The sequence below is a fragment of the Urocitellus parryii genome, chromosome 7, assembly GCF_045843805.1.
Source record: "Urocitellus parryii isolate mUroPar1 chromosome 7, mUroPar1.hap1, whole genome shotgun sequence".
Classification (NCBI taxonomy): domain Eukaryota; kingdom Metazoa; phylum Chordata; class Mammalia; order Rodentia; family Sciuridae; genus Urocitellus; species Urocitellus parryii.
Window position 1 is genome coordinate 97,187,205 of NC_135537.1, and position 144,179 is coordinate 97,331,383.

Consider the following 144,179-nt stretch of genomic DNA (forward strand, 5'->3'; position numbering starts at 1 on the left):
CAATGGCCACAGTTACCTACAAAGAGAGGATTCAGCTCTGCTGCCTCCTGTTCGCATTGGAAAATATGAAAGCATGTCCTCATGTTCACATAGACTGAGACCAAGCTTTCCTGGTCTCACTGCAAAGGAAGCTAAAGCACAAAGCTCTATTTCTAGTGCACAGAGGTCAGAGGCAGATAGTCAAGAAGTCTTTAGGCCAGCAAAGTTCCATGTTTGTGGAATGTTTACCCTGTCCCCTACTTTTGGGATCTCTTCTGCCACACCCGAGTTTGTGAGCTCCTCAGAATTTCCAATTCCAGATATGTATTCCCAGATTTTTTTCCTCTTCTCCTCTCACTGTGTCTTATTTGGGGTGATAGTAATGTCAAGGCATTGTGGTGGATGGCAGTGGAAGATTGTTATGTGGCACGTGTTCGCATATATATTAGACTCATTTTCCGTTTTGCCATTTGAAATATTGAATCTCTGACACTAACCCATAGCCTACTAGAGTCTGACTACTTATCGTAACATCGATAAAAATAATCTAAAGGAATAGAAGTAGAGGCATTTGATAGGAGGCATGGTGTATACTTGGAATTGCCTTTTGCTTCATCAGAGATACATATTATGAAACCTGTCACACATTTTTCTCCTTTTCTTTCTCCATGTATTTTCAAAATGAACAAATATGTAACTTCCTGACTCCCTGTCTCTGTCGCCTGGGTCACGATGTATACTCTTACATGCACATATATAATCCTACTGCCCTCACAGGTATATTCTTGAGAGTACTCTGATTTTGGAAAATACGAATTTCATGAAGAGATCACTGCCCCCCAGTACACTGAGGTCACTGAAAATTCCAGCTGTGGTGAGCTTATACTTCAACAAGTTGATCCATGGAACAATGTAGAGGAAAATGAATATTCTGGGTACATGTGTGATGGATATATATCCCCTTATGAGTTTCGATTGGCATACGTACTATTACATTTTAATAGATTAAATATATAGTATGGATTTGCAAACATGAAATATATGTGTCATATATTACCTTGATTCTTTCATGTCCATCTGGGTGGATTGATAATCAACTATTCACAAGATATTTCTCAGAAATATTCATTTTCTTGACATACACATTAGTTTCTGAATACTCAAAATGAACTTCAGTGAATGTTGAGAACTAACCCTCATATTTCTACAGTAAGTGACCCAGTTGAACATCCATGAAAGTATATTCATATGGGACATGATGTGTATTTTGAAGTAAATTTTCATTCAAAATTGTTAAATTCCTATTTCTTCAGAAATGATACATCCAGGATGTATCATTTCATCCAATAAGCACAAATTGATATGCATATGATTCACTTACATTCACTCCCTGTATCAGATCCCATGTATTTCTCCATGTTGCTTTACTTGCTCTTTCATGAGATTTCTTTATAACACATTACTTTTGAATTCCATCAACATTTTCGAAGCAACACTCACAGTTTGGTATAAACAGTAACCTTAATATTACCACTAGATGTATAACTACTTGGACTGGATGTTTGTATGTGAATACCAGATTGCATGTATTTTTTAAAATATCAATTCAATCCATTATTTAAAATAGGAACCTGTTATATTTTTTTATTCACCGTATGGTGTCTTCATGCATCATCTCTATATACGTAGACCCAGGGTACACCTATTTTTATCCCCAAACTCTAAACGATAGGGTTTCAAAACATGCTCCCAGAAATGGTGGGAGGAATACACATGTCACCTGCTCCGTGTCTTCCTTTCATCACATCATCTTCTGGACAAAAAATGCAAAACTCACACTTATCTTATGATTTTTCCGAAGCCTAATTTTAATGTGAGCATGGATTACTAAAATCATCTACTTCTGCGTTGCCTATTGTTTTCAAATTTCAATCCTATGGTCAGTATACACTTGTTTCTTCCTAGGATAGTGTATTCAACCATCCCCCCTGTTGAAAATATCCCTGATCTTATCGCTCATTTTGTACTTTGCCCCATCTCCTAACATCCCTATTGATATCTATTTCCCCAAGTGCCTTGTTGTGACTGACTCTTCTTGTGTGCTGACATTCCCATTTACACTCTAATAGAAATTCATTCGATTGCAAAAAGGGCCTTTTGCCCAAATCTTAAACTCACTCTTCTTCCTTCCCCTACACTGGAATCCTGCCTACTATCTCAATTTCACTGGAAGTTCTCTTTTCCATTCAGTAGTCCCAGGTACAAGATCTTATGCCATTGTAAATGGATTCAGAGGATTCACCTCTTGAGAACATAATTCAAAACTATGTATGGCCCAATGAAGGGCCCAACACCCTTGTGTGCTTCAGATCTTACCTAGTTTTCTATTATCATACTTACATTTCACCTTACATTCTTAAAATATCCCAGTTGCCCAATACCCGTATCCATCCAGCAGAATGACTCCTACACCCAATCGAACCTGATATGACCCTGAACCAGACTCTGTTCCCTCAATCTATCTTCACATAACAGCAGGTCCTGAGTTGGTCTTGCCATACAGGTATGTAGGGAATCCTCCATCTGCTGAGAAGCTCAAAGGTAGATGCAGAAATGATCCCTGGAGCAAATGTAGGCAGCTAGGTAGGACCTGCGAGGTCTAAAGTCATCTTCCATGGCCAACAACCCAGTCAGGATGAAGGGCTGTGGCTGAATCAGCCTCTCTCTTCTCAATGCAGGGAAGATGGACACAACCAGGCCTGGGTGGGTTCCTGATCCCGGGCTCCTAGGGTCTATAGGCCTTTATGACTTGTGAAAATGTCACAGGAAGGTGGGGCAGCCTCCATCTCATGGGACCCTTGGAAACAACTGTTAGGACAAAGTGGTTGCCAAGGCAGTGACGTCATTCACGTCCCTGAAGGAAGTGACCTCACCTCACTTCCTTGGTGATGGAACTCTCTGAACTTGGGATCCAGGAGTCGAGGCACCCAGAGGCAGTTCCAGTCCCAGTGGGCTCACTTGTTTTTCTGGACCAAGGCCAGAGTCATTCTTTCTTGGCACCTGGTGATGTGTTGATAGCCAAATGCCTTGAATGGTCTCAACAGGGGCGTTTCCTGAGAAAGAAGTGTTGGCTCATTGCTGGCTCCTGACAACTACACAGATATGGCCAAGGAGACCAGAGCTGAGACAGGACAGGCCACTGCTGTGGAACATATTTTGACCCACCAGTCAGAGGGCAGAGTGGATAGACGCAGACCAAATACAGGGGTGGTTTGTGTGTCTTAGTGGGTGTGTGTTTCAATTTGGCGTTTTGTCTCATGTTCTGAGAACATGAAGGAAAAACGTTTTTGTTGTTGTTGTTGTTGTTGTTGTTGTTGGTGGTGGTGGTGGTGGTGGTGGTTGGTTTGAAATGGACTGTTAACTAGTGAGTCTTTCTATGCCAGTGGATCCCACTGGGTTTGTGGTTAAAGAGAGTAGAGAGAAGAATGCAGCCGTGAATGTTTTCTGTCTAGTGGAAATCTTTGCAGGGCTCCTCATGGTCTATTGATGAATGGACTGCTGCTTGCCTTGCAGATGGGCAACACCTACCAAGATCCTAAGTTCCTGTATTCTTCCTGAATTTTGGCCACTGTCTGAAGGGGTTCGTGTTTTTGTGTCCAAGATGGGTTACCACCTTCAAGCTCTGTGACATGGCCATGGATTGGATTGCTGATGGGAACGCCAAGCATCTCAGAAAAGTCAAAAATTAGCATGACTGGTAAGGATCTCTCTGGAGAATCCCTGCTTGCTTAGATAGCCACCCAAGTTGCATGATTAGGAGCTGTCAGTGCCACAGTGTTCAATTCAAGGAAAGTTTTCTCCAGGCTTCTTTCCTCCCTATTGTTCTGTTCCCCTGAATGTCAGGGAGGTGTTTGCCTTAGGGCACTCCTTTGGGGATCCTCAAGAAAACAGTTTCAAATGGAAATGAAGAGGCCCCATCAGTGCCTTTTAGGTAAAGTGCTTTGTAAAAGCTGTGTCTGAATCAGACTCCTGGCCCTGTGTGTGGCTGTGAATTACATTCTCAGCACCCCAGGAAACTCAAGAAAAATCCCATGTGTCCATCCAAATCTCAAAGGATGAAAAAGAAGTGTAATATTGGATGAAGTCTCTTGCCTTCCTCTGGTGAGGCTCCTGACCCCGATGAAGTAAGAACAGGGATCCTCTGGGTCAAATGAGTTGTTGCAAGCCCTCCAGTAACTAGCACACAGGTGTTTGGGTGTTTTCATGAGTCCAGTACACATAACGAATCTACCCCTGGCAGGCAGGAGGCCTCGAATTTGAGAAGCAGAGCAGTATTAACTACAGGCCCATTTTATCTATCCTGTTTCTCAGGAAGGGTGTCCAGGCCACCATGACGTTTGGCACATGATGGGCATGAGAGCTTACTTTGCACACCATCTTAGACTGCTCCCCCTAAGGAAACCCCCAGCCAGAATGTTATGATGCGTGTCTGTATGGAAGAAGATGAGGGCCACGTGGGAGTGTTTTTGTTAGAATAGTGGTCTTTTGTGTGGTGGTTGGAAAAGATGAGTGGGTCCACCTCAGCTTGAACTCTGGTGTGATGCCATTAGAGACTCAGTTCTGGAACTGATCTCAGAGAACTCTTGCCATGAATCGTGTTGGGATTTTACAAGGCCAGGCATTAGAGGAGCCTTTGGAAAGTGAGGTCTAGGCCGAGGGTGGCTTTCTCCACAGCACTGGGAATCTCAGCCAGGATTTCACATGAGTTTGCTGTTAAAGCCTTTTCAGCTAGAGTTGAGAGCCAACACTCACATGGACCTCTTATTTTAGACCCCCAATGGGCCTGGATCCCTGTGACCTTTCGCCACTCCTTGAAAAGCCTTGCCTGCATGCAATCTCCAGAGCTTTTACCGAAAGGAGATTCCTCGACCCTCAATGGCTCCCGAATGAATCAAAACCCACAGTGCCACCTTCTTCATTCTTGAAATATGGCTAGGCCAATAACATGAAGGTTTTGAGAATCCCATGACCAGAAATCCCTGGAGAACCTTTAGATCTCCTGTTGCTCATCATGACTGAACCGGCCAGTGCCGTTTTTGACTGAGTGGAATTCATGATCATGGTGAAGAACAGAGATGCCAGTGAGTAGGAGCCAGCAGGGAACTGGGCCTGGAGCAATGGAGTGCAGGTGTGTGACCAACATCTGTGGTGAGCCCCTGTGGTTCTGTCATTGGCTTCCCAATGACATGTGACTGACAAGGTGCAGCCAGCAGACCCTAAAATATAAAGGCATGTTGTTGTGGGGAGAGGATCTGGTGCAATGCTCAGAATCAAGTCGCTACGCTCAAGTGGGAAAGATATATGGGGTAGCAGCCCGGTTTGTGTTTTTTCCTTCAGACCCTGACTCACCCCACGTGACGGAGCTCCCTCCAGCACTGTGTCCCGGTTGACCTTTATGTATTTCAAAAACAAACACCAAATTTCCAGGGAAGCTGCAAGAAATGCCATGAAAACTGGAGGGTGAGCCAAAGGCTTCACAATCCACCCAGGGAGACACTCATACCCCAATGGCCACAGTTACCTACAAAGAGAGGATTCAGCTCTGCTGCCTCCTGTTCGCATTGGAAAATATGAAAGCATGTCCTCCTGTTCACATAGACTGAGACCAAGCTTTCCTGGTCTCACTGCAAAGGAAGCTAAAGCACAAAGCTCTATTTCTAGTGCACAGAGGTCAGAGGCAGATAGTCAAGAAGTCATTAGGCCAGCAAAGTTCCATGTTTGTGGAATGTTTACCCTGTCCCCTACTTTTGGGATCTCTTCTGCCACACCCGAGTTTGTGAGCTCCTCAGAATTTCCAATTCCAGATATGTATTCCCAGATTTTTTTCCTCTTCTCCTCTCACTGTGTCTTATTTGGGGTGATAGTAATGTCAAGGCATTGTGGTGGATGGCAGTGGAAGATTGTTATGTGGCACGTGTTCGCATATATATTAGACTCATTTTCCGTTTTGCCATTTGAAATATTGAATCTCTGACACTAACCCATAGCCTACTAGAGTCTGACTACTTATCGTAACATCGATAAAAATAATCTAAAGGAATAGAAGTAGAGGCATTTGATAGGAGGCATGGTGTATACTTGGAATTGCCTTTTGCTTCATCAGAGATACATATTATGAAACCTGTCACACATTTTTCTCCTTTTATTTCTCCATGAATTTTCAAAATGAACAAATATGTAACTTCCTGACTCCCTGTCTCTGTCGCCTGGGTCACGATGTATACTCTTATATGCACATATATAATCCTACTGCCCTCACAGGTATATTCTTGAGAGTACTCTGATTTTGGAAAATACAAATTTCATGAAGAGATCACTGCCCCCCAGTACACTGAGGTCACTGAAAATTCCAGCTGTGGTGAGCTTATACTTCAACAAGTTGATCCATGGAACAATGTAGAGGAAAATGAATATTCTGGGTACATGTGTGATGGATATATATCCCCTTATGAGTTTCGATTGGCATACGTACTATTACATTTTAATAGATTAAATATATAGTATGGATTTGCAAACATGAAATATATGTGTCATATACTACCTTGATTCTTTCATGTCCATCTGGGTGGATTGATAATCAACTATTCACAAGATATTTCTCAGAAATATTCATTTTCTTGACATACACATTAGTTTCTGAATACTCAAAATGAACTTCAGTGAATGTTGAGTACTAACCCTCATATTTCTACAGTAAGTGACCCAGTTGAACATCCATGAAAGTATATTCATATGGGACATGATGTGTATTTTGAAGTAAATTTTCATTCAAAATTGTTAAATTCCTATTTCTTCAGAAATGATACATCCAGGATGTATCATTTCATCCAATAATCACAAATTGATATGCATATGATTCACTTACATTCACTCCCTGTATCAGATCCCATGTATTTCTCCATGTTGCTTTACTTGCTCTTTCATGAGATTTCTTTATAACACATTACTTTTGAATTCCATCAACATTTTCGAAGCAACACTCACAGTTTGGTATAAACAGTAACCTTAATATTACCACTAGATGTATAACTACTTGGACTGGATGTTTGTATGTGAATACCAGATTGCATGTATTTTTTAAAATATCAATTCAATCCATTATTTAAAATAGGAACCTGTTATATTTTTTTATTCACCGTATGGTGTCTTCATGCATCATCTCTATATACGTAGACCCAGGGTACACCTATTTTTATCCCCAAACTCTAAACGATAGGGTTTCAAAACATGCTCCCAGAAATGGTGGGAGGAATACACATGTCACCTGCTCCGTGTCTTCCTTTCATCACATCATCTTCTGGACAAAAAATGCAAAACTCACACTTATCTTATGATTTTTCCGAAGCCTAATTTTAATGTGAGCATGGATTACTAAAATCATCTACTTCTGCGTTGCCTATTGTTTTCAAATTTCAATCCTATGGTCAGTATACACTTGTTTCTTCCTAGGATAGTGTATTCAACCATCCCCCCTGTTGAAAATATCCCTGATCTTATCGCTCATTTTGTACTTTGCCCCATCTCCTAACATCCCTATTGATATCTATTTCCCCAAGTGCCTTGTTGTGACTGACTCTTCTTGTGTGCTGACATTCCCATTTACACTCTAATAGAAATTCATTCGATTGCAAAAAGGGCCTTTTGCCCAAATCTTAAACTCACTCTTCTTCCTTCCCCTACACTGGAATCCTGCCTACTATCTCAATTTCACTGGAAGTTCTCTTTTCCATTCAGTAGTCCCAGGTACAAGATCTTATGCCATTGTAAATGGATTCAGAGGATTCACCTCTTGAGAACATAATTCAAAACTATGTATGGCCCAATGAAGGGCCCAACACCCTTGTGTGCTTCAGATCTTACCTAGTTTTCTATTATCATACTTACATTTCACCTTACATTCTTAAAATATCCCAGTTGCCCAATACCCGTATCCATCCAGCAGAATGACTCCTACACCCAATCGAACCTGATATGACCCTGAACCAGACTCTGTTCCCTCAATCTATCTTCACATAACAGCAGGTCCTGAGTTGGTCTTGCCATACAGGTATGTAGGGAATCCTCCATCTGCTGAGAAGCTCAAAGGTAGATGCAGAAATGATCCCTGGAGCAAATGTAGGCAGCTAGGTAGGACCTGTGAGGTCTAAAGTCATCTTCCATGGCCAACAACCCAGTCAGGATGAAGGGCTGTGGCTGAATCAGCCTCTCTCTTCTCAATGCAGGGAAGATGGACACAACCAGGCCTGGGTGGGTTCCTGATCCCGGGCTCCTAGGGTCTATAGGCCTTTATGACTTGTGAAAATGTCACAGGAAGGTGGGGCAGCCTCCATCTCATGGGACCCTTGGAAACAACTGTTAGGACAAAGTGGTTGCCAAGGCAGTGACGTCATTCACGTCCCTGAAGGAAGTGACCTCACCTCACTTCCTCGGTGATGGAACTCTCTGAACTTGGGATCCAGGAGTCGAGGCACCCAGAGGCAGTTCCAGTCCCAGTGGGCTCACTTGTTTTTCTGGACCAAGGCCAGAGTCATTCTTTCTTGGCACCTGGTGATGTGTTGATAGCCAAATGCCTTGAATGGTCTCAACAGGGGCGTTTCCTGAGAAAGAAGTGTTGGCTCATTGCTGGCTCCTGACAACTACACAGATATGGCCAAGGAGACCAGAGCTGAGACAGGACAGGCCACTGCTGTGGAACATATTTTGACCCACCAGTCAGAGGGCAGAGTGGATAGACGCAGACCAAATACAGGGGTGGTTTGTGTGTCTTAGTGGGTGTGTGTTTCAATTTGGCGTTTTGTCTCATGTTCTGAGAACATGAAGGAAAAACGTTTTTGTTGTTGTTGTTGTTGTTGTTGTTGTTGTTGTTGTTGCTGGTGGTGGTGGTGGTGGTGGTTGGTTTGAAATGGACTGTTAACTAGTGAGTCTTTCTATGCCAGTGGATCCCACTGGGTTTGTGGTTAAAGAGAGTAGAGAGAAGAATGCAGCCGTGAATGTTTTCTGTCTAGTGGAAATCTTTGCAGGGCTCCTCATGGTCTATTGATGAATGGACTGCTGCTTGCCTTGCAGATGGGCAACACCTACCAAGATCCTAAGTTCCTGTATTCTTCCTGAATTTTGGCCACTGTCTGAAGGGGTTCGTGTTTTTGTGTCCAAGATGGGTTACCACCTTCAAGCTCTGTGACATGGCCATGGATTGGATTGCTGATGGGAACGCCAAGCATCTCAGAAAAGTCAAAAATTAGCATGACTGGTAAGGATCTCTCTGGAGAATCCCTGCTTGCTTAGATAGCCACCCAAGTTGCATGATTAGGAGCTGTCAGTGCCACAGTGTTCAATTCAAGGAAAGTTTTCTCCAGGCTTCTTTCCTCCCTATTGTTCTGTTCCCCTGAATGTCAGGGAGGTGTTTGCCTTAGGGCACTCCTTTGGGGATCCTCAAGAAAACAGTTTCAAATGGAAATGAAGAGGCCCCATCAGTGCCTTTTAGGTAAAGTGCTTTGTAAAAGCTGTGTCTGAATCAGACTCTTGGCCCTGTGTGTGGCTGTGAATTACATTCTCAGCACCCCAGGAAACTCAAGAAAAATCCCATGTGTCCATCCAAATCTCAAAGGATGAAAAAGAAGTGTAATATTGGATGAAGTCTCTTGCCTTCCTCTGGTGAGGCTCCTGACCCCGATGAAGTAAGAACAGGGATCCTCTGGGTCAAATGAGTTGTTGCAAGCCCTCCAGTAACTAGCACACAGGTGTTTGGGTGTTTTCATGAGTCCAGTACACATAAAGAATCTACCCCTGGCAGGCAGGAGGCCTCGAATTTGAGAAGCAGAGCAGTATTAACTACAGGCCCATTTTATCTATCCTGTTTCTCAGGAAGGGTGTCCAGGCCACCATGACGTTTGGCACATGATGGGCATGAGAGCTTACTTTGCACACCATCTTAGACTGCTCCCCCTAAGGAAACCCCCAGCCAGAATGTTATGATGCATGTCTGTATGGAAGAAGATGAGGGCCACGTGGGAGTGTTTTTGTTAGAATAGTGGTCTTTTGTGTGGTGGTTGGAAAAGATGAGTGGGTCCACCTCAGCTTGAACTCTGGTGTGATGCCATTAGAGACTCAGTTCTGGAACTGATCTCAGAGAACTCTTGCCATGAATCGTGTTGGGATTTTACAAGGCCAGGCATTAGAGGAGCCTTTGGAAACTGAGGTCTAGGCCGAGGGTGGCTTTCTCCACAGCACTGGGAATCTCAGCCAGGATTTCACATGAGTTTGCTGTTAAAGCCTTTTCAGCTATAGTTGAGAGCCAACACTCACATGGACCTCTTATTTTAGACCCCCAATGGGCCTGGATCCCTGTGACCTTTCGCCACTCCTTGAAAAGCCTTGCCTGCATGCGATCTCCAGAGCTTTTACCGAAAGGAGATTCCTCGACCCTCAATGGCTCCCGAATGAATCAAAACCCACAGTGCCACCTTCTTCATTCTTGAAATATGGCTAGGCCAATAACATGAAGGTTTTGAGAATCCCATGACCAGAAATCCCTGGAGAACCTTTAGATCTCCTGTTGCTCATCATGACTGAACCGGCCAGTGCCGTTTTTGACTGAGTGGAATTCATGATCATGGTGAAGAACAGAGATGCCAGTGAGTAGGAGCCAGCAGGGAACTGGGCCTGGGGCAATGGAGTGCAGGTGTGTGACCAACATCTGTGGTGAGCCCCTGTGGTTCTGTCATTGGCTTCCCAATGACATGTGACTGACAAGGTGCAGCCAGCAGACCCTAAAATATAAAGGCATGTTGTTGTGGGGAGAGGATCTGGTGCGATGCTCAGAATCAAGTCGCTACGCTCAAGTGGGAAAGATATATGGGGTAGCAGCCCGGTTTGTGTTTTTTCCTTCAGACCCTGACTCACCCCACGTGACGGAGCTCCCTCCAGCACTGTGTCCCGGTTGACCTTTATGTATTTCAAAAACAAACACCAAATTTCCAGGGAAGCTGCAAGAAATGCCATGAAAACTGGAGGGTGAGCCAAAGGCTTCACAATCCACCCAGGGAGACACTCATACCCCAATGGCCACAGTTACCTACAAAGAGAGGATTCAGCTCTGCTGCCTCCTGTTCGCATTGGAAAATATGAAAGCATGTCCTCCTGTTCACATAGACTGAGACCAAGCTTTCCTGGTCTCACTGCAAAGGAAGCTAAAGCACAAAGCTCTATTTCTAGTGCACAGAGGTCAGAGGCAGATAGTCAAGAAGTCATTAGGCCAGCAAAGTTCCATGTTTGTGGAATGTTTACCCTGTCCCCTACTTTTGGGATCTCTTCTGCCACACCCGAGTTTGTGAGCTCCTCAGAATTTCCAATTCCAGATATGTATTCCCAGATTTTTTTCCTCTTCTCCTCTCACTGTGTCTTATTTGGGGTGATAGTAATGTCAAGGCATTGTGGTGGATGGCAGTGGAAGATTGTTATGTGGCACGTGTTCGCATATATATTAGACTCATTTTCCGTTTTGCCATTTGAAATATTGAATCTCTGACACTAACCCCATAGCCTACTAGAGTCTGACTACTTATCGTAACATCGATAAAAATAATCTAAAGGAATAGAAGTAGAGGCATTTGATAGGAGGCATGGTGTATACTTGGAATTGCCTTTTGCTTCATCAGAGATACATATTATGAAACCTGTCACACATTTTTCTCCTTTTATTTCTCCATGAATTTTCAAAATGAACAAATATGTAACTTCCTGACTCCCTGTCTCTGTCGCCTGGGTCACGATGTATACTCTTATATGCACATATATAATCCTACTGCCCTCACAGGTATATTCTTGAGAGTACTCTGATTTTGGAAAATACAAATTTCATGAAGAGATCACTGCCCCCCAGTACACTGAGGTCACTGAAAATTCCAGCTGTGGTGAGCTTATACTTCAACAAGTTGATCCATGGAACAATGTAGAGGAAAATGAATATTCTGGGTACATGTGTGATGGATATATATCCCCTTATGAGTTTCGATTGGCATACGTACTATTACATTTTAATAGATTAAATATATAGTATGGATTTGCAAACATGAAATATATGTGTCATATACTACCTTGATTCTTTCATGTCCATCTGGGTGGATTGATAATCAACTATTCACAAGATATTTCTCAGAAATATTCATTTTCTTGACATACACATTAGTTTCTGAATACTCAAAATGAACTTCAGTGAATGTTGAGTACTAACCCTCATATTTCTACAGTAAGTGACCCAGTTGAACATCCATGAAAGTATATTCATATGGGACATGATGTGTATTTTGAAGTAAATTTTCATTCAAAATTGTTAAATTCCTATTTCTTCAGAAATGATACATCCAGGATGTATCATTTCATCCAATAATCACAAATTGATATGCATATGATTCACTTACATTCACTCCCTGTATCAGATCCCATGTATTTCTCCATGTTGCTTTACTTGCTCTTTCATGAGATTTCTTTATAACACATTACTTTTGAATTCCATCAACATTTTCGAAGCAACACTCACAGTTTGGTATAAACAGTAACCTTAATATTACCACTAGATGTATAACTACTTGGACTGGATGTTTGTATGTGAATACCAGATTGCATGTATTTTTTAAAATATCAATTCAATCCATTATTTAAAATAGGAACCTGTTATATTTTTTTATTCACCGTATGGTGTCTTCATGCATCATCTCTATATACGTAGACCCAGGGTACACCTATTTTTATCCCCAAACTCTAAACGATAGGGTTTCAAAACATGCTCCCAGAAATGGTGGGAGGAATACACATGTCACCTGCTCCGTGTCTTCCTTTCATCACATCATCTTCTGGACAAAAAATGCAAAACTCACACTTATCTTATGATTTTTCCGAAGCCTAATTTTAATGTGAGCATGGATTACTAAAATCATCTACTTCTGCCTTGCCTATTGTTTTCAAATTTCAATCCTATGGTCAGTATACACTTGTTTCTTCCTAGGATAGTGTATTCAACCATCCCCCCTGTTGAAAATATCCCTGATCTTATCGCTCATTTTGTACTTTGCCCCATCTCCTAACATCCCTATTGATATCTATTTCCCCAAGTGCCTTGTTGTGACTGACTCTTCTTGTGTGCTGACATTCCCATTTACACTCTAATAGAAATTCATTCGATTGCAAAAAGGGCCTTTTGCCCAAATCTTAAACTCACTCTTCTTCCTTCCCCTACACTGGAATCCTGCCTACTATCTCAATTTCACTGGAAGTTCTCTTTTCCATTCAGTAGTCCCAGGTACAAGATCTTATGCCATTGTAAATGGATTCAGAGGATTCACCTCTTGAGAACATAATTCAAAACTATGTATGGCCCAATGAAGGGCCCAACACCCTTGTGTGCTTCAGATCTTACCTAGTTTTCTATTATCATACTTACATTTCACCTTACATTCTTAAAATATCCCAGTTGCCCAATACCCGTATCCATCCAGCAGAATGACTCCTACACCCAATCGAACCTGATATGACCCTGAACCAGACTCTGTTCCCTCAATCTATCTTCACATAACAGCAGGTCCTGAGTTGGTCTTGCCATACAGGTATGTAGGGAATCCTCCATCTGCTGAGAAGCTCAAAGGTAGATGCAGAAATGATCCCTGGAGCAAATGTAGGCAGCTAGGTAGGACCTGTGAGGTCTAAAGTCATCTTCCATGGCCAACAACCCAGTCAGGATGAAGGGCTGTGGCTGAATCAGCCTCTCTCTTCTCAATGCAGGGAAGATGGACACAACCAGGCCTGGGTGGGTTCCTGATCCCGGGCTCCTAGGGTCTATAGGCCTTTATGACTTGTGAAAATGTCACAGGAAGGTGGGGCAGCCTCCATCTCATGGGACCCTTGGAAACAACTGTTAGGACAAAGTGGTTGCCAAGGCAGTGACGTCATTCACGTCCCTGAAGGAAGTGACCTCACCTCACTTCCTTGGTGATGGAACTCTCTGAACTTGGGATCCAGGAGTCGAGGCACCCAGAGGCAGTTCCAGTCCCAGTGGGCTCACTTGTTTTTCTGGACCAAGGCCAGAGTCATTCTTTCTTGGCACCTGGTGATGTGTTGATAGCCAAATGCCTTGAATGGTCTCAACAGGGGCGTTTCCTGAGAAAGAAGTGTTGGCTCATTGCTGGCTCCTGACAACTACACAGATATGGCCAAGGAGACCAGAGCTGAGACAGGACAGGCCACTGCTGTGGAACATATTTTGACCCACCAGTCAGAGGGCAGAGTGGATAGACGCAGACCAAATACAGGGCTGGTTTGTGTGTCTTAGTGGGTGTGTGTTTCAATTTGGCGTTTTGTCTCATGTTCTGAGAACATGAAGGAAAAACGTTTTTGTTGTTGTTGTTGTTGTTGTTGTTGGTGGTGGTGGTGGTGGTGGTGGTGGTGGTTGGTTTGAAATGGACTGTTAACTAGTGAGTCTTTCTATGCCAGTGGATCCCACTGGGTTTGTGGTTAAAGAGAGTAGAGAGAAGAATGCAGCCGTGAATGTTTTCTGTCTAGTGGAAATCTTTGCAGGGCTCCTCATGGCCTATTGATGAATGGACTGCTGCTTGCCTTGCAGATGGGCAACACCTACCAAGATCCTAAGTTCCTGTATTCTTCCTGAATTTTGGCCACTGTCTGAAGGGGTTCGTGTTTTTGTGTCCAAGATGGGTTACCACCTTCAAGCTCTGTGACATGGCCATGGATTGGATTGCTGATGGGAACGCCAAGCATCTCAGAAAAGTCAAAAATTAGCATGACTGGTAAGGATCTCTCTGGAGAATCCCTGCTTGCTTAGATAGCCACCCAAGTTGCATGATTAGGAGCTGTCAGTGCCACAGTGTTCAATTCAAGGAAAGTTTTCTCCAGGCTTCTTTCCTCCCTATTGTTCTGTTCCCCTGAATGTCAGGGAGGTGTTTGCCTTAGGGCACTCCTTTGGGGATCCTCAAGAAAACAGTTTCAAATGGAAATGAAGAGGCCCCATCAGTGCCTTTTAGGTAAAGTGCGTTGTAAAAGCTGTGTCCGAATCAGACTCTTGGCCCTGTGTGTGGCTGTGAATTACATTCTCAGCACCCCAGGAAACTCAAGAAAAATCCCATGTGTCCATCCAAATCTCAAAGGATGAAAAAGAAGTGTAATATTGGATGAAGTCTCTTGCCTTCCTCTGGTGAGGCTCCTGACCCCGATGAAGTAAGAACAGGGATCCTCTGGGTCAAATGAGTTGTTGCAAGCCCTCCAGTAACTAGCACACAGGTGTTTGGGTGTTTTCATGAGTCCAGTACACATAAAGAATCTACCCCTGGCAGGCAGGAGGCCTCGAATTTGAGAAGCAGAGCAGTATTAACTACAGGCCCATTTTATCTATCCTGTTTCTCAGGAAGGGTGTCCAGGCCACCATGACGTTTGGCACATGATGGGCATGAGAGCTTACTTTGCACACCATCTTAGACTGCTCCCCCTAAGGAAACCCCCAGCCAGAATGTTATGATGCGTGTCTGTATGGAAGAAGATGAGGGCCACGTGGGAGTGTTTTTGTTAGAATAGTGGTCTTTTGTGTGGTGGTTGGAAAAGATGAGTGGGTCCACCTCAGCTTGAACTCTGGTGTGATGCCATTAGAGACTCAGTTCTGGAACTGATCTCAGAGAACTCTTGCCATGAATCGTGTTGGGATTTTACAAGGCCAGGCATTAGAGGAGCCTTTGGAAAGTGAGGTCTAGGCCGAGGGTGGCTTTCTCCACAGCACTGGGAATCTCAGCCAGGATTTCACATGAGTTTGCTGTTAAAGCCTTTTCAGCTATAGTTGAGAGCCAACACTCACATGGACCTCTTATTTTAGACCCCCAATGGGCCTGGATCCCTGTGACCTTTCGCCACTCCTTGAAAAGCCTTGCCTGCATGCGATCTCCAGAGCTTTTACCGAAAGGAGATTCCTCGACCCTCAATGGCTCCCGAATGAATCAAAACCCACAGTGCCACCTTCTTCATTCTTGAAATATGGCTAGGCCAATAACATGAAGGTTTTGAGAATCCCATGACCAGAAATCCCTGGAGAACCTTTAGATCTCCTGTTGCTCATCATGACTGAACCGGCCAGTGCCGTTTTTGACTGAGTGGAATTCATGATCATGGTGAAGAACAGAGATGCCAGTGAGTAGGAGCCAGCAGGGAACTGGGCCTGGAGCAATGGAGTGCAGGTGTGTGACCAACATCTGTGGTGAGCCCCTGTGGTTCTGTCATTGGCTTCCCAATGACATGTGACTGACAAGGTGCAGCCAGCAGACCCTAAAATATAAAGGCATGTTGTTGTGGGGAGAGGATCTGGTGTGATGCTCAGAATCAAGTCGCTACGCTCAAGTGGGAAAGATATATGGGGTAGCAGCCCGGTTTGTGTTTTTTCCTTCAGACCCTGACTCACCCCACGTGACGGAGCTCCCTCCAGCACTGTGTCCCGGTTGACCTTTATGTATTTCAAAAACAAACACCAAATTTCCAGGGAAGCTGCAAGAAACGCCATGAAAACTGGAGGGTGAGCCAAAGGCTTCACAATCCACCCAGGGAGACACTCATACCCCAATGGCCACAGTTACCTACAAAGAGAGGATTCAGCTCTGCTGCCTCCTGTTCGCATTGGAAAATATGAAAGCATGTCCTCCTGTTCACATAGACTGAGACCAAGCTTTCCTGGTCTCACTGCAAAGGAAGCTAAAGCACAAAGCTCTATTTCTAGTGCACAGAGGTCAGAGGCAGATAGTCAAGAAGTCATTAGGCCAGCAAAGTTCCATGTTTGTGGAATGTTTACCCTGTCCCCTACTTTTGGGATCTCTTCTGCCACACCCGAGTTTGTGAGCTCCTCAGAATTTCCAATTCCAGATATGTATTCCCAGATTTTTTTCCTCTTCTCCTCTCACTGTGTCTTATTTGGGGTGATAGTAATGTCAAGGCATTGTGGTGGATGGCAGTGGAAGATTGTTATGTGGCACGTGTTCGCATATATATTAGACTCATTTTCCGTTTTGCCATTTGAAATATTGAATCTCTGACACTAACCCATAGCCTACTAGAGTCTGACTATTTATCGTAACATCGATAAAAATAATCTAAAGGAATAGAAGTAGAGGCATTTGATAGGAGGCATGGTGTATACTTGGAATTGCCTTTTGCCTCATCAGAGATACATATTATGAAACCTGTCACACATTTTTCTCCTTTTATTTCTCCATGAATTTTCAAAATGAACAAATATGTAACTTCCTGACTCCCTGTCTCTGTTGCCTGGGTCAAGATGTATACTCTTATATGCACATATATAATCCTACTGCCCTCACAGGTATATTCTTGAGAGTACTCTGATTTTGGAAAATACAAATTTCATGAAGAGATCACTGCCCCCCAGTACACTGAGGTCACTGAAAATTCCAGCTGTGGTGAGCTTATACTTCAACAAGTTGATCCATGGAACAATGTAGAGGAAAATGAATATTCTGGGTACATGTGTGATGGATATATATCCCCTTATGAGTTTCGATTGGCATACGTACTATTACATTTTAATAGATTAAATATATAGTATGGATTTGCAAACATGAAATATATGTGTCATATACTACCTTGATTCTTTCATGTCCATCTGGGTGGATTGATAATCAACTATTCACAAGATATTTCTCAGAAATATTCATTTTCTTGACATACACATTAGTTTCTGAATACTCAAAATGAACTTCAGTGAATGTTGAGTACTAACCCTCATATTTCTACAGTAAGTGACCCAGTTGAACATCCATGAAAGTATATTCATATGGGACATGATGTGTATTTTGAAGTAAATTTTCATTCAAAATTGTTAAATTCCTATTTCTTCAGAAATGATACATCCAGGATGTATCATTTCATCCAATAATCACAAATTGATATGCATATGATTCACTTACATTCACTCCCTGTATCAGATCCCATGTATTTCTCCATGTTGCTTTACTTGCTCTTTCATGATATTTCTTTATAACACATTACTTTTGAATTCCATCAACATTTTCGAAGCAACACTCACAGTTTGGTATAAACAGTAACCCTAATATTACCACTAGATGTATAACTACTTGGACTGGATGTTTATATGTGAATACCAGATTGCATGTATTTTTTAAAATATCAATTCAATCCATTATTTAAAATAGGAACCTGTTATATTTTTTATTCACTGTATGGTGTCTTCATGCATCATCTCTATATACGTAGACCCAGGGTACACCTATTTTTATCCCCAAACTCTAAACGATAGGGTTTCAAAACATGCTCCCAGAAATGGTGGGAGGAATACACATGTCACCTGCTCCGTGTCTTCCTTTCATCACATCATCTTCTGGACAAAAAATGCAAAACTCACACTTATCTTATGATTTTTCCGAAGCCTAATTTTAATGTGAGCATGGATTACTAAAATCATCTACTTCTGCGTTGCCTATTGTTTTCAAATTTCAATCCTATGGTCAGTATACACTTGTTTCTTCCTAGGATAGTGTATTCAACCATCCCCCCTGTTGAAAATATCCCTGATCTTATCGCTCATTTTGTACTTTGCCCCATCTCCTAACATCCCTATTGATATCTATTTCCCCAAGTGCCTTGTTGTGACTGACTCTTCTTGTGTGCTGACATTCCCATTTACACTCTAATAGAAATTCATTCGATTGCAAAAAGGGCCTTTTGCCCAAATCTTAAACTCACTCTTCTTCCTTCCCCTACATTGGAATCCTGCCTACTATCTCAATTTCACTGGAAGTTCTCTTTTCCATTCAGTAGTCCCAGGTACAAGATCTTATGCCATTGTAAATGGATTCAGAGGATTCACCTCTTGAGAACATAATTCAAAACTATGTATGGCCCAATGAAGGGCCCAACACCCTTGTGTGCTTCAGATCTTACCTAGTTTTCTATTATCATACTTACATTTCACCTTACATTCTTAAAATATCCCAGTTGCCCAATACCCGTATCCATCCAGCAGAATGGCTCCTACACCCAATCGAACCTGATATGACCCTGAACCAGACTCTTTCCCTCAATCTATCTTCACATAACAGCAGGTCCTGAGTTGGTCTTGCCATACAGGTATGTAGGGAATCCTCCATCTGCTGAGAAGCTCAAAGGTAGATGCAGAAATGATCCCTGGAGCAAATGTAGGCAGCTAGGTAGGACCTGCGAGGTCTAAAGTCATCTTCCATGGCCAACAACCCAGTCAGGATGAAGGGCTGTGGCTGAATCAGCCTCTCTCTTCTCAATGCAGGGAAGATGGACACAACCAGGCCTGGGTGGGTTCCTGATCCCGGGCTCCTAGGGTCTATAGGCCTTTATGACTTGTGAAAATGTCACAGGAAGGTGGGGCAGCCTCCATCTCATGGGACCCTTGGAAACAACTGTTAGGACAAAGTGGTTGCCAAGGCAGTGACGTCATTCACGTCCCTGAAGGAAGTGACCTCACCTCACTTCCTCGGTGATGGAACTCTCTGAACTTGGGATCCAGGAGTCGAGGCACCCAGAGGCAGTTCCAGTCCCAGTGGGCTCACTTGTTTTTCTGGACCAAGGCCAGAGTCATTCTTTCTTGGCACCTGGTGATGTGTTGATAGCCAAATGCCTTGAATGGTCTCAACAGGGGCGTTTCCTGAGAAAGAAGTGTTGGCTCATTGCTGGCTCCTGACAACTACACAGATATGGCCAAGGAGACCAGAGCTGAGACAGGACAGGCCACTGCTGTGGAACATATTTTGACCCACCAGTCAGAGGGCAGAGTGGATAGATGCAGACCAAATACAGGGGTGGTTTGTGTGTCTTAGTGGGTGTGTGTTTCAATTTGGCGTTTTGTCTCATGTTCTGAGAACATGAAGGAAAAAACGTTTTTGTTGTTGTTGTTGTTGTTATTGTTGTTGTTGTTGTTGGTGGTGGTGGTGGTGGTTGGTTTGAAATGGACTGTTAACTAGTGAGTCTTTCTATGCCAGTGGATCCCACTGGGTTTGTGGTTAAAGAGAGTAGAGAGAAGAATGCAGCCGTGAATGTTTTCTGTCTAGTGGAAATCTTTGCAGGGCTCCTCATGGCCTATTGATGAATGGACTGCTGCTTGCCTTGCAGATGGGCAACACCTACCAAGATCCTAAGTTCCTGTATTCTTCCTGAATTTTGGCCACTGTCTGAAGGGGTTCGTGTTTTTGTGTCCAAGATGGGTTACCACCTTCAAGCTCTGTGACATGGCCATGGATTGGATTGCTGATGGGAACGCCAAGCATCTCAGAAAAGTCAAAAATTAGCATGACTGGTAAGGATCTCTCTGGAGAATCCCTGCTTGCTTAGATAGCCACCCAAGTTGCATGATTAGGAGCTGTCAGTGCCACAGTGTTCAATTCAAGGAAAGTTTTTCTCCAGGCTTCTTTCCTCCCTATTGTTCTGTTCCCCTGAATGTCAGGGAGGTGTTTGCCTTAGGGCACTCCTTTGGGGATCCTCAAGAAAACAGTTTCAAATGGAAATGAAGAGGCCCCATCAGTGCCTTTTAGGTAAAGTGCTTTGTAAAAGCTGTGTCCGAATCAGACTCTTGGCCCTGTGTGTGGCTGTGAATTACATTCTCAGCACCCCAGGAAACTCAAGAAAAATCCCATGTGTCCATCCAAATCTCAAAGGATGAAAAAGAAGTGTAATATTGGATGAAGTCTCTTGCCTTCCTCTGGTGAGGCTCCTGACCCCGATGAAGTAAGAACAGGGATCCTCTGGGTCAAATGAGTTGTTGCAAGCCCTCCAGTAACTAGCACACAGGTGTTTGGGTGTTTTCATGAGTCCAGTACACATAAAGAATCTACCCCTGGCAGGCAGGAGGCCTCGAATTTGAGAAGCAGAGCAGTATTAACTACAGGCCCATTTTATCTGTCCTGTTTCTCAGGAAGGGTGTCCAGGCCACCATGACGTTTGGCACATGATGGGCATGAGAGCTTACTTTGCACACCATCTTAGACTGCTCCCCCTAAGGAAACCCCCAGCCAGAATGTTATGATGCGTGTCTGTATGGAAGAAGATGAGGGCCACGTGGGAGTGTTTTTGTTAGAATAGTGGTCTTTTGTGTGGTGGTTGGAAAAGATGAGCGGGTCCACCTCAGCTTGAACTCTGGTGTGATGCCATTAGAGACTCAGTTCTGGAACTGATCTCAGAGAACTCTTGCCATGAATCGTGTTGGGATTTTACAAGGCCAGGCATTAGAGGAGCCTTTGGAAACTGAGGTCTAGGCCGAGGGTGGCTTTCTCCACAGCACTGGGAATCTCAGCCAGGATTTCACATGAGTTTGCTGTTAAAGCCTTTTCAGCTATAGTTGAGAGCCAACACTCACATGGACCTCTTATTTTAGACCCCCAATGGGCCTGGATCCCTGTGACCTTTCGCCACTCCTTGAAAAGCCTTGCCTGCATGCGATCTCCAGAGCTTTTACCGAAAGGAGATTCCTCGACCCTCAATGGCTCCCGAATGAATCAAAACCCACAGTGCCACCTTCTTCATTCTTGAAATATGGCTAGGCCAATAACATGAAGGTTTTGAGAATCCCATGACCAGAAATCCCTGGAGAACCTTTAGATCTCCTGTTGCTCATCATGACTGAACCGGCCAGTGCCGTTTTTGACTGAGTGGAATTCATGATCATGGTGAAGAACAGAGATGCCAGTGAGTAGGAGCCAGCAGGGAACTGGGCCTGGGGCAATGGAGTGCAGGTGTGTGACCAACATCTGTGGTGAGCCCCTGTGGTTCTGTCATTGGCTTCCCAATGACATGTGACTGACAAGGTGCAGCCAGCAGACCCTAAAATATAAAGGCATGTTGTTGTGGGGAGAGGATCTGGTGCGATGCTCAGAATCAAGTCGCTACGCTCAAGTGGGAAAGATATATGGGGTAGCAGCCCGGTTTGTGTTTTTTCCTTCAGACCCTGACTCACCCCACGTGACGGAGCTCCCTCCAGCACTGTGTCCCGGTTGACCTTTATGTATTTCAAAAACAAACACCAAATTTCCAGGGAAGCTGCAAGAAATGCCATGAAAACTGGAGGGTGAGCCAAAGGCTTCACAATCCACCCAGGGAGACACTCATACCCCAATGGCCACAGTTACCTACAAAGAGAGGATTCAGCTCTGCTGCCTCCTGTTCGCATTGGAAAATATGAAAGCATGTCCTCCTGTTCACATAGACTGAGACCAAGCTTTCCTGGTCTCACTGCAAAGGAAGCTAAAGCACAAAGCTCTATTTCTAGTGCACAGAGGTCAGAGGCAGATAGTCAAGAAGTCATTAGGCCAGCAAAGTTCCATGTTTGTGGAATGTTTACCCTGTCCCCTACTTTTGGGATCTCTTCTGCCACACCCGAGTTTGTGAGCTCCTCAGAATTTCCAATTCCAGATATGTATTCCCAGATTTTTTTCCTCTTCTCCTCTCACTGTGTCTTATTTGGGGTGATAGTAATGTCAAGGCATTGTGGTGGATGGCAGTGGAAGATTGTTATGTGGCACGTGTTCGCATATATATTAGACTCATTTTCCGTTTTGCCATTTGAAATATTGAATCTCTGACACTAACCCCATAGCCTACTAGAGTCTGACTACTTATCGTAACATCGATAAAAATAATCTAAAGGAATAGAAGTAGAGGCATTTGATAGGAGGCATGGTGTATACTTGGAATTGCCTTTTGCTTCATCAGAGATACATATTATGAAACCTGTCACACATTTTTCTCCTTTTATTTCTCCATGAATTTTCAAAATGAACAAATATGTAACTTCCTGACTCCCTGTCTCTGTCGCCTGGGTCACGATGTATACTCTTATATGCACATATATAATCCTACTGCCCTCACAGGTATATTCTTGAGAGTACTCTGATTTTGGAAAATACAAATTTCATGAAGAGATCACTGCCCCCCAGTACACTGAGGTCACTGAAAATTCCAGCTGTGGTGAGCTTATACTTCAACAAGTTGATCCATGGAACAATGTAGAGGAAAATGAATATTCTGGGTACATGTGTGATGGATATATATCCCCTTATGAGTTTCGATTGGCATACGTACTATTACATTTTAATAGATTAAATATATAGTATGGATTTGCAAACATGAAATATATGTGTCATATACTACCTTGATTCTTTCATGTCCATCTGGGTGGATTGATAATCAACTATTCACAAGATATTTCTCAGAAATATTCATTTTCTTGACATACACATTAGTTTCTGAATACTCAAAATGAACTTCAGTGAATGTTGAGTACTAACCCTCATATTTCTACAGTAAGTGACCCAGTTGAACATCCATGAAAGTATATTCATATGGGACATGATGTGTATTTTGAAGTAAATTTTCATTCAAAATTGTTAAATTCCTATTTCTTCAGAAATGATACATCCAGGATGTATCATTTCATCCAATAATCACAAATTGATATGCATATGATTCACTTACATTCACTCCCTGTATCAGATCCCATGTATTTCTCCATGTTGCTTTACTTGCTCTTTCATGAGATTTCTTTATAACACATTACTTTTGAATTCCATCAACATTTTCGAAGCAACACTCACAGTTTGGTATAAACAGTAACCTTAATATTACCACTAGATGTATAACTACTTGGACTGGATGTTTGTATGTGAATACCAGATTGCATGTATTTTTTAAAATATCAATTCAATCCATTATTTAAAATAGGAACCTGTTATATTTTTTTATTCACCGTATGGTGTCTTCATGCATCATCTCTATATACGTAGACCCAGGGTACACCTATTTTTATCCCCAAACTCTAAACGATAGGGTTTCAAAACATGCTCCCAGAAATGGTGGGAGGAATACACATGTCACCTGCTCCGTGTCTTCCTTTCATCACATCATCTTCTGGACAAAAAATGCAAAACTCACACTTATCTTATGATTTTTCCGAAGCCTAATTTTAATGTGAGCATGGATTACTAAAATCATCTACTTCTGCGTTGCCTATTGTTTTCAAATTTCAATCCTATGGTCAGTATACACTTGTTTCTTCCTAGGATAGTGTATTCAACCATCCCCCCTGTTGAAAATATCCCTGATCTTATCGCTCATTTTGTACTTTGCCCCATCTCCTAACATCCCTATTGATATCTATTTCCCCAAGTGCCTTGTTGTGACTGACTCTTCTTGTGTGCTGACATTCCCATTTACACTCTAATAGAAATTCATTCGATTGCAAAAAGGGCCTTTTGCCCAAATCTTAAACTCACTCTTCTTCCTTCCCCTACACTGGAATCCTGCCTACTATCTCAATTTCACTGGAAGTTCTCTTTTCCATTCAGTAGTCCCAGGTACAAGATCTTATGCCATTGTAAATGGATTCAGAGGATTCACCTCTTGAGAACATAATTCAAAACTATGTATGGCCCAATGAAGGGCCCAACACCCTTGTGTGCTTCAGATCTTACCTAGTTTTCTATTATCATACTTACATTTCACCTTACATTCTTAAAATATCCCAGTTGCCCAATACCCGTATCCATCCAGCAGAATGACTCCTACACCCAATCGAACCTGATATGACCCTGAACCAGACTCTGTTCCCTCAATCTATCTTCACATAACAGCAGGTCCTGAGTTGGTCTTGCCATACAGGTATGTAGGGAATCCTCCATCTGCTGAGAAGCTCAAAGGTAGATGCAGAAATGATCCCTGGAGCAAATGTAGGCAGCTAGGTAGGACCTGTGAGGTCTAAAGTCATCTTCCATGGCCAACAACCCAGTCAGGATGAAGGGCTGTGGCTGAATCAGCCTCTCTCTTCTCAATGCAGGGAAGATGGACACAACCAGGCCTGGGTGGGTTCCTGATCCCGGGCTCCTAGGGTCTATAGGCCTTTATGACTTGTGAAAATGTCACAGGAAGGTGGGGCAGCCTCCATCTCATGGGACCCTTGGAAACAACTGTTAGGACAAAGTGGTTGCCAAGGCAGTGACGTGATTCACGTCCCTGAAGGAAGTGACCTCACCTCACTTCCTCGGTGATGGAACTCTCTGAACTTGGGATCCAGGAGTCGAGGCACCCAGAGGCAGTTCCAGTCCCATTGGGCTCACTTGTTTTTCTGGACCAAGGCCAGAGTCATTCTTTCTTGGCACCTGGTGATGTGTTGATAGCCAAATGCCTTGAATGGTCTCAACAGGGGCGTTTCCTGAGAAAGAAGTGTTGGCTCATTGCTGGCTCCTGACAACTACACAGATATGGCCAAGGAGACCAGAGCTGAGACAGGACAGGCCACTGCTGTGGAACATATTTTGACCCACCAGTCAGAGGGCAGAGTGGATAGATGCAGACCAAATACAGGGGTGGTTTGTGTGTCTTAGTGGGTGTGTGTTTCAATTTGGCGTTTTGTCTCATGTTCTGAGAACATGAAGGAAAAACGTTTTTGTTGTTGTTGTTGTTGTTGTTGTTGTTGTTGCTGGTGGTGGTGGTGGTGGTGGTTGGTTTGAAATGGACTGTTAACTAGTGAGTCTTTCTATGCCAGTGGATCCCACTGGGTTTGTGGTTAAAGAGAGTAGAGAGAAGAATGCAGCCGTGAATGTTTTCTGTCTAGTGGAAATCTTTGCAGGGCTCCTCATGGTCTATTGATGAATGGACTGCTGCTTGCCTTGCAGATGGGCAACACCTACCAAGATCCTAAGTTCCTGTATTCTTCCTGAATTTTGGCCACTGTCTGAAGGGGTTCGTGTTTTTGTGTCCAAGATGGGTTACCACCTTCAAGCTCTGTGACATGGCCATGGATTGGATTGCTGATGGGAACGCCAAGCATCTCAGAAAAGTCAAAAATTAGCATGACTGGTAAGGATCTCTCTGGAGAATCCCTGCTTGCTTAGATAGCCACCCAAGTTGCATGATTAGGAGCTGTCAGTGCCACAGTGTTCAATTCAAGGAAAGTTTTCTCCAGGCTTCTTTCCTCCCTATTGTTCTGTTCCCCTGAATGTCAGGGAGGTTTTTGCCTTAGGGCACTCCTTTGGGGATCCTCAAGAAAACAGTTTCAAATGGAAATGAAGAGGCCCCATCAGTGCCTTTTAGGTAAAGTGCTTTGTAAAAGCTGTGTCTGAATCAGACTCTTGGCCCTGTGTGTGGCTGTGAATTACATTCTCAGCACCCCAGGAAACTCAAGAAAAATCCCATGTGTCCATCCAAATCTCAAAGGATGAAAAAGAAGTGTAATATTGGATGAAGTCTCTTGCCTTCCTCTGGTGAGGCTCCTGACCCCGATGAAGTAAGAACAGGGATCCTCTGGGTCAAATGAGTTGTTGCAAGCCCTCCAGTAACTAGCACACAGGTGTTTGGGTGTTTTCATGAGTCCAGTACACATAAAGAATCTACCCCTGGCAGGCAGGAGGCCTCGAATTTGAGAAGCAGAGCAGTATTAACTACAGGCCCATTTTATCTATCCTGTTTCTCAGGAAGGGTGTCCAGGCCACCATGACGTTTGGCACATGATGGGCATGAGAGCTTACTTTGCACACCATCTTAGACTGCTCCCCCTAAGGAAACCCCCAGCCAGAATGTTATGATGCATGTCTGTATGGAAGAAGATGAGGGCCACGTGGGAGTGTTTTTGTTAGAATAGTGGTCTTTTGTGTGGTGGTTGGAAAAGATGAGTGGGTCCACCTCAGCTTGAACTCTGGTGTGATGCCATTAGAGACTCAGTTCTGGAACTGATCTCAGAGAACTCTTGCCATGAATCGTGTTGGGATTTTACAAGGCCAGGCATTAGAGGAGCCTTTGGAAACTGAGGTCTAGGCCGAGGGTGGCTTTCTCCACAGCACTGGGAATCTCAGCCAGGATTTCACATGAGTTTGCTGTTAAAGCCTTTTCAGCTATAGTTGAGAGCCAACACTCACATGGACCTCTTATTTTAGACCCCCAATGGGCCTGGATCCCTGTGACCTTTCGCCACTCCTTGAAAAGCCTTGCCTGCATGCGATCTCCAGAGCTTTTACCGAAAGGAGATTCCTCGACCCTCAATGGCTCCCGAATGAATCAAAACCCACAGTGCCACCTTCTTCATTCTTGAAATATGGCTAGGCCAATAACATGAAGGTTTTGAGAATCCCATGACCAGAAATCCCTGGAGAACCTTTAGATCTCCTGTTGCTCATCATGACTGAACTGGCCAGTGCCGTTTTTGACTGAGTGGAATTCATGATCATGGTGAAGAACAGAGATGCCAGTGAGTAGGAGCCAGCAGGGAACTGGGCCTGGGGCAATGGAGTGCAGGTGTGTGACCAACATCTGTGGTGAGCCCCTGTGGTTCTGTCATTGGCTTCCCAATGACATGTGACTGACAAGGTGCAGCCAGCAGACCCTAAAATATAAAGGCATGTTGTTGTGGGGAGAGGATCTGGTGCGATGCTCAGAATCAAGTCGCTACGCTCAAGTGGGAAAGATATATGGGGTAGCAGCCCGGTTTGTGTTTTTTCCTTCAGACCCTGACTCACCCCACGTGACGGAGCTCCCTCCAGCACTGTGTCCCGGTTGACCTTTATGTATTTCAAAAACAAACACCAAATTTCCAGGGAAGCTGCAAGAAATGCCATGAAAACTGGAGGGTGAGCCAAAGGCTTCACAATCCACCCAGGGAGACACTCATACCCCAATGGCCACAGTTACCTACAAAGAGAGGATTCAGCTCTGCTGCCTCCTGTTCGCATTGGAAAATATGAAAGCATGTCCTCCTGTTCACATAGACTGAGACCAAGCTTTCCTGGTCTCACTGCAAAGGAAGCTAAAGCACAAAGCTCTATTTCTAGTGCACAGAGGTCAGAGGCAGATAGTCAAGAAGTCATTAGGCCAGCAAAGTTCCATGTTTGTGGAATGTTTACCCTGTCCCCTACTTTTGGGATCTCTTCTGCCACACCCGAGTTTGTGAGCTCCTCAGAATTTCCAATTCCAGATATGTATTCCCAGATTTTTTTCCTCTTCTCCTCTCACTGTGTCTTATTTGGGGTGATAGTAATGTCAAGGCATTGTGGTGGATGGCAGTGGAAGATTGTTATGTGGCACGTGTTCGCATATATATTAGACTCATTTTCCGTTTTGCCATTTGAAATATTGAATCTCTGACACTAACCCCATAGCCTACTAGAGTCTGACTACTTATCGTAACATCGATAAAAATAATCTAAAGGAATAGAAGTAGAGGCATTTGATAGGAGGCATGGTGTATACTTGGAATTGCCTTTTGCTTCATCAGAGATACATATTATGAAACCTGTCACACATTTTTCTCCTTTTATTTCTCCATGAATTTTCAAAATGAACAAATATGTAACTTCCTGACTCCCTGTCTCTGTCGCCTGGGTCACGATGTATACTCTTATATGCACATATATAATCCTACTGCCCTCACAGGTATATTCTTGAGAGTACTCTGATTTTGGAAAATACAAATTTCATGAAGAGATCACTGCCCCCCAGTACACTGAGGTCACTGAAAATTCCAGCTGTGGTGAGCTTATACTTCAACAAGTTGATCCATGGAACAATGTAGAGGAAAATGAATATTCTGGGTACATGTGTGATGGATATATATCCCCTTATGAGTTTCGATTGGCATACGTACTATTACATTTTAATAGATTAAATATATAGTATGGATTTGCAAACATGAAATATATGTGTCATATACTACCTTGATTCTTTCATGTCCATCTGGGTGGATTGATAATCAACTATTCACAAGATATTTCTCAGAAATATTCATTTTCTTGACATACACATTAGTTTCTGAATACTCAAAATGAACTTCAGTGAATGTTGAGTACTAACCCTCATATTTCTACAGTAAGTGACCCAGTTGAACATCCATGAAAGTATATTCATATGGGACATGATGTGTATTTTGAAGTAAATTTTCATTCAAAATTGTTAAATTCCTATTTCTTCAGAAATGATACATCCAGGATGTATCATTTCATCCAATAATCACAAATTGATATGCATATGATTCACTTACATTCACTCCCTGTATCAGATCCCATGTATTTCTCCATGTTGCTTTACTTGCTCTTTCATGAGATTTCTTTATAACACATTACTTTTGAATTCCATCAACATTTTCGAAGCAACACTCACAGTTTGGTATAAACAGTAACCTTAATATTACCACTAGATGTATAACTACTTGGACTGGATGTTTGTATGTGAATACCAGATTGCATGTATTTTTTAAAATATCAATTCAATCCATTATTTAAAATAGGAACCTGTTATATTTTTTTATTCACCGTATGGTGTCTTCATGCATCATCTCTATATACGTAGACCCAGGGTACACCTATTTTTATCCCCAAACTCTAAACGATAGGGTTTCAAAACATGCTCCCAGAAATGGTGGGAGGAATACACATGTCACCTGCTCCGTGTCTTCCTTTCATCACATCATCTTCTGGACAAAAAATGCAAAACTCACACTTATCTTATGATTTTTCCGAAGCCTAATTTTAATGTGAGCATGGATTACTAAAATCATCTACTTCTGCCTTGCCTATTGTTTTCAAATTTCAATCCTATGGTCAGTATACACTTGTTTCTTCCTAGGATAGTGTATTCAACCATCCCCCCTGTTGAAAATATCCCTGATCTTATCGCTCATTTTGTACTTTGCCCCATCTCCTAACATCCCTATTGATATCTATTTCCCCAAGTGCCTTGTTGTGACTGACTCTTCTTGTGTGCTGACATTCCCATTTACACTCTAATAGAAATTCATTCGATTGCAAAAAGGGCCTTTTGCCCAAATCTTAAACTCACTCTTCTTCCTTCCCCTACACTGGAATCCTGCCTACTATCTCAATTTCACTGGAAGTTCTCTTTTCCATTCAGTAGTCCCAGGTACAAGATCTTATGCCATTGTAAATGGATTCAGAGGATTCACCTCTTGAGAACATAATTCAAAACTATGTATGGCCCAATGAAGGGCCCAACACCCTTGTGTGCTTCAGATCTTACCTAGTTTTCTATTATCATACTTACATTTCACCTTACATTCTTAAAATATCCCAGTTGCCCAATACCCGTATCCATCCAGCAGAATGACTCCTACACCCAATCGAACCTGATATGACCCTGAACCAGACTCTGTTCCCTCAATCTATCTTCACATAACAGCAGGTCCTGAGTTGGTCTTGCCATACAGGTATGTAGGGAATCCTCCATCTGCTGAGAAGCTCAAAGGTAGATGCAGAAATGATCCCTGGAGCAAATGTAGGCAGCTAGGTAGGACCTGTGAGGTCTAAAGTCATCTTCCATGGCCAACAACCCAGTCAGGATGAAGGGCTGTGGCTGAATCAGCCTCTCTCTTCTCAATGCAGGGAAGATGGACACAACCAGGCCTGGGTGGGTTCCTGATCCCGGGCTCCTAGGGTCTATAGGCCTTTATGACTTGTGAAAATGTCACAGGAAGGTGGGGCAGCCTCCATCTCATGGGACCCTTGGAAACAACTGTTAGGACAAAGTGGTTGCCAAGGCAGTGACGTCATTCACGTCCCTGAAGGAAGTGACCTCACCTCACTTCCTCGGTGATGGAACTCTCTGAACTTGGGATCCAGGAGTCGAGGCACCCAGAGGCAGTTCCAGTCCCAGTGGGCTCACTTGTTTTTCTGGACCAAGGCCAGAGTCATTCTTTCTTGGCACCTGGTGATGTGTTGATAGCCAAATGCCTTGAATGGTCTCAACAGGGGCGTTTCCTGAGAAAGAAGTGTTGGCTCATTGCTGGCTCCTGACAACTACACAGATATGGCCAAGGAGACCAGAGCTGAGACAGGACAGGCCACTGCTGTGGAACATATTTTGACCCACCAGTCAGAGGGCAGAGTGGATAGACGCAGACCAAATACAGGGGTGGTTTGTGTGTCTTAGTGGGTGTGTGTTTCAATTTGGCGTTTTGTCTCATGTTCTGAGAACATGAAGGAAAAACGTTTTTGTTGTTGTTGTTGTTGTTGTTGTTGTTGTTGGTGGTGGTGGTGGTGGTGGTGGTGGTGGTGGTGGTTGGTTTGAAATGGACTGTTAACTAGTGAGTCTTTCTATGCCAGTGGATCCCACTGGGTTTGTGGTTAAAGAGAGTAGAGAGAAGAATGCAGCCGTGAATGTTTTCTGTCTAGTGGAAATCTTTGCAGGGCTCCTCATGGCCTATTGATGAATGGACTGCTGCTTGCCTTGCAGATGGGCAACACCTACCAAGATCCTAAGTTCCTGTATTCTTCCTGAATTTTGGCCACTGTCTGAAGGGGTTCGTGTTTTTGTGTCCAAGATGGGTTACCACCTTCAAGCTCTGTGACATGGCCATGGATTGGATTGCTGATGGGAACGCCAAGCATCTCAGAAAAGTCAAAAATTAGCATGACTGGTAAGGATCTCTCTGGAGAATCCCTGCTTGCTTAGATAGCCACCCAAGTTGCATGATTAGGAGCTGTCAGTGCCACAGTGTTCAATTCAAGGAAAGTTTTCTCCAGGCTTCTTTCCTCCCTATTGTTCTGTTCCCCTGAATGTCAGGGAGGTGTTTGCCTTAGGGCACTCCTTTGGGGATCCTCAAGAAAACAGTTTCAAATGGAAATGAAGAGGCCCCATCAGTGCCTTTTAGGTAAAGTGCGTTGTAAAAGCTGTGTCTGAATCAGACTCTTGGCCCTGTGTGTGGCTGTGAATTACATTCTCAGCACCCCAGGAAACTCAAGAAAAATCCCATGTGTCCATCCAAATCTCAAAGGATGAAAAAGAAGTGTAATATTGGATGAAGTCTCTTGCCTTCCTCTGGTGAGGCTCCTGACCCCGATGAAGTAAGAACAGGGATCCTCTGGGTCAAATGAGTTGTTGCAAGCCCTCCAGTAACTAGCACACAGGTGTTTGGGTGTTTTCATGAGTCCAGTACACATAAAGAATCTACCCCTGGCAGGCAGGAGGCCTCGAATTTGAGAAGCAGAGCAGTATTAACTACAGGCCCATTTTATCTATCCTGTTTCTCAGGAAGGGTGTCCAGGCCACCATGACGTTTGGCACATGATGGGCATGAGAGCTTACTTTGCACACCATCTTAGACTGCTCCCCCTAAGGAAACCCCCAGCCAGAATGTTATGATGCATGTCTGTATGGAAGAAGATGAGGGCCACGTGGGAGTGTTTTTGTTAGAATAGTGGTCTTTTGTGTGGTGGTTGGAAAAGATGAGCGGGTCCACCTCAGCTTGAACTCTGGTGTGATGCCATTAGAGACTCAGTTCTGGAACTGATCTCAGAGAACTCTTGCCATGAATCGTGTTGGGATTTTACAAGGCCAGGCATTAGAGGAGCCTTTGGAAACTGAGGTCTAGGCCGAGGGTGGCTTTCTCCACAGCACTGGGAATCTCAGCCAGGATTTCACATGAGTTTGCTGTTAAAGCCTTTTCAGCTATAGTTGAGAGCCAACACTCACATGGACCTCTTATTTTAGACCCCCAATGGGCCTGGATCCCTGTGACCTTTCGCCACTCCTTGAAAAGCCTTGCCTGCATGCGATCTCCAGAGCTTTTACCGAAAGGAGATTCCTCGACCCTCAATGGCTCCCGAATGAATCAAAACCCACAGTGCCACCTTCTTCATTCTTGAAATATGGCTAGGCCAATAACATGAAGGTTTTGAGAATCCCATGACCAGAAATCCCTGGAGAACCTTTAGATCTCCTGTTGCTCATCATGACTGAACCGGCCAGTGCCGTTTTTGACTGAGTGGAATTCATGATCATGGTGAAGAACAGAGATGCCAGTGAGTAGGAGCCAGCAGGGAACTGGGCCTGGGGCAATGGAGTGCAGGTGTGTGACCAACATCTGTGGTGAGCCCCTGTGGTTCTGTCATTGGCTTCCCAATGACATGTGACTGACAAGGTGCAGCCAGCAGACCCTAAAATATAAAGGCATGTTGTTGTGGGGAGAGGATCTGGTGCGATGCTCAGAATCAAGTCGCTACGCTCAAGTGGGAAAGATATATGGGGTAGCAGCCCGGTTTGTGTTTTTTCCTTCAGACCCTGACTCACCCCACGTGACGGAGCTCCCTCCAGCACTGTGTCCCGGTTGACCTTTATGTATTTCAAAAACAAACACCAAATTTCCAGGGAAGCTGCAAGAAATGCCATGAAAACTGGAGGGTGAGCCAAAGGCTTCACAATCCACCCAGGGAGACACTCATACCCCAATGGCCACAGTTACCTACAAAGAGAGGATTCAGCTCTGCTGCCTCCTGTTCGCATTGGAAAATATGAAAGCATGTCCTCCTGTTCACATAGACTGAGACCAAGCTTTCCTGGTCTCACTGCAAAGGAAGCTAAAGCACAAAGCTCTATTTCTAGTGCACAGAGGTCAGAGGCAGATAGTCAAGAAGTCATTAGGCCAGCAAAGTTCCATGTTTGTGGAATGTTTACCCTGTCCCCTACTTTTGGGATCTCTTCTGCCACACCCGAGTTTGTGAGCTCCTCAGAATTTCCAATTCCAGATATGTATTCCCAGATTTTTTTCCTCTTCTCCTCTCACTGTGTCTTATTTGGGGTGATAGTAATGTCAAGGCATTGTGGTGGATGGCAGTGGAAGATTGTTATGTGGCACGTGTTCGCATATATATTAGACTCATTTTCCGTTTTGCCATTTGAAATATTGAATCTCTGACACTAACCCCATAGCCTACTAGAGTCTGACTACTTATCGTAACATCGATAAAAATAATCTAAAGGAATAGAAGTAGAGGCATTTGATAGGAGGCATGGTGTATACTTGGAATTGCCTTTTGCTTCATCAGAGATACATATTATGAAACCTGTCACACATTTTTCTCCTTTTATTTCTCCATGAATTTTCAAAATGAACAAATATGTAACTTCCTGACTCCCTGTCTCTGTCGCCTGGGTCACGATGTATACTCTTATATGCACATATATAATCCTACTGCCCTCACAGGTATATTCTTGAGAGTACTCTGATTTTGGAAAATACAAATTTCATGAAGAGATCACTGCCCCCCAGTACACTGAGGTCACTGAAAATTCCAGCTGTGGTGAGCTTATACTTCAACAAGTTGATCCATGGAACAATGTAGAGGAAAATGAATATTCTGGGTACATGTGTGATGGATATATATCCCCTTATGAGTTTCGATTGGCATACGTACTATTACATTTTAATAGATTAAATATATAGTATGGATTTGCAAACATGAAATATATGTGTCATATACTACCTTGATTCTTTCATGTCCATCTGGGTGGATTGATAATCAACTATTCACAAGATATTTCTCAGAAATATTCATTTTCTTGACATACACATTAGTTTCTGAATACTCAAAATGAACTTCAGTGAATGTTGAGTACTAACCCTCATATTTCTACAGTAAGTGACCCAGTTGAACATCCATGAAAGTATATTCATATGGGACATGATGTGTATTTTGAAGTAAATTTTCATTCAAAATTGTTAAATTCCTATTTCTTCAGAAATGATACATCCAGGATGTATCATTTCATCCAATAATCACAAATTGATATGCATATGATTCACTTACATTCACTCCCTGTATCAGATCCCATGTATTTCTCCATGTTGCTTTACTTGCTCTTTCATGAGATTTCTTTATAACACATTACTTTTGAATTCCATCAACATTTTCGAAGCAACACTCACAGTTTGGTATAAACAGTAACCTTAATATTACCACTAGATGTATAACTACTTGGACTGGATGTTTGTATGTGAATACCAGATTGCATGTATTTTTTAAAATATCAATTCAATCCATTATTTAAAATAGGAACCTGTTATATTTTTTTATTCACCGTATGGTGTCTTCATGCATCATCTCTATATACGTAGACCCAGGGTACACCTATTTTTATCCCCAAACTCTAAACGATAGGGTTTCAAAACATGCTCCCAGAAATGGTGGGAGGAATACACATGTCACCTGCTCCGTGTCTTCCTTTCATCACATCATCTTCTGGACAAAAAATGCAAAACTCACACTTATCTTATGATTTTTCCGAAGCCTAATTTTAATGTGAGCATGGATTACTAAAATCATCTACTTCTGCCTTGCCTATTGTTTTCAAATTTCAATCCTATGGTCAGTATACACTTGTTTCTTCCTAGGATAGTGTATTCAACCATCCCCCCTGTTGAAAATATCCCTGATCTTATCGCTCATTTTGTACTTTGCCCCATCTCCTAACATCCCTATTGATATCTATTTCCCCAAGTGCCTTGTTGTGACTGACTCTTCTTGTGTGCTGACATTCCCATTTACACTCTAATAGAAATTCATTCGATTGCAAAAAGGGCCTTTTGCCCAAATCTTAAACTCACTCTTCTTCCTTCCCCTACACTGGAATCCTGCCTACTATCTCAATTTCACTGGAAGTTCTCTTTTCCATTCAGTAGTCCCAGGTACAAGATCTTATGCCATTGTAAATGGATTCAGAGGATTCACCTCTTGAGAACATAATTCAAAACTATGTATGGCCCAATGAAGGGCCCAACACCCTTGTGTGCTTCAGATCTTACCTAGTTTTCTATTATCATACTTACATTTCACCTTACATTCTTAAAATATCCCAGTTGCCCAATACCCGTATCCATCCAGCAGAATGACTCCTACACCCAATCGAACCTGATATGACCCTGAACCAGACTCTGTTCCCTCAATCTATCTTCACATAACAGCAGGTCCTGAGTTGGTCTTGCCATACAGGTATGTAGGGAATCCTCCATCTGCTGAGAAGCTCAAAGGTAGATGCAGAAATGATCCCTGGAGCAAATGTAGGCAGCTAGGTAGGACCTGTGAGGTCTAAAGTCATCTTCCATGGCCAACAACCCAGTCAGGATGAAGGGCTGTGGCTGAATCAGCCTCTCTCTTCTCAATGCAGGGAAGATGGACACAACCAGGCCTGGGTGGGTTCCTGATCCCGGGCTCCTAGGGTCTATAGGCCTTTATGACTTGTGAAAATGTCACAGGAAGGTGGGGCAGCCTCCATCTCATGGGACCCTTGGAAACAACTGTTAGGACAAAGTGGTTGCCAAGGCAGTGACGTCATTCACGTCCCTGAAGGAAGTGACCTCACCTCACTTCCTCGGTGATGGAACTCTCTGAACTTGGGATCCAGGAGTCGAGGCACCCAGAGGCAGTTCCAGTCCCAGTGGGCTCACTTGTTTTTCTGGACCAAGGCCAGAGTCATTCTTTCTTGGCACCTGGTGATGTGTTGATAGCCAAATGCCTTGAATGGTCTCAACAGGGGCGTTTCCTGAGAAAGAAGTGTTGGCTCATTGCTGGCTCCTGACAACTACACAGATATGGCCAAGGAGACCAGAGCTGAGACAGGACAGGCCACTGCTGTGGAACATATTTTGACCCACCAGTCAGAGGGCAGAGTGGATAGACGCAGACCAAATACAGGGGTGGTTTGTGTGTCTTAGTGGGTGTGTGTTTCAATTTGGCGTTTTGTCTCATGTTCTGAGAACATGAAGGAAAAACGTTTTTGTTGTTGTTGTTGTTGGTGGTGGTGGTGGTGGTGGTGGTGGTGGTTGGTTTGAAATGGACTGTTAACTAGTGAGTCTTTCTATGCCAGTGGATCCCACTGGGTTTGTGGTTAAAGAGAGTAGAGAGAAGAATGCAGCCGTGAATGTTTTCTGTCTAGTGGAAATCTTTGCAGGGCTCCTCATGGCCTATTGATGAATGGACTGCTGCTTGCCTTGCAGATGGGCAACACCTACCAAGATCCTAAGTTCCTGTATTCTTCCTGAATTTTGGCCACTGTCTGAAGGGGTTCGTGTTTTTGTGTCCAAGATGGGTTACCACCTTCAAGCTCTGTGACATGGCCATGGATTGGATTGCTGATGGGAACGCCAAGCATCTCAGAAAAGTCAAAAATTAGCATGACTGGTAAGGATCTCTCTGGAGAATCCCTGCTTGCTTAGATAGCCACCCAAGTTGCATGATTAGGAGCTGTCAGTGCCACAGTGTTCAATTCAAGGAAAGTTTTCTCCAGGCTTCTTTCCTCCCTATTGTTCTGTTCCCCTGAATGTCAGGGAGGTGTTTGCCTTAGGGCACTCCTTTGGGGATCCTCAAGAAAACAGTTTCAAATGGAAATGAAGAGGCCCCATCAGTGCCTTTTAGGTAAAGTGCGTTGTAAAAGCTGTGTCCGAATCAGACTCTTGGCCCTGTGTGTGGCTGTGAATTACATTCTCAGCACCCCAGGAAACTCAAGAAAAATCCCATGTGTCCATCCAAATCTCAAAGGATGAAAAAGAAGTGTAATATTGGATGAAGTCTCTTGCCTTCCTCTGGTGAGGCTCCTGACCCCGATGAAGTAAGAACAGGGATCCTCTGGGTCAAATGAGTTGTTGCAAGCCCTCCAGTAACTAGCACACAGGTGTTTGGGTGTTTTCATGAGTCCAGTACACATAAAGAATCTACCCCTGGCAGGCAGGAGGCCTCGAATTTGAGAAGCAGAGCAGTATTAACTACAGGCCCATTTTATCTATCCTGTTTCTCAGGAAGGGTGTCCAGGCCACCATGACGTTTGGCACATGATGGGCATGAGAGCTTACTTTGCACACCATCTTAGACTGCTCCCCCTAAGGAAACCCCCAGCCAGAATGTTATGATGCATGTCTGTATGGAAGAAGATGAGGGCCACGTGGGAGTGTTTTTGTTAGAATAGTGGTCTTTTGTGTGGTGGTTGGAAAAGATGAGTGGGTCCACCTCAGCTTGAACTCTGGTGTGATGCCATTAGAGACTCAGTTCTGGAACTGATCTCAGAGAACTCTTGCCATGAATCGTGTTGGGATTTTACAAGGCCAGGCATTAGAGGAGCCTTTGGAAACTGAGGTCTAGGCCGAGGGTGGCTTTCTCCACAGCACTGGGAATCTCAGCCAGGATTTCACATGAGTTTGCTGTTAAAGCCTTTTCAGCTATAGTTGAGAGCCAACACTCACATGGACCTCTTATTTTAGACCCCCAATGGGCCTGGATCCCTGTGACCTTTCGCCACTCCTTGAAAAGCCTTGCCTGCATGCGATCTCCAGAGCTTTTACCGAAAGGAGATTCCTCGACCCTCAATGGCTCCCGAATGAATCAAAACCCACAGTGCCACCTTCTTCATTCTTGAAATATGGCTAGGCCAATAACATGAAGGTTTTGAGAATCCCATGACCAGAAATCCCTGGAGAACCTTTAGATCTCCTGTTGCTCATCATGACTGAACCGGCCAGTGCCGTTTTTGACTGAGTGGAATTCATGATCATGGTGAAGAACAGAGATGCCAGTGAGTAGGAGCCAGCAGGGAACTGGGCCTGGGGCAATGGAGTGCAGGTGTGTGACCAACATCTGTGGTGAGCCCCTGTGGTTCTGTCATTGGCTTCCCAATGACATGTGACTGACAAGGTGCAGCCAGCAGACCCTAAAATATAAAGGCATGTTGTTGTGGGGAGAGGATCTGGTGCGATGCTCAGAATCAAGTCGCTACGCTCAAGTGGGAAAGATATATGGGGTAGCAGCCCGGTTTGTGTTTTTTCCTTCAGACCCTGACTCACCCCACGTGACGGAGCTCCCTCCAGCACTGTGTCCCGGTTGACCTTTATGTATTTCAAAAACAAACACCAAATTTCCAGGGAAGCTGCAAGAAATGCCATGAAAACTGGAGGGTGAGCCAAAGGCTTCACAATCCACCCAGGGAGACACTCATACCCCAATGGCCACAGTTACCTACAAAGAGAGGATTCAGCTCTGCTGCCTCCTGTTCGCATTGGAAAATATGAAAGCATGTCCTCCTGTTCACATAGACTGAGACCAAGCTTTCCTGGTCTCACTGCAAAGGAAGCTAAAGCACAAAGCTCTATTTCTAGTGCACAGAGGTCAGAGGCAGATAGTCAAGAAGTCATTAGGCCAGCAAAGTTCCATGTTTGTGGAATGTTTACCCTGTCCCCTACTTTTGGGATCTCTTCTGCCACACCCGAGTTTGTGAGCTCCTCAGAATTTCCAATTCCAGATATGTATTCCCAGATTTTTTTCCTCTTCTCCTCTCACTGTGTCTTATTTGGGGTGATAGTAATGTCAAGGCATTGTGGTGGATGGCAGTGGAAGATTGTTATGTGGCACGTGTTCGCATATATATTAGACTCATTTTCCGTTTTGCCATTTGAAATATTGAATCTCTGACACTAACCCCATAGCCTACTAGAGTCTGACTACTTATCGTAACATCGATAAAAATAATCTAAAGGAATAGAAGTAGAGGCATTTGATAGGAGGCATGGTGTATACTTGGAATTGCCTTTTGCTTCATCAGAGATACATATTATGAAACCTGTCACACATTTTTCTCCTTTTATTTCTCCATGAATTTTCAAAATGAACAAATATGTAACTTCCTGACTCCCTGTCTCTGTCGCCTGGGTCACGATGTATACTCTTATATGCACATATATAATCCTACTGCCCTCACAGGTATATTCTTGAGAGTACTCTGATTTTGGAAAATACAAATTTCATGAAGAGATCACTGCCCCCCAGTACACTGAGGTCACTGAAAATTCCAGCTGTGGTGAGCTTATACTTCAACAAGTTGATCCATGGAACAATGTAGAGGAAAATGAATATTCTGGGTACATGTGTGATGGATATATATCCCCTTATGAGTTTCGATTGGCATACGTACTATTACATTTTAATAGATTAAATATATAGTATGGATTTGCAAACATGAAATATATGTGTCATATACTACCTTGATTCTTTCATGTCCATCTGGGTGGATTGATAATCAACTATTCACAAGATATTTCTCAGAAATATTCATTTTCTTGACATACACATTAGTTTCTGAATACTCAAAATGAACTTCAGTGAATGTTGAGTACTAACCCTCATATTTCTACAGTAAGTGACCCAGTTGAACATCCATGAAAGTATATTCATATGGGACATGATGTGTATTTTGAAGTAAATTTTCATTCAAAATTGTTAAATTCCTATTTCTTCAGAAATGATACATCCAGGATGTATCATTTCATCCAATAATCACAAATTGATATGCATATGATTCACTTACATTCACTCCCTGTATCAGATCCCATGTATTTCTCCATGTTGCTTTACTTGCTCTTTCATGAGATTTCTTTATAACACATTACTTTTGAATTCCATCAACATTTTCGAAGCAACACTCACAGTTTGGTATAAACAGTAACCTTAATATTACCACTAGATGTATAACTACTTGGACTGGATGTTTGTATGTGAATACCAGATTGCATGTATTTTTTAAAATATCAATTCAATCCATTATTTAAAATAGGAACCTGTTATATTTTTTTATTCACCGTATGGTGTCTTCATGCATCATCTCTATATACGTAGACCCAGGGTACACCTATTTTTATCCCCAAACTCTAAACGATAGGGTTTCAAAACATGCTCCCAGAAATGGTGGGAGGAATACACATGTCACCTGCTCCGTGTCTTCCTTTCATCACATCATCTTCTGGACAAAAAATGCAAAACTCACACTTATCTTATGATTTTTCCGAAGCCTAATTTTAATGTGAGCATGGATTACTAAAATCATCTACTTCTGCCTTGCCTATTGTTTTCAAATTTCAATCCTATGGTCAGTATACACTTGTTTCTTCCTAGGATAGTGTATTCAACCATCCCCCCTGTTGAAAATATCCCTGATCTTATCGCTCATTTTGTACTTTGCCCCATCTCCTAACATCCCTATTGATATCTATTTCCCCAAGTGCCTTGTTGTGACTGACTCTTCTTGTGTGCTGACATTCCCATTTACACTCTAATAGAAATTCATTCGATTGCAAAAAGGGCCTTTTGCCCAAATCTTAAACTCACTCTTCTTCCTTCCCCTACACTGGAATCCTGCCTACTATCTCAATTTCACTGGAAGTTCTCTTTTCCATTCAGTAGTCCCAGGTACAAGATCTTATGCCATTGTAAATGGATTCAGAGGATTCACCTCTTGAGAACATAATTCAAAACTATGTATGGCCCAATGAAGGGCCCAACACCCTTGTGTGCTTCAGATCTTACCTAGTTTTCTATTATCATACTTACATTTCACCTTACATTCTTAAAATATCCCAGTTGCCCAATACCCGTATCCATCCAGCAGAATGACTCCTACACCCAATCGAACCTGATATGACCCTGAACCAGACTCTGTTCCCTCAATCTATCTTCACATAACAGCAGGTCCTGAGTTGGTCTTGCCATACAGGTATGTAGGGAATCCTCCATCTGCTGAGAAGCTCAAAGGTAGATGCAGAAATGATCCCTGGAGCAAATGTAGGCAGCTAGGTAGGACCTGTGAGGTCTAAAGTCATCTTCCATGGCCAACAACCCAGTCAGGATGAAGGGCTGTGGCTGAATCAGCCTCTCTCTTCTCAATGCAGGGAAGATGGACACAACCAGGCCTGGGTGGGTTCCTGATCCCGGGCTCCTAGGGTCTATAGGCCTTTATGACTTGTGAAAATGTCACAGGAAGGTGGGGCAGCCTCCATCTCATGGGACCCTTGGAAACAACTGTTAGGACAAAGTGGTTGCCAAGGCAGTGACGTCATTCACGTCCCTGAAGGAAGTGACCTCACCTCACTTCCTCGGTGATGGAACTCTCTGAACTTGGGATCCAGGAGTCGAGGCACCCAGAGGCAGTTCCAGTCCCAGTGGGCTCACTTGTTTTTCTGGACCAAGGCCAGAGTCATTCTTTCTTGGCACCTGGTGATGTGTTGATAGCCAAATGCCTTGAATGGTCTCAACAGGGGCGTTTCCTGAGAAAGAAGTGTTGGCTCATTGCTGGCTCCTGACAACTACACAGATATGGCCAAGGAGACCAGAGCTGAGACAGGACAGGCCACTGCTGTGGAACATATTTTGACCCACCAGTCAGAGGGCAGAGTGGATAGACGCAGACCAAATACAGGGGTGGTTTGTGTGTCTTAGTGGGTGTGTGTTTCAATTTGGCGTTTTGTCTCATGTTCTGAGAACATGAAGGAAAAACGTTTTTGTTGTTGTTGTTGTTGTTGTTGTTGTTGTTGTTGTTGGTGGTGGTGGTGGTGGTTGGTTTGAAATGGACTGTTAACTAGTGAGTCTTTCTATGCCAGTGGATCCCACTGGGTTTGTGGTTAAAGAGAGTAGAGAGAAGAATGCAGCCGTGAATGTTTTCTGTCTAGTGGAAATCTTTGCAGGGCTCCTCATGGCCTATTGATGAATGGACTGCTGCTTGCCTTGCAGATGGGCAACACCTACCAAGATCCTAAGTTCCTGTATTCTTCCTGAATTTTGGCCACTGTCTGAAGGGGTTCGTGTTTTTGTGTCCAAGATGGGTTACCACCTTCAAGCTCTGTGACATGGCCATGGATTGGATTGCTGATGGGAACGCCAAGCATCTCAGAAAAGTCAAAAATTAGCATGACTGGTAAGGATCTCTCTGGAGAATCCCTGCTTGCTTAGATAGCCACCCAAGTTGCATGATTAGGAGCTGTCAGTGCCACAGTGTTCAATTCAAGGAAAGTTTTCTCCAGGCTTCTTTCCTCCCTATTGTTCTGTTCCCCTGAATGTCAGGGAGGTGTTTGCCTTAGGGCACTCCTTTGGGGATCCTCAAGAAAACAGTTTCAAATGGAAATGAAGAGGCCCCATCAGTGCCTTTTAGGTAAAGTGCGTTGTAAAAGCTGTGTCCGAATCAGACTCTTGGCCCTGTGTGTGGCTGTGAATTACATTCTCAGCACCCCAGGAAACTCAAGAAAAATCCCATGTGTCCATCCAAATCTCAAAGGATGAAAAAGAAGTGTAATATTGGATGAAGTCTCTTGCCTTCCTCTGGTGAGGCTCCTGACCCCGATGAAGTAAGAACAGGGATCCTCTGGGTCAAATGAGTTGTTGCAAGCCCTCCAGTAACTAGCACACAGGTGTTTGGGTGTTTTCATGAGTCCAGTACACATAAAGAATCTACCCCTGGCAGGCAGGAGGCCTCGAATTTGAGAAGCAGAGCAGTATTAACTACAGGCCCATTTTATCTATCCTGTTTCTCAGGAAGGGTGTCCAGGCCACCATGACGTTTGGCACATGATGGGCATGAGAGCTTACTTTGCACACCATCTTAGACTGCTCCCCCTAAGGAAACCCCCAGCCAGAATGTTATGATGCATGTCTGTATGGAAGAAGATGAGGGCCACGTGGGAGTGTTTTTGTTAGAATAGTGGTCTTTTGTGTGGTGGTTGGAAAAGATGAGTGGGTCCACCTCAGCTTGAACTCTGGTGTGATGCCATTAGAGACTCAGTTCTGGAACTGATCTCAGAGAACTCTTGCCATGAATCGTGTTGGGATTTTACAAGGCCAGGCATTAGAGGAGCCTTTGGAAACTGAGGTCTAGGCCGAGGGTGGCTTTCTCCACAGCACTGGGAATCTCAGCCAGGATTTCACATGAGTTTGCTGTTAAAGCCTTTTCAGCTATAGTTGAGAGCCAACACTCACATGGACCTCTTATTTTAGACCCCCAATGGGCCTGGATCCCTGTGACCTTTCGCCACTCCTTGAAAAGCCTTGCCTGCATGCGATCTCCAGAGCTTTTACCGAAAGGAGATTCCTCGACCCTCAATGGCTCCCGAATGAATCAAAACCCACAGTGCCACCTTCTTCATTCTTGAAATATGGCTAGGCCAATAACATGAAGGTTTTGAGAATCCCATGACCAGAAATCCCTGGAGAACCTTTAGATCTCCTGTTGCTCATCATGACTGAACCGGCCAGTGCCGTTTTTGACTGAGTGGAATTCATGATCATGGTGAAGAACAGAGATGCCAGTGAGTAGGAGCCAGCAGGGAACTGGGCCTGGGGCAATGGAGTGCAGGTGTGTGACCAACATCTGTGGTGAGCCCCTGTGGTTCTGTCATTGGCTTCCCAATGACATGTGACTGACAAGGTGCAGCCAGCAGACCCTAAAATATAAAGGCATGTTGTTGTGGGGAGAGGATCTGGTGCGATGCTCAGAATCAAGTCGCTACGCTCAAGTGGGAAAGATATATGGGGTAGCAGCCCGGTTTGTGTTTTTTCCTTCAGACCCTGACTCACCCCACGTGACGGAGCTCCCTCCAGCACTGTGTCCCGGTTGACCTTTATGTATTTCAAAAACAAACACCAAATTTCCAGGGAAGCTGCAAGAAATGCCATGAAAACTGGAGGGTGAGCCAAAGGCTTCACAATCCACCCAGGGAGACACTCATACCCCAATGGCCACAGTTACCTACAAAGAGAGGATTCAGCTCTGCTGCCTCCTGTTCGCATTGGAAAATATGAAAGCATGTCCTCCTGTTCACATAGACTGAGACCAAGCTTTCCTGGTCTCACTGCAAAGGAAGCTAAAGCACAAAGCTCTATTTCTAGTGCACAGAGGTCAGAGGCAGATAGTCAAGAAGTCATTAGGCCAGCAAAGTTCCATGTTTGTGGAATGTTTACCCTGTCCCCTACTTTTGGGATCTCTTCTGCCACACCCGAGTTTGTGAGCTCCTCAGAATTTCCAATTCCAGATATGTATTCCCAGATTTTTTTCCTCTTCTCCTCTCACTGTGTCTTATTTGGGGTGATAGTAATGTCAAGGCATTGTGGTGGATGGCAGTGGAAGATTGTTATGTGGCACGTGTTCGCATATATATTAGACTCATTTTCCGTTTTGCCATTTGAAATATTGAATCTCTGACACTAACCCCATAGCCTACTAGAGTCTGACTACTTATCGTAACATCGATAAAAATAATCTAAAGGAATAGAAGTAGAGGCATTTGATAGGAGGCATGGTGTATACTTGGAATTGCCTTTTGCTTCATCAGAGATACATATTATGAAACCTGTCACACATTTTTCTCCTTTTATTTCTCCATGAATTTTCAAAATGAACAAATATGTAACTTCCTGACTCCCTGTCTCTGTCGCCTGGGTCACGATGTATACTCTTATATGCACATATATAATCCTACTGCCCTCACAGGTATATTCTTGAGAGTACTCTGATTTTGGAAAATACAAATTTCATGAAGAGATCACTGCCCCCCAGTACACTGAGGTCACTGAAAATTCCAGCTGTGGTGAGCTTATACTTCAACAAGTTGATCCATGGAACAATGTAGAGGAAAATGAATATTCTGGGTACATGTGTGATGGATATATATCCCCTTATGAGTTTCGATTGGCATACGTACTATTACATTTTAATAGATTAAATATATAGTATGGATTTGCAAACATGAAATATATGTGTCATATACTACCTTGATTCTTTCATGTCCATCTGGGTGGATTGATAATCAACTATTCACAAGATATTTCTCAGAAATATTCATTTTCTTGACATACACATTAGTTTCTGAATACTCAAAATGAACTTCAGTGAATGTTGAGTACTAACCCTCATATTTCTACAGTAAGTGACCCAGTTGAACATCCATGAAAGTATATTCATATGGGACATGATGTGTATTTTGAAGTAAATTTTCATTCAAAATTGTTAAATTCCTATTTCTTCAGAAATGATACATCCAGGATGTATCATTTCATCCAATAATCACAAATTGATATGCATATGATTCACTTACATTCACTCCCTGTATCAGATCCCATGTATTTCTCCATGTTGCTTTACTTGCTCTTTCATGAGATTTCTTTATAACACATTACTTTTGAATTCCATCAACATTTTCGAAGCAACACTCACAGTTTGGTATAAACAGTAACCTTAATATTACCACTAGATGTATAACTACTTGGACTGGATGTTTGTATGTGAATACCAGATTGCATGTATTTTTTAAAATATCAATTCAATCCATTATTTAAAATAGGAACCTGTTATATTTTTTTATTCACCGTATGGTGTCTTCATGCATCATCTCTATATACGTAGACCCAGGGTACACCTATTTTTATCCCCAAACTCTAAACGATAGGGTTTCAAAACATGCTCCCAGAAATGGTGGGAGGAATACACATGTCACCTGCTCCGTGTCTTCCTTTCATCACATCATCTTCTGGACAAAAAATGCAAAACTCACACTTATCTTATGATTTTTCCGAAGCCTAATTTTAATGTGAGCATGGATTACTAAAATCATCTACTTCTGCCTTGCCTATTGTTTTCAAATTTCAATCCTATGGTCAGTATACACTTGTTTCTTCCTAGGATAGTGTATTCAACCATCCCCCCTGTTGAAAATATCCCTGATCTTATCGCTCATTTTGTACTTTGCCCCATCTCCTAACATCCCTATTGATATCTATTTCCCCAAGTGCCTTGTTGTGACTGACTCTTCTTGTGTGCTGACATTCCCATTTACACTCTAATAGAAATTCATTCGATTGCAAAAAGGGCCTTTTGCCCAAATCTTAAACTCACTCTTCTTCCTTCCCCTACACTGGAATCCTGCCTACTATCTCAATTTCACTGGAAGTTCTCTTTTCCATTCAGTAGTCCCAGGTACAAGATCTTATGCCATTGTAAATGGATTCAGAGGATTCACCTCTTGAGAACATAATTCAAAACTATGTATGGCCCAATGAAGGGCCCAACACCCTTGTGTGCTTCAGATCTTACCTAGTTTTCTATTATCATACTTACATTTCACCTTACATTCTTAAAATATCCCAGTTGCCCAATACCCGTATCCATCCAGCAGAATGACTCCTACACCCAATCGAACCTGATATGACCCTGAACCAGACTCTGTTCCCTCAATCTATCTTCACATAACAGCAGGTCCTGAGTTGGTCTTGCCATACAGGTATGTAGGGAATCCTCCATCTGCTGAGAAGCTCAAAGGTAGATGCAGAAATGATCCCTGGAGCAAATGTAGGCAGCTAGGTAGGACCTGTGAGGTCTAAAGTCATCTTCCATGGCCAACAACCCAGTCAGGATGAAGGGCTGTGGCTGAATCAGCCTCTCTCTTCTCAATGCAGGGAAGATGGACACAACCAGGCCTGGGTGGGTTCCTGATCCCGGGCTCCTAGGGTCTATAGGCCTTTATGACTTGTGAAAATGTCACAGGAAGGTGGGGCAGCCTCCATCTCATGGGACCCTTGGAAACAACTGTTAGGACAAAGTGGTTGCCAAGGCAGTGACGTCATTCACGTCCCTGAAGGAAGTGACCTCACCTCACTTCCTCGGTGATGGAACTCTCTGAACTTGGGATCCAGGAGTCGAGGCACCCAGAGGCAGTTCCAGTCCCAGTGGGCTCACTTGTTTTTCTGGACCAAGGCCAGAGTCATTCTTTCTTGGCACCTGGTGATGTGTTGATAGCCAAATGCCTTGAATGGTCTCAACAGGGGCGTTTCCTGAGAAAGAAGTGTTGGCTCATTGCTGGCTCCTGACAACTACACAGATATGGCCAAGGAGACCAGAGCTGAGACAGGACAGGCCACTGCTGTGGAACATATTTTGACCCACCAGTCAGAGGGCAGAGTGGATAGACGCAGACCAAATACAGGGGTGGTTTGTGTGTCTTAGTGGGTGTGTGTTTCAATTTGGCGTTTTGTCTCATGTTCTGAGAACATGAAGGAAAAACGTTTTTGTTGTTGTTGTTGTTGTTGTTGTTGTTGGTGGTGGTGGTGGTGGTGGTGGTGGTTGGTTTGAAATGGACTGTTAACTAGTGAGTCTTTCTATGCCAGTGGATCCCACTGGGTTTGTGGTTAAAGAGAGTAGAGAGAAGAATGCAGCCGTGAATGTTTTCTGTCTAGTGGAAATCTTTGCAGGGCTCCTCATGGCCTATTGATGAATGGACTGCTGCTTGCCTTGCAGATGGGCAACACCTTCAAGATCCTAAGTTCCTGTATTCTTCCTGAATTTTGGCCACTGTCTGAAGGGGTTCGTGTTTTTGTGTCCAAGATGGGTTACCACCTTCAAGCTCTGTGACATGGCCATGGATTGGATTGCTGATGGGAACGCCAAGCATCTCAGAAAAGTCAAAAATTAGCATGACTGGTAAGGATCTCTCTGGAGAATCCCTGCTTGCTTAGATAGCCACCCAAGTTGCATGATTAGGAGCTGTCAGTGCCACAGTGTTCAATTCAAGGAAAGTTTTCTCCAGGCTTCTTTCCTCCCTATTGTTCTGTTCCCCTGAATGTCAGGGAGGTGTTTGCCTTAGGGCACTCCTTTGGGGATCCTCAAGAAAACAGTTTCAAATGGAAATGAAGAGGCCCCATCAGTGCCTTTTAGGTAAAGTGCGTTGTAAAAGCTGTGTCCGAATCAGACACTTGGCCCTGTGTGTGGCTGTGAATTACATTCTCAGCACCCCAGGAAACTCAAGAAAAATCCCATGTGTCCATCCAAATCTCAAAGGATGAAAAAGAAGTGTAATATTGGATGAAGTCTCTTGCCTTCCTCTGGTGAGGCTCCTGACCCCGATGAAGTAAGAACAGGGATCCTCTGGGTCAAATGAGTTGTTGCAAGCCCTCCAGTAACTAGCACACAGGTGTTTGGGTGTTTTCATGAGTCCAGTACACATAAAGAATCTACCCCTGGCAGGCAGGAGGCCTCGAATTTGAGAAGCAGAGCAGTATTAACTACAGGCCCATTTTATCTATCCTGTTTCTCAGGAAGGGTGTCCAGGCCACCATGACGTTTGGCACATGATGGGCATGAGAGCTTACTTTGCACACCATCTTAGACTGCTCCCCCTAAGGAAACCCCCAGCCAGAATGTTATGATGCATGTCTGTATGGAAGAAGATGAGGGCCACGTGGGAGTGTTTTTGTTAGAATAGTGGTCTTTTGTGTGGTGGTTGGAAAAGATGAGTGGGTCCACCTCAGCTTGAACTCTGGTGTGATGCCATTAGAGACTCAGTTCTGGAACTGATCTCAGAGAACTCTTGCCATGAATCGTGTTGGGATTTTACAAGGCCAGGCATTAGAGGAGCCTTTGGAAACTGAGGTCTAGGCCGAGGGTGGCTTTCTCCACAGCACTGGGAATCTCAGCCAGGATTTCACATGAGTTTGCTGTTAAAGCCTTTTCAGCTATAGTTGAGAGCCAACACTCACATGGACCTCTTATTTTAGACCCCCAATGGGCCTGGATCCCTGTGACCTTTCGCCACTCCTTGAAAAGCCTTGCCTGCATGCAATCTCCAGAGCTTTTACCGAAAGGAGATTCCTCGACCCTCAATGGCTCCCGAATGAATCAAAACCCACAGTGCCACCTTCTTCATTCTTGAAATATGGCTAGGCCAATAACATGAAGGTTTTGAGAATCCCATGACCAGAAATCCCTGGAGAACCTTTAGATCTCCTGTTGCTCATCATGACTGAACCGGCCAGTGCCGTTTTTGACTGAGTGGAATTCATGATCATGGTGAAGAACAGAGATGCCAGTGAGTAGGAGCCAGCAGGGAACTGGGCCTGGGGCAATGGAGTGCAGGTGTGTGACCAACATCTGTGGTGAGCCCCTGTGGTTCTGTCATTGGCTTCCCAATGACATGTGACTGACAAGGTGCAGCCAGCAGACCCTAAAATATAAAGGCATGTTGTTGTGGGGAGAGGATCTGGTGCGATGCTCAGAATCAAGTCGCTACGCTCAAGTGGGAAAGATATATGGGGTAGCAGCCCGGTTTGTGTTTTTTCCTTCAGACCCTGACTCACCCCACGTGACGGAGCTCCCTCCAGCACTGTGTCCCGGTTGACCTTTATGTATTTCAAAAACAAACACCAAATTTCCAGGGAAGCTGCAAGAAATGCCATGAAAACTGGAGGGTGAGCCAAAGGCTTCACAATCCACCCAGGGAGACACTCATACCCCAATGGCCACAGTTACCTACAAAGAGAGGATTCAGCTCTGCTGCCTCCTGTTCGCATTGGAAAATATGAAAGCATGTCCTCCTGTTCACATAGACTGAGACCAAGCTTTCCTGGTCTCACTGCAAAGGAAGCTAAAGCACAAAGCTCTATTTCTAGTGCACAGAGGTCAGAGGCAGATAGTCAAGAAGTCTTTAGGCCAGCAAAGTTCCATGTTTGTGGAATGTTTACCCTGTCCCCTACTTTTGGGATCTCTTCTGCCACACCCGAGTTTGTGAGCTCCTCAGAATTTCCAATTCCAGATATGTATTCCCAGATTTTTTTCCTCTTCTCCTCTCACTGTGTCTTATTTGGGGTGATAGTAATGTCAAGGCATTGTGGTGGATGGCAGTGGAAGATTGTTATGTGGCACGTGTTCGCATATATATTAGACTCATTTTCCGTTTTGCCATTTGAAATATTGAATCTCTGACACTAACCCATAGCCTACTAGAGTCTGACTACTTATCGTAACATCGATAAAAATAATCTAAAGGAATAGAAGTAGAGGCATTTGATAGGAGGCATGGTGTATACTTGGAATTGCCTTTTGCTTCATCAGAGATACATATTATGAAACCTGTCACACATTTTTCTCCTTTTCTTTCTCCATGTATTTTCAAAATGAACAAATATGTAACTTCCTGACTCCCTGTCTCTGTCGCCTGGGTCACGATGTATACTCTTATATGCACATATATAATCCTACTGCCCTCACAGGTATATTCTTGAGAGTACTCTGATTTTGGAAAATACGAATTTCATGAAGAGATCACTGCCCCCCAGTACACTGAGGTCACTGAAAATTCCAGCTGTGGTGAGCTTATACTTCAACAAGTTGATCCATGGAACAATGTAGAGGAAAATGAATATTCTGGGTACATGTGTGATGGATATATATCCCCTTATGAGTTTCGATTGGCATACGTACTATTACATTTTAATAGATTAAATATATAGTATGGATTTGCAAACATGAAATATATGTGTCATATACTACCTTGATTCTTTCATGTCCATCTGGGTGGATTGATAATCAACTATTCACAAGATATTTCTCAGAAATATTCATTTTCTTGACATACACATTAGTTTCTGAATACTCAAAATGAACTTCAGTGAATGTTGAGTACTAACCCTCATATTTCTACAGTAAGTGACCCAGTTGAACATCCATGAAAGTATATTCATATGGGACATGATGTGTATTTTGAAGTAAATTTTCATTCAAAATTGTTAAATTCCTATTTCTTCAGAAATGATACATCCAGGAAGTATCATTTCATCCAATAATCACAAATTGATATGCATATGATTCACTTACATTCACTCCCTGTATCAGATCCCATGTATTTCTCCATGTTGCTTTACTTGCTCTTTCATGAGATTTCTTTATAACACATTACTTTTGAATTCCATCAACATTTTCGAAGCAACACTCACAGTTTGGTATAAACAGTAACCCTAATATTACCACTAGATGTATAACTACTTGGACTGGATGTTTGTATGTGAATACCAGATTGCATGTATTTTTTAAAATATCAATTCAATCCATTATTTAAAATAGGAACCTGTTATATTTTTTATTCACTGTATGGTGTCTTCATGCATCATCTCTATATACGTAGACCCAGGGTACACCTATTTTTATCCCCAAACTCTAAACGATAGGGTTTCAAAACATGCTCCCAGAAATGGTGGGAGGAATACACATGTCACCTGCTCCGTGTCTTCCTTTCATCACATCATCTTCTGGACAAAAAATGCAAAACTCACACTTATCTTATGATTTTTCCGAAGCCTAATTTTAATGTGAGCATGGATTACTAAAATCATCTACTTCTGCCTTGCCTATTGTTTTCAAATTTCAATCCTATGGTCAGTATACACTTGTTTCTTCCTAGGATAGTGTATTCAACCATCCCCCCTGTTGAAAATATCCCTGATCTTATCGCTCATTTTGTACTTTGCCCCATCTCCTAACATCCCTATTGATATCTATTTCCCCAAGTGCCTTGTTGTGACTGACTCTTCTTGTGTGCTGACATTCCCATTTACACTCTAATAGAAATTCATTCGATTGCAAAAAGGGCCTTTTGCCCAAATCTTAAACTCACTCTTCTTCCTTCCCCTACACTGGAATCCTGCCTACTATCTCAATTTCACTGGAAGTTCTCTTTTCCATTCAGTAGTCCCAGGTACAAGATCTTATGCCATTGTAAATGGATTCAGAGGATTCACCTCTTGAGAACATAATTCAAAACTATGTATGGCCCAATGAAGGGCCCAACACCCTTGTGTGCTTCAGATCTTACCTAGTTTTCTATTATCATACTTACATTTCACCTTACATTCTTAAAATATCCCAGTTGCCCAATACCCGTATCCATCCAGCAGAATGACTCCTACACCCAATCGAACCTGATATGACCCTGAACCAGACTCTGTTCCCTCAATCTATCTTCACATAACAGCAGGTCCTGAGTTGATCTTGCCATACAGGTATGTAGGGAATCCTCCATCTGCTGAGAAGCTCAAAGGTAGATGCAGAAATGATCCCTGGAGCAAATGTAGGCAGCTAGGTAGGACCTGTGAGGTCTAAAGTCATCTTCCATGGCCAACAACCCAGTCAGGATGAAGGGCTGTGGCTGAATCAGCCTCTCTCTTCTCAATGCAGGGAAGATGGACACAACCAGGCCTGGGTGGGTTCCTGATCCCGGGCTCCTAGGGTCTATAGGCCTTTATGACTTGTGAAAATGTCACAGGAAGGTGGGGCAGCCTCCATCTCATGGGACCCTTGGAAACAACTGTTAGGACAAAGTGGTTGCCAAGGCAGTGACGTCATTCACGTCCCTGAAGGAAGTGACCTCACCTCACTTCCTCGGTGATGGAACTCTCTGAACTTGGGATCCAGGAGTCGAGGCACCCAGAGGCAGTTCCAGTCCCAGTGGGCTCACTTGTTTTTCTGGACCAAGGCCAGAGTCATTCTTTCTTGGCACCTGGTGATGTGTTGATAGCCAAATGCCTTGAATGGTCTCAACAGGGGCGTTTCCTGAGAAAGAAGTGTTGGCTCATTGCTGGCTCCTGACAACTACACAGATATGGCCAAGGAGACCAGAGCTGAGACAGGACAGGCCACTGCTGTGGAACATATTTTGACCCACCAGTCAGAGGGCAGAGTGGATAGACGCAGACCAAATACAGGGGTGGTTTGTGTGTCTTAGTGGGTGTGTGTTTCAATTTGGCGTTTTGTCTCATGTTCTGAGAACATGAAGGAAAAACGTTTTTGTTGTTGTTGTTGTTGTTGTTGTTGTTGGTGGTGGTGGTGGTGGTGGTGGTGGTGGTTGGTTTGAAATGGACTGTTAACTAGTGAGTCTTTCTATGCCAGTGGATCCCACTGGGTTTGTGGTTAAAGAGAGTAGAGAGAAGAATGCAGCCGTGGATGTTTTCTGTCTAGTGGAAATCTTTGCAGGGCTCCTCATGGTCTATTGATGAATGGACTGCTGCTTGCCTTGCAGATGGGCAACACCTACCAAGATCCTAAGTTCCTGTATTCTTCCTGAATTTTGGCCACTGTCTGAAGGGGTTCGTGTTTTTGTGTCCAAGATGGGTTACCACCTTCAAGCTCTGTGACATGGCCATGGATTGGATTGCTGATGGGAACGCCAAGCATCTCAGAAAAGTCAAAAATTAGCATGACTGGTAAGGATCTCTCTGGAGAATCCCTGCTTGCTTAGATAGCCACCCAAGTTGCATGATTAGGAGCTGTCAGTGCCACAGTGTTCAATTCAAGGAAAGTTTTCTCCAGGCTTCTTTCCTCCCTATTGTTCTGTTCCCCTGAATGTCAGGGAGGTGTTTGCCTTAGGGCACTCCTTTGGGGATCCTCAAGAAAACAGTTTCAAATGGAAATGAAGAGGCCCCATCAGTGCCTTTTAGGTAAAGTGCTTTGTAAAAGCTGTGTCTGAATCAGACTCTTGGCCCTGTGTGTGGCTGTGAATTACATTCTCAGCACCCCAGGAAACTCAAGAAAAATCCCATGTGTCCATCCAAATCTCAAAGGATGAAAAAGAAGTGTAATATTGGATGAAGTCTCTTGCCTTCCTCTGGTGAGGCTCCTGACCCCGATGAAGTAAGAACAGGGATCCTCTGGGTCAAATGAGTTGTTGCAAGCCCTCCAGTAACTAGCACACAGGTGTTTGGGTGTTTTCATGAGTCCAGTACACATAAAGAATCTACCCCTGGCAGGCAGGAGGCCTCGAATTTGAGAAGCAGAGCAGTATTAACTACAGGCCCATTTTATCTATCCTGTTTCTCAGGAAGGGTGTCCAGGCCACCATGACGTTTGGCACATGATGGGCATGAGAGCTTACTTTGCACACCATCTTAGACTGCTCCCCCTAAGGAAACCCCCAGCCAGAATGTTATGATGCGTGTCTGTATGGAAGAAGATGAGGGCCACGTGGGAGTGTTTTTGTTAGAATAGTGGTCTTTTGTGTGGTGGTTGGAAAAGATGAGTGGGTCCACCTCAGCTTGAACTCTGGTGTGATGCCATTAGAGACTCAGTTCTGGAACTGATCTCAGAGAACTCTTGCCATGAATCGTGTTGGGATTTTACAAGGCCAGGCATTAGAGGAGCCTTTGGAAACTGAGGTCTAGGCCGAGGGTGGCTTTCTCCACAGCACTGGGAATCTCAGCCAGGATTTCACATGAGTTTGCTGTTAAAGCCTTTTCAGCTAGAGTTGAGAGCCAACACTCACATGGACCTCTTATTTTAGACCCCCAATGGGCCTGGATCCCTGTGACCTTTCGCCACTCCTTGAAAAGCCTTGCCTGCATGCAATCTCCAGAGCTTTTACCGAAAGGAGATTCCTCGACCCTCAATGGCTCCCGAATGAATCAAAACCCACAGTGCCACCTTCTTCATTCTTGAAATATGGCTAGGCCAATAACATGAAGGTTTTGAGAATCCCATGACCAGAAATCCCTGGAGAACCTTTAGATCTCCTGTTGCTCACCATGACTGAACCGGCCAGTGCCGTTTTTGACTGAGTGGAATTCATGATCATGGTGAAGAACAGAGATGCCAGTGAGTAGGAGCCAGCAGGGAACTGGGCCTGGAGCAATGGAGTGCAGGTGTGTGACCAACATCTGTGGTGAGCCCCTGTGGTTCTGTCATTGGCTTCCCAATGACATGTGACTGACAAGGTGCAGCCAGCAGACCCTAAAATATAAAGGCATGTTGTTGTGGGGAGAGGATCTGGTGCGATGCTCAGAATCAAGTCGCTACGCTCAAGTGGGAAAGATATATGGGGTAGCAGCCCGGTTTGTGTTTTTTCCTTCAGACCCTGACTCACCCCACGTGACGGAGCTCCCTCCAGCACTGTGTCCCGGTTGACCTTTATGTATTTCAAAAACAAACACCAAATTTCCAGGGAAGCTGCAAGAAATGCCATGAAAACTGGAGGGTGAGCCAAAGGCTTCACAATCCACCCAGGGAGACACTCATACCCCAATGGCCACAGTTACCTACAAAGGGAGGATTCAGCTCTGCTGCCTCCTGTTCGCATTGGAAAATATGAAAGCATGTCCTCCTGTTCACATAGACTGAGACCAAGCTTTCCTGGTCTCACTGCAAAGGAAGCTAAAGCACAAAGCTCTATTTCTAGTGCACAGAGGTCAGAGGCAGATAGTCAAGAAGTCTTTAGGCCAGCAAAGTTCCATGTTTGTGGAATGTTTACCCTGTCCCCTACTTTTGGGATCTCTTCTGCCACACCCGAGTTTGTGAGCTCCTCAGAATTTCCAATTCCAGATATGTATTCCCAGATTTTTTTCCTCTTCTCCTCTCACTGTGTCTTATTTGGGGTGATAGTAATGTCAAGGCATTGTGGTGGATGGCAGTGGAAGATTGTTATGTGGCACGTGTTCGCATATATATTAGACTCATTTTCCGTTTTGCCATTTGAAATATTGAATCTCTGACACTAACCCATAGCCTACTAGAGTCTGACTACTTATCGTAACATCGATAAAAATAATCTAAAGGAATAGAAGTAGAGGCATTTGATAGGAGGCATGGTGTATACTTGGAATTGCCTTTTGCTTCATCAGAGATACATATTATGAAACCTGTCACACATTTTTCTCCTTTTCTTTCTCCATGTATTTTCAAAATGAACAAATATGTAACTTCCTGACTCCCTGTCTCTGTCGCCTGGGTCACGATGTATACTCTTATATGCACATATATAATCCTACTGCCCTCACAGGTATATTCTTGAGAGTACTCTGATTTTGGAAAATACGAATTTCATGAAGAGATCACTGCCCCCCAGTACACTGAGGTCACTGAAAATTCCAGCTGTGGTGAGCTTATACTTCAACAAGTTGATCCATGGAACAATGTAGAGGAAAATGAATATTCTGGGTACATGTGTGATGGATATATATCCCCTTATGAGTTTCGATTGGCATACGTACTATTACATTTTAATAGATTAAATATATAGTATGGATTTGCAAACATGAAATATATGTGTCATATACTACCTTGATTCTTTCATGTCCATCTGGGTGGATTGATAATCAACTATTCACAAGATATTTCTCAGAAATATTCATTTTCTTGACATACACATTAGTTTCTGAATACTCAAAATGAACTTCAGTGAATGTTGAGTACTAACCCTCATATTTCTACAGTAAGTGACCCAGTTGAACATCCATGAAAGTATATTCATATGGGACATGATGTGTATTTTGAAGTAAATTTTCATTCAAAATTGTTAAATTCCTATTTCTTCAGAAATGATACATCCAGGATGTATCATTTCATCCAATAAGCACAAATTGATATGCATATGATTCACTTACATTCACTCCCTGTATCAGATCCCATGTATTTCTCCATGTTGCTTTACTTGCTCTTTCATGAGATTTCTTTATAACACATTACTTTTGAATTCCATCAACATTTTCGAAGCAACACTCACAGTTTGGTATAAACAGTAACCCTAATATTACCACTAGATGTATAACTACTTGGACTGGATGTTTGTATGTGAATACCAGATTGCATGTATTTTTTAAAATATCAATTCAATCCATTATTTAAAATAGGAACCTGTTATATTTTTTATTCACTGTATGGTGTCTTCATGCATCATCTCTATATACGTAGACCCAGGGTACACCTATTTTTATCCCCAAACTCTAAACGATAGGGTTTCAAAACATGCTCCCAGAAATGGTGGGAGGAATACACATGTCACCTGCTCCGTGTCTTCCTTTCATCACATCATCTTCTGGACAAAAAATGCAAAACTCACACTTATCTTATGATTTTTCCGAAGCCTAATTTTAATGTGAGCATGGATTACTAAAATCATCTACTTCTGCGTTGCCTATTGTTTTCAAATTTCAATCCTATGGTCAGTATACACTTGTTTCTTCCTAGGATAGTGTATTCAACCATCCCCCCTGTTGAAAATATCCCTGATCTTATCGCTCATTTTGTACTTTGCCCCATCTCCTAACATCCCTATTGATATCTATTTCCCCAAGTGCCTTGTTGTGACTGACTCTTCTTGTGTGCTGACATTCCCATTTACACTCTAATAGAAATTCATTCGATTGCAAAAAGGGCCTTTTGCCCAAATCTTAAACTCACTCTTCTTCCTTCCCCTACACTGGAATCCTGCCTACTATCTCAATTTCACTGGAAGTTCTCTTTTCCATTCAGTAGTCCCAGGTACAAGATCTTATGCCATTGTAAATGGATTCAGAGGATTCACCTCTTGAGAACATAATTCAAAACTATGTATGGCCCAATGAAGGGCCCAACACCCTTGTGTGCTTCAGATCTTACCTAGTTTTCTATTATCATACTTACATTTCACCTTACATTCTTAAAATATCCCAGTTGCCCAATACCCGTATCCATCCAGCAGAATGACTCCTACACCCAATCGAACCTGATATGACCCTGAACCAGACTCTGTTCCCTCAATCTATCTTCACATAACAGCAGGTCCTGAGTTGGTCTTGCCATACAGGTATGTAGGGAATCCTCCATCTGCTGAGAAGCTCAAAGGTAGATGCAGAAATGATCCCTGGAGCAAATGTAGGCAGCTAGGTAGGACCTGTGAGGTCTAAAGTCATCTTCCATGGCCAACAACCCAGTCAGGATGAAGGGCTGTGGCTGAATCAGCCTCTCTCTTCTCAATGCAGGGAAGATGGACACAACCAGGCCTGGGTGGGTTCCTGATCCCGGGCTCCTAGGGTCTATAGGCCTTTATGACTTGTGAAAATGTCACAGGAAGGTGGGGCAGCCTCCATCTCATGGGACCCTTGGAAACAACTGTTAGGACAAAGTGGTTGCCAAGGCAGTGACGTCATTCACGTCCCTGAAGGAAGTGACCTCACCTCACTTCCTTGGTGATGGAACTCTCTGAACTTGGGATCCAGGAGTCGAGGCACCCAGAGGCAGTTCCAGTCCCAGTGGGCTCACTTGTTTTTCTGGACCAAGGCCAGAGTCATTCTTTCTTGGCACCTGGTGATGTGTTGATAGCCAAATGCCTTGAATGGTCTCAACAGGGGCGTTTCCTGAGAAAGAAGTGTTGGCTCATTGCTGGCTCCTGACAACTACACAGATATGGCCAAGGAGACCAGAGCTGAGACAGGACAGGCCACTGCTGTGGAACATATTTTGACCCACCAGTCAGAGGGCAGAGTGGATAGACGCAGACCAAATACAGGGGTGGTTTGTGTGTCTTAGTGGGTGTGTGTTTCAATTTGGCGTTTTGTCTCATGTTCTGAGAACATGAAGGAAAAACGTTTTTGTTGTTGTTGTTGTTGTTGTTGGTGGTGGTGGTGGTGGTGGTGGTGGTGGTTGGTTTGAAATGGACTGTTAACTAGTGAGTCTTTCTATGCCAGTGGATCCCACTGGGTTTGTGGTTAAAGAGAGTAGAGAGAAGAATGCAGCCGTGAATGTTTTCTGTCTAGTGGAAATCTTTGCAGGGCTCCTCATGGCCTATTGATGAATGGACTGCTGCTTGCCTTGCAGATGGGCAACACCTACCAAGATCCTAAGTTCCTGTATTCTTCCTGAATTTTGGCCACTGTCTGAAGGGGTTCGTGTTTTTGTGTCCAAGATGGGTTACCACCTTCAAGCTCTGTGACATGGCCATGGATTGGATTGCTGATGGGAACGCCAAGCATCTCAGAAAAGTCAAAAATTAGCATGACTGGTAAGGATCTCTCTGGAGAATCCCTGCTTGCTTAGATAGCCACCCAAGTTGCATGATTAGGAGCTGTCAGTGCCACAGTGTTCAATTCAAGGAAAGTTTTCTCCAGGCTTCTTTCCTCCCTATTGTTCTGTTCCCCTGAATGTCAGGGAGGTGTTTGCCTTAGGGCACTCCTTTGGGGATCCTCAAGAAAACAGTTTCAAATGGAAATGAAGAGGCCCCATCAGTGCCTTTTAGGTAAAGTGCTTTGTAAAAGCTGTGTCTGAATCAGACTCTTGGCCCTGTGTGTGGCTGTGAATTACATTCTCAGCACCCCAGGAAACTCAAGAAAAATCCCATGTGTCCATCCAAATCTCAAAGGATGAAAAAGAAGTGTAATATTGGATGAAGTCTCTTGCCTTCCTCTGGTGAGGCTCCTGACCCCGATGAAGTAAGAACAGGGATCCTCTGGGTCAAATGAGTTGTTGCAAGCCCTCCAGTAACTAGCACACAGGTGTTTGGGTGTTTTCATGAGTCCAGTACACATAAAGAATCTACCCCTGGCAGGCAGGAGGCCTCGAATTTGAGAAGCAGAGCAGTATTAACTACAGGCCCATTTTATCTATCCTGTTTCTCAGGAAGGGTGTCCAGGCCACCATGACGTTTGGCACATGATGGGCATGAGAGCTTACTTTGCACACCATCTTAGACTGCTCCCCCTAAGGAAACCCCCAGCCAGAATGTTATGATGCGTGTCTGTATGGAAGAAGATGAGGGCCACGTGGGAGTGTTTTTGTTAGAATAGTGGTCTTTTGTGTGGTGGTTGGAAAAGATGAGTGGGTCCACCTCAGCTTGAACTCTGGTGTGATGCCATTAGAGACTCAGTTCTGGAACTGATCTCAGAGAACTCTTGCCATGAATCGTGTTGGGATTTTACAAGGCCAGGCATTAGAGGAGCCTTTGGAAAGTGAGGTCTAGGCCGAGGGTGGCTTTCTCCACAGCACTGGGAATCTCAGCCAGGATTTCACATGAGTTTGCTGTTAAAGCCTTTTCAGCTATAGTTGAGAGCCAACACTCACATGGACCTCTTATTTTAGACCCCCAATGGGCCTGGATCCCTGTGACCTTTCGCCACTCCTTGAAAAGCCTTGCCTGCATGCGATCTCCAGAGCTTTTACCGAAAGGAGATTCCTCGACCCTCAATGGCTCCCGAATGAATCAAAACCCACAGTGCCACCTTCTTCATTCTTGAAATATGGCTAGGCCAATAACATGAAGGTTTTGAGAATCCCATGACCAGAAATCCCTTGAGAACCTTTAGATCTCCTGTTGCTCATCATGACTGAACCGGCCAGTGCCGTTTTTGACTGAGTGGAATTCATGATCATGGTGAAGAACAGAGATGCCAGTGAGTAGGAGCCAGCAGGGAACTGGGCCTGGGGCAATGGAGTGCAGGTGTGTGACCAACATCTGTGGTGAGCCCCTGTGGTTCTGTCATTGGCTTCCCAATGACATGTGACTGACAAGGTGCAGCCAGCAGACCCTAAAATATAAAGGCATGTTGTTGTGGGGAGAGGATCTGGTGCGATGCTCAGAATCAAGTCGCTACGCTCAAGTGGGAAAGATATATGGGGTAGCAGCCCGGTTTGTGTTTTTTCCTTCAGACCCTGACTCACCCCACGTGACGGAGCTCCCTCCAGCACTGTGTCCCGGTTGACCTTTATGTATTTCAAAAACAAACACCAAATTTCCAGGGAAGCTGCAAGAAATGCCATGAAAACTGGAGGGTGAGCCAAAGGCTTCACAATCCACCCAGGGAGACACTCATACCCCAATGGCCACAGTTACCTACAAAGAGAGGATTCAGCTCTGCTGCCTCCTGTTCGCATTGGAAAATATGAAAGCATGTCCTCCTGTTCACATAGACTGAGACCAAGCTTTCCTGGTCTCACTGCAAAGGAAGCTAAAGCACAAAGCTCTATTTCTAGTGCACAGAGGTCAGAGGCAGATAGTCAAGAAGTCTTTAGGCCAGCAAAGTTCCATGTTTGTGGAATGTTTACCCTGTCCCCTACTTTTGGGATCTCTTCTGCCACACCCGAGTTTGTGAGCTCCTCAGAATTTCCAATTCCAGATATGTATTCCCAGATTTTTTTCCTCTTCTCCTCTCACTGTGTCTTATTTGGGGTGATAGTAATGTCAAGGCATTGTGGTGGATGGCAGTGGAAGATTGTTATGTGGCACGTGTTCGCATATATATTAGACTCATTTTCCGTTTTGCCATTTGAAATATTGAATCTCTGACACTAACCCATAGCCTACTAGAGTCTGACTACTTATCGTAACATCGATAAAAATAATCTAAAGGAATAGAAGTAGAGGCATTTGATAGGAGGCATGGTGTATACTTGGAATTGCCTTTTGCTTCATCAGAGATACATATTATGAAACCTGTCACACATTTTTCTCCTTTTCTTTCTCCATGTATTTTCAAAATGAACAAATATGTAACTTCCTGACTCCCTGTCTCTGTCGCCTGGGTCACGATGTATACTCTTATATGTACATATATAATCCTACTGCCCTCACAGGTATATTCTTGAGAGTACTCTGATTTTGGAAAATACGAATTTCATGAAGAGATCACTGCCCCCCAGTACACTGAGGTCACTGAAAATTCCAGCTGTGGTGAGCTTATACTTCAACAAGTTGATCCATGGAACAATGTAGAGGAAAATGAATATTCTGGGTACATGTGTGATGGATATATATCCCCTTATGAGTTTCGATTGGCATACGTACTATTACATTTTAATAGATTAAATATATAGTATGGATTTGCAAACATGAAATATATGTGTCATATACTACCTTGATTCTTTCATGTCCATCTGGGTGGATTGATAATCAACTATTCACAAGATATTTCTCAGAAATATTCATTTTCTTGACATACACATTAGTTTCTGAATACTCAAAATGAACTTCAGTGAATGTTGAGTACTAACCCTCATATTTCTACAGTAAGTGACCCAGTTGAACATCCATGAAAGTATATTCATATGGGACATGATGTGTATTTTGAAGTAAATTTTCATTCAAAATTGTTAAATTCCTATTTCTTCAGAAATGATACATCCAGGATGTATCATTTCATCCAATAAGCACAAATTGATATGCATATGTTTCACTTACATTCACTCCCTGTATCAGATCCCATGTATTTCTCCATGTTGCTTTACTTGCTCTTTCATGAGATTTCTTTATAACACATTACTTTTGAATTCCATCAACATTTTCGAAGCAACACTCACAGTTTGGTATAAACAGTAACCCTAATATTACCACTAGATGTATAACTACTTGGACTGGATGTTTGTATGTGAATACCAGATTGCATGTATTTTTTAAAATATCAATTCAATCCATTATTTAAAATAGGAACCTGTTATATTTTTTATTCACTGTATGGTGTCTTCATGCATCATCTCTATATACGTAGACCCAGGGTACACCTATTTTTATCCCCAAACTCTAAACGATAGGGTTTCAAAACATGCTCCCAGAAATGGTGGGAGGAATACACATGTCACCTGCTCCGTGTCTTCCTTTCATCACATCATCTTCTGGACAAAAAATGCAAAACTCACACTTATCTTATGATTTTTCCGAAGCCTAATTTTAATGTGAGCATGGATTACTAAAATCATCTACTTCTGCCTTGCCTATTGTTTTCAAATTTCAATCCTATGGTCAGTATACACTTGTTTCTTCCTAGGATAGTGTATTCAACCATCCCCCCTGTTGAAAATATCCCTGATCTTATCGCTCATTTTGTACTTTGCCCCATCTCCTAACATCCCTATTGATATCTATTTCCCCAAGTGCCTTGTTGTGACTGACTCTTCTTGTGTGCTGACATTCCCATTTACACTCTAATAGAAATTCATTCGATTGCAAAAAGGGCCTTTTGCCCAAATCTTAAACTCACTCTTCTTCCTTCCCCTACACTGGAATCCTGCCTACTATCTCAATTTCACTGGAAGTTCTCTTTTCCATTCAGTAGTCCCAGGTACAAGATCTTATGCCATTGTAAATGGATTCAGAGGATTCACCTCTTGAGAACATAATTCAAAACTATGTATGGCCCAATGAAGGGCCCAACACCCTTGTGTGCTTCAGATCTTACCTAGTTTTCTATTATCATACTTACATTTCACCTTACATTCTTAAAATATCCCAGTTGCCCAATACCCGTATCCATCCAGCAGAATGACTCCTACACCCAATCGAACCTGATATGACCCTGAACCAGACTCTGTTCCCTCAATCTATCTTCACATAACAGCAGGTCCTGAGTTGGTCTTGCCATACAGGTATGTAGGGAATCCTCCATCTGCTGAGAAGCTCAAAGGTAGATGCAGAAATGATCCCTGGAGCAAATGTAGGCAGCTAGGTAGGACCTGTGAGGTCTAAAGTCATCTTCCATGGCCAACAACCCAGTCAGGATGAAGGGCTGTGGCTGAATCAGCCTCTCTCTTCTCAATGCAGGGAAGATGGACACAACCAGGCCTGGGTGGGTTCCTGATCCCGGGCTCCTAGGGTCTATAGGCCTTTATGACTTGTGAAAATGTCACAGGAAGGTGGGGCAGCCTCCATCTCATGGGACCCTTGGAAACAACTGTTAGGACAAAGTGGTTGCCAAGGCAGTGACGTCATTCACGTCCCTGAAGGAAGTGACCTCACCTCACTTCCTTGGTGATGGAACTCTCTGAACTTGGGATCCAGGAGTCGAGGCACCCAGAGGCAGTTCCAGTCCCAGTGGGCTCACTTGTTTTTCTGGACCAAGGCCAGAGTCATTCTTTCTTGGCACCTGGTGATGTGTTGATAGCCAAATGCCTTGAATGGTCTCAACAGGGGCGTTTCCTGAGAAAGAAGTGTTGGCTCATTGCTGGCTCCTGACAACTACACAGATATGGCCAAGGAGACCAGAGCTGAGACAGGACAGGCCACTGCTGTGGAACATATTTTGACCCACCAGTCAGAGGGCAGAGTGGATAGACGCAGACCAAATACAGGGGTGGTTTGTGTGTCTTAGTGGGTGTGTGTTTCAATTTGGCGTTTTGTCTCATGTTCTGAGAACATGAAGGAAAAACGTTTTTGTTGTTGTTGTTGTTGTTGGTGGTGGTGGTGGTGGTGGTGGTGGTGGTGGTTGGTTTGAAATGGACTGTTAACTAGTGAGTCTTTCTATGCCAGTGGATCCCACTGGGTTTGTGGTTAAAGAGAGTAGAGAGAAGAATGCAGCCGTGAATGTTTTCTGTCTAGTGGAAATCTTTGCAGGGCTCCTCATGGTCTATTGATGAATGGACTGCTGCTTGCCTTGCAGATGGGCAACACCTACCAAGATCCTAAGTTCCTGTATTCTTCCTGAATTTTGGCCACTGTCTGAAGGGGTTCGTGTTTTTGTGTCCAAGATGGGTTACCACCTTCAAGCTCTGTGACATGGCCATGGATTGGATTGCTGATGGGAACGCCAAGCATCTCAGAAAAGTCAAAAATTAGCATGACTGGTAAGGATCTCTCTGGAGAATCCCTGCTTGCTTAGATAGCCACCCAAGTTGCATGATTAGGAGCTGTCAGTGCCACAGTGTTCAATTCAAGGAAAGTTTTCTCCAGGCTTCTTTCCTCCCTATTGTTCTGTTCCCCTGAATGTCAGGGAGGTGTTTGCCTTAGGGCACTCCTTTGGGGATCCTCAAGAAAACAGTTTCAAATGGAAATGTAGAGGCCCCATCAGTGCCTTTTAGGTAAAGTGCTTTGTAAAAGCTGTGTCTGAATCAGACTCTTGGCCCTGTGTGTGGCTGTGAATTACATTCTCAGCACCCCAGGAAACTCAAGAAAAATCCCATGTGTCCATCCAAATCTCAAAGGATGAAAAAGAAGTGTAATATTGGATGAAGTCTCTTGCCTTCCTCTGGTGAGGCTCCTGACCCCGATGAAGTAAGAACAGGGATCCTCTGGGTCAAATGAGTTGTTGCAAGCCCTCCAGTAACTAGCACACAGGTGTTTGGGTGTTTTCATGAGTCCAGTACACATAAAGAATCTACCCCTGGCAGGCAGGAGGCCTCGAATTTGAGAAGCAGAGCAGTATTAACTACAGGCCCATTTTATCTATCCTGTTTCTCAGGAAGGGTGTCCAGGCCACCATGACGTTTGGCACATGATGGGCATGAGAGCTTACTTTGCACACCATCTTAGACTGCTCCCCCTAAGGAAACCCCCAGCCAGAATGTTATGATGCGTGTCTGTATGGAAGAAGATGAGGGCCACGTGGGAGTGTTTTTGTTAGAATAGTGGTCTTTTGTGTGGTGGTTGGAAAAGATGAGTGGGTCCACCTCAGCTTGAACTCTGGTGTGATGCCATTAGAGACTCAGTTCTGGAACTGATCTCAGAGAACTCTTGCCATGAATCGTGTTGGGATTTTACAAGGCCAGGCATTAGAGGAGCCTTTGGAAAGTGAGGTCTAGGCCGAGGGTGGCTTTCTCCACAGCACTGGGAATCTCAGCCAGGATTTCACATGAGTTTGCTGTTAAAGCCTTTTCAGCTATAGTTGAGAGCCAACACTCACATGGACCTCTTATTTTAGACCCCCAATGGGCCTGGATCCCTGTGACCTTTCGCCACTCCTTGAAAAGCCTTGCCTGCATGCGATCTCCAGAGCTTTTACCGAAAGGAGATTCCTCGACCCTCAATGGCTCCCGAATGAATCAAAACCCACAGTGCCACCTTCTTCATTCTTGAAATATGGCTAGGCCAATAACATGAAGGTTTTGAGAATCCCATGACCAGAAATCCCTGGAGAACCTTTAGATCTCCTGTTGCTCATCATGACTGAACCGGCCAGTGCCGTTTTTGACTGAGTGGAATTCATGATCATGGTGAAGAACAGAGATGCCAGTGAGTAGGAGCCAGCAGGGAACTGGGCCTGGAGCAATGGAGTGCAGGTGTGTGACCAACATCTGTGGTGAGCCCCTGTGGTTCTGTCATTGGCTTCCCAATGACATGTGACTGACAAGGTGCAGCCAGCAGACCCTAAAATATAAAGGCATGTTGTTGTGGGGAGAGGATCTGGTGCGATGCTCAGAATCAAGTCGCTACGCTCAAGTGGGAAAGATATATGGGGTAGCAGCCCGGTTTGTGTTTTTTCCTTCAGACCCTGACTCACCCCACGTGACGGAGCTCCCTCCAGCACTGTGTCCCGGTTGACCTTTATGTATTTCAAAAACAAACACCAAATTTCCAGGGAAGCTGCAAGAAATGCCATGAAAACTGGAGGGTGAGCCAAAGGCTTCACAATCCACCCAGGGAGACACTCATACCCCAATGGCCACAGTTACCTACAAAGAGAGGATTCAGCTCTGCTGCCTCCTGTTCGCATTGGAAAATATGAAAGCATGTCCTCCTGTTCACATAGACTGAGACCAAGCTTTCCTGGTCTCACTGCAAAGGAAGCTAAAGCACAAAGCTCTATTTCTAGTGCACAGAGGTCAGAGGCAGATAGTCAAGAAGTCTTTAGGCCAGCAAAGTTCCATGTTTGTGGAATGTTTACCCTGTCCCCTACTTTTGGGATCTCTTCTGCCACACCCGAGTTTGTGAGCTCCTCAGAATTTCCAATTCCAGATATGTATTCCCAGATTTTTTTCCTCTTCTCCTCTCACTGTGTCTTATTTGGGGTGATAGTAATGTCAAGGCATTGTGGTGGATGGCAGTGGAAGATTGTTATGTGGCACGTGTTCGCATATATATTAGACTCATTTTCCGTTTTGCCATTTGAAATATTGAATCTCTGACACTAACCCCATAGCCTACTAGAGTCTGACTACTTATCGTAACATCGATAAAAATAATCTAAAGGAATAGAAGTAGAGGCATTTGATAGGAGGCATGGTGTATACTTGGAATTGCCTTTTGCTTCATCAGAGATACATATTATGAAACCTGTCACACATTTTTCTCCTTTTATTTCTCCATGAATTTTCAAAATGAACAAATATGTAACTTCCTGACTCCCTGTCTCTGTCGCCTGGGTCACGATGTATACTCTTATATGCACATATATAATCCTACTGCCCTCACAGGTATATTCTTGAGAGTACTCTGATTTTGGAAAATACGAATTTCATGAAGAGATCACTGCCCCCCAGTACACTGAGGTCACTGAAAATTCCAGCTGTGGTGAGCTTATACTTCAACAAGTTGATCCATGGAACAATGTAGAGGAAAATGAATATTCTGGGTACATGTGTGATGGATATATATCCCCTTATGAGTTTCGATTGGCATATGTACTATTACATTTTAATAGATTAAATATATAGTATGGATTTGCAAACATGAAATATATGTGTCATATACTACCTTGATTCTTTCATGTCCATCTGGGTGGATTGATAATCAACTATTCACAAGATATTTCTCAGAAATATTCATTTTCTTGACATACACATTAGTTTCTGAATACTCAAAATGAACTTCAGTGAATGTTGAGTACTAACCCTCATATTTCTACAGTAAGTGACCCAGTTGAACATCCATGAAAGTATATTCATATGGGACATGATGTGTATTTTGAAGTAAATTTTCATTCAAAATTGTTAAATTCCTATTTCTTCAGAAATGATACATCCAGGATGTATCATTTCATCCAATAAGCACAAATTGATATGCATATGATTCACTTACATTCACTCCCTGTATCAGATCCCATGTATTTCTCCATGTTGCTTTACTTGCTCTTTCATGAGATTTCTTTATAACACATTACTTTTGAATTCCATCAACATTTTCGAAGCAACACTCACAGTTTGGTATAAACAGTAACCCTAATATTACCACTAGATGTATAACTACTTGGACTGGATGTTTGTATGTGAATACCAGATTGCATGTATTTTTTAAAATATCAATTCAATCCATTATTTAAAATAGGAACCTGTTATATTTTTTATTCACTGTATGGTGTCTTCATGCATCATCTCTATATACGTAGACCCAGGGTACACCTATTTTTATCCCCAAACTCTAAACGATAGGGTTTCAAAACATGCTCCCAGAAATGGTGGGAGGAATACACATGTCACCTGCTCCGTGTCTTCCTTTCATCACATCATCTTCTGGACAAAAAATGCAAAACTCACACTTATCTTATGATTTTTCCGAAGCCTAATTTTAATGTGAGCATGGATTACTAAAATCATCTACTTCTGCGTTGCCTATTGTTTTCAAATTTCAATCCTATGGTCAGTATACACTTGTTTCTTCCTAGGATAGTGTATTCAACCATCCCCCCTGTTGAAAATATCCCTGATCTTATCGCTCATTTTGTACTTTGCCCCATCTCCTAACATCCCTATTGATATCTATTTCCCCAAGTGCCTTGTTGTGACTGACTCTTCTTGTGTGCTGGCATTCCCATTTACACTCTAATAGAAATTCATTCGATTGCAAAAAGGGCCTTTTGCCCAAATCTTAAACTCACTCTTCTTCCTTCCCCTACACTGGAATCCTGCCTACTATCTCAATTTCACTGGAAGTTCTCTTTTCCATTCAGTAGTCCCAGGTACAAGATCTTATGCCATTGTAAATGGATTCAGAGGATTCACCTCTTGAGAACATAATTCAAAACTATGTATGGCCCAATGAAGGGCCCAACACCCTTGTGTGCTTCAGATCTTACCTAGTTTTCTATTATCATACTTACATTTCACCTTACATTCTTAAAATATCCCAGTTGCCCAATACCCGTATCCATCCAGCAGAATGACTCCTACACCCAATCGAACCTGATATGACCCTGAACCAGACTCTGTTCCCTCAATCTATCTTCACATAACAGCAGGTCCTGAGTTGGTCTTGCCATACAGGTATGTAGGGAATCCTCCATCTGCTGAGAAGCTCAAAGGTAGATGCAGAAATGATCCCTGGAGCAAATGTAGGCAGCTAGGTAGGACCTGTGAGGTCTAAAGTCATCTTCCATGGCCAACAACCCAGTCAGGATGAAGGGCTGTGGCTGAATCAGCCTCTCTCTTCTCAATGCAGGGAAGATGGACACAACCAGGCCTGGGTGGGTTCCTGATCCCGGGCTCCTAGGGTCTATAGGCCTTTATGACTTGTGAAAATGTCACAGGAAGGTGGGGCAGCCTCCATCTCATGGGACCCTTGGAAACAACTGTTAGGACAAAGTGGTTGCCAAGGCAGTGACGTCATTCACGTCCCTGAAGGAAGTGACCTCACCTCACTTCCTCGGTGATGGAACTCTCTGAACTTGGGATCCAGGAGTCGAGGCACCCAGAGGCAGTTCCAGTCCCAGTGGGCTCACTTGTTTTTCTGGACCAAGGCCAGAGTCATTCTTTCTTGGCACCTGGTGATGTGTTGATAGCCAAATGCCTTGAATGGTCTCAACAGGGGCGTTTCCTGAGAAAGAAGTGTTGGCTCATTGCTGGCTCCTGACAACTACACAGATATGGCCAAGGAGACCAGAGCTGAGACAGGACAGGCCACTGCTGTGGAACATATTTTGACCCACCAGTCAGAGGGCAGAGTGGATAGACGCAGACCAAATACAGGGCTGGTTTGTGTGTCTTAGTGGGTGTGTGTTTCAATTTGGCGTTTTGTCTCATGTTCTGAGAACATGAAGGAAAAACGTTTTTGTTGTTGTTGTTGTTGTTGGTGGTGGTGGTGGTGGTGGTGGTGGTGGTGTTGGTGGTTGGTTTGAAATGGACTGTTAACTAGTGAGTCTTTCTATGCCAGTGGATCCCACTGGGTTTGTGGTTAAAGAGAGTAGAGAGAAGAATGCAGCCGTGAATGTTTTCTGTCTAGTGGAAATCTTTGCAGGGCTCCTCATGGTCTATTGATGAATGGACTGCTGCTTGCCTTGCAGATGGGCAACACCTACCAAGATCCTAAGTTCCTGTATTCTTCCTGAATTTTGGCCACTGTCTGAAGGGGTTCGTGTTTTTGTGTCCAAGATGGGTTACCACCTTCAAGCTCTGTGACATGGCCATGGATTGGATTGCTGATGGGAACGCCAAGCATCTCAGAAAAGTCAAAAATTAGCATGACTGGTAAGGATCTCTCTGGAGAATCCCTGCTTGCTTAGATAGCCACCCAAGTTGCATGATTAGGAGCTGTCAGTGCCACAGTGTTCAATTCAAGGAAAGTTTTCTCCAGGCTTCTTTCCTCCCTATTGTTCTGTTCCCCTGAATGTCAGGGAGGTGTTTGCCTTAGGGCACTCCTTTGGGGATCCTCAAGAAAACAGTTTCAAATGGAAATGAAGAGGCCCCATCAGTGCCTTTTAGGTAAAGTGCTTTGTAAAAGCTGTGTCTGAATCAGACTCTTGGCCCTGTGTGTGGCTGTGAATTACATTCTCAGCACCCCAGGAAACTCAAGAAAAATCCCATGTGTCCATCCAAATCTCAAAGGATGAAAAAGAAGTGTAATATTGGATGAAGTCTCTTGCCTTCCTCTGGTGAGGCTCCTGACCCCGATGAAGTAAGAACAGGGATCCTCTGGGTCAAATGAGTTGTTGCAAGCCCTCCAGTAACTAGCACACAGGTGTTTGGGTGTTTTCATGAGTCCAGTACACATAAAGAATCTACCCCTGGCAGGCAGGAGGCCTCGAATTTGAGAAGCAGAGCAGTATTAACTACAGGCCCATTTTATCTATCCTGTTTCTCAGGAAGGGTGTCCAGGCCACCATGACGTTTGGCACATGATGGGCATGAGAGCTTACTTTGCACACCATCTTAGACTGCTCCCCCTAAGGAAACCCCCAGCCAGAATGTTATGATGCGTGTCTGTATGGAAGAAGATGAGGGCCACGTGGGAGTGTTTTTGTTAGAATAGTGGTCTTTTGTGTGGTGGTTGGAAAAGATGAGTGGGTCCACCTCAGCTTGAACTCTGGTGTGATGCCATTAGAGACTCAGTTCTGGAACTGATCTCAGAGAACTCTTGCCATGAATCGTGTTGGGATTTTACAAGGCCAGGCATTAGAGGAGCCTTTGGAAAGTGAGGTCTAGGCCGAGGGTGGCTTTCTCCACAGCACTGGGAATCTCAGCCAGGATTTCACATGAGTTTGCTGTTAAAGCCTTTTCAGCTATAGTTGAGAGCCAACACTCACATGGACCTCTTATTTTAGACCCCCAATGGGCCTGGATCCCTGTGACCTTTCGCCACTCCTTGAAAAGCCTTGCCTGCATGCGATCTCCAGAGCTTTTACCGAAAGGAGATTCCTCGACCCTCAATGGCTCCCGAATGAATCAAAACCCACAGTGCCACCTTCTTCATTCTTGAAATATGGCTAGGCCAATAACATGAAGGTTTTGAGAATCCCATGACCAGAAATCCCTGGAGAACCTTTAGATCTCCTGTTGCTCATCATGACTGAACCGGCCAGTGCCGTTTTTGACTGAGTGGAATTCATGATCATGGTGAAGAACAGAGATGCCAGTGAGTAGGAGCCAGCAGGGAACTGGGCCTGGAGCAATGGAGTGCAGGTGTGTGACCAACATCTGTGGTGAGCCCCTGTGGTTCTGTCATTGGCTTCCCAATGACATGTGACTGACAAGGTGCAGCCAGCAGACCCTAAAATATAAAGGCATGTTGTTGTGGGGAGAGGATCTGGTGCAATGCTCAGAATCAAGTCGCTACGCTCAAGTGGGAAAGATATATGGGGTAGCAGCCCGGTTTGTGTTTTTTCCTTCAGACCCTGACTCACCCCATGTGACGGAGCTCCCTCCAGCACTGTGTCCCGGTTGACCTTTATGTATTTCAAAAACAAACACCAAATTTCCAGGGAAGCTGCAAGAAATGCCATGAAAACTGGAGGGTGAGCCAAAGGCTTCACAATCCACCCAGGGAGACACTCATACCCCAATGGCCACAGTTACCTACAAAGAGAGGATTCAGCTCTGCTGCCTCCTGTTCGCATTGGAAAATATGAAAGCATGTCCTCCTGTTCACATAGACTGAGACCAAGCTTTCCTGGTCTCACTGCAAAGGAAGCTAAAGCACAAAGCTCTATTTCTAGTGCACAGAGGTCAGAGGCAGATAGTCAAGAAGTCTTTAGGCCAGCAAAGTTCCATGTTTGTGGAATGTTTACCCTGTCCCCTACTTTTGGGATCTCTTCTGCCACACCCGAGTTTGTGAGCTCCTCAGAATTTCCAATTCCAGATATGTATTCCCAGATTTTTTTCCTCTTCTCCTCTCACTGTGTCTTATTTGGGGTGATAGTAATGTCAAGGCATTGTGGTGGATGGCAGTGGAAGATTGTTATGTGGCACGTGTTCGCATATATATTAGACTCATTTTCCGTTTTGCCATTTGAAATATTGAATCTCTGACACTAACCCATAGCCTACTAGAGTCTGACTACTTATCGTAACATCGATAAAAATAATCTAAAGGAATAGAAGTAGAGGCATTTGATAGGAGGCATGGTGTATACTTGGAATTGCCTTTTGCTTCATCAGAGATACATATTATGAAACCTGTCACACATTTTTCTCCTTTTCTTTCTCCATGTATTTTCAAAATGAACAAATATGTAACTTCCTGACTCCCTGTCTCTGTCGCCTGGGTCACGATGTATACTCTTATATGCACATATATAATCCTACTGCCCTCACAGGTATATTCTTGAGAGTACTCTGATTTTGGAAAATACGAATTTCATGAAGAGATCACTGCCCCCCAGTACACTGAGGTCACTGAAAATTCCAGCTGTGGTGAGCTTATACTTCAACAAGTTGATCCATGGAACAATGTAGAGGAAAATGAATATTCTGGGTACATGTGTGATGGATATATATCCCCTTATGAGTTTCGATTGGCATACGTACTATTACATTTTAATAGATTAAATATATAGTATGGATTTGCAAACATGAAATATATGTGTCATATACTACCTTGATTCTTTCATGTCCATCTGGGTGGATTGATAATCAACTATTCACAAGATATTTCTCAGAAATATTCATTTTCTTGACATACACATTAGTTTCTGAATACTCAAAATGAACTTCAGTGAATGTTGAGTACTAACCCTCATATTTCTACAGTAAGTGACCCAGTTGAACATCCATGAAAGTATATTCATATGGGACATGATGTGTATTTTGAAGTAAATTTTCATTCAAAATTGTTAAATTCCTATTTCTTCAGAAATGATACATCCAGGATGTATCATTTCATCCAATAAGCACAAATTGATATGCATATGATTCACTTACATTCACTCCCTGTATCAGATCCCATGTATTTCTCCATGTTGCTTTACTTGCTCTTTCATGAGATTTCTTTATAACACATTACTTTTGAATTCCATCAACATTTTCGAAGCAACACTCACAGTTTGGTATAAACAGTAACCCTAATATTACCACTAGATGTATAACTACTTGGACTGGATGTTTGTATGTGAATACCAGATTGCATGTATTTTTTAAAATATCAATTCAATCCATTATTTAAAATAGGAACCTGTTATATATTTTATTCACCGTATGGTGTCTTCATGCATCATCTCTATATACGTAGACCCAGGGTACACCTATTTTTATCCCCAAACTCTAAACGATAGGGTTTCAAAACATGCTCCCAGAAATGGTGGGAGGAATACACATGTCACCTGCTCCGTGTCTTCCTTTCATCACATCATCTTCTGGACAAAAAATGCAAAACTCACACTTATCTTATGATTTTTCCGAAGCCTAATTTTAATGTGAGCATGGATTACTAAAATCATCTACTTCTGCGTTGCCTATTGTTTTCAAATTTCAATCCTATGGTCAGTATACACTTGTTTCTTCCTAGGATAGTGTATTCAACCATCCCCCCTGTTGAAAATATCCCTGATCTTATCGCTCATTTTGTACTTTGCCCCATCTCCTAACATCCCTATTGATATCTATTTCCCCAAGTGCCTTGTTGTGACTGACTCTTCTTGTGTGCTGACATTCCCATTTACACTCTAATAGAAATTCATTCGATTGCAAAAAGGGCCTTTTGCCCAAATCTTAAACTCACTCTTCTTCCTTCCCCTACACTGGAATCCTGCCTACTATCTCAATTTCACTGGAAGTTCTCTTTTCCATTCAGTAGTCCCAGGTACAAGATCTTATGCCATTGTAAATGGATTCAGAGGATTCACCTCTTGAGAACATAATTCAAAACTATGTATGGCCCAATGAAGGGCCCAACACCCTTGTGTGCTTCAGATCTTACCTAGTTTTCTATTATCATACTTACATTTCACCTTACATTCTTAAAATATCCCAGTTGCCCAATACCCGTATCCATCCAGCAGAATGACTCCTACACCCAATCGAACCTGATATGACCCTGAACCAGACTCTGTTCCCTCAATCTATCTTCACATAACAGCAGGTCCTGAGTTGGTCTTGCCATACAGGTATGTAGGGAATCCTCCATCTGCTGAGAAGCTCAAAGGTAGATGCAGAAATGATCCCTGGAGCAAATGTAGGCAGCTAGGTAGGACCTGTGAGGTCTAAAGTCATCTTCCATGGCCAACAACCCAGTCAGGATGAAGGGCTGTGGCTGAATCAGCCTCTCTCTTCTCAATGCAGGGAAGATGGACACAACCAGGCCTGGGTGGGTTCCTGATCCCGGGCTCCTAGGGTCTATAGGCCTTTATGACTTGTGAAAATGTCACAGGAAGGTGGGGCAGCCTCCATCTCATGGGACCCTTGGAAACAACTGTTAGGACAAAGTGGTTGCCAAGGCAGTGACGTCATTCACGTCCCTGAAGGAAGTGACCTCACCTCACTTCCTCGGTGATGGAACTCTCTGAACTTGGGATCCAGGAGTCGAGGCACCCAGAGGCAGTTCCAGTCCCAGTGGGCTCACTTGTTTTTCTGGACCAAGGCCAGAGTCATTCTTTCTTGGCACCTGGTGATGTGTTGATAGCCAAATGCCTTGAATGGTCTCAACAGGGGCGTTTCCTGAGAAAGAAGTGTTGGCTCATTGCTGGCTCCTGACAACTACACAGATATGGCCAAGGAGACCAGAGCTGAGACAGGACAGGCCACTGCTGTGGAACATATTTTGACCCACCAGTCAGAGGGCAGAGTGGATAGACGCAGACCAAATACAGGGCTGGTTTGTGTGTCTTAGTGGGTGTGTGTTTCAATTTGGCGTTTTGTCTCATGTTCTGAGAACATGAAGGAAAAACGTTTTTGTTGTTGTTGTTGTTGTTGGTGGTGGTGGTGGTGGTGGTGGTGGTGGTGTTGGTGGTTGGTTTGAAATGGACTGTTAACTAGTGAGTCTTTCTATGCCAGTGGATCCCACTGGGTTTGTGGTTAAAGAGAGTAGAGAGAAGAATGCAGCCGTGAATGTTTTCTGTCTAGTGGAAATCTTTGCAGGGCTCCTCATGGTCTATTGATGAATGGACTGCTGCTTGCCTTGCAGATGGGCAACACCTACCAAGATCCTAAGTTCCTGTATTCTTCCTGAATTTTGGCCACTGTCTGAAGGGGTTCGTGTTTTTGTGTCCAAGATGGGTTACCACCTTCAAGCTCTGTGACATGGCCATGGATTGGATTGCTGATGGGAACGCCAAGCATCTCAGAAAAGTCAAAAATTAGCATGACTGGTAAGGATCTCTCTGGAGAATCCCTGCTTGCTTAGATAGCCACCCAAGTTGCATGATTAGGAGCTGTCAGTGCCACAGTGTTCAATTCAAGGAAAGTTTTCTCCAGGCTTCTTTCCTCCCTATTGTTCTGTTCCCCTGAATGTCAGGGAGGTGTTTGCCTTAGGGCACTCCTTTGGGGATCCTCAAGAAAACAGTTTCAAATGGAAATGAAGAGGCCCCATCAGTGCCTTTTAGGTAAAGTGCTTTGTAAAAGCTGTGTCTGAATCAGACTCTTGGCCCTGTGTGTGGCTGTGAATTACATTCTCAGCACCCCAGGAAACTCAAGAAAAATCCCATGTGTCCATCCAAATCTCAAAGGATGAAAAAGAAGTGTAATATTGGATGAAGTCTCTTGCCTTCCTCTGGTGAGGCTCCTGACCCCGATGAAGTAAGAACAGGGATCCTCTGGGTCAAATGAGTTGTTGCAAGCCCTCCAGTAACTAGCACACAGGTGTTTGGGTGTTTTCATGAGTCCAGTACACATAAAGAATCTACCCCTGGCAGGCAGGAGGCCTCGAATTTGAGAAGCAGAGCAGTATTAACTACAGGCCCATTTTATCTATCCTGTTTCTCAGGAAGGGTGTCCAGGCCACCATGACGTTTGGCACATGATGGGCATGAGAGCTTACTTTGCACACCATCTTAGACTGCTCCCCCTAAGGAAACCCCCAGCCAGAATGTTATGATGCGTGTCTGTATGGAAGAAGATGAGGGCCACGTGGGAGTGTTTTTGTTAGAATAGTGGTCTTTTGTGTGGTGGTTGGAAAAGATGAGTGGGTCCACCTCAGCTTGAACTCTGGTGTGATGCCATTAGAGACTCAGTTCTGGAACTGATCTCAGAGAACTCTTGCCATGAATCGTGTTGGGATTTTACAAGGCCAGGCATTAGAGGAGCCTTTGGAAAGTGAGGTCTAGGCCGAGGGTGGCTTTCTCCACAGCACTGGGAATCTCAGCCAGGATTTCACATGAGTTTGCTGTTAAAGCCTTTTCAGCTATAGTTGAGAGCCAACACTCACATGGACCTCTTATTTTAGACCCCCAATGGGCCTGGATCCCTGTGACCTTTCGCCACTCCTTGAAAAGCCTTGCCTGCATGCGATCTCCAGAGCTTTTACCGAAAGGAGATTCCTCGACCCTCAATGGCTCCCGAATGAATCAAAACCCACAGTGCCACCTTCTTCATTCTTGAAATATGGCTAGGCCAATAACATGAAGGTTTTGAGAATCCCATGACCAGAAATCCCTGGAGAACCTTTAGATCTCCTGTTGCTCATCATGACTGAACCGGCCAGTGCCGTTTTTGACTGAGTGGAATTCATGATCATGGTGAAGAACAGAGATGCCAGTGAGTAGGAGCCAGCAGGGAACTGGGCCTGGAGCAATGGAGTGCAGGTGTGTGACCAACATCTGTGGTGAGCCCCTGTGGTTCTGTCATTGGCTTCCCAATGACATGTGACTGACAAGGTGCAGCCAGCAGACCCTAAAATATAAAGGCATGTTGTTGTGGGGAGAGGATCTGGTGCAATGCTCAGAATCAAGTCGCTACGCTCAAGTGGGAAAGATATATGGGGTAGCAGCCCGGTTTGTGTTTTTTCCTTCAGACCCTGACTCACCCCATGTGACGGAGCTCCCTCCAGCACTGTGTCCCGGTTGACCTTTATGTATTTCAAAAACAAACACCAAATTTCCAGGGAAGCTGCAAGAAATGCCATGAAAACTGGAGGGTGAGCCAAAGGCTTCACAATCCACCCAGGGAGACACTCATACCCCAATGGCCACAGTTACCTACAAAGAGAGGATTCAGCTCTGCTGCCTCCTGTTCGCATTGGAAAATATGAAAGCATGTCCTCCTGTTCACATAGACTGAGACCAAGCTTTCCTGGTCTCACTGCAAAGGAAGCTAAAGCACAAAGCTCTATTTCTAGTGCACAGAGGTCAGAGGCAGATAGTCAAGAAGTCTTTAGGCCAGCAAAGTTCCATGTTTGTGGAATGTTTACCCTGTCCCCTACTTTTGGGATCTCTTCTGCCACACCCGAGTTTGTGAGCTCCTCAGAATTTCCAATTCCAGATATGTATTCCCAGATTTTTTTCCTCTTCTCCTCTCACTGTGTCTTATTTGGGGTGATAGTAATGTCAAGGCATTGTGGTGGATGGCAGTGGAAGATTGTTATGTGGCACGTGTTCGCATATATATTAGACTCATTTTCCGTTTTGCCATTTGAAATATTGAATCTCTGACACTAACCCATAGCCTACTAGAGTCTGACTACTTATCGTAACATCGATAAAAATAATCTAAAGGAATAGAAGTAGAGGCATTTGATAGGAGGCATGGTGTATACTTGGAATTGCCTTTTGCTTCATCAGAGATACATATTATGAAACCTGTCACACATTTTTCTCCTTTTCTTTCTCCATGTATTTTCAAAATGAACAAATATGTAACTTCCTGACTCCCTGTCTCTGTCGCCTGGGTCACGATGTATACTCTTATATGCACATATATAATCCTACTGCCCTCACAGGTATATTCTTGAGAGTACTCTGATTTTGGAAAATACGAATTTCATGAAGAGATCACTGCCCCCCAGTACACTGAGGTCACTGAAAATTCCAGCTGTGGTGAGCTTATACTTCAACAAGTTGATCCATGGAACAATGTAGAGGAAAATGAATATTCTGGGTACATGTGTGATGGATATATATCCCCTTATGAGTTTCGATTGGCATACGTACTATTACATTTTAATAGATTAAATATATAGTATGGATTTGCAAACATGAAATATATGTGTCATATACTACCTTGATTCTTTCATGTCCATCTGGGTGGATTGATAATCAACTATTCACAAGATATTTCTCAGAAATATTCATTTTCTTGACATACACATTAGTTTCTGAATACTCAAAATGAACTTCAGTGAATGTTGAGTACTAACCCTCATATTTCTACAGTAAGTGACCCAGTTGAACATCCATGAAAGTATATTCATATGGGACATGATGTGTATTTTGAAGTAAATTTTCATTCAAAATTGTTAAATTCCTATTTCTTCAGAAATGATACATCCAGGATGTATCATTTCATCCAATAAGCACAAATTGATATGCATATGATTCACTTACATTCACTCCCTGTATCAGATCCCATGTATTTCTCCATGTTGCTTTACTTGCTCTTTCATGAGATTTCTTTATAACACATTACTTTTGAATTCCATCAACATTTTCGAAGCAACACTCACAGTTTGGTATAAACAGTAACCCTAATATTACCACTAGATGTATAACTACTTGGACTGGATGTTTGTATGTGAATACCAGATTGCATGTATTTTTTAAAATATCAATTCAATCCATTATTTAAAATAGGAACCTGTTATATTTTTTATTCACTGTATGGTGTCTTCATGCATCATCTCTATATACATAGACCCAGGGTACACCTATTTTTATCCCCAAACTCTAAACGATAGGGTTTCAAAACATGCTCCCAGAAATGGTGGGAGGAATACACATGTCACCTGCTCCGTGTCTTCCTTTCATCACATCATCTTCTGGACAAAAAATGCAAAACTCACACTTATCTTATGATTTTTCCGAAGCCTAATTTTAATGTGAGCATGGATTACTAAAATCATCTACTTCTGCGTTGCCTATTGTTTTCAAATTTCAATCCTATGGTCAGTATACACTTGTTTCTTCCTAGGATAGTGTATTCAACCATCCCCCCTGTTGAAAATATCCCTGATCTTATCGCTCATTTTGTACTTTGCCCCATCTCCTAACATCCCTATTGATATCTATTTCCCCAAGTGCCTTGTTGTGACTGACTCTTCTTGTGTGCTGGCATTCCCATTTACACTCTAATAGAAATTCATTCGATTGCAAAAAGGGCCTTTTGCCCAAATCTTAAACTCACTCTTCTTCCTTCCCCTACACTGGAATCCTGCCTACTATCTCAATTTCACTGGAAGTTCCCTTTTCCATTCAGTAGTCCCAGGTACAAGATCTTATGCCATTGTAAATGGATTCAGAGGATTCACCTCTTGAGAACATAATTCAAAACTATGTATGGCCCAATGAAGGGCCCAACACCCTTGTGTGCTTCAGATCTTACCTAGTTTTCTATTATCATACTTACATTTCACCTTACATTCTTAAAATATCCCAGTTGCCCAATACCCGTATCCATCCAGCAGAATGACTCCTACACCCAATCGAACCTGATATGACCCTGAACCAGACTCTGTTCCCTCAATCTATCTTCACATAACAGCAGGTCCTGAGTTGGTCTTGCCATACAGGTATGTAGGGAATCCTCCATCTGCTGAGAAGCTCAAAGGTAGATGCAGAAATGATCCCTGGAGCAAATGTAGGCAGCTAGGTAGGACCTGTGAGGTCTAAAGTCATCTTCCATGGCCAACAACCCAGTCAGGATGAAGGGCTGTGGCTGAATCAGCCTCTCTCTTCTCAATGCAGGGAAGATGGACACAACCAGGCCTGGGTGGGTTCCTGATCCCGGGCTCCTAGGGTCTATAGGCCTTTATGACTTGTGAAAATGTCACAGGAAGGTGGGGCAGCCTCCATCTCATGGGACCCTTGGAAACAACTGTTAGGACAAAGTGGTTGCCAAGGCAGTGACGTCATTCACGTCCCTGAAGGAAGTGACCTCACCTCACTTCCTCGGTGATGGAACTCTCTGAACTTGGGATCCAGGAGTCGAGGCACCCAGAGGCAGTTCCAGTCCCAGTGGGCTCACTTGTTTTTCTGGACCAAGGCCAGAGTCATTCTTTCTTGGCACCTGGTGATGTGTTGATAGCCAAATGCCTTGAATGGTCTCAACAGGGGCGTTTCCTGAGAAAGAAGTGTTGGCTCATTGCTGGCTCCTGACAACTACACAGATATGGCCAAGGAGACCAGAGCTGAGACAGGACAGGCCACTGCTGTGGAACATATTTTGACCCACCAGTCAGAGGGCAGAGTGGATAGACGCAGACCAAATACAGGGGTGGTTTGTGTGTCTTAGTGGGTGTGTGTTTCAATTTGGCGTTTTGTCTCATGTTCTGAGAACATGAAGGAAAAACGTTTTTGTTGTTGTTGTTGTTGTTGTTGTTGTTGTTGTTGGTGGTGGTGGTGGTGGTGGTGGTGGTTGGTTTGAAATGGACTGTTAACTAGTGAGTCTTTCTATGCCAGTGGATCCCACTGGGTTTGTGGTTAAAGAGAGTAGAGAGAAGAATGCAGCCGTGAATGTTTTCTGTCTAGTGGAAATCTTTGCAGGGCTCCTCATGGTCTATTGATGAATGGACTGCTGCTTGCCTTGCAGATGGGCAACACCTACCAAGATCCTAAGTTCCTGTATTCTTCCTGAATTTTGGCCACTGTCTGAAGGGGTTCGTGTTTTTGTGTCCAAGATGGGTTACCACCTTCAAGCTCTGTGACATGGCCATGGATTGGATTGCTGATGGGAACGCCAAGCATCTCAGAAAAGTCAAAAATTAGCATGACTGGTAAGGATCTCTCTGGAGAATCCCTGCTTGCTTAGATAGCCACCCAAGTTGCATGATTAGGAGCTGTCAGTGCCACAGTGTTCAATTCAAGGAAAGTTTTCTCCAGGCTTCTTTCCTCCCTATTGTTCTGTTCCCCTGAATGTCAGGGAGGTGTTTGCCTTAGGGCACTCCTTTGGGGATCCTCAAGAAAACAGTTTCAAATGGAAATGAAGAGGCCCCATCAGTGCCTTTTAGGTAAAGTGCTTTGTAAAAGCTGTGTCTGAATCAGACTCTTGGCCCTGTGTGTGGCTGTGAATTACATTCTCAGCACCCCAGGAAACTCAAGAAAAATCCCATGTGTCCATCCAAATCTCAAAGGATGAAAAAGAAGTGTAATATTGGATGAAGTCTCTTGCCTTCCTCTGGTGAGGCTCCTGACCCCGATGAAGTAAGAACAGGGATCCTCTGGGTCAAATGAGTTGTTGCAAGCCCTCCAGTAACTAGCACACAGGTGTTTGGGTGTTTTCATGAGTCCAGTACACATAAAGAATCTACCCCTGGCAGGCAGGAGGCCTCGAATTTGAGAAGCAGAGCAGTATTAACTACAGGCCCATTTTATCTATCCTGTTTCTCAGGAAGGGTGTCCAGGCCACCATGACGTTTGGCACATGATGGGCATGAGAGCTTACTTTGCACACCATCTTAGACTGCTCCCCCTAAGGAAACCCCCAGCCAGAATGTTATGATGCGTGTCTGTATGGAAGAAGATGAGGGCCACGTGGGAGTGTTTTTGTTAGAATAGTGGTCTTTTGTGTGGTGGTTGGAAAAGATGAGCGGGTCCACCTCAGCTTGAACTCTGGTGTGATGCCATTAGAGACTCAGTTCTGGAACTGATCTCAGAGAACTCTTGCCATGAATCGTGTTGGGATTTTACAAGGCCAGGCATTAGAGGAGCCTTTGGAAAGTGAGGTCTAGGCCGAGGGTGGCTTTCTCCACAGCACTGGGAATCTCAGCCAGGATTTCACATGAGTTTGCTGTTAAAGCCTTTTCAGCTATAGTTGAGAGCCAACACTCACATGGACCTCTTATTTTAGACCCCCAATGGGCCTGGATCCCTGTGACCTTTCGCCACTCCTTGAAAAGCCTTGCCTGCATGCGATCTCCAGAGCTTTTACCGAAAGGAGATTCCTCGACCCTCAATGGCTCCCGAATGAATCAAAACCCACAGTGCCACCTTCTTCATTCTTGAAATATGGCTAGGCCAATAACATGAAGGTTTTGAGAATCCCATGACCAGAAATCCCTGGAGAACCTTTAGATCTCCTGTTGCTCATCATGACTGAACCGGCCAGTGCCGTTTTTGACTGAGTGGAATTCATGATCATGGTGAAGAACAGAGATGCCAGTGAGTAGGAGCCAGCAGGGAACTGGGCCTGGGGCAATGGAGTGCAGGTGTGTGACCAACATCTGTGGTGAGCCCCTGTGGTTCTGTCATTGGCTTCCCAATGACATGTGACTGACAAGGTGCAGCCAGCAGACCCTAAAATATAAAGGCATGTTGTTGTGGGGAGAGGATCTGGTGCGATGCTCAGAATCAAGTCGCTACGCTCAAGTGGGAAAGATATATGGGGTAGCAGCCCGGTTTGTGTTTTTTCCTTCAGACCCTGACTCACCCCACGTGACGGAGCTCCCTCCAGCACTGTGTCCCGGTTGACCTTTATGTATTTCAAAAACAAACACCAAATTTCCAGGGAAGCTGCAAGAAATGCCATGAAAACTGGAGGGTGAGCCAAAGGCTTCACAATCCACCCAGGGAGACACTCATACCCCAATGGCCACAGTTACCTACAAAGAGAGGATTCAGCTCTGCTGCCTCCTGTTCGCATTGGAAAATATGAAAGCATGTCCTCCTGTTCACATAGACTGAGACCAAGCTTTCCTGGTCTCACTGCAAAGGAAGCTAAAGCACAAAGCTCTATTTCTAGTGCACAGAGGTCAGAGGCAGATAGTCAAGAAGTCATTAGGCCAGCAAAGTTCCATGTTTGTGGAATGTTTACCCTGTCCCCTACTTTTGGGATCTCTTCTGCCACACCCGAGTTTGTGAGCTCCTCAGAATTTCCAATTCCAGATATGTATTCCCAGATTTTTTTCCTCTTCTCCTCTCACTGTGTCTTATTTGGGGTGATAGTAATGTCAAGGCATTGTGGTGGATGGCAGTGGAAGATTCTTATGTGGCACGTGTTCGCATATATATTAGACTCATTTTCTGTTTTGCCATTTGAAATATTGAATCTCTGACACTAACCCCATAGCCTACTAGAGTCTGACTACTTATCGTAACATCGATAAAAATAATCTAAAGGAATAGAAGTAGAGGCATTTGATAGGAGGCATGGTGTATACTTGGAATTGCCTTTTGCTTCATCAGAGATACATATTATGAAACCTGTCACACATTTTTCTCCTTTTATTTCTCCATGAATTTTCAAAATGAACAAATATGTAACTTCCTGACTCCCTGTCTCTGTCGCCTGGGTCACGATGTATACTCTTATATGCACATATATAATCCTACTGCCCTCACAGGTATATTCTTGAGAGTACTCTGATTTTGGAAAATACAAATTTCATGAAGAGATCACTGCCCCCCAGTACACTGAGGTCACTGAAAATTCCAGCTGTGGTGAGCTTATACTTCAACAAGTTGATCCATGGAACAATGTAGAGGAAAATGAATATTCTGGGTACATGTGTGATGGATATATATCCCCTTATGAGTTTCGATTGGCATACGTACTATTACATTTTAATAGATTAAATATATAGTATGGATTTGCAAACATGAAATATATGTGTCATATACTACCTTGATTCTTTCATGTCCATCTGGGTGGATTGATAATCAACTATTCACAAGATATTTCTCAGAAATATTCATTTTCTTGACATACACATTAGTTTCTGAATACTCAAAATGAACTTCAGTGAATGTTGAGTACTAACCCTCATATTTCTACAGTAAGTGACCCAGTTGAACATCCATGAAAGTATATTCATATGGGACATGATGTGTATTTTGAAGTAAATTTTCATTCAAAATTGTTAAATTCCTATTTCTTCAGAAATGATACATCCAGGATGTATCATTTCATCCAATAATCACAAATTGATATGCATATGATTCACTTACATTCACTCCCTGTATCAGATCCCATGTATTTCTCCATGTTGCTTTACTTGCTCTTTCATGAGATTTCTTTATAACACATTACTTTTGAATTCCATCAACATTTTCGAAGCAACACTCACAGTTTGGTATAAACAGTAACCTTAATATTACCACTAGATGTATAACTACTTGGACTGGATGTTTGTATGTGAATACCAGATTGCATGTATTTTTTAAAATATCAATTCAATCCATTATTTAAAATAGGAACCTGTTATATTTTTTTATTCACTGTATGGTGTCTTCATGCATCATCTCTATATACGTAGACCCAGGGTACACCTATTTTTATCCCCAAACTCTAAACGATAGGGTTTCAAAACATGCTCCCAGAAATGGTGGGAGGAATACACATGTCACCTGCTCCGTGTCTTCCTTTCATCACATCATCTTCTGGACAAAAAATGCAAAACTCACACTTATCTTATGATTTTTCCGAAGCCTAATTTTAATGTGAGCATGGATTACTAAAATCATCTACTTCTGCGTTGCCTATTGTTTTCAAATTTCAATCCTATGGTCAGTATACACTTGTTTCTTCCTAGGATAGTGTATTCAACCATCCCCCCTGTTGAAAATATCCCTGATCTTATCGCTCATTTTGTACTTTGCCCCATCTCCTAACATCCCTATTGATATCTATTTCCCCAAGTGCCTTGTTGTGACTGACTCTTCTTGTGTGCTGACATTCCCATTTACACTCTAATAGAAATTCATTCGATTGCAAAAAGGGCCTTTTGCCCAAATCTTAAACTCACTCTTCTTCCTTCCCCTACACTGGAATCCTGCCTACTATCTCAATTTCACTGGAAGTTCTCTTTTCCATTCAGTAGTCCCAGGTACAAGATCTTATGCCATTGTAAATGGATTCAGAGGATTCACCTCTTGAGAACATAATTCAAAACTATGTATGGCCCAATGAAGGGCCCAACACCCTTGTGTGCTTCAGATCTTACCTAGTTTTCTATTATCATACTTACATTTCACCTTACATTCTTAAAATATCCCAGTTGCCCAATACCCGTATCCATCCAGCAGAATGACTCCTACACCCAATCGAACCTGATATGACCCTGAACCAGACTCTGTTCCCTCAATCTATCTTCACATAACAGCAGGTCCTGAGTTGGTCTTGCCATACAGGTATGTAGGGAATCCTCCATCTGCTGAGAAGCTCAAAGGTAGATGCAGAAATGATCCCTGGAGCAAATGTAGGCAGCTAGGTAGGACCTGTGAGGTCTAAAGTCATCTTCCATGGCCAACAACCCAGTCAGGATGAAGGGCTGTGGCTGAATCAGCCTCTCTCTTCTCAATGCAGGGAAGATGGACACAACCAGGCCTGGGTGGGTTCCTGATCCCGGGCTCCTAGGGTCTATAGGCCTTTATGACTTGTGAAAATGTCACAGGAAGGTGGGGCAGCCTCCATCTCATGGGACCCTTGGAAACAACTGTTAGGACAAAGTGGTTGCCAAGGCAGTGACGTCATTCACGTCCCTGAAGGAAGTGACCTCACCTCACTTCCTCGGTGATGGAACTCTCTGAACTTGGGATCCAGGAGTCGAGGCACCCAGAGGCAGTTCCAGTCCCAGTGGGCTCACTTGTTTTTCTGGACCAAGGCCAGAGTCATTCTTTCTTGGCACCTGGTGATGTGTTGATAGCCAAATGCCTTGAATGGTCTCAACAGGGGCGTTTCCTGAGAAAGAAGTGTTGGCTCATTGCTGGCTCCTGACAACTACACAGATATGGCCAAGGAGACCAGAGCTGAGACAGGACAGGCCACTGCTGTGGAACATATTTTGACCCACCAGTCAGAGGGCAGAGTGGATAGACGCAGACCAAATACAGGGCTGGTTTGTGTGTCTTAGTGGGTGTGTGTTTCAATTTGGCGTTTTGTCTCATGTTCTGAGAACATGAAGGAAAAACGTTTTTGTTGTTGTTGTTGTTGTTGTTGTTGTTGTTGGTGGTGGTGGTGGTGGTGGTGGTGGTTGGTTTGAAATGGACTGTTAACTAGTGAGTCTTTCTATGCCAGTGGATCCCACTGGGTTTGTGGTTAAAGAGAGTAGAGAGAAGAATGCAGCCGTGAATGTTTTCTGTCTAGTGGAAATCTTTGCAGGGCTCCTCATGGTCTATTGATGAATGGACTGCTGCTTGCCTTGCAGATGGGCAACACCTACCAAGATCCTAAGTTCCTGTATTCTTCCTGAATTTTGGCCACTGTCTGAAGGGGTTCGTGTTTTTGTGTCCAAGATGGGTTACCACCTTCAAGCTCTGTGACATGGCCATGGATTGGATTGCTGATGGGAACGCCAAGCATCTCAGAAAAGTCAAAAATTAGCATGACTGGTAAGGATCTCTCTGGAGAATCCCTGCTTGCTTAGATAGCCACCCAAGTTGCATGATTAGGAGCTGTCAGTGCCACAGTGTTCAATTCAAGGAAAGTTTTCTCCAGGCTTCTTTCCTCCCTATTGTTCTGTTCCCCTGAATGTCAGGGAGGTGTTTGCCTTAGGGCACTCCTTTGGGGATCCTCAAGAAAACAGTTTCAAATGGAAATGAAGAGGCCCCATCAGTGCCTTTTAGGTAAAGTGCTTTGTAAAAGCTGTGTCTGAATCAGACTCTTGGCCCTGTGTGTGGCTGTGAATTACATTCTCAGCACCCCAGGAAACTCAAGAAAAATCCCATGTGTCCATCCAAATCTCAAAGGATGAAAAAGAAGTGTAATATTGGATGAAGTCTCTTGCCTTCCTCTGGTGAGGCTCCTGACCCCGATGAAGTAAGAACAGGGATCCTCTGGGTCAAATGAGTTGTTGCAAGCCCTCCAGTAACTAGCACACAGGTGTTTGGGTGTTTTCATGAGTCCAGTACACATAAAGAATCTACCCCTGGCAGGCAGGAGGCCTCGAATTTGAGAAGCAGAGCAGTATTAACTACAGGCCCATTTTATCTATCCTGTTTCTCAGGAAGGGTGTCCAGGCCACCATGACGTTTGGCACATGATGGGCATGAGAGCTTACTTTGCACACCATCTTAGACTGCTCCCCCTAAGGAAACCCCCAGCCAGAATGTTATGATGCGTGTCTGTATGGAAGAAGATGAGGGCCACGTGGGAGTGTTTTTGTTAGAATAGTGGTCTTTTGTGTGGTGGTTGGAAAAGATGAGTGGGTCCACCTCAGCTTGAACTCTGGTGTGATGCCATTAGAGACTCAGTTCTGGAACTGATCTCAGAGAACTCTTGCCATGAATCGTGTTGGGATTTTACAAGGCCAGGCATTAGAGGAGCCTTTGGAAAGTGAGGTCTAGGCCGAGGGTGGCTTTCTCCACAGCACTGGGAATCTCAGCCAGGATTTCACATGAGTTTGCTGTTAAAGCCTTTTCAGCTATAGTTGAGAGCCAACACTCACATGGACCTCTTATTTTAGACCCCCAATGGGCCTGGATCCCTGTGACCTTTCGCCACTCCTTGAAAAGCCTTGCCTGCATGCGATCTCCAGAGCTTTTACCGAAAGGAGATTCCTCGACCCTCAATGGCTCCCGAATGAATCAAAACCCACAGTGCCACCTTCTTCATTCTTGAAATATGGCTAGGCCAATAACATGAAGGTTTTGAGAATCCCATGACCAGAAATCCCTGGAGAACCTTTAGATCTCCTGTTGCTCATCATGACTGAACCGGCCAGTGCCGTTTTTGACTGAGTGGAATTCATGATCATGGTGAAGAACAGAGATGCCAGTGAGTAGGAGCCAGCAGGGAACTGGGCCTGGAGCAATGGAGTGCAGGTGTGTGACCAACATCTGTGGTGAGCCCCTGTGGTTCTGTCATTGGCTTCCCAATGACATGTGACTGACAAGGTGCAGCCAGCAGACCCTAAAATATAAAGGCATGTTGTTGTGGGGAGAGGATCTGGTGCAATGCTCAGAATCAAGTCGCTACGCTCAAGTGGGAAAGATATATGGGGTAGCAGCCCGGTTTGTGTTTTTTCCTTCAGACCCTGACTCACCCCATGTGACGGAGCTCCCTCCAGCACTGTGTCCCGGTTGACCTTTATGTATTTCAAAAACAAACACCAAATTTCCAGGGAAGCTGCAAGAAATGCCATGAAAACTGGAGGGTGAGCCAAAGGCTTCACAATCCACCCAGGGAGACACTCATACCCCAATGGCCACAGTTACCTACAAAGAGAGGATTCAGCTCTGCTGCCTCCTGTTCGCATTGGAAAATATGAAAGCATGTCCTCCTGTTCACATAGACTGAGACCAAGCTTTCCTGGTCTCACTGCAAAGGAAGCTAAAGCACAAAGCTCTATTTCTAGTGCACAGAGGTCAGAGGCAGATAGTCAAGAAGTCTTTAGGCCAGCAAAGTTCCATGTTTGTGGAATGTTTACCCTGTCCCCTACTTTTGGGATCTCTTCTGCCACACCCGAGTTTGTGAGCTCCTCAGAATTTCCAATTCCAGATATGTATTCCCAGATTTTTTTCCTCTTCTCCTCTCACTGTGTCTTATTTGGGGTGATAGTAATGTCAAGGCATTGTGGTGGATGGCAGTGGAAGATTGTTATGTGGCACGTGTTCGCATATATATTAGACTCATTTTCCGTTTTGCCATTTGAAATATTGAATCTCTGACACTAACCCATAGCCTACTAGAGTCTGACTACTTATCGTAACATCGATAAAAATAATCTAAAGGAATAGAAGTAGAGGCATTTGATAGGAGGCATGGTGTATACTTGGAATTGCCTTTTGCTTCATCAGAGATACATATTATGAAACCTGTCACACATTTTTCTCCTTTTCTTTCTCCATGTATTTTCAAAATGAACAAATATGTAACTTCCTGACTCCCTGTCTCTGTCGCCTGGGTCACGATGTATACTCTTATATGCACATATATAATCCTACTGCCCTCACAGGTATATTCTTGAGAGTACTCTGATTTTGGAAAATACGAATTTCATGAAGAGATCACTGCCCCCCAGTACACTGAGGTCACTGAAAATTCCAGCTGTGGTGAGCTTATACTTCAACAAGTTGATCCATGGAACAATGTAGAGGAAAATGAATATTCTGGGTACATGTGTGATGGATATATATCCCCTTATGAGTTTCGATTGGCATACGTACTATTACATTTTAATAGATTAAATATATAGTATGGATTTGCAAACATGAAATATATGTGTCATATACTACCTTGATTCTTTCATGTCCATCTGGGTGGATTGATAATCAACTATTCACAAGATATTTCTCAGAAATATTCATTTTCTTGACATACACATTAGTTTCTGAATACTCAAAATGAACTTCAGTGAATGTTGAGTACTAACCCTCATATTTCTACAGTAAGTGACCCAGTTGAACATCCATGAAAGTATATTCATATGGGACATGATGTGTATTTTGAAGTAAATTTTCATTCAAAATTGTTAAATTCCTATTTCTTCAGAAATGATACATCCAGGATGTATCATTTCATCCAATAAGCACAAATTGATATGCATATGATTCACTTACATTCACTCCCTGTATCAGATCCCATGTATTTCTCCATGTTGCTTTACTTGCTCTTTCATGAGATTTCTTTATAACACATTACTTTTGAATTCCATCAACATTTTCGAAGCAACACTCACAGTTTGGTATAAACAGTAACCCTAATATTACCACTAGATGTATAACTACTTGGACTGGATGTTTGTATGTGAATACCAGATTGCATGTATTTTTTAAAATATCAATTCAATCCATTATTTAAAATAGGAACCTGTTATATTTTTTATTCACTGTATGGTGTCTTCATGCATCATCTCTATATACGTAGACCCAGGGTACACCTATTTTTATCCCCAAACTCTAAACGATAGGGTTTCAAAACATGCTCCCAGAAATGGTGGGAGGAATACACATGTCACCTGCTCCGTGTCTTCCTTTCATCACATCATCTTCTGGACAAAAAATGCAAAACTCACACTTATCTTATGATTTTTCCGAAGCCTAATTTTAATGTGAGCATGGATTACTAAAATCATCTACTTCTGCGTTGCCTATTGTTTTCAAATTTCAATCCTATGGTCAGTATACACTTGTTTCTTCCTAGGATAGTGTATTCAACCATCCCCCCTGTTGAAAATATCCCTGATCTTATCGCTCATTTTGTACTTTGCCCCATCTCCTAACATCCCTATTGATATCTATTTCCCCAAGTGCCTTGTTGTGACTGACTCTTCTTGTGTGCTGGCATTCCCATTTACACTCTAATAGAAATTCATTCGATTGCAAAAAGGGCCTTTTGCCCAAATCTTAAACTCACTCTTCTTCCTTCCCCTACACTGGAATCCTGCCTACTATCTCAATTTCACTGGAAGTTCCCTTTTCCATTCAGTAGTCCCAGGTACAAGATCTTATGCCATTGTAAATGGATTCAGAGGATTCACCTCTTGAGAACATAATTCAAAACTATGTATGGCCCAATGAAGGGCCCAACACCCTTGTGTGCTTCAGATCTTACCTAGTTTTCTATTATCATACTTACATTTCACCTTACATTCTTAAAATATCCCAGTTGCCCAATACCCGTATCCATCCAGCAGAATGACTCCTACACCCAATCGAACCTGATATGACCCTGAACCAGACTCTGTTCCCTCAATCTATCTTCACATAACAGCAGGTCCTGAGTTGGTCTTGCCATACAGGTATGTAGGGAATCCTCCATCTGCTGAGAAGCTCAAAGGTAGATGCAGAAATGATCCCTGGAGCAAATGTAGGCAGCTAGGTAGGACCTGTGAGGTCTAAAGTCATCTTCCATGGCCAACAACCCAGTCAGGATGAAGGGCTGTGGCTGAATCAGCCTCTCTCTTCTCAATGCAGGGAAGATGGACACAACCAGGCCTGGGTGGGTTCCTGATCCCGGGCTCCTAGGGTCTATAGGCCTTTATGACTTGTGAAAATGTCACAGGAAGGTGGGGCAGCCTCCATCTCATGGGACCCTTGGAAACAACTGTTAGGACAAAGTGGTTGCCAAGGCAGTGACGTCATTCACGTCCCTGAAGGAAGTGACCTCACCTCACTTCCTCGGTGATGGAACTCTCTGAACTTGGGATCCAGGAGTCGAGGCACCCAGAGGCAGTTCCAGTCCCAGTGGGCTCACTTGTTTTTCTGGACCAAGGCCAGAGTCATTCTTTCTTGGCACCTGGTGATGTGTTGATAGCCAAATGCCTTGAATGATCTCAACAGGGGCGTTTCCTGAGAAAGAAGTGTTGGCTCATTGCTGGCTCCTGACAACTACACAGATATGGCCAAGGAGACCAGAGCTGAGACAGGACAGGCCACTGCTGTGGAACATATTTTGACCCACCAGTCAGAGGGCAGAGTGGATAGACGCAGACCAAATACAGGGGTGGTTTGTGTGTCTTAGTGGGTGTGTGTTTCAATTTGGCGTTTTGTCTCATGTTCTGAGAACATGAAGGAAAAACGTTTTTGTTGTTGTTGTTGTTGTTGTTGTTGTTGGTGGTGGTGGTGGTGGTGGTGGTGGTTGGTTTGAAATGGACTGTTAACTAGTGAGTCTTTCTATGCCAGTGGATCCCACTGGGTTTGTGGTTAAAGAGAGTAGAGAGAAGAATGCAGCCGTGAATGTTTTCTGTCTAGTGGAAATCTTTGCAGGGCTCCTCATGGTCTATTGATGAATGGACTGCTGCTTGCCTTGCAGATGGGCAACACCTACCAAGATCCTAAGTTCCTGTATTCTTCCTGAATTTTGGCCACTGTCTGAAGGGGTTCGTGTTTTTGTGTCCAAGATGGGTTACCACCTTCAAGCTCTGTGACATGGCCATGGATTGGATTGCTGATGGGAACGCCAAGCATCTCAGAAAAGTCAAAAATTAGCATGACTGGTAAGGATCTCTCTGGAGAATCCCTGCTTGCTTAGATAGCCACCCAAGTTGCATGATTAGGAGCTGTCAGTGCCACAGTGTTCAATTCAAGGAAAGTTTTCTCCAGGCTTCTTTCCTCCCTATTGTTCTGTTCCCCTGAATGTCAGGGAGGTGTTTGCCTTAGGGCACTCCTTTGGGGATCCTCAAGAAAACAGTTTCAAATGGAAATGAAGAGGCCCCATCAGTGCCTTTTAGGTAAAGTGCTTTGTAAAAGCTGTGTCTGAATCAGACTCTTGGCCCTGTGTGTGGCTGTGAATTACATTCTCAGCACCCCAGGAAACTCAAGAAAAATCCCATGTGTCCATCCAAATCTCAAAGGATGAAAAAGAAGTGTAATATTGGATGAAGTCTCTTGCCTTCCTCTGGTGAGGCTCCTGACCCCGATGAAGTAAGAACAGGGATCCTCTGGGTCAAATGAGTTGTTGCAAGCCCTCCAGTAACTAGCACACAGGTGTTTGGGTGTTTTCATGAGTCCAGTACACATAAAGAATCTACCCCTGGCAGGCAGGAGGCCTCGAATTTGAGAAGCAGAGCAGTATTAACTACAGGCCCATTTTATCTATCCTGTTTCTCAGGAAGGGTGTCCAGGCCACCATGACGTTTGGCACATGATGGGCATGAGAGCTTACTTTGCACACCATCTTAGACTGCTCCCCCTAAGGAAACCCCCAGCCAGAATGTTATGATGCGTGTCTGTATGGAAGAAGATGAGGGCCACGTGGGAGTGTTTTTGTTAGAATAGTGGTCTTTTGTGTGGTGGTTGGAAAAGATGAGCGGGTCCACCTCAGCTTGAACTCTGGTGTGATGCCATTAGAGACTCAGTTCTGGAACTGATCTCAGAGAACTCTTGCCATGAATCGTGTTGGGATTTTACAAGGCCAGGCATTAGAGGAGCCTTTGGAAAGTGAGGTCTAGGCCGAGGGTGGCTTTCTCCACAGCACTGGGAATCTCAGCCAGGATTTCACATGAGTTTGCTGTTAAAGCCTTTTCAGCTATAGTTGAGAGCCAACACTCACATGGACCTCTTATTTTAGACCCCCAATGGGCCTGGATCCCTGTGACCTTTCGCCACTCCTTGAAAAGCCTTGCCTGCATGCGATCTCCAGAGCTTTTACCGAAAGGAGATTCCTCGACCCTCAATGGCTCCCGAATGAATCAAAACCCACAGTGCCACCTTCTTCATTCTTGAAATATGGCTAGGCCAATAACATGAAGGTTTTGAGAATCCCATGACCAGAAATCCCTGGAGAACCTTTAGATCTCCTGTTGCTCATCATGACTGAACCGGCCAGTGCCGTTTTTGACTGAGTGGAATTCATGATCATGGTGAAGAACAGAGATGCCAGTGAGTAGGAGCCAGCAGGGAACTGGGCCTGGGGCAATGGAGTGCAGGTGTGTGACCAACATCTGTGGTGAGCCCCTGTGGTTCTGTCATTGGCTTCCCAATGACATGTGACTGACAAGGTGCAGCCAGCAGACCCTAAAATATAAAGGCATGTTGTTGTGGGGAGAGGATCTGGTGCGATGCTCAGAATCAAGTCGCTACGCTCAAGTGGGAAAGATATATGGGGTAGCAGCCCGGTTTGTGTTTTTTCCTTCAGACCCTGACTCACCCCACGTGACGGAGCTCCCTCCAGCACTGTGTCCCGGTTGACCTTTATGTATTTCAAAAACAAACACCAAATTTCCAGGGAAGCTGCAAGAAATGCCATGAAAACTGGAGGGTGAGCCAAAGGCTTCACAATCCACCCAGGGAGACACTCATACCCCAATGGCCACAGTTACCTACAAAGAGAGGATTCAGCTCTGCTGCCTCCTGTTCGCATTGGAAAATATGAAAGCATGTCCTCCTGTTCACATAGACTGAGACCAAGCTTTCCTGGTCTCACTGCAAAGGAAGCTAAAGCACAAAGCTCTATTTCTAGTGCACAGAGGTCAGAGGCAGATAGTCAAGAAGTCATTAGGCCAGCAAAGTTCCATGTTTGTGGAATGTTTACCCTGTCCCCTACTTTTGGGATCTCTTCTGCCACACCCGAGTTTGTGAGCTCCTCAGAATTTCCAATTCCAGATATGTATTCCCAGATTTTTTTCCTCTTCTCCTCTCACTGTGTCTTATTTGGGGTGATAGTAATGTCAAGGCATTGTGGTGGATGGCAGTGGAAGATTCTTATGTGGCACGTGTTCGCATATATATTAGACTCATTTTCTGTTTTGCCATTTGAAATATTGAATCTCTGACACTAACCCCATAGCCTACTAGAGTCTGACTACTTATCGTAACATCGATAAAAATAATCTAAAGGAATAGAAGTAGAGGCATTTGATAGGAGGCATGGTGTATACTTGGAATTGCCTTTTGCTTCATCAGAGATACATATTATGAAACCTGTCACACATTTTTCTCCTTTTATTTCTCCATGAATTTTCAAAATGAACAAATATGTAACTTCCTGACTCCCTGTCTCTGTCGCCTGGGTCACGATGTATACTCTTATATGCACATATATAATCCTACTGCCCTCACAGGTATATTCTTGAGAGTACTCTGATTTTGGAAAATACAAATTTCATGAAGAGATCACTGCCCCCCAGTACACTGAGGTCACTGAAAATTCCAGCTGTGGTGAGCTTATACTTCAACAAGTTGATCCATGGAACAATGTAGAGGAAAATGAATATTCTGGGTACATGTGTGATGGATATATATCCCCTTATGAGTTTCGATTGGCATACGTACTATTACATTTTAATAGATTAAATATATAGTATGGATTTGCAAACATGAAATATATGTGTCATATACTACCTTGATTCTTTCATGTCCATCTGGGTGGATTGATAATCAACTATTCACAAGATATTTCTCAGAAATATTCATTTTCTTGACATACACATTAGTTTCTGAATACTCAAAATGAACTTCAGTGAATGTTGAGTACTAACCCTCATATTTCTACAGTAAGTGACCCAGTTGAACATCCATGAAAGTATATTCATATGGGACATGATGTGTATTTCGAAGTAAATTTTCATTCAAAATTGTTAAATTCCTATTTCTTCAGAAATGATACATCCAGGATGTATCATTTCATCCAATAATCACAAATTGATATGCATATGATTCACTTACATTCACTCCCTGTATCAGATCCCATGTATTTCTCCATGTTGCTTTACTTGCTCTTTCATGAGATTTCTTTATAACACATTACTTTTGAATTCCATCAACATTTTCGAAGCAACACTCACAGTTTGGTATAAACAGTAACCCTAATATTACCACTAGATGTATAACTACTTGGACTGGATGTTTGTATGTGAGTACCAGATTGCATGTATTTTTTAAAATATCAATTCAATCCATTATTTAAAATAGGAACCTGTTATATTTTTTATTCACCGTATGGTGTCTTCATGCATCATCTCTATATACGTAGACCCAGGGTACACCTATTTTTATCCCCAAACTCTAAACGATAGGGTTTCAAAACATGCTCCCAGAAATGGTGGGAGGAATACACATGTCACCTGCTCCGTGTCTTCCTTTCATCACATCATCTTCTGGACAAAAAATGCAAAACTCACACTTATCTTATGATTTTTCCGAAGCCTAATTTTAATGTGAGCATGGATTACTAAAATCATCTACTTCTGCGTTGCCTATTGTTTTCAAATTTCAATCCTATGGTCAGTATACACTTGTTTCTTCCTAGGATAGTGTATTCAACCATCCCCCCTGTTGAAAATATCCCTGATCTTATCGCTCATTTTGTACTTTGCCCCATCTCCTAACATCCCTATTGATATCTATTTCCCCAAGTGCCTTGTTGTGACTGACTCTTCTTGTGTGCTGGCATTCCCATTTACACTCTAATAGAAATTCATTCGATTGCAAAAAGGGCCTTTTGCCCAAATCTTAAACTCACTCTTCTTCCTTCCCCTACACTGGAATCCTGCCTACTATCTCAATTTCACTGGAAGTTCCCTTTTCCATTCAGTAGTCCCAGGTACAAGATCTTATGCCATTGTAAATGGATTCAGAGGATTCACCTCTTGAGAACATAATTCAAAACTATGTATGGCCCAATGAAGGGCCCAACACCCTTGTGTGCTTCAGATCTTACCTAGTTTTCTATTATCATACTTACATTTCACCTTACATTCTTAAAATATCCCAGTTGCCCAATACCCGTATCCATCCAGCAGAATGACTCCTACACCCAATCGAACCTGATATGACCCTGAACCAGACTCTGTTCCCTCAATCTATCTTCACATAACAGCAGGTCCTGAGTTGGTCTTGCCATACAGGTATGTAGGGAATCCTCCATCTGCTGAGAAGCTCAAAGGTAGATGCAGAAATGATCCCTGGAGCAAATGTAGGCAGCTAGGTAGGACCTGTGAGGTCTAAAGTCATCTTCCATGGCCAACAACCCAGTCAGGATGAAGGGCTGTGGCTGAATCAGCCTCTCTCTTCTCAATGCAGGGAAGATGGACACAACCAGGCCTGGGTGGGTTCCTGATCCCGGGCTCCTAGGGTCTATAGGCCTTTATGACTTGTGAAAATGTCACAGGAAGGTGGGGCAGCCTCCATCTCATGGGACCCTTGGAAACAACTGTTAGGACAAAGTGGTTGCCAAGGCAGTGACGTCATTCACGTCCCTGAAGGAAGTGACCTCACCTCACTTCCTCGGTGATGGAACTCTCTGAACTTGGGATCCAGGAGTCGAGGCACCCAGAGGCAGTTCCAGTCCCAGTGGGCTCACTTGTTTTTCTGGACCAAGGCCAGAGTCATTCTTTCTTGGCACCTGGTGATGTGTTGATAGCCAAATGCCTTGAATGGTCTCAACAGGGGCGTTTCCTGAGAAAGAAGTGTTGGCTCATTGCTGGCTCCTGACAACTACACAGATATGGCCAAGGAGACCAGAGCTGAGACAGGACAGGCCACTGCTGTGGAACATATTTTGACCCACCAGTCAGAGGGCAGAGTGGATAGACGCAGACCAAATACAGGGCTGGTTTGTGTGTCTTAGTGGGTGTGTGTTTCAATTTGGCGTTTTGTCTCATGTTCTGAGAACATGAAGGAAAAACGTTTTTGTTGTTGTTGTTGTTGTTGTTGTTGTTGGTGGTGGTGGTGGTGGTGGTGGTGGTTGGTTTGAAATGGACTGTTAACTAGTGAGTCTTTCTATGCCAGTGGATCCCACTGGGTTTGTGGTTAAAGAGAGTAGAGAGAAGAATGCAGCCGTGAATGTTTTCTGTCTAGTGGAAATCTTTGCAGGGCTCCTCATGGTCTATTGATGAATGGACTGCTGCTTGCCTTGCAGATGGGCAACACCTACCAAGATCCTAAGTTCCTGTATTCTTCCTGAATTTTGGCCACTGTCTGAAGGGGTTCGTGTTTTTGTGTCCAAGATGGGTTACCACCTTCAAGCTCTGTGACATGGCCATGGATTGGATTGCTGATGGGAACGCCAAGCATCTCAGAAAAGTCAAAAATTAGCATGACTGGTAAGGATCTCTCTGGAGAATCCCTGCTTGCTTAGATAGCCACCCAAGTTGCATGATTAGGAGCTGTCAGTGCCACAGTGTTCAATTCAAGGAAAGTTTTCTCCAGGCTTCTTTCCTCCCTATTGTTCTGTTCCCCTGAATGTCAGGGAGGTGTTTGCCTTAGGGCACTCCTTTGGGGATCCTCAAGAAAACAGTTTCAAATGGAAATGAAGAGGCCCCATCAGTGCCTTTTAGGTAAAGTGCTTTGTAAAAGCTGTGTCTGAATCAGACTCTTGGCCCTGTGTGTGGCTGTGAATTACATTCTCAGCACCCCAGGAAACTCAAGAAAAATCCCATGTGTCCATCCAAATCTCAAAGGATGAAAAAGAAGTGTAATATTGGATGAAGTCTCTTGCCTTCCTCTGGTGAGGCTCCTGACCCCGATGAAGTAAGAACAGGGATCCTCTGGGTCAAATGAGTTGTTGCAAGCCCTCCAGTAACTAGCACACAGGTGTTTGGGTGTTTTCATGAGTCCAGTACACATAAAGAATCTACCCCTGGCAGGCAGGAGGCCTCGAATTTGAGAAGCAGAGCAGTATTAACTACAGGCCCATTTTATCTATCCTGTTTCTCAGGAAGGGTGTCCAGGCCACCATGACGTTTGGCACATGATGGGCATGAGAGCTTACTTTGCACACCATCTTAGACTGCTCCCCCTAAGGAAACCCCCAGCCAGAATGTTATGATGCGTGTCTGTATGGAAGAAGATGAGGGCCACGTGGGAGTGTTTTTGTTAGAATAGTGGTCTTTTGTGTGGTGGTTGGAAAAGATGAGCGGGTCCACCTCAGCTTGAACTCTGGTGTGATGCCATTAGAGACTCAGTTCTGGAACTGATCTCAGAGAACTCTTGCCATGAATCGTGTTGGGATTTTACAAGGCCAGGCATTAGAGGAGCCTTTGGAAAGTGAGGTCTAGGCCGAGGGTGGCTTTCTCCACAGCACTGGGAATCTCAGCCAGGATTTCACATGAGTTTGCTGTTAAAGCCTTTTCAGCTATAGTTGAGAGCCAACACTCACATGGACCTCTTATTTTAGACCCCCAATGGGCCTGGATCCCTGTGACCTTTCGCCACTCCTTGAAAAGCCTTGCCTGCATGCGATCTCCAGAGCTTTTACCGAAAGGAGATTCCTCGACCCTCAATGGCTCCCGAATGAATCAAAACCCACAGTGCCACCTTCTTCATTCTTGAAATATGGCTAGGCCAATAACATGAAGGTTTTGAGAATCCCATGACCAGAAATCCCTGGAGAACCTTTAGATCTCCTGTTGCTCATCATGACTGAACCGGCCAGTGCCGTTTTTGACTGAGTGGAATTCATGATCATGGTGAAGAACAGAGATGCCAGTGAGTAGGAGCCAGCAGGGAACTGGGCCTGGGGCAATGGAGTGCAGGTGTGTGACCAACATCTGTGGTGAGCCCCTGTGGTTCTGTCATTGGCTTCCCAATGACATGTGACTGACAAGGTGCAGCCAGCAGACCCTAAAATATAAAGGCATGTTGTTGTGGGGAGAGGATCTGGTGCGATGCTCAGAATCAAGTCGCTACGCTCAAGTGGGAAAGATATATGGGGTAGCAGCCCGGTTTGTGTTTTTTCCTTCAGACCCTGACTCACCCCACGTGACGGAGCTCCCTCCAGCACTGTGTCCCGGTTGACCTTTATGTATTTCAAAAACAAACACCAAATTTCCAGGGAAGCTGCAAGAAATGCCATGAAAACTGGAGGGTGAGCCAAAGGCTTCACAATCCACCCAGGGAGACACTCATACCCCAATGGCCACAGTTACCTACAAAGAGAGGATTCAGCTCTGCTGCCTCCTGTTCGCATTGGAAAATATGAAAGCATGTCCTCCTGTTCACATAGACTGAGACCAAGCTTTCCTGGTCTCACTGCAAAGGAAGCTAAAGCACAAAGCTCTATTTCTAGTGCACAGAGGTCAGAGGCAGATAGTCAAGAAGTCATTAGGCCAGCAAAGTTCCATGTTTGTGGAATGTTTACCCTGTCCCCTACTTTTGGGATCTCTTCTGCCACACCCGAGTTTGTGAGCTCCTCAGAATTTCCAATTCCAGATATGTATTCCCAGATTTTTTTCCTCTTCTCCTCTCACTGTGTCTTATTTGGGGTGATAGTAATGTCAAGGCATTGTGGTGGATGGCAGTGGAAGATTCTTATGTGGCACGTGTTCGCATATATATTAGACTCATTTTCTGTTTTGCCATTTGAAATATTGAATCTCTGACACTAACCCCATAGCCTACTAGAGTCTGACTACTTATCGTAACATCGATAAAAATAATCTAAAGGAATAGAAGTAGAGGCATTTGATAGGAGGCATGGTGTATACTTGGAATTGCCTTTTGCTTCATCAGAGATACATATTATGAAACCTGTCACACATTTTTCTCCTTTTATTTCTCCATGAATTTTCAAAATGAACAAATATGTAACTTCCTGACTCCCTGTCTCTGTCGCCTGGGTCACGATGTATACTCTTATATGCACATATATAATCCTACTGCCCTCACAGGTATATTCTTGAGAGTACTCTGATTTTGGAAAATACAAATTTCATGAAGAGATCACTGCCCCCCAGTACACTGAGGTCACTGAAAATTCCAGCTGTGGTGAGCTTATACTTCAACAAGTTGATCCATGGAACAATGTAGAGGAAAATGAATATTCTGGGTACATGTGTGATGGATATATATCCCCTTATGAGTTTCGATTGGCATACGTACTATTACATTTTAATAGATTAAATATATAGTATGGATTTGCAAACATGAAATATATGTGTCATATACTACCTTGATTCTTTCATGTCCATCTGGGTGGATTGATAATCAACTATTCACAAGATATTTCTCAGAAATATTCATTTTCTTGACATACACATTAGTTTCTGAATACTCAAAATGAACTTCAGTGAATGTTGAGTACTAACCCTCATATTTCTACAGTAAGTGACCCAGTTGAACATCCATGAAAGTATATTCATATGGGACATGATGTGTATTTTGAAGTAAATTTTCATTCAAAATTGTTAAATTCCTATTTCTTCAGAAATGATACATCCAGGATGTATCATTTCATCCAATAATCACAAATTGATATGCATATGATTCACTTACATTCACTCCCTGTATCAGATCCCATGTATTTCTCCATGTTGCTTTACTTGCTCTTTCATGAGATTTCTTTATAACACATTACTTTTGAATTCCATCAACATTTTCGAAGCAACACTCACAGTTTGGTATAAACAGTAACCTTAATATTACCACTAGATGTATAACTACTTGGACTGGATGTTTGTATGTGAATACCAGATTGCATGTATTTTTTAAAATATCAATTCAATCCATTATTTAAAATAGGAACCTGTTATATTTTTTTATTCACTGTATGGTGTCTTCATGCATCATCTCTATATACGTAGACCCAGGGTACACCTATTTTTATCCCCAAACTCTAAACGATAGGGTTTCAAAACATGCTCCCAGAAATGGTGGGAGGAATACACATGTCACCTGCTCCGTGTCTTCCTTTCATCACATCATCTTCTGGACAAAAAATGCAAAACTCACACTTATCTTATGATTTTTCCGAAGCCTAATTTTAATGTGAGCATGGATTACTAAAATCATCTACTTCTGCGTTGCCTATTGTTTTCAAATTTCAATCCTATGGTCAGTATACACTTGTTTCTTCCTAGGATAGTGTATTCAACCATCCCCCCTGTTGAAAATATCCCTGATCTTATCGCTCATTTTGTACTTTGCCCCATCTCCTAACATCCCTATTGATATCTATTTCCCCAAGTGCCTTGTTGTGACTGACTCTTCTTGTGTGCTGACATTCCCATTTACACTCTAATAGAAATTCATTCGATTGCAAAAAGGGCCTTTTGCCCAAATCTTAAACTCACTCTTCTTCCTTCCCCTACACTGGAATCCTGCCTACTATCTCAATTTCACTGGAAGTTCTCTTTTCCATTCAGTAGTCCCAGGTACAAGATCTTATGCCATTGTAAATGGATTCAGAGGATTCACCTCTTGAGAACATAATTCAAAACTATGTATGGCCCAATGAAGGGCCCAACACCCTTGTGTGCTTCAGATCTTACCTAGTTTTCTATTATCATACTTACATTTCACCTTACATTCTTAAAATATCCCAGTTGCCCAATACCCGTATCCATCCAGCAGAATGACTCCTACACCCAATCGAACCTGATATGACCCTGAACCAGACTCTGTTCCCTCAATCTATCTTCACATAACAGCAGGTCCTGAGTTGGTCTTGCCATACAGGTATGTAGGGAATCCTCCATCTGCTGAGAAGCTCAAAGGTAGATGCAGAAATGATCCCTGGAGCAAATGTAGGCAGCTAGGTAGGACCTGTGAGGTCTAAAGTCATCTTCCATGGCCAACAACCCAGTCAGGATGAAGGGCTGTGGCTGAATCAGCCTCTCTCTTCTCAATGCAGGGAAGATGGACACAACCAGGCCTGGGTGGGTTCCTGATCCCGGGCTCCTAGGGTCTATAGGCCTTTATGACTTGTGAAAATGTCACAGGAAGGTGGGGCAGCCTCCATCTCATGGGACCCTTGGAAACAACTGTTAGGACAAAGTGGTTGCCAAGGCAGTGACGTCATTCACGTCCCTGAAGGAAGTGACCTCACCTCACTTCCTCGGTGATGGAACTCTCTGAACTTGGGATCCAGGAGTCGAGGCACCCAGAGGCAGTTCCAGTCCCAGTGGGCTCACTTGTTTTTCTGGACCAAGGCCAGAGTCATTCTTTCTTGGCACCTGGTGATGTGTTGATAGCCAAATGCCTTGAATGGTCTCAACAGGGGCGTTTCCTGAGAAAGAAGTGTTGGCTCATTGCTGGCTCCTGACAACTACACAGATATGGCCAAGGAGACCAGAGCTGAGACAGGACAGGCCACTGCTGTGGAACATATTTTGACCCACCAGTCAGAGGGCAGAGTGGATAGATGCAGACCAAATACAGGGCTGGTTTGTGTGTCTTAGTGGGTGTGTGTTTCAATTTGGCGTTTTGTCTCATGTTCTGAGAACATGAAGGAAAAACGTTTTTGTTGTTGTTGTTGTTGTTGTTGTTGCTGGTGGTGGTGGTGGTGGTGGTGGTGGTGGTGCTGGTTGGTTTGAAATGGACTGTTAACTAGTGAGTCTTTCTATGCCAGTGGATCCCACTGGGTTTGTGGTTAAAGAGAGTAGAGAGAAGAATGCAGCCGTGAATGTTTTCTGTCTAGTGGAAATCTTTGCAGGGCTCCTCATGGCCTATTGATGAATGGACTGCTGCTTGCCTTGCAGATGGGCAACACCTACCAAGATCCTAAGTTCTTGTATTCTTCCTGAATTTTGGCCACTGTCTGAAGGGGTTCGTGTTTTTGTGTCCAAGATGGGTTACCACCTTCAAGCTCTTTGACATGGCCATGGATTGGATTGCTGATGGGAACGCCAAGCATCTCAGAAAAGTCAAAAATTAGCATGACTGGTAAGGATCTCTCTGGAGAATCCCTGCTTGCTTAGATAGCCACCCAAGTTGCATGATTAGGAGCTGTCAGTGCCACAGTGTTCAATTCAAGGAAAGTTTTTCTCCAGGCTTCTTTCCTCCCTATTGTTCTGTTCCCCTGAATGTCAGGGAGGTGTTTGCCTTAGGGCACTCCTTTGGGGATCCTCAAGAAAACAGTTTCAAATGGAAATGAAGAGGCCCCATCAGTGCCTTTTAGGTAAAGTGCTTTGTAAAAGCTGTGTCCGAATCAGACTCTTGGCCCTGTGTGTGGCTGTGAATTACATTCTCAGCACCCCAGGAAACTCAAGAAAAATCCCATGTGTCCATCCAAATCTCAAAGGATGAAAAAGAAGTGTAATATTGGATGAAGTCTCTTGCCTTCCTCTGGTGAGGCTCCTGACCCCGATGAAGTAAGAACAGGGATCCTCTGGGTCAAATGAGTTGTTGCAAGCCCTCCAGTAACTAGCACACAGGTGTTTGGGTGTTTTCATGAGTCCAGTACACATAAAGAATCTACCCCTGGCAGGCAGGAGGCCTCGAATTTGAGAAGCAGAGCAGTATTAACTACAGGCCCATTTTATCTGTCCTGTTTCTCAGGAAGGGTGTCCAGGCCACCATGACGTTTGGCACATGATGGGCATGAGAGCTTACTTTGCACACCATCTTAGACTGCTCCCCCTAAGGAAACCCCCAGCCAGAATGTTATGATGCGTGTCTGTATGGAAGAAGATGAGGGCCACGTGGGAGTGTTTTTGTTAGAATAGTGGTCTTTTGTGTGGTGGTTGGAAAAGATGAGCGGGTCCACCTCAGCTTGAACTCTGGTGTGATGCCATTAGAGACTCAGTTCTGGAACTGATCTCAGAGAACTCTTGCCATGAATCGTGTTGGGATTTTACAAGGCCAGGCATTAGAGGAGCCTTTGGAAAGTGAGGTCTAGGCCGAGGGTGGCTTTCTCCACAGCACTGGGAATCTCAGCCAGGATTTCACATGAGTTTGCTGTTAAAGCCTTTTCAGCTATAGTTGAGAGCCAACACTCACATGGACCTCTTATTTTAGACCCCCAATGGGCCTGGATCCCTGTGACCTTTCGCCACTCCTTGAAAAGCCTTGCCTGCATGCGATCTCCAGAGCTTTTACCGAAAGGAGATTCCTCGACCCTCAATGGCTCCCGAATGAATCAAAACCCACAGTGCCACCTTCTTCATTCTTGAAATATGGCTAGGCCAATAACATGAAGGTTTTGAGAATCCCATGACCAGAAATCCCTGGAGAACCTTTAGATCTCCTGTTGCTCATCATGACTGAACCGGCCAGTGCCGTTTTTGACTGAGTGGAATTCATGATCATGGTGAAGAACAGAGATGCCAGTGAGTAGGAGCCAGCAGGGAACTGGGCCTGGAGCAATGGAGTGCAGGTGTGTGACCAACATCTGTGGTGAGCCCCTGTGGTTCTGTCATTGGCTTCCCAATGACATGTGACTGACAAGGTGCAGCCAGCAGACCCTAAAATATAAAGGCATGTTGTTGTGGGGAGAGGATCTGGTGCGATGCTCAGAATCAAGTCGCTACGCTCAAGTGGGAAAGATATATGGGGTAGCAGCCCGGTTTGTGTTTTTTCCTTCAGACCCTGACTCACCCCACGTGACGGAGCTCCCTCCAGCACTGTGTCCCGGTTGACCTTTATGTATTTCAAAAACAAACACCAAATTTCCAGGGAAGCTGCAAGAAATGCCATGAAAACTGGAGGGTGAGCCAAAGGCTTCACAATCCACCCAGGGAGACACTCATACCCCAATGGCCACAGTTACCTACAAAGAGAGGATTCAGCTCTGCTGCCTCCTGTTCGCATTGGAAAATACGAAAGCATGTCCTCCTGTTCACATAGACTGAGACCAAGCTTTCCTGGTCTCACTGCAAAGGAAGCTAAAGCACAAAGCTCTATTTCTAGTGCACAGAGGTCAGAGGCAGATAGTCAAGAAGTCATTAGGCCAGCAAAGTTCCATGTTTGTGGAATGTTTACCCTGTCCCCTACTTTTGGGATCTCTTCTGCCACACCCGAGTTTGTGAGCTCCTCAGAATTTCCAATTCCAGATATGTATTCCCAGATTTTTTTCCTCTTCTCCTCTCACTGTGTCTTATTTGGGGTGATAGTAATGTCAAGGCATTGTGGTGGATGGCAGTGGAAGATTGTTATGTGGCACGTGTTCGCATATATATTAGACTCATTTTCCGTTTTGCCATTTGAAATATTGAATCTCTGACACTAACCCCATAGCCTACTAGAGTCTGACTACTTATCGTAACATCGATAAAAATAATCTAAAGGAATAGAAGTAGAGGCATTTGATAGGAGGCATGGTGTATACTTGGAATTGCCTTTTGCTTCATCAGAGATACATATTATGAAACCTGTCACACATTTTTCTCCTTTTATTTCTCCATGAATTTTCAAAATGAACAAATATGTAACTTCCTGACTCCCTGTCTCTGTCGCCTGGGTCACGATGTATACTCTTATATGCACATATATAATCCTACTGCCCTCACAGGTATATTCTTGAGAGTACTCTGATTTTGGAAAATACAAATTTCATGAAGAGATCACTGCCCCCCAGTACACTGAGGTCACTGAAAATTCCAGCTGTGGTGAGCTTATACTTCAACAAGTTGATCCATGGAACAATGTAGAGGAAAATGAATATTCTGGGTACATGTGTGATGGATATATATCCCCTTATGAGTTTCGATTGGCATACGTACTATTACATTTTAATAGATTAAATATATAGTATGGATTTGCAAACATGAAATATATGTGTCATATACTACCTTGATTCTTTCATGTCCATCTGGGTGGATTGATAATCAACTATTCACAAGATATTTCTCAGAAATATTCATTTTCTTGACATACACATTAGTTTCTGAATACTCAAAATGAACTTCAGTGAATGTTGAGTACTAACCCTCATATTTCTACAGTAAGTGACCCAGTTGAACATCCATGAAAGTATATTCATATGGGACATGATGTGTATTTTGAAGTAAATTTTCATTCAAAATTGTTAAATTCCTATTTCTTCAGAAATGATACATCCAGGATGTATCATTTCATCCAATAATCACAAATTGATATGCATATGATTCACTTACATTCACTCCCTGTATCAGATCCCATGTATTTCTCCATGTTGCTTTACTTGCTCTTTCATGAGATTTCTTTATAACACATTACTTTTGAATTCCATCAACATTTTCGAAGCAACACTCACAGTTTGGTATAAACAGTAACCTTAATATTACCACTAGATGTATAACTACTTGGACTGGATGTTTGTATGTGAATACCAGATTGCATGTATTTTTTAAAATATCAATTCAATCCATTATTTAAAATAGGAACCTGTTATATTTTTTTATTCACCGTATGGTGTCTTCATGCATCATCTCTATATACGTAGACCCAGGGTACACCTATTTTTATCCCCAAACTCTAAACGATAGGGTTTCAAAACATGCTCCCAGAAATGGTGGGAGGAATACACATGTCACCTGCTCCGTGTCTTCCTTTCATCACATCATCTTCTGGACAAAAAATGCAAAACTCACACTTATCTTATGATTTTTCCGAAGCCTAATTTTAATGTGAGCATGGATTACTAAAATCATCTACTTCTGCGTTGCCTATTGTTTTCAAATTTCAATCCTATGGTCAGTATACACTTGTTTCTTCCTAGGATAGTGTATTCAACCATCCCCCCTGTTGAAAATATCCCTGATCTTATCGCTCATTTTGTACTTTGCCCCATCTCCTAACATCCCTATTGATATCTATTTCCCCAAGTGCCTTGTTGTGACTGACTCTTCTTGTGTGCTGACATTCCCATTTACACTCTAATAGAAATTCATTCGATTGCAAAAAGGGCCTTTTGCCCAAATCTTAAACTCACTCTTCTTCCTTCCCCTACACTGGAATCCTGCCTACTATCTCAATTTCACTGGAAGTTCTCTTTTCCATTCAGTAGTCCCAGGTACAAGATCTTATGCCATTGTAAATGGATTCAGAGGATTCACCTCTTGAGAACATAATTCAAAACTATGTATGGCCCAATGAAGGGCCCAACACCCTTGTGTGCTTCAGATCTTACCTAGTTTTCTATTATCATACTTACATTTCACCTTACATTCTTAAAATATCCCAGTTGCCCAATACCCGTATCCATCCAGCAGAATGACTCCTACACCCAATCGAACCTGATATGACCCTGAACCAGACTCTGTTCCCTCAATCTATCTTCACATAACAGCAGGTCCTGAGTTGGTCTTGCCATACAGGTATGTAGGGAATCCTCCATCTGCTGAGAAGCTCAAAGGTAGATGCAGAAATGATCCCTGGAGCAAATGTAGGCAGCTAGGTAGGACCTGTGAGGTCTAAAGTCATCTTCCATGGCCAACAACCCAGTCAGGATGAAGGGCTGTGGCTGAATCAGCCTCTCTCTTCTCAATGCAGGGAAGATGGACACAACCAGGCCTGGGTGGGTTCCTGATCCCGGGCTCCTAGGGTCTATAGGCCTTTATGACTTGTGAAAATGTCACAGGAAGGTGGGGCAGCCTCCATCTCATGGGACCCTTGGAAACAACTGTTAGGACAAAGTGGTTGCCAAGGCAGTGACGTCATTCACGTCCCTGAAGGAAGTGACCTCACCTCACTTCCTCGGTGATGGAACTCTCTGAACTTGGGATCCAGGAGTCGAGGCACCCAGAGGCAGTTCCAGTCCCAGTGGGCTCACTTGTTTTTCTGGACCAAGGCCAGAGTCATTCTTTCTTGGCACCTGGTGATGTGTTGATAGCCAAATGCCTTGAATGGTCTCAACAGGGGCGTTTCCTGAGAAAGAAGTGTTGGCTCATTGCTGGCTCCTGACAACTACACAGATATGGCCAAGGAGACCAGAGCTGAGACAGGACAGGCCACTGCTGTGGAACATATTTTGACCCACCAGTCAGAGGGCAGAGTGGATAGATGCAGACCAAATACAGGGCTGGTTTGTGTGTCTTAGTGGGTGTGTGTTTCAATTTGGCGTTTTGTCTCATGTTCTGAGAACATGAAGGAAAAACGTTTTTGTTGTTGTTGTTGTTGTTGTTGTTGCTGGTGGTGGTGGTGGTGGTGGTGGTGGTGGTGGTGCTGGTTGGTTTGAAATGGACTGTTAACTAGTGAGTCTTTCTATGCCAGTGGATCCCACTGGGTTTGTGGTTAAAGAGAGTAGAGAGAAGAATGCAGCCGTGAATGTTTTCTGTCTAGTGGAAATCTTTGCAGGGCTCCTCATGGCCTATTGATGAATGGACTGCTGCTTGCCTTGCAGATGGGCAACACCTACCAAGATCCTAAGTTCTTGTATTCTTCCTGAATTTTGGCCACTGTCTGAAGGGGTTCGTGTTTTTGTGTCCAAGATGGGTTACCACCTTCAAGCTCTTTGACATGGCCATGGATTGGATTGCTGATGGGAACGCCAAGCATCTCAGAAAAGTCAAAAATTAGCATGACTGGTAAGGATCTCTCTGGAGAATCCCTGCTTGCTTAGATAGCCACCCAAGTTGCATGATTAGGAGCTGTCAGTGCCACAGTGTTCAATTCAAGGAAAGTTTTTCTCCAGGCTTCTTTCCTCCCTATTGTTCTGTTCCCCTGAATGTCAGGGAGGTGTTTGCCTTAGGGCACTCCTTTGGGGATCCTCAAGAAAACAGTTTCAAATGGAAATGAAGAGGCCCCATCAGTGCCTTTTAGGTAAAGTGCTTTGTAAAAGCTGTGTCCGAATCAGACTCTTGGCCCTGTGTGTGGCTGTGAATTACATTCTCAGCACCCCAGGAAACTCAAGAAAAATCCCATGTGTCCATCCAAATCTCAAAGGATGAAAAAGAAGTGTAATATTGGATGAAGTCTCTTGCCTTCCTCTGGTGAGGCTCCTGACCCCGATGAAGTAAGAACAGGGATCCTCTGGGTCAAATGAGTTGTTGCAAGCCCTCCAGTAACTAGCACACAGGTGTTTGGGTGTTTTCATGAGTCCAGTACACATAAAGAATCTACCCCTGGCAGGCAGGAGGCCTCGAATTTGAGAAGCAGAGCAGTATTAACTACAGGCCCATTTTATCTGTCCTGTTTCTCAGGAAGGGTGTCCAGGCCACCATGACGTTTGGCACATGATGGGCATGAGAGCTTACTTTGCACACCATCTTAGACTGCTCCCCCTAAGGAAACCCCCAGCCAGAATGTTATGATGCGTGTCTGTATGGAAGAAGATGAGGGCCACGTGGGAGTGTTTTTGTTAGAATAGTGGTCTTTTGTGTGGTGGTTGGAAAAGATGAGCGGGTCCACCTCAGCTTGAACTCTGGTGTGATGCCATTAGAGACTCAGTTCTGGAACTGATCTCAGAGAACTCTTGCCATGAATCGTGTTGGGATTTTACAAGGCCAGGCATTAGAGGAGCCTTTGGAAACTGAGGTCTAGGCCGAGGGTGGCTTTCTCCACAGCACTGGGAATCTCAGCCAGGATTTCACATGAGTTTGCTGTTAAAGCCTTTTCAGCTATAGTTGAGAGCCAACACTCACATGGACCTCTTATTTTAGACCCCCAATGGGCCTGGATCCCTGTGACCTTTCGCCACTCCTTGAAAAGCCTTGCCTGCATGCGATCTCCAGAGCTTTTACCGAAAGGAGATTCCTCGACCCTCAATGGCTCCCGAATGAATCAAAACCCACAGTGCCACCTTCTTCATTCTTGAAATATGGCTAGGCCAATAACATGAAGGTTTTGAGAATCCCATGACCAGAAATCCCTGGAGAACCTTTAGATCTCCTGTTGCTCATCATGACTGAACCGGCCAGTGCCGTTTTTGACTGAGTGGAATTCATGATCATGGTGAAGAACAGAGATGCCAGTGAGTAGGAGCCAGCAGGGAACTGGGCCTGGAGCAATGGAGTGCAGGTGTGTGACCAACATCTGTGGTGAGCCCCTGTGGTTCTGTCATTGGCTTCCCAATGACATGTGACTGACAAGGTGCAGCCAGCAGACCCTAAAATATAAAGGCATGTTGTTGTGGGGAGAGGATCTGGTGCGATGCTCAGAATCAAGTCGCTACGCTCAAGTGGGAAAGATATATGGGGTAGCAGCCCGGTTTGTGTTTTTTCCTTCAGACCCTGACTCACCCCACGTGACGGAGCTCCCTCCAGCACTGTGTCCCGGTTGACCTTTATGTATTTCAAAAACAAACACCAAATTTCCAGGGAAGCTGCAAGAAATGCCATGAAAACTGGAGGGTGAGCCAAAGGCTTCACAATCCACCCAGGGAGACACTCATACCCCAATGGCCACAGTTACCTACAAAGAGAGGATTCAGCTCTGCTGCCTCCTGTTCGCATTGGAAAATACGAAAGCATGTCCTCCTGTTCACATAGACTGAGACCAAGCTTTCCTGGTCTCACTGCAAAGGAAGCTAAAGCACAAAGCTCTATTTCTAGTGCACAGAGGTCAGAGGCAGATAGTCAAGAAGTCATTAGGCCAGCAAAGTTCCATGTTTGTGGAATGTTTACCCTGTCCCCTACTTTTGGGATCTCTTCTGCCACACCCGAGTTTGTGAGCTCCTCAGAATTTCCAATTCCAGATATGTATTCCCAGATTTTTTTCCTCTTCTCCTCTCACTGTGTCTTATTTGGGGTGATAGTAATGTCAAGGCATTGTGGTGGATGGCAGTGGAAGATTGTTATGTGGCACGTGTTCGCATATATATTAGACTCATTTTCCGTTTTGCCATTTGAAATATTGAATCTCTGACACTAACCCCATAGCCTACTAGAGTCTGACTACTTATCGTAACATCGATAAAAATAATCTAAAGGAATAGAAGTAGAGGCATTTGATAGGAGGCATGGTGTATACTTGGAATTGCCTTTTGCTTCATCAGAGATACATATTATGAAACCTGTCACACATTTTTCTCCTTTTCTTTCTCCATGAATTTTCAAAATGAACAAATATGTAACTTCCTGACTCCCTGTCTCTGTCGCCTGGGTCACGATGTATACTCTTATATGCACATATATAATCCTACTGCCCTCACAGGTATATTCTTGAGAGTACTCTGATTTTGGAAAATACAAATTTCATGAAGAGATCACTGCCCCCCAGTACACTGAGGTCACTGAAAATTCCAGCTGTGGTGAGCTTATACTTCAACAAGTTGATCCATGGAACAATGTAGAGGAAAATGAATATTCTGGGTACATGTGTGATGGATATATATCCCCTTATGAGTTTCGATTGGCATACGTACTATTACATTTTAATAGATTAAATATATAGTATGGATTTGCAAACATGAAATATATGTGTCATATACTACCTTGATTCTTTCATGTCCATCTGGGTGGATTGATAATCAACTATTCACAAGATATTTCTCAGAAATATTCATTTTCTTGACATACACATTAGTTTCTGAATACTCAAAATGAACTTCAGTGAATGTTGAGTACTAACCCTCATATTTCTACAGTAAGTGACCCAGTTGAACATCCATGAAAGTATATTCATATGGGACATGATGTGTATTTTGAAGTAAATTTTCATTCAAAATTGTTAAATTCCTATTTCTTCAGAAATGATACATCCAGGATGTATCATTTCATCCAATAATCACAAATTGATATGCATATGATTCACTTACATTCACTCCCTGTATCAGATCCCATGTATTTCTCCATGTTGCTTTACTTGCTCTTTCATGAGATTTCTTTATAACACATTACTTTTGAATTCCATCAACATTTTCGAAGCAACACTCACAGTTTGGTATAAACAGTAACCTTAATATTACCACTAGATGTATAACTACTTGGACTGGATGTTTGTATGTGAATACCAGATTGCATGTATTTTTTAAAATATCAATTCAATCCATTATTTAAAATAGGAACCTGTTATATTTTTTTATTCACCGTATGGTGTCTTCATGCATCATCTCTATATACGTAGACCCAGGGTACACCTATTTTTATCCCCAAACTCTAAACGATAGGGTTTCAAAACATGCTCCCAGAAATGGTGGGAGGAATACACATGTCACCTGCTCCGTGTCTTCCTTTCATCACATCATCTTCTGGACAAAAAATGCAAAACTCACACTTATCTTATGATTTTTCCGAAGCCTAATTTTAATGTGAGCATGGATTACTAAAATCATCTACTTCTGCCTTGCCTATTGTTTTCAAATTTCAATCCTATGGTCAGTATACACTTGTTTCTTCCTAGGATAGTGTATTCAACCATCCCCCCTGTTGAAAATATCCCTGATCTTATCGCTCATTTTGTACTTTGCCCCATCTCCTAACATCCCTATTGATATCTATTTCCCCAAGTGCCTTGTTGTGACTGACTCTTCTTGTGTGCTGACATTCCCATTTACACTCTAATAGAAATTCATTCGATTGCAAAAAGGGCCTTTTGCCCAAATCTTAAACTCACTCTTCTTCCTTCCCCTACACTGGAATCCTGCCTACTATCTCAATTTCACTGGAAGTTCTCTTTTCCATTCAGTAGTCCCAGGTACAAGATCTTATGCCATTGTAAATGGATTCAGAGGATTCACCTCTTGAGAACATAATTCAAAACTATGTATGGCCCAATGAAGGGCCCAACACCCTTGTGTGCTTCAGATCTTACCTAGTTTTCTATTATCATACTTACATTTCACCTTACATTCTTAAAATATCCCAGTTGCCCAATACCCATATCCATCCAGCAGAATGACTCCTACACCCAATCGAACCTGATATGACCCTGAACCAGACTCTGTTCCCTCAATCTATCTTCACATAACAGCAGGTCCTGAGTTGGTCTTGCCATACAGGTATGTAGGGAATCCTCCATCTGCTGAGAAGCTCAAAGGTAGATGCAGAAATGATCCCTGGAGCAAATGTAGGCAGCTAGGTAGGACCTGTGAGGTCTAAAGTCATCTTCCATGGCCAACAACCCAGTCAGGATGAAGGGCTGTGGCTGAATCAGCCTCTCTCTTCTCAATGCAGGGAAGATGGACACAACCAGGCCTGGGTGGGTTCCTGATCCCGGGCTCCTAGGGTCTATAGGCCTTTATGATTTGTGAAAATGTCACAGGAAGGTGGGGCAGCCTCCATCTCATGGGACCCTTGGAAACAACTGTTAGGACAAAGTGGTTGCCAAGGCAGTGACGTCATTCACGTCCCTGAAGGAAGTGACCTCACCTCACTTCCTCGGTGATGGAACTCTCTGAACTTGGGATCCAGGAGTCGAGGCACCCAGAGGCAGTTCCAGTCCCAGTGGGCTCACTTGTTTTTCTGGACCAAGGCCAGAGTCATTCTTTCTTGGCACCTGGTGATGTGTTGATAGCCAAATGCCTTGAATGGTCTCAACAGGGGCGTTTCCTGAGAAAGAAGTGTTGGCTCATTGCTGGCTCCTGACAACTACACAGATATGGCCAAGGAGACCAGAGCTGAGACAGGACAGGCCACTGCTGTGGAACATATTTTGACCCACCAGTCAGAGGGCAGAGTGGATAGATGCAGACCAAATACAGGGGTGGTTTGTGTGTCTTAGTGGGTGTGTGTTTCAATTTGGCGTTTTGTCTCATGTTCTGAGAACATGAAGGAAAAACGTTTTTGTTGTTGTTGTTGTTGTTGTTGTTGGTGGTGGTGGTGGTGGTGGTGGTGGTGGTGGTGCTGGTTGGTTTGAAATGGACTGTTAACTAGTGAGTCTTTCTATGCCAGTGGATCCCACTGGGTTTGTGGTTAAAGAGAGTAGAGAGAAGAATGCAGCCGTGAATGTTTTCTGTCTAGTGGAAATCTTTGCAGGGCTCCTCATGGCCTATTGATGAATGGACTGCTGCTTGCCTTGCAGATGGGCAACACCTACCAAGATCCTAAGTTCTTGTATTCTTCCTGAATTTTGGCCACTGTCTGAAGGGGTTCGTGTTTTTGTGTCCAAGATGGGTTACCACCTTCAAGCTCTGTGACATGGCCATGGATTGGATTGCTGATGGGAACGCCAAGCATCTCAGAAAAGTCAAAAATTAGCATGACTGGTAAGGATCTCTCTGGAGAATCCCTGCTTGCTTAGATAGCCACCCAAGTTGCATGATTAGGAGCTGTCAGTGCCACAGTGTTCAATTCAAGGAAAGTTTTTCTCCAGGCTTCTTTCCTCCCTATTGTTCTGTTCCCCTGAATGTCAGGGAGGTGTTTGCCTTAGGGCACTCCTTTGGGGATCCTCAAGAAAACAGTTTCAAATGGAAATGAAGAGGCCCCATCAGTGCCTTTTAGGTAAAGTGCTTTGTAAAAGCTGTGTCCGAATCAGACTCTTGGCCCTGTGTGTGGCTGTGAATTACATTCTCAGCACCCCAGGAAACTCAAGAAAAATCCCATGTGTCCATCCAAATCTCAAAGGATGAAAAAGAAGTGTAATATTGGATGAAGTCTCTTGCCTTCCTCTGGTGAGGCTCCTGACCCCGATGAAGTAAGAACAGGGATCCTCTGGGTCAAATGAGTTGTTGCAAGCCCTCCAGTAACTAGCACACAGGTGTTTGGGTGTTTTCATGAGTCCAGTACACATAAAGAATCTACCCCTGGCAGGCAGGAGGCCTCGAATTTGAGAAGCAGAGCAGTATTAACTACAGGCCCATTTTATCTGTCCTGTTTCTCAGGAAGGGTGTCCAGGCCACCATGACGTTTGGCACATGATGGGCATGAGAGCTTACTTTGCACACCATCTTAGACTGCTCCCCCTAAGGAAACCCCCAGCCAGAATGTTATGATGCGTGTCTGTATGGAAGAAGATGAGGGCCACGTGGGAGTGTTTTTGTTAGAATAGTGGTCTTTTGTGTGGTGGTTGGAAAAGATGAGCGGGTCCACCTCAGCTTGAACTCTGGTGTGATGCCATTAGAGACTCAGTTCTGGAACTGATCTCAGAGAACTCTTGCCATGAATCGTGTTGGGATTTTACAAGGCCAGGCATTAGAGGAGCCTTTGGAAAGTGAGGTCTAGGCCGAGGGTGGCTTTCTCCACAGCACTGGGAATCTCAGCCAGGATTTCACATGAGTTTGCTGTTAAAGCCTTTTCAGCTATAGTTGAGAGCCAACACTCACATGGACCTCTTATTTTAGACCCCCAATGGGCCTGGATCCCTGTGACCTTTCGCCACTCCTTGAAAAGCCTTGCCTGCATGCGATCTCCAGAGCTTTTACCGAAAGGAGATTCCTCGACCCTCAATGGCTCCCGAATGAATCAAAACCCACAGTGCCACCTTCTTCATTCTTGAAATATGGCTAGGCCAATAACATGAAGGTTTTGAGAATCCCATGACCAGAAATCCCTGGAGAACCTTTAGATCTCCTGTTGCTCATCATGACTGAACCGGCCAGTGCCGTTTTTGACTGAGTGGAATTCATGATCATGGTGAAGAACAGAGATGCCAGTGAGTAGGAGCCAGCAGGGAACTGGGCCTGCAGCAATGGAGTGCAGGTGTGTGACCAACATCTGTGGTGAGCCCCTGTGGTTCTGTCATTGGCTTCCCAATGACATGTGACTGACAAGGTGCAGCCAGCAGACCCTAAAATATAAAGGCATGTTGTTGTGGGGAGAGGATCTGGTGCGATGCTCAGAATCAAGTCGCTACGCTCAAGTGGGAAAGATATATGGGGTAGCAGCCCGGTTTGTGTTTTTTCCTTCAGACCCTGACTCACCCCACGTGACGGAGCTCCCTCCAGCACTGTGTCCCGGTTGACCTTTATGTATTTCAAAAACAAACACCAAATTTCCAGGGAAGCTGCAAGAAATGCCATGAAAACTGGAGGGTGAGCCAAAGGCTTCACAATCCACCCAGGGAGACACTCATACCCCAATGGCCACAGTTACCTACAAAGAGAGGATTCAGCTCTGCTGCCTCCTGTTCGCATTGGAAAATACGAAAGCATGTCCTCCTGTTCACATAGACTGAGACCAAGCTTTCCTGGTCTCACTGCAAAGGAAGCTAAAGCACAAAGCTCTATTTCTAGTGCACAGAGGTCAGAGGCAGATAGTCAAGAAGTCATTAGGCCAGCAAAGTTCCATGTTTGTGGAATGTTTACCCTGTCCCCTACTTTTGGGATCTCTTCTGCCACACCCGAGTTTGTGAGCTCCTCAGAATTTCCAATTCCAGATATGTATTCCCAGATTTTTTTCCTCTTCTCCTCTCACTGTGTCTTATTTGGGGTGATAGTAATGTCAAGGCATTGTGGTGGATGGCAGTGGAAGATTGTTATGTGGCACGTGTTCGCATATATATTAGACTCATTTTCCGTTTTGCCATTTGAAATATTGAATCTCTGACACTAACCCCATAGCCTACTAGAGTCTGACTACTTATCGTAACATCGATAAAAATAATCTAAAGGAATAGAAGTAGAGGCATTTGATAGGAGGCATGGTGTATACTTGGAATTGCCTTTTGCTTCATCAGAGATACATATTATGAAACCTGTCACACATTTTTCTCCTTTTATTTCTCCATGAATTTTCAAAATGAACAAATATGTAACTTCCTGACTCCCTGTCTCTGTCGCCTGGGTCACGATGTATACTCTTATATGCACATATATAATCCTACTGCCCTCACAGGTATATTCTTGAGAGTACTCTGATTATGGAAAATACAAATTTCATGAAGAGATCACTGCCCCCCAGTACACTGAGGTCACTGAAAATTCCAGCTGTGGTGAGCTTATACTTCAACAAGTTGATCCATGGAACAATGTAGAGGAAAATGAATATTCTGGGTACATGTGTGATGGATATATATCCCCTTATGAGTTTCGATTGGCATACGTACTATTACATTTTAATAGATTAAATATATAGTATGGATTTGCAAACATGAAATATATGTGTCATATACTACCTTGATTCTTTCATGTCCATCTGGGTGGATTGATAATCAACTATTCACAAGATATTTCTCAGAAATATTCATTTTCTTGACATACACATTAGTTTCTGAATACTCAAAATGAACTTCAGTGAATGTTGAGTACTAACCCTCATATTTCTACAGTAAGTGACCCAGTTGAACATCCATGAAAGTATATTCATATGGGACATGATGTGTATTTTGAAGTAAATTTTCATTCAAAATTGTTAAATTCCTATTTCTTCAGAAATGATACATCCAGGATGTATCATTTCATCCAATAATCACAAATTGATATGCATATGATTCACTTACATTCACTCCCTGTATCAGATCCCATGTATTTCTCCATGTTGCTTTACTTGCTCTTTCATGAGATTTCTTTATAACACATTACTTTTGAATTCCATCAACATTTTCGAAGCAACACTCACAGTTTGGTATAAACAGTAACCTTAATATTACCACTAGATGTATAACTACTTGGACTGGATGTTTGTATGTGAATACCAGATTGCATGTATTTTTTAAAATATCAATTCAATCCATTATTTAAAATAGGAACCTGTTATATTTTTTTATTCACCGTATGGTGTCTTCATGCATCATCTCTATATACGTAGACCCAGGGTACACCTATTTTTATCCCCAAACTCTAAACGATAGGGTTTCAAAACATGCTCCCAGAAATGGTGGGAGGAATACACATGTCACCTGCTCCGTGTCTTCCTTTCATCACATCATCTTCTGGACAAAAAATGCAAAACTCACACTTATCTTATGATTTTTCCGAAGCCTAATTTTAATGTGAGCATGGATTACTAAAATCATCTACTTCTGCCTTGCCTATTGTTTTCAAATTTCAATCCTATGGTCAGTATACACTTGTTTCTTCCTAGGATAGTGTATTCAACCATCCCCCCTGTTGAAAATATCCCTGATCTTATCGCTCATTTTGTACTTTGCCCCATCTCCTAACATCCCTATTGATATCTATTTCCCCAAGTGCCTTGTTGTGACTGACTCTTCTTGTGTGCTGACATTCCCATTTACACTCTAATAGAAATTCATTCGATTGCAAAAAGGGCCTTTTGCCCAAATCTTAAACTCACTCTTCTTCCTTCCCCTACACTGGAATCCTGCCTACTATCTCAATTTCACTGGAAGTTCTCTTTTCCATTCAGTAGTCCCAGGTACAAGATCTTATGCCATTGTAAATGGATTCAGAGGATTCACCTCTTGAGAACATAATTCAAAACTATGTATGGCCCAATGAAGGGCCCAACACCCTTGTGTGCTTCAGATCTTACCTAGTTTTCTATTATCATACTTACATTTCACCTTACATTCTTAAAATATCCCAGTTGCCCAATACCCGTATCCATCCAGCAGAATGACTCCTACACCCAATCGAACCTGATATGACCCTGAACCAGACTCTGTTCCCTCAATCTATCTTCACATAACAGCAGGTCCTGAGTTGGTCTTGCCATACAGGTATGTAGGGAATCCTCCATCTGCTGAGAAGCTCAAAGGTAGATGCAGAAATGATCCCTGGAGCAAATGTAGGCAGCTAGGTAGGACCTGTGAGGTCTAAAGTCATCTTCCATGGCCAACAACCCAGTCAGGATGAAGGGCTGTGGCTGAATCAGCCTCTCTCTTCTCAATGCAGGGAAGATGGACACAACCAGGCCTGGGTGGGTTCCTGATCCCGGGCTCCTAGGGTCTATAGGCCTTTATGACTTGTGAAAATGTCACAGGAAGGTGGGGCAGCCTCCATCTCATGGGACCCTTGGAAACAACTGTTAGGACAAAGTGGTTGCCAAGGCAGTGACGTCATTCACGTCCCTGAAGGAAGTGACCTCACCTCACTTCCTTGGTGATGGAACTCTCTGAACTTGGGATCCAGGAGTCGAGGCACCCAGAGGCAGTTCCAGTCCCAGTGGGCTCACTTGTTTTTCTGGACCAAGGCCAGAGTCATTCTTTCTTGGCACCTGGTGATGTGTTGATAGCCAAATGCCTTGAATGGTCTCAACAGGGGCGTTTCCTGAGAAAGAAGTGTTGGCTCATTGCTGGCTCCTGACAACTACACAGATATGGCCAAGGAGACCAGAGCTGAGACAGGACAGGCCACTGCTGTGGAACATATTTTGACCCACCAGTCAGAGGGCAGAGTGGATAGACGCAGACCAAATACAGGGGTGGTTTGTGTGTCTTAGTGGGTGTGTGTTTCAATTTGGCGTTTTGTCTCATGTTCTGAGAACATGAAGGAAAAACGTTTTTGTTGTTGTTGTTGTTGTTGTTGGTGGTGGTGGTGGTGGTGGTGGTGGTGGTGGTGGTGGTTGGTTTGAAATGGACTGTTAACTAGTGAGTCTTTCTATGCCAGTGGATCCCACTGGGTTTGTGGTTAAAGAGAGTAGAGAGAAGAATGCAGCCGTGAATGTTTTCTGTCTAGTGGAAATCTTTGCAGGGCTCCTCATGGCCTATTGATGAATGGACTGCTGCTTGCCTTGCAGATGGGCAACACCTACCAAGATCCTAAGTTCCTGTATTCTTCCTGAATTTTGGCCACTGTCTGAAGGGGTTCGTGTTTTTGTGTCCAAGATGGGTTACCACCTTCAAGCTCTGTGACATGGCCATGGATTGGATTGCTGATGGGAACGCCAAGCATCTCAGAAAAGTCAAAAATTAGCATGACTGGTAAGGATCTCTCTGGAGAATCCCTGCTTGCTTAGATAGCCACCCAAGTTGCATGATTAGGAGCTGTCAGTGCCACAGTGTTCAATTCAAGGAAAGTTTTCTCCAGGCTTCTTTCCTCCCTATTGTTCTGTTCCCCTGAATGTCAGGGAGGTGTTTGCCTAGGGCACTCCTTTGGGGATCCTCAAGAAAACAGTTTCAAATGGAAATGAAGAGGCCCCATCAGTGCCTTTTAGGTAAAGTGCTTTGTAAAAGCTGTGTCTGAATCAGACTCTTGGCCCTGTGTGTGGCTGTGAATTACATTCTCAGCACCCCAGGAAACTCAAGAAAAATCCCATGTGTCCATCCAAATCTCAAAGGATGAAAAAGAAGTGTAATATTGGATGAAGTCTCTTGCCTTCCTCTGGTGAGGCTCCTGACCCCGATGAAGTAAGAACAGGGATCCTCTGGGTCAAATGAGTTGTTGCAAGCCCTCCAGTAACTAGCACACAGGTGTTTGGGTGTTTTCATGAGTCCAGTACACATAAAGAATCTACCCCTGGCAGGCAGGAGGCCTCGAATTTGAGAAGCAGAGCAGTATTAACTACAGGCCCATTTTATCTGTCCTGTTTCTCAGGAAGGGTGTCCAGGCCACCATGACGTTTGGCACATGATGGGCATGAGAGCTTACTTTGCACACCATCTTAGACTGCTCCCCCTAAGGAAACCCCCAGCCAGAATGTTATGATGCGTGTCTGTATGGAAGAAGATGAGGGCCACGTGGGAGTGTTTTTGTTAGAATAGTGGTCTTTTGTGTGGTGGTTGGAAAAGATGAGTGGGTCCACCTCAGCTTGAACTCTGGTGTGATGCCATTAGAGACTCAGTTCTGGAACTGATCTCAGAGAACTCTTGCCATGAATCGTGTTGGGATTTTACAAGGCCAGGCATTAGAGGAGCCTTTGGAAAGTGAGGTCTAGGCCGAGGGTGGCTTTCTCCACAGCACTGGGAATCTCAGCCAGGATTTCACATGAGTTTGCTGTTAAAGCCTTTTCAGCTATAGTTGAGAGCCAACACTCACATGGACCTCTTATTTTAGACCCCCAATGGGCCTGGATCCCTGTGACCTTTCGCCACTCCTTGAAAAGCCTTGCCTGCATGCGATCTCCAGAGCTTTTACCGAAAGGAGATTCCTCGACCCTCAATGGCTCCCGAATGAATCAAAACCCACAGTGCCACCTTCTTCATTCTTGAAATATGGCTAGGCCAATAACATGAAGGTTTTGAGAATCCCATGACCAGAAATCCCTGGAGAACCTTTAGATCTCCTGTTGCTCATCATGACTGAACCGGCCAGTGCCGTTTTTGACTGAGTGGAATTCATGATCATGGTGAAGAACAGAGATGCCAGTGAGTAGGAGCCAGCAGGGAACTGGGCCTGGAGCAATGGAGTGCAGGTGTGTGACCAACATCTGTGGTGAGCCCCTGTGGTTCTGTCATTGGCTTCCCAATGACATGTGACTGACAAGGTGCAGCCAGCAGACCCTAAAATATAAAGGCATGTTGTTGTGGGGAGAGGATCTGGTGCGATGCTCAGAATCAAGTCGCTACGCTCAAGTGGGAAAGATATATGGGGTAGCAGCCCGGTTTGTGTTTTTTCCTTCAGACCCTGACTCACCCCACGTGACGGAGCTCCCTCCAGCACTGTGTCCCGGTTGACCTTTATGTATTTCAAAAACAAACACCAAATTTCCAGGGAAGCTGCAAGAAATGCCATGAAAACTGGAGGGTGAGCCAAAGGCTTCACAATCCACCCAGGGAGACACTCATACCCCAATGGCCACAGTTACCTACAAAGAGAGGATTCAGCTCTGCTGCCTCCTGTTCGCATTGGAAAATATGAAAGCATGTCCTCCTGTTCACATAGACTGAGACCAAGCTTTCCTGGTCTCACTGCAAAGGAAGCTAAAGCACAAAGCTCTATTTCTAGTGCACAGAGGTCAGAGGCAGATAGTCAAGAAGTCTTTAGGCCAGCAAAGTTCCATGTTTGTGGAATGTTTACCCTGTCCCCTACTTTTGGGATCTCTTCTGCCACACCCGAGTTTGTGAGCTCCTCAGAATTTCCAATTCCAGATATGTATTCCCAGATTTTTTTCCTCTTCTCCTCTCACTGTGTCTTATTTGGGGTGATAGTAATGTCAAGGCATTGTGGTGGATGGCAGTGGAAGATTGTTATGTGGCACGTGTTCGCATATATATTAGACTCATTTTCCGTTTTGCCATTTGAAATATTGAATCTCTGACACTAACCCATAGCCTACTAGAGTCTGACTACTTATCGTAACATCGATAAAAATAATCTAAAGGAATAGAAGTAGAGGCATTTGATAGGAGGCATGGTGTATACTTGGAATTGCCTTTTGCTTCATCAGAGATACATATTATGAAACCTGTCACACATTTTTCTCCTTTTCTTTCTCCATGTATTTTCAAAATGAACAAATATGTAACTTCCTGACTCCCTGTCTCTGTCGCCTGGGTCACGATGTATACTCTTATATGCACATATATAATCCTACTGCCCTCACAGGTATATTCTTGAGAGTACTCTGATTTTGGAAAATACGAATTTCATGAAGAGATCACTGCCCCCCAGTACACTGAGGTCACTGAAAATTCCAGCTGTGGTGAGCTTATACTTCAACAAGTTGATCCATGGAACAATGTAGAGGAAAATGAATATTCTGGGTACATGTGTGATGGATATATATCCCCTTATGAGTTTCGATTGGCATACGTACTATTACATTTTAATAGATTAAATATATAGTATGGATTTGCAAACATGAAATATATGTGTCATATACTACCTTGATTCTTTCATGTCCATCTGGGTGGATTGATAATCAACTATTCACAAGATATTTCTCAGAAATATTCATTTTCTTGACATACACATTAGTTTCTGAATACTCAAAATGAACTTCAGTGAATGTTGAGTACTAACCCTCATATTTCTACAGTAAGTGACCCAGTTGAACATCCATGAAAGTATATTCATATGGGACATGATGTGTATTTTGAAGTAAATTTTCATTCAAAATTGTTAAATTCCTATTTCTTCAGAAATGATACATCCAGGATGTATCATTTCATCCAATAATCACAAATTGATATGCATATGATTCACTTACATTCACTCCCTGTATCAGATCCCATGTATTTCTCCATGTTGCTTTACTTGCTCTTTCATGAGATTTCTTTATAACACATTACTTTTGAATTCCATCAACATTTTCGAAGCAACACTCACAGTTTGGTATAAACAGTAACCTTAATATTACCACTAGATGTATAACTACTTGGACTGGATGTTTGTATGTGAATACCAGATTGCATGTATTTTTTAAAATATCAATTCAATCCATTATTTAAAATAGGAACCTGTTATATTTTTTTATTCACCGTATGGTGTCTTCATGCATCATCTCTATATACGTAGACCCAGGGTACACCTATTTTTATCCCCAAACTCTAAACGATAGGGTTTCAAAACATGCTCCCAGAAATGGTGGGAGGAATACACATGTCACCTGCTCCGTGTCTTCCTTTCATCACATCATCTTCTGGACAAAAAATGCAAAACTCACACTTATCTTATGATTTTTCCGAAGCCTAATTTTAATGTGAGCATGGATTACTAAAATCATCTACTTCTGCCTTGCCTATTGTTTTCAAATTTCAATCCTATGGTCAGTATACACTTGTTTCTTCCTAGGATAGTGTATTCAACCATCCCCCCTGTTGAAAATATCCCTGATCTTATCGCTCATTTTGTACTTTGCCCCATCTCCTAACATCCCTATTGATATCTATTTCCCCAAGTGCCTTGTTGTGACTGACTCTTCTTGTGTGCTGACATTCCCATTTACACTCTAATAGAAATTCATTCGATTGCAAAAAGGGCCTTTTGCCCAAATCTTAAACTCACTCTTCTTCCTTCCCCTACACTGGAATCCTGCCTACTATCTCAATTTCACTGGAAGTTCTCTTTTCCATTCAGTAGTCCCAGGTACAAGATCTTATGCCATTGTAAATGGATTCAGAGGATTCACCTCTTGAGAACATAATTCAAAACTATGTATGGCCCAATGAAGGGCCCAACACCCTTGTGTGCTTCAGATCTTACCTAGTTTTCTATTATCATACTTACATTTCACCTTACATTCTTAAAATATCCCAGTTGCCCAATACCCGTATCCATCCAGCAGAATGACTCCTACACCCAATCGAACCTGATATGACCCTGAACCAGACTCTGTTCCCTCAATCTATCTTCACATAACAGCAGGTCCTGAGTTGGTCTTGCCATACAGGTATGTAGGGAATCCTCCATCTGCTGAGAAGCTCAAAGGTAGATGCAGAAATGATCCCTGGAGCAAATGTAGGCAGCTAGGTAGGACCTGTGAGGTCTAAAGTCATCTTCCATGGCCAACAACCCAGTCAGGATGAAGGGCTGTGGCTGAATCAGCCTCTCTCTTCTCAATGCAGGGAAGATGGACACAACCAGGCCTGGGTGGGTTCCTGATCCCGGGCTCCTAGGGTCTATAGGCCTTTATGACTTGTGAAAATGTCACAGGAAGGTGGGGCAGCCTCCATCTCATGGGACCCTTGGAAACAACTGTTAGGACAAAGTGGTTGCCAAGGCAGTGACGTCATTCACGTCCCTGAAGGAAGTGACCTCACCTCACTTCCTCGGTGATGGAACTCTCTGAACTTGGGATCCAGGAGTCGAGGCACCCAGAGGCAGTTCCAGTCCCAGTGGGCTCACTTGTTTTTCTGGACCAAGGCCAGAGTCATTCTTTCTTGGCACCTGGTGATGTGTTGATAGCCAAATGCCTTGAATGGTCTCAACAGGGGCGTTTCCTGAGAAAGAAGTGTTGGCTCATTGCTGGCTCCTGACAACTACACAGATATGGCCAAGGAGACCAGAGCTGAGACAGGACAGGCCACTGCTGTGGAACATATTTTGACCCACCAGTCAGAGGGCAGAGTGGATAGATGCAGACCAAATACAGGGCTGGTTTGTGTGTCTTAGTGGGTGTGTGTTTCAATTTGGCGTTTTGTCTCATGTTCTGAGAACATGAAGGAAAAACGTTTTTGTTGTTGTTGTTGTTGTTGTTGTTGCTGGTGGTGGTGGTGGTGGTGGTGGTGGTGGTGCTGGTTGGTTTGAAATGGACTGTTAACTAGTGAGTCTTTCTATGCCAGTGGATCCCACTGGGTTTGTGGTTAAAGAGAGTAGAGAGAAGAATGCAGCCGTGAATGTTTTCTGTCTAGTGGAAATCTTTGCAGGGCTCCTCATGGCCTATTGATGAATGGACTGCTGCTTGCCTTGCAGATGGGCAACACCTACCAAGATCCTAAGTTCTTGTATTCTTCCTGAATTTTGGCCACTGTCTGAAGGGGTTCGTGTTTTTGTGTCCAAGATGGGTTACCACCTTCAAGCTCTGTGACATGGCCATGGATTGGATTGCTGATGGGAACGCCAAGCATCTCAGAAAAGTCAAAAATTAGCATGACTGGTAAGGATCTCTCTGGAGAATCCCTGCTTGCTTAGATAGCCACCCAAGTTGCATGATTAGGAGCTGTCAGTGCCACAGTGTTCAATTCAAGGAAAGTTTTTCTCCAGGCTTCTTTCCTCCCTATTGTTCTGTTCCCCTGAATGTCAGGGAGGTTTTTGCCTTAGGGCACTCCTTTGGGGATCCTCAAGAAAACAGTTTCAAATGGAAATGAAGAGGCCCCATCAGTGCCTTTTAGGTAAAGTGCTTTGTAAAAGCTGTGTCCGAATCAGACTCTTGGCCCTGTGTGTGGCTGTGAATTACATTCTCAGCACCCCAGGAAACTCAAGAAAAATCCCATGTGTCCATCCAAATCTCAAAGGATGAAAAAGAAGTGTAATATTGGATGAAGTCTCTTGCCTTCCTCTGGTGAGGCTCCTGACCCCGATGAAGTAAGAACAGGGATCCTCTGGGTCAAATGAGTTGTTGCAAGCCCTCCAGTAACTAGCACACAGGTGTTTGGGTGTTTTCATGAGTCCAGTACACATAAAGAATCTACCCCTGGCAGGCAGGAGGCCTCGAATTTGAGAAGCAGAGCAGTATTAACTACAGGCCCATTTTATCTGTCCTGTTTCTCAGGAAGGGTGTCCAGGCCACCATGACGTTTGGCACATGATGGGCATGAGAGCTTACTTTGCACACCATCTTAGACTGCTCCCCCTAAGGAAACCCCCAGCCAGAATGTTATGATGCGTGTCTGTATGGAAGAAGATGAGGGCCACGTGGGAGTGTTTTTGTTAGAATAGTGGTCTTTTGTGTGGTGGTTGGAAAAGATGAGCGGGTCCACCTCAGCTTGAACTCTGGTGTGATGCCATTAGAGACTCAGTTCTGGAACTGATCTCAGAGAACTCTTGCCATGAATCGTGTTGGGATTTTACAAGGCCAGGCATTAGAGGAGCCTTTGGAAAGTGAGGTCTAGGCCGAGGGTGGCTTTCTCCACAGCACTGGGAATCTCAGCCAGGATTTCACATGAGTTTGCTGTTAAAGCCTTTTCAGCTATAGTTGAGAGCCAACACTCACATGGACCTCTTATTTTAGACCCCCAATGGGCCTGGATCCCTGTGACCTTTCGCCACTCCTTGAAAAGCCTTGCCTGCATGCGATCTCCAGAGCTTTTACCGAAAGGAGATTCCTCGACCCTCAATGGCTCCCGAATGAATCAAAACCCACAGTGCCACCTTCTTCATTCTTGAAATATGGCTAGGCCAATAACATGAAGGTTTTGAGAATCCCATGACCAGAAATCCCTGGAGAACCTTTAGATCTCCTGTTGCTCATCATGACTGAACCGGCCAGTGCCGTTTTTGACTGAGTGGAATTCATGATCATGGTGAAGAACAGAGATGCCAGTGAGTAGGAGCCAGCAGGGAACTGGGCCTGGAGCAATGGAGTGCAGGTGTGTGACCAACATCTGTGGTGAGCCCCTGTGGTTCTGTCATTGGCTTCCCAATGACATGTGACTGACAAGGTGCAGCCAGCAGACCCTAAAATATAAAGGCATGTTGTTGTGGGGAGAGGATCTGGTGCGATGCTCAGAATCAAGTCGCTACGCTCAAGTGGGAAAGATATATGGGGTAGCAGCCCGGTTTGTGTTTTTTCCTTCAGACCCTGACTCACCCCACGTGACGGAGCTCCCTCCAGCACTGTGTCCCGGTTGACCTTTATGTATTTCAAAAACAAACACCAAATTTCCAGGGAAGCTGCAAGAAATGCCATGAAAACTGGAGGGTGAGCCAAAGGCTTCACAATCCACCCAGGGAGACACTCATACCCCAATGGCCACAGTTACCTACAAAGAGAGGATTCAGCTCTGCTGCCTCCTGTTCGCATTGGAAAATACGAAAGCATGTCCTCCTGTTCACATAGACTGAGACCAAGCTTTCCTGGTCTCACTGCAAAGGAAGCTAAAGCACAAAGCTCTATTTCTAGTGCACAGAGGTCAGAGGCAGATAGTCAAGAAGTCATTAGGCCAGCAAAGTTCCATGTTTGTGGAATGTTTACCCTGTCCCCTACTTTTGGGATCTCTTCTGCCACACCCGAGTTTGTGAGCTCCTCAGAATTTCCAATTCCAGATATGTATTCCCAGATTTTTTTCCTCTTCTCCTCTCACTGTGTCTTATTTGGGGTGATAGTAATGTCAAGGCATTGTGGTGGATGGCAGTGGAAGATTGTTATGTGGCACGTGTTCGCATATATATTAGACTCATTTTCCGTTTTGCCATTTGAAATATTGAATCTCTGACACTAACCCCATAGCCTACTAGAGTCTGACTACTTATCGTAACATCGATAAAAATAATCTAAAGGAATAGAAGTAGAGGCATTTGATAGGAGGCATGGTGTATACTTGGAATTGCCTTTTGCTTCATCAGAGATACATATTATGAAACCTGTCACACATTTTTCTCCTTTTATTTCTCCATGAATTTTCAAAATGAACAAATATGTAACTTCCTGACTCCCTGTCTCTGTCGCCTGGGTCACGATGTATACTCTTATATGCACATATATAATCCTACTGCCCTCACAGGTATATTCTTGAGAGTACTCTGATTTTGGAAAATACAAATTTCATGAAGAGATCACTGCCCCCCAGTACACTGAGGTCACTGAAAATTCCAGCTGTGGTGAGCTTATACTTCAACAAGTTGATCCATGGAACAATGTAGTGGAAAATGAATATTCTGGGTACATGTGTGATGGATATATATCCCCTTATGAGTTTCGATTGGCATACGTACTATTACATTTTAATAGATTAAATATATAGTATGGATTTGCAAACATGAAATATATGTGTCATATACTACCTTGATTCTTTCATGTCCATCTGGGTGGATTGATAATCAACTATTCACAAGATATTTCTCAGAAATATTCATTTTCTTGACATACACATTAGTTTCTGAATACTCAAAATGAACTTCAGTGAATGTTGAGTACTAACCCTCATATTTCTACAGTAAGTGACCCAGTTGAACATCCATGAAAGTATATTCATATGGGACATGATGTGTATTTTGAAGTAAATTTTCATTCAAAATTGTTAAATTCCTATTTCTTCAGAAATGATACATCCAGGATGTATCATTTCATCCAATAATCACAAATTGATATGCATATGATTCACTTACATTCACTCCCTGTATCAGATCCCATGTATTTCTCCATGTTGCTTTACTTGCTCTTTCATGAGATTTCTTTATAACACATTACTTTTGAATTCCATCAACATTTTCGAAGCAACACTCACAGTTTGGTATAAACAGTAACCTTAATATTACCACTAGATGTATAACTACTTGGACTGGATGTTTGTATGTGAATACCAGATTGCATGTATTTTTTAAAATATCAATTCAATCCATTATTTAAAATAGGAACCTGTTATATTTTTTTATTCACCGTATGGTGTCTTCATGCATCATCTCTATATACGTAGACCCAGGGTACACCTATTTTTATCCCCAAACTCTAAACGATAGGGTTTCAAAACATGCTCCCAGAAATGGTGGGAGGAATACACATGTCACCTGCTCCGTGTCTTCCTTTCATCACATCATCTTCTGGACAAAAAATGCAAAACTCACACTTATCTTATGATTTTTCCGAAGCCTAATTTTAATGTGAGCATGGATTACTAAAATCATCTACTTCTGCCTTGCCTATTGTTTTCAAATTTCAATCCTATGGTCAGTATACACTTGTTTCTTCCTAGGATAGTGTATTCAACCATCCCCCCTGTTGAAAATATCCCTGATCTTATCGCTCATTTTGTACTTTGCCCCATCTCCTAACATCCCTATTGATATCTATTTCCCCAAGTGCCTTGTTGTGACTGACTCTTCTTGTGTGCTGACATTCCCATTTACACTCTAATAGAAATTCATTCGATTGCAAAAAGGGCCTTTTGCCCAAATCTTAAACTCACTCTTCTTCCTTCCCCTACACTGGAATCCTGCCTACTATCTCAATTTCACTGGAAGTTCTCTTTTCCATTCAGTAGTCCCAGGTACAAGATCTTATGCCATTGTAAATGGATTCAGAGGATTCACCTCTTGAGAACATAATTCAAAACTATGTATGGCCCAATGAAGGGCCCAACACCCTTGTGTGCTTCAGATCTTACCTAGTTTTCTATTATCATACTTACATTTCACCTTACATTCTTAAAATATCCCAGTTGCCCAATACCCGTATCCATCCAGCAGAATGACTCCTACACCCAATCGAACCTGATATGACCCTGAACCAGACTCTGTTCCCTCAATCTATCTTCACATAACAGCAGGTCCTGAGTTGGTCTTGCCATACAGGTATGTAGGGAATCCTCCATCTGCTGAGAAGCTCAAAGGTAGATGCAGAAATGATCCCTGGAGCAAATGTAGGCAGCTAGGTAGGACCTGTGAGGTCTAAAGTCATCTTCCATGGCCAACAACCCAGTCAGGATGAAGGGCTGTGGCTGAATCAGCCTCTCTCTTCTCAATGCAGGGAAGATGGACACAACCAGGCCTGGGTGGGTTCCTGATCCCGGGCTCCTAGGGTCTATAGGCCTTTATGACTTGTGAAAATGTCACAGGAAGGTGGGGCAGCCTCCATCTCATGGGACCCTTGGAAACAACTGTTAGGACAAAGTGGTTGCCAAGGCAGTGACGTCATTCACGTCCCTGAAGGAAGTGACCTCACCTCACTTCCTTGGTGATGGAACTCTCTGAACTTGGGATCCAGGAGTCGAGGCACCCAGAGGCAGTTCCAGTCCCAGTGGGCTCACTTGTTTTTCTGGACCAAGGCCAGAGTCATTCTTTCTTGGCACCTGGTGATGTGTTGATAGCCAAATGCCTTGAATGGTCTCAACAGGGGCGTTTCCTGAGAAAGAAGTGTTGGCTCATTGCTGGCTCCTGACAACTACACAGATATGGCCAAGGAGACCAGAGCTGAGACAGGACACGCCACTGCTGTGGAACATATTTTGACCCACCAGTCAGAGGGCAGAGTGGATAGACGCAGACCAAATACAGGGGTGGTTTGTGTGTCTTAGTGGGTGTGTGTTTCAATTTGGCGTTTTGTCTCATGTTCTGAGAACATGAAGGAAAAACGTTTTTGTTGTTGTTGTTGTTGGTGGTGGTGGTGGTGGTGGTGGTGGTGGTGGTGGTGGTTGGTTTGAAATGGACTGTTAACTAGTGAGTCTTTCTATGCCAGTGGATCCCACTGGGTTTGTGGTTAAAGAGAGTAGAGAGAAGAATGCAGCCGTGAATGTTTTCTGTCTAGTGGAAATCTTTGCAGGGCTCCTCATGGCCTATTGATGAATGGACTGCTGCTTGCCTTGCAGATGGGCAACACCTACCAAGATCCTAAGTTCCTGTATTCTTCCTGAATTTTGGCCACTGTCTGAAGGGGTTCGTGTTTTTGTGTCCAAGATGGGTTACCACCTTCAAGCTCTGTGACATGGCCATGGATTGGATTGCTGATGGGAACGCCAAGCATCTCAGAAAAGTCAAAAATTAGCATGACTGGTAAGGATCTCTCTGGAGAATCCCTGCTTGCTTAGATAGCCACCCAAGTTGCATGATTAGGAGCTGTCAGTGCCACAGTGTTCAATTCAAGGAAAGTTTTCTCCAGGCTTCTTTCCTCCCTATTGTTCTGTTCCCCTGAATGTCAGGGAGGTGTTTGCCTAGGGCACTCCTTTGGGGATCCTCAAGAAAACAGTTTCAAATGGAAATGAAGAGGCCCCATCAGTGCCTTTTAGGTAAAGTGCTTTGTAAAAGCTGTGTCTGAATCAGACTCTTGGCCCTGTGTGTGGCTGTGAATTACATTCTCAGCACCCCAGGAAACTCAAGAAAAATCCCATGTGTCCATCCAAATCTCAAAGGATGAAAAAGAAGTGTAATATTGGATGAAGTCTCTTGCCTTCCTCTGGTGAGGCTCCTGACCCCGATGAAGTAAGAACAGGGATCCTCTGGGTCAAATGAGTTGTTGCAAGCCCTCCAGTAACTAGCACACAGGTGTTTGGGTGTTTTCATGAGTCCAGTACACATAAAGAATCTACCCCTGGCAGGCAGGAGGCCTCGAATTTGAGAAGCAGAGCAGTATTAACTACAGGCCCATTTTATCTATCCTGTTTCTCAGGAAGGGTGTCCAGGCCACCATGACGTTTGGCACATGATGGGCATGAGAGCTTACTTTGCACACCATCTTAGACTGCTCCCCCTAAGGAAACCCCCAGCCAGAATGTTATGATGCGTGTCTGTATGGAAGAAGATGAGGGCCACGTGGGAGTGTTTTTGTTAGAATAGTGGTCTTTTGTGTGGTGGTTGGAAAAGATGAGCGGGTCCACCTCAGCTTGAACTCTGGTGTGATGCCATTAGAGACTCAGTTCTGGAACTGATCTCAGAGAACTCTTGCCATGAATCGTGTTGGGATTTTACAAGGCCAGGCATTAGAGGAGCCTTTGGAAAGTGAGGTCTAGGCCGAGGGTGGCTTTCTCCACAGCACTGGGAATCTCAGCCAGGATTTCACATGAGTTTGCTGTTAAAGCCTTTTCAGCTATAGTTGAGAGCCAACACTCACATGGACCTCTTATTTTAGACCCCCAATGGGCCTGGATCCCTGTGACCTTTCGCCACTCCTTGAAAAGCCTTGCCTGCATGCGATCTCCAGAGCTTTTACCGAAAGGAGATTCCTCGACCCTCAATGGCTCCCGAATGAATCAAAACCCACAGTGCCACCTTCTTCATTCTTGAAATATGGCTAGGCCAATAACATGAAGGTTTTGAGAATCCCATGACCAGAAATCCCTGGAGAACCTTTAGATCTCCTGTTGCTCATCATGACTGAACCGGCCAGTGCCGTTTTTGACTGAGTGGAATTCATGATCATGGTGAAGAACAGAGATGCCAGTGAGTAGGAGCCAGCAGGGAACTGGGCCTGGAGCAATGGAGTGCAGGTGTGTGACCAACATCTGTGGTGAGCCCCTGTGGTTCTGTCATTGGCTTCCCAATGACATGTGACTGACAAGGTGCAGCCAGCAGACCCTAAAATATAAAGGCATGTTGTTGTGGGGAGAGGATCTGGTGCGATTCTCAGAATCAAGTCGCTACGCTCAAGTGGGAAAGATATATGGGGTAGCAGCCCGGTTTGTGTTTTTTCCTTCAGACCCTGACTCACCCCACGTGACGGAGCTCCCTCCAGCACTGTGTCCCGGTTGACCTTTATGTATTTCAAAAACAAACACCAAATTTCCAGGGAAGCTGCAAGAAATGCCATGAAAACTGGAGGGTGAGCCAAAGGCTTCACAATCCACCCAGGGAGACACTCATACCCCAATGGCCACAGTTACCTACAAAGAGAGGATTCAGCTCTGCTGCCTCCTGTTCGCATTGGAAAATATGAAAGCATGTCCTCCTGTTCACATAGACTGAGACCAAGCTTTCCTGGTCTCACTGCAAAGGAAGCTAAAGCACAAAGCTCTATTTCTAGTGCACAGAGGTCAGAGGCAGATAGTCAAGAAGTCTTTAGGCCAGCAAAGTTCCATGTTTGTGGAATGTTTACCCTGTCCCCTACTTTTGGGATCTCTTCTGCCACACCCGAGTTTGTGAGCTCCTCAGAATTTCCAATTCCAGATATGTATTCCCAGATTTTTTTCCTCTTCTCCTCTCACTGTGTCTTATTTGGGGTGATAGTAATGTCAAGGCATTGTGGTGGATGGCAGTGGAAGATTGTTATGTGGCACGTGTTCGCATATATATTAGACTCATTTTCCGTTTTGCCATTTGAAATATTGAATCTCTGACACTAACCCATAGCCTACTAGAGTCTGACTACTTATCGTAACATCGATAAAAATAATCTAAAGGAATAGAAGTAGAGGCATTTGATAGGAGGCATGGTGTATACTTGGAATTGCCTTTTGCTTCATCAGAGATACATATTATGAAACCTGTCACACATTTTTCTCCTTTTCTTTCTCCATGTATTTTCAAAATGAACAAATATGTAACTTCCTGACTCCCTGTCTCTGTCGCCTGGGTCACGATGTATACTCTTATATGCACATATATAATCCTACTGCCCTCACAGGTATATTCTTGAGAGTACTCTGATTTTGGAAAATACGAATTTCATGAAGAGATCACTGCCCCCCAGTACACTGAGGTCACTGAAAATTCCAGCTGTGGTGAGCTTATACTTCAACAAGTTGATCCATGGAACAATGTAGAGGAAAATGAATATTCTGGGTACATGTGTGATGGATATATATCCCCTTATGAGTTTCGATTGGCATACGTACTATTACATTTTAATAGATTAAATATATAGTATGGATTTGCAAACATGAAATATATGTGTCATATACTACCTTGATTCTTTCATGTCCATCTGGGTGGATTGATAATCAACTATTCACAAGATATTTCTCAGAAATATTCATTTTCTTGACATACACATTAGTTTCTGAATACTCAAAATGAACTTCAGTGAATGTTGAGTACTAACCCTCATATTTCTACAGTAAGTGACCCAGTTGAACATCCATGAAAGTATATTCATATGGGACATGATGTGTATTTTGAAGTAAATTTTCATTCAAAATTGTTAAATTCCTATTTCTTCAGAAATGATACATCCAGGATGTATCATTTCATCCAATAAGCACAAATTGATATGCATATGATTCACTTACATTCACTCCCTGTATCAGATCCCATGTATTTCTCCATGTTGCTTTACTTGCTCTTTCATGAGATTTCTTTATAACACATTACTTTTGAATTCCATCAACATTTTCGAAGCAACACTCACAGTTTGGTATAAACAGTAACCCTAATATTACCACTAGATGTATAACTACTTGGACTGGATGTTTGTATGTGAATACCAGATTGCATGTATTTTTTAAAATATCAATTCAATCCATTATTTAAAATAGGAACCTGTTATATTTTTTATTCACTGTATGGTGTCTTCATGCATCATCTCTATATACGTAGACCCAGGGTACACCTATTTTTATCCCCAAACTCTAAACGATAGGGTTTCAAAACATGCTCCCAGAAATGGTGGGAGGAATACACATGTCACCTGCTCCGTGTCTTCCTTTCATCACATCATCTTCTGGACAAAAAATGCAAAACTCACACTTATCTTATGATTTTTCCGAAGCCTAATTTTAATGTGAGCATGGATTACTAAAATCATCTACTTCTGCGTTGCCTATTGTTTTCAAATTTCAATCCTATGGTCAGTATACACTTGTTTCTTCCTAGGATAGTGTATTCAACCATCCCCCCTGTTGAAAATATCCCTGATCTTATCGCTCATTTTGTACTTTGCCCCATCTCCTAACATCCCTATTGATATCTATTTCCCCAAGTGCCTTGTTGTGACTGACTCTTCTTGTGTGCTGGCATTCCCATTTACACTCTAATAGAAATTCATTCGATTGCAAAAAGGGCCTTTTGCCCAAATCTTAAACTCACTCTTCTTCCTTCCCCTACACTGGAATCCTGCCTACTATCTCAATTTCACTGGAAGTTCTCTTTTCCATTCAGTAGTCCCAGGTACAAGATCTTATGCCATTGTAAATGGATTCAGAGGATTCACCTCTTGAGAACATAATTCAAAACTATGTATGGCCCAATGAAGGGCCCAACACCCTTGTGTGCTTCAGATCTTACCTAGTTTTCTATTATCATACTTACATTTCACCTTACATTCTTAAAATATCCCAGTTGCCCAATACCCGTATCCATCCAGCAGAATGACTCCTACACCCAATCGAACCTGATATGACCCTGAACCAGACTCTGTTCCCTCAATCTATCTTCACATAACAGCAGGTCCTGAGTTGATCTTGCCATACAGGTATGTAGGGAATCCTCCATCTGCTGAGAAGCTCAAAGGTAGATGCAGAAATGATCCCTGGAGCAAATGTAGGCAGCTAGGTAGGACCTGTGAGGTCTAAAGTCATCTTCCATGGCCAACAACCCAGTCAGGATGAAGGGCTGTGGCTGAATCAGCCTCTCTCTTCTCAATGCAGGGAAGATGGACACAACCAGGCCTGGGTGGGTTCCTGATCCCGGGCTCCTAGGGTCTATAGGCCTTTATGACTTGTGAAAATGTCACAGGAAGGTGGGGCAGCCTCCATCTCATGGGACCCTTGGAAACAACTGTTAGGACAAAGTGGTTGCCAAGGCAGTGACGTCATTCACGTCCCTGAAGGAAGTGACCTCACCTCACTTCCTCGGTGATGGAACTCTCTGAACTTGGGATCCAGGAGTCGAGGCACCCAGAGGCAGTTCCAGTCCCAGTGGGCTCACTTGTTTTTCTGGACCAAGGCCAGAGTCATTCTTTCTTGGCACCTGGTGATGTGTTGATAGCCAAATGCCTTGAATGGTCTCAACAGGGGCGTTTCCTGAGAAAGAAGTGTTGGCTCATTGCTGGCTCCTGACAACTACACAGATATGGCCAAGGAGACCAGAGCTGAGACAGGACAGGCCACTGCTGTGGAACATATTTTGACCCACCAGTCAGAGGGCAGAGTGGATAGATGCAGACCAAATACAGGGCTGGTTTGTGTGTCTTAGTGGGTGTGTGTTTCAATTTGGCGTTTTGTCTCATGTTCTGAGAACATGAAGGAAAAACGTTTTTGTTGTTGTTGTTGTTGTTGTTGTTGCTGGTGGTGGTGGTGGTGGTGGTGGTGGTGGTGCTGGTTGGTTTGAAATGGACTGTTAACTAGTGAGTCTTTCTATGCCAGTGGATCCCACTGGGTTTGTGGTTAAAGAGAGTAGAGAGAAGAATGCAGCCGTGAATGTTTTCTGTCTAGTGGAAATCTTTGCAGGGCTCCTCATGGCCTATTGATGAATGGACTGCTGCTTGCCTTGCAGATGGGCAACACCTACCAAGATCCTAAGTTCTTGTATTCTTCCTGAATTTCGGCCACTGTCTGAAGGGGTTCGTGTTTTTGTGTCCAAGATGGGTTACCACCTTCAAGCTCTGTGACATGGCCATGGATTGGATTGCTGATGGGAACGCCAAGCATCTCAGAAAAGTCAAAAATTAGCATGACTGGTAAGGATCTCTCTGGAGAATCCCTGCTTGCTTAGATAGCCACCCAAGTTGCATGATTAGGAGCTGTCAGTGCCACAGTGTTCAATTCAAGGAAAGTTTTTCTCCAGGCTTCTTTCCTCCCTATTGTTCTGTTCCCCTGAATGTCAGGGAGGTTTTTGCCTTAGGGCACTCCTTTGGGGATCCTCAAGAAAACAGTTTCAAATGGAAATGAAGAGGCCCCATCAGTGCCTTTTAGGTAAAGTGCTTTGTAAAAGCTGTGTCCGAATCAGACTCTTGGCCCTGTGTGTGGCTGTGAATTACATTCTCAGCACCCCAGGAAACTCAAGAAAAATCCCATGTGTCCATCCAAATCTCAAAGGATGAAAAAGAAGTGTAATATTGGATGAAGTCTCTTGCCTTCCTCTGGTGAGGCTCCTGACCCCGATGAAGTAAGAACAGGGATCCTCTGGGTCAAATGAGTTGTTGCAAGCCCTCCAGTAACTAGCACACAGGTGTTTGGGTGTTTTCATGAGTCCAGTACACATAAAGAATCTACCCCTGGCAGGCAGGAGGCCTCGAATTTGAGAAGCAGAGCAGTATTAACTACAGGCCCATTTTATCTGTCCTGTTTCTCAGGAAGGGTGTCCAGGCCACCATGACGTTTGGCACATGATGGGCATGAGAGCTTACTTTGCACACCATCTTAGACTGCTCCCCCTAAGGAAACCCCCAGCCAGAATGTTATGATGCGTGTCTGTATGGAAGAAGATGAGGGCCACGTGGGAGTGTTTTTGTTAGAATAGTGGTCTTTTGTGTGGTGGTTGGAAAAGATGAGCGGGTCCACCTCAGCTTGAACTCTGGTGTGATGCCATTAGAGACTCAGTTCTGGAACTGATCTCAGAGAACTCTTGCCATGAATCGTGTTGGGATTTTACAAGGCCAGGCATTAGAGGAGCCTTTGGAAAGTGAGGTCTAGGCCGAGGGTGGCTTTCTCCACAGCACTGGGAATCTCAGCCAGGATTTCACATGAGTTTGCTGTTAAAGCCTTTTCAGCTATAGTTGAGAGCCAACACTCACATGGACCTCTTATTTTAGACCCCCAATGGGCCTGGATCCCTGTGACCTTTCGCCACTCCTTGAAAAGCCTTGCCTGCATGCGATCTCCAGAGCTTTTACCGAAAGGAGATTCCTCGACCCTCAATGGCTCCCGAATGAATCAAAACCCACAGTGCCACCTTCTTCATTCTTGAAATATGGCTAGGCCAATAACATGAAGGTTTTGAGAATCCCATGACCAGAAATCCCTGGAGAACCTTTAGATCTCCTGTTGCTCATCATGACTGAACCGGCCAGTGCCGTTTTTGACTGAGTGGAATTCATGATCATGGTGAAGAACAGAGATGCCAGTGAGTAGGAGCCAGCAGGGAACTGGGCCTGGAGCAATGGAGTGCAGGTGTGTGACCAACATCTGTGGTGAGCCCCTGTGGTTCTGTCATTGGCTTCCCAATGACATGTGACTGACAAGGTGCAGCCAGCAGACCCTAAAATATAAAGGCATGTTGTTGTGGGGAGAGGATCTGGTGCGATGCTCAGAATCAAGTCGCTACGCTCAAGTGGGAAAGATATATGGGGTAGCAGCCCGGTTTGTGTTTTTTCCTTCAGACCCTGACTCACCCCACGTGACGGAGCTCCCTCCAGCACTGTGTCCCGGTTGACCTTTATGTATTTCAAAAACAAACACCAAATTTCCAGGGAAGCTGCAAGAAATGCCATGAAAACTGGAGGGTGAGACAAAGGCTTCACAATCCACCCAGGGAGACACTCATACCCCAATGGCCACAGTTACCTACAAAGAGAGGATTCAGCTCTGCTGCCTCCTGTTCGCATTGGAAAATACGAAAGCATGTCCTCCTGTTCACATAGACTGAGACCAAGCTTTCCTGGTCTCACTGCAAAGGAAGCTAAAGCACAAAGCTCTATTTCTAGTGCACAGAGGTCAGAGGCAGATAGTCAAGAAGTCATTAGGCCAGCAAAGTTCCATGTTTGTGGAATGTTTACCCTGTCCCCTACTTTTGGGATCTCTTCTGCCACACCCGAGTTTGTGAGCTCCTCAGAATTTCCAATTCCAGATATGTATTCCCAGATTTTTTTCCTCTTCTCCTCTCACTGTGTCTTATTTGGGGTGATAGTAATGTCAAGGCATTGTGGTGGATGGCAGTGGAAGATTGTTATGTGGCACGTGTTCGCATATATATTAGACTCATTTTCCGTTTTGCCATTTGAAATATTGAATCTCTGACACTAACCCCATAGCCTACTAGAGTCTGACTACTTATCGTAACATCGATAAAAATAATCTAAAGGAATAGAAGTAGAGGCATTTGATAGGAGGCATGGTGTATACTTGGAATTGCCTTTTGCTTCATCAGAGATACATATTATGAAACCTGTCACACATTTTTCTCCTTTTATTTCTCCATGAATTTTCAAAATGAACAAATATGTAACTTCCTGACTCCCTGTCTCTGTCGCCTGGGTCACGATGTATACTCTTATATGCACATATATAATCCTACTGCCCTCACAGGTATATTCTTGAGAGTACTCTGATTTTGGAAAATACAAATTTCATGAAGAGATCACTGCCCCCCAGTACACTGAGGTCACTGAAAATTCCAGCTGTGGTGAGCTTATACTTCAACAAGTTGATCCATGGAACAATGTAGAGGAAAATGAATATTCTGGGTACATGTGTGATGGATATATATCCCCTTATGAGTTTCGATTGGCATACGTACTATTACATTTTAATAGATTAAATATATAGTATGGATTTGCAAACATGAAATATATGTGTCATATACTACCTTGATTCTTTCATGTCCATCTGGGTGGATTGATAATCAACTATTCACAAGATATTTCTCAGAAATATTCATTTTCTTGATATACACATTAGTTTCTGAATACTCAAAATGAACTTCAGTGAATGTTGAGTACTAACCCTCATATTTCTACAGTAAGTGACCCAGTTGAACATCCATGAAAGTATATTCATATGGGACATGATGTGTATTTTGAAGTAAATTTTCATTCAAAATTGTTAAATTCCTATTTCTTCAGAAATGATACATCCAGGATGTATCATTTCATCCAATAATCACAAATTGATATGCATATGATTCACTTACATTCACTCCCTGTATCAGATCCCATGTATTTCTCCATGTTGCTTTACTTGCTCTTTCATGAGATTTCTTTATAACACATTACTTTTGAATTCCATCAACATTTTCGAAGCAACACTCACAGTTTGGTATAAACAGTAACCTTAATATTACCACTAGATGTATAACTACTTGGACTGGATGTTTGTATGTGAATACCAGATTGCATGTATTTTTTAAAATATCAATTCAATCCATTATTTAAAATAGGAACCTGTTATATTTTTTTATTCACCGTATGGTGTCTTCATGCATCATCTCTATATACGTAGACCCAGGGTACACCTATTTTTATCCCCAAACTCTAAACGATAGGGTTTCAAAACATGCTCCCAGAAATGGTGGGAGGAATACACATGTCACCTGCTCCGTGTCTTCCTTTCATCACATCATCTTCTGGACAAAAAATGCAAAACTCACACTTATCTTATGATTTTTCCGAAGCCTAATTTTAATGTGAGCATGGATTACTAAAATCATCTACTTCTGCGTTGCCTATTGTTTTCAAATTTCAATCCTATGGTCAGTATACACTTGTTTCTTCCTAGGATAGTGTATTCAACCATCCCCCCTGTTGAAAATATCCCTGATCTTATCGCTCATTTTGTACTTTGCCCCATCTCCTAACATCCCTATTGATATCTATTTCCCCAAGTGCCTTGTTGTGACTGACTCTTCTTGTGTGCTGACATTCCCATTTACACTCTAATAGAAATTCATTCGATTGCAAAAAGGGCCTTTTGCCCAAATCTTAAACTCACTCTTCTTCCTTCCCCTACACTGGAATCCTGCCTACTATCTCAATTTCACTGGAAGTTCTCTTTTCCATTCAGTAGTCCCAGGTACAAGATCTTATGCCATTGTAAATGGATTCAGAGGATTCACCTCTTGAGAACATAATTCAAAACTATGTATGGCCCAATGAAGGGCCCAACACCCTTGTGTGCTTCAGATCTTACCTAGTTTTCTATTATCATACTTACATTTCACCTTACATTCTTAAAATATCCCAGTTGCCCAATACCCGTATCCATCCAGCAGAATGACTCCTACACCCAATCGAACCTGATATGACCCTGAACCAGACTCTGTTCCCTCAATCTATCTTCACATAACAGCAGGTCCTGAGTTGGTCTTGCCATACAGGTATGTAGGGAATCCTCCATCTGCTGAGAAGCTCAAAGGTAGATGCAGAAATGATCCCTGGAGCAAATGTAGGCAGCTAGGTAGGACCTGTGAGGTCTAAAGTCATCTTCCATGGCCAACAACCCAGTCAGGATGAAGGGCTGTGGCTGAATCAGCCTCTCTCTTCTCAATGCAGGGAAGATGGACACAACCAGGCCTGGGTGGGTTCCTGATCCCGGGCTCCTAGGGTCTATAGGCCTTTATGACTTGTGAAAATGTCACAGGAAGGTGGGGCAGCCTCCATCTCATGGGACCCTTGGAAACAACTGTTAGGACAAAGTGGTTGCCAAGGCAGTGACGTCATTCACGTCCCTGAAGGAAGTGACCTCACCTCACTTCCTTGGTGATGGAACTCTCTGAACTTGGGATCCAGGAGTCGAGGCACCCAGAGGCAGTTCCAGTCCCAGTGGGCTCACTTGTTTTTCTGGACCAAGGCCAGAGTCATTCTTTCTTGGCACCTGGTGATGTGTTGATAGCCAAATGCCTTGAATGGTCTCAACAGGGGCGTTTCCTGAGAAAGAAGTGTTGGCTCATTGCTGGCTCCTGACAACTACACAGATATGGCCAAGGAGACCAGAGCTGAGACAGGACAGGCCACTGCTGTGGAACATATTTTGACCCACCAGTCAGAGGGCAGAGTGGATAGACGCAGACCAAATACAGGGGTGGTTTGTGTGTCTTAGTGGGTGTGTGTTTCAATTTGGCGTTTTGTCTCATGTTCTGAGAACATGAAGGAAAAACGTTTTTGTTGTTGTTGTTGTTGTTGTTGTTGTTGTTGTTGGTGGTGGTGGTGGTGGTGGTGGTTGGTTTGAAATGGACTGTTAACTAGTGAGTCTTTCTATGCCAGTGGATCCCACTGGGTTTGTGGTTAAAGAGAGTAGAGAGAAGAATGCAGCCGTGAATGTTTTCTGTCTAGTGGAAATCTTTGCAGGGCTCCTCATGGTCTATTGATGAATGGACTGCTGCTTGCCTTGCAGATGGGCAACACCTACCAAGATCCTAAGTTCCTGTATTCTTCCTGAATTTTGGCCACTGTCTGAAGGGGTTCGTGTTTTTGTGTCCAAGATGGGTTACCACCTTCAAGCTCTGTGACATGGCCATGGATTGGATTGCTGATGGGAACGCCAAGCATCTCAGAAAAGTCAAAAATTAGCATGACTGGTAAGGATCTCTCTGGAGAATCCCTGCTTGCTTAGATAGCCACCCAAGTTGCATGATTAGGAGCTGTCAGTGCCACAGTGTTCAATTCAAGGAAAGTTTTCTCCAGGCTTCTTTCCTCCCTATTGTTCTGTTCCCCTGAATGTCAGGGAGGTGTTTGCCTTAGGGCACTCCTTTGGGGATCCTCAAGAAAACAGTTTCAAATGGAAATGAAGAGGCCCCATCAGTGCCTTTTAGGTAAAGTGCTTTGTAAAAGCTGTGTCTGAATCAGACTCTTGGCCCTGTGTGTGGCTGTGAATTACATTCTCAGCACCCCAGGAAACTCAAGAAAAATCCCATGTGTCCATCCAAATCTCAAAGGATGAAAAAGAAGTGTAATATTGGATGAAGTCTCTTGCCTTCCTCTGGTGAGGCTCCTGACCCCGATGAAGTAAGAACAGGGATCCTCTGGGTCAAATGAGTTGTTGCAAGCCCTCCAGTAACTAGCACACAGGTGTTTGGGTGTTTTCATGAGTCCAGTACACATAAAGAATCTACCCCTGGCAGGCAGGAGGCCTCGAATTTGAGAAGCAGAGCAGTATTAACTACAGGCCCATTTTATCTATCCTGTTTCTCAGGAAGGGTGTCCAGGCCACCATGACGTTTGGCACATGATGGGCATGAGAGCTTACTTTGCACACCATCTTAGACTGCTCCCCCTAAGGAAACCCCCAGCCAGAATGTTATGATGCGTGTCTGTATGGAAGAAGATGAGGGCCACGTGGGAGTGTTTTTGTTAGAATAGTGGTCTTTTGTGTGGTGGTTGGAAAAGATGAGCGGGTCCACCTCAGCTTGAACTCTGGTGTGATGCCATTAGAGACTCAGTTCTGGAACTGATCTCAGAGAACTCTTGCCATGAATCGTGTTGGGATTTTACAAGGCCAGGCATTAGAGGAGCCTTTGGAAAGTGAGGTCTAGGCCGAGGGTGGCTTTCTCCACAGCACTGGGAATCTCAGCCAGGATTTCACATGAGTTTGCTGTTAAAGCCTTTTCAGCTATAGTTGAGAGCCAACACTCACATGGACCTCTTATTTTAGACCCCCAATGGGCCTGGATCCCTGTGACCTTTCGCCACTCCTTGAAAAGCCTTGCCTGCATGCGATCTCCAGAGCTTTTACCGAAAGGAGATTCCTCGACCCTCAATGGCTCCCGAATGAATCAAAACCCACAGTGCCACCTTCTTCATTCTTGAAATATGGCTAGGCCAATAACATGAAGGTTTTGAGAATCCCATGACCAGAAATCCCTGGAGAACCTTTAGATCTCCTGTTGCTCATCATGACTGAACCGGCCAGTGCCGTTTTTGACTGAGTGGAATTCATGATCATGGTGAAGAACAGAGATGCCAGTGAGTAGGAGCCAGCAGGGAACTGGGCCTGGAGCAATGGAGTGCAGGTGTGTGACCAACATCTGTGGTGAGCCCCTGTGGTTCTGTCATTGGCTTCCCAATGACATGTGACTGACAAGGTGCAGCCAGCAGACCCTAAAATATAAAGGCATGTTGTTGTGGGGAGAGGATCTGGTGCGATGCTCAGAATCAAGTCGCTACGCTCAAGTGGGAAAGATATATGGGGTAGCAGCCCGGTTTGTGTTTTTTCCTTCAGACCCTGACTCACCCCACGTGACGGAGCTCCCTCCAGCACTGT